Genomic DNA, 144179 nt, shown 5'->3' on the forward strand with positions numbered 1-144179 from the left:
GACCTCCCCCCAATTCCACGCTGCCTCAGAGGCAAGCACGGAACAGCTCTGTCCGTGCTCACAAGAAGAGCATGGAGCAGCCGAAAAGGGGCATGTCTGGGGGCATTCCGGATTGGGAGGGAAGAAATGCCTGTATGACACATCTAATGTGTCATACAGCAGCCTCTTCCCCTGCTCAGCCCTCCCATGGCTAGGCAGCCAAACTCTGCTGTCTAGCTGAAAATGCAGGGAAGGAGAAGCATGGAGGGAATGATCCCCTCCGTGCTTCTCCTGCCCTCCATTGGATAGGTGGTCGCCTCCAAGTTTGGAGGCGGCTGCCTATCTGGATAGGATTGTTAATTTTAGTTAATTAAAATTTAATTAACTAAATTTAGCCCTTAGTTAATTTTGATTAATTTAAATTTGTTCATGTATTCCAAGCCTGCAGTTCCATCTTCAGTCACTAGGGGGCAGATGTCCCTAACCAATAGGGCTGTACAAAACCCCCTTACCTTTGGTCCGCAGGAGTCCGCGGGGGGGAGGGGATCCATTCCTCCCCCCCTCCCCGGAATCCTCGCCGGCCCCAGCCAGCTCCGCTCCGCAGTGAGTCCGCAGAGCTGCGAGCTGGCTCCGGCCGCTGGGACACAAATGGTGTCTGTGTAGTGGACGCCATTTGCGCCCCTGCTCTTTGCCGTGATAGGCTACGTAAGTATTTATGTAGCTTATCACGGCTTAATGCAGGCACGCAAATGGCGGCCACTACGACCGCATCTGCTGCCAGGTAGGTCTGTCCCGGGGGGGGATTTCGGGGGGGAGGTAGTTCCGCCATGGACTCCGGGGGGGCAGATTCCAAAGAATTCGGCCTCACTGGAGTACGTGGCAGATTTCTTCAACATCCCTACTAACCAATGCATAACGTTTTAGAAGAATTTGAAGCCAAAGGGAGTAGTCCAAGGGGCAGAATTCTATGGCTTCCCCTCCCCCTGCTGTGGAGAACCCCTCTCTCAGGGAATAGAGTAGACGGACCCCTTCCCCAGGGAGCTAAATGGGTGTACCATGACAGGGGTCATACCTTGGGGTGCCAGGAACATGGCTTCACTTATATGGGGTGGGTATAATGTGTCCAAATCTGTCTGTTGTCACTGATGTGTAATGTTGGTTGAGGGCTTTACTGTGTCATGGTCCCTGTTGTCTGTCATTCATTCATTCATTCATTCATGTATTTATTATATTTATTTATATCCTGCCTTTTTCCCAATACTGGGACTCAAGACAGCCTTACAACGTTAAAACTTCTACAACTAAAACCTATGAATAGAAATATAAATACAAGTGTACAAAAGTTAAAAATGTAATTAAATCATCAATATTAAAATTGTAAAAATATTAAAACATTAAAAGACAACCACCACAACAAAAATGCAACCACCGGCGTCATCTTCAGAATAGGAGCCAGAACCTTCAGAGCCAGTTGGCCCCTCAGGAGCTAGCTGGCCCCTCAGGAGATCCTGGCACTAGCCAAAATGGTTTGGTCACCTCTCAGGGGTGATGCCTTTGAATCTGCCTCCTAGGGAGGCAAAGAGCTCAGCTTTGGAGGAAAAGGGAGTCTAGCCTCCAAGAACGTCAGCACCTTAAGATCCACAATAGGTGAAGGAGTGCTCGCTTACTGAAGAGGACTACTCATGAGTCAGGTTCTCCTCATGAGGAGGACATCTGACAAGCCTCTAATGTGATGTGACTGAACACTGGGTGGAGCTCTAGTAGCTCTAGCTGTATCAGCTCTCACTGGTAACTTGAGAGCTGTGGGAAACAATGCCTTTGCCCGCTCCAGTGTCTGCTACCTTCCCTCCTGTGCCTTGCCCTGTGATTGATAAATAAATTACATTGATAACTGAACCCCCTTGTAGGTTTGGATTTTTGGTCAGACGTTGCCCAGAACTATCCATGGCAAAATATTTTCACATCAATAAGGGCTAGAAAAATAAGGGCTAGAATTTTCACCCAGTATGAAATTCTTCATTTTTCTTGCAGCCATGGAATGTACAGTCTTGACCACAATGCTGGCCAATGCAGAGGACAAAGTATATGTTTCTGGACAACCATTCCAGAAAACACCTGCTTCTGTTCACCCATTTTTAAAGGAGGATGCAGCTGACTGATATTTGCACCTCCACAGATCCATAGTATTCATCATACAAATAGCTCCTGTTCCCCTGTGTTTCACCACATACATGCAAGGCTTTAAAACTGATGCCCACCCCTGCTTGGTTCTGGCTCTGTAGCATTGTCTCTGATCTTGAAAAAGTGAAGCTCGGCTATTCCCCTGAGCCATGCACTAAACCCTCTTTGCCCCTATTACTACTTGATCTTGTATGTGGTTATCCTGCTCAGAATTATACTAAGTAATTAAGGAAGGAGACTTTAATCCCTTTTCTTTGTAAGTGTGCAATCTATTTATTCAGGGAGCACCTACAGTATATTGCAATTTTTGCACAGCATTCAAAGCTCAGAATGATTGAACTAATTTTGTTTCAGGATGAAAATAAATCCTCCACCAGCTGAAGCTCTGGAACTTTCATGTCAACTTCAAACTGAATCCCATTATGGACTTCACCTGTTCCATGGGCTTTCATTAACTTCCCAATGATCTCTTTCCCCTAGAGGTAATTTGAACTAGTTTGGACCACTGGTCTTCAGCCCTTCCAGACCCAAAATGCACATACAGCCCTACCCAGCAATGTAAGAGTCACTCTTAATTTTTGTAAGCTTATATATTTCTGTCTCTAGTTATCTATCGACATGGACTGTTCTCTCTCTTTGTTAACCTTTATAAGTCCCTCAGCAGTGATGATCTAGTGGCATGCCCATGTTCAGATGCAGCATAAATGTGACCATTGCTGGTTAGGGGAGAGGTTATCCAATAGGGCAGGGTGTTGATAGAGACGTGTGAATCAGCAGAACTAAAGTCCATTGAGGTTCTTTTTTATTTTATTTATTTTATTAAATTTATTAGTTGCCCATCTGACTGGTCACCCAGCCACTCTAGGCGATGTACAGAGTATATAATAAAACAGTTTTAAAAAATAAAATTCTACAGTAAAAACATTATTTTTCTAAAAATACCCCAACCCACCCCAAGTGTCTGCCTGAACAACCACGTTTTTAATATGCAGCAACAGCCGCTGCCATTTGCGTTCCTTATTTTTGTCCGTCTTAGTCTACATAAATATTTATGTAGACTAAGACGGTGAAAATAAAGAGGAATGCAAATAGAGCCCTCTACTCTATTTGTGTTCCCCCTTATTTTCGCCGTCTTAGTCTACGTAAATATTTACGTAGACTAAGACGGCCAAAAATACGGAACGCAAATGGCAGCCACCGTAGTCGCCGCCATTTGCGTATGCTTTTTTTTTTTTTAAACCGAGACGTGATAGGCTACGTAAGTCTTTACATAGCCTATCACGGCTGAATACAGGGATGCAAATGGCAGCGGCTACGGCAGCTGCCATTTGCGTCCCTGCTAGCCAGCAGCCGGATGTCCGGTTGGTGGTGGAGCCGGCCGGCGGCTCCGCAGAATCCCCGGGGAGCGGAGCTGGCCACCAAGGATTCCTGGGGGGAGGGACGGAGTGCCTCCCCCCCCTTCACAAAAGATTCCGCGAAATGGTAAGTGACTTTCGTACATCCCTACTTTGACCATGGATCGCAATGGAGTCCAAGTTCGCTCCAGAAGGTGTGAACTGGGTAAATCCTAGGGATGGTGGAGAATTCTGAAATGGATTTCAGTGAGGCTGAATGCACTGGCATTTGGCCCCCCAAAACCTGCGGCAGAATGGCCTCCCACCCCCGCCACCCCATGGAATCCCCCCTGAGACCTTTGCATCCTGCCAGGCTGCCGTGATAGGCTACATTAGTATTTATGTAGCCTATCACGGTGAAGAGCAGGGGTGCAAACGGTGGCCACTACACCACGCAAATGGCGGCCAGTACACTATTTGCGTAGCTGCCTTTACCGTGATAGGCTACGTAAATACTTACGTAGCCTATCACGGAAAGAGCAGCAATGCAAACAGCATAGCGGCCACCGTTTGCACCCCTGCTCTTTGCCGTGATAGGCTACGTAAATGCTAACGTAGCCTATCACAGCAGCCTGGCAGGACGCAAATGACAGTTGCTATGGCGGCTGCCATTTGCGGCCACAGCAGCTGGCCGTGGCCGGAACTCCGGCTGTGGACGGCCCTGCCTGGCAGCTTCACAGAGCCACCACGGAGCAGAGCCTGCCCAAGGAGGATTCCAGGTGGAGGGACAGAGCGCCTCCCCCCCCCACTGTGAATCAAAGCTGCGAAAAGGTAAGTGACTTTCGTACATCCCTAGAATACTGATTTATTTATTTTAAAAAACAAACACATTTCTCATACATCCCAAGTTGACACTCAGCTACTAACTGACTAGGAATGGGTGAAAATTTTGTTTCTGTTCAGTTCTGAGAAGCATTTGCCAAAATGTGCAAAGTTCTTCAGATTGGGGACAAAAAGACCTTGAAATTAAATAAAATAAAATAAAAAGTGGCAATAAACAGAACTGACATTCATTCATCCAGCCTAGGGATAGCGGAGAATTCCGCCATGGATCTCAGTGAGGCCGAATGCCAGAACATTTGGTGCCCTGAAATCTGTGGTGGAATGAAGCCCCCCCACCCCACCCCCTTGCGAAAAGCACGCGAAACGGAGCACCTACCTGGTGCCGTTCGCGTTGCTTTGCGAATGGCGGCCAGTCTGCAGCTGCCATTCGCTTCACGATTTTTCCTGTGATAGGCTACGTAAATGCTTATGTAGCCTATCATGGCTAATGCAGGGACACCATTTGCATCCCTGCAGAGGCTATGATAGGCTACGTAAATATTTACGTAGCCTATCATGGTGAAAAAAAGGGACGCAAATGGCAGCAGCTACGGCGGCTGCCATTTGCATCCCTGTAAAGCCCAGCAGCCACTGGATGTTGCTGCAGGTGGCCCTGGCTGGTGGCTCTGCAGAGTCACCATGGAGTGGAGCCAGCCAGCAAGGATTTTGGGGAGAGGGATGGAGCACCTCCCCCCACTGCGGATGTCACGAAATGAAACAGGTGAGTCGTTTTGTACATCCCTAATCCAGCCCCAAGCCAGGGCTAGATGGACTCAATCCACCCCACTTGATGTGCCACTCAATGGACCACCACCAGCTGCCCAACCCTGTTCACCACGTGTGGCAAGCCTCTGGATAGTCTGCAGGCACCCAGCAAGCAGCATGTGGCCTCCAGTCCCTCACAGTTGGGGATCAAGGCCAGGTGATTTCTCACCAGCTCAGCCCCCCGGACACCAGTCCGTGGGTCCCTGTGCTTGCCTGACTTGGCATGCACTTAGTTGGGGAAGCAAAGGGATGCCCTCTCCCTCACCTAGCCATAAAATGGCAGCTTGGCCTTTTTTGTAAAAGGCCATTTTAAGTAGGGATGGACGAAAGGGACTTACCTTCTCCCGCAGCTTGCTTCGTGGTGGGGGGGAGGCGCTTCAGTTCTCCCCCCGAAGTTCAGGCGAGGGGTGGAGGCGCCCTGCCTCGCCCGGCCGAGATTCAGGCCGGGGGGGGAGGCGCCCCATCCCTTGCCAGCGAAATTCAGGCCGGGGAGAAGCGCCCCGTCTCCCTGGCAGCGAAAGAAAAAGTAAAACAAAACACACACACCCGTGATAGGCTACGTAACGATTTGCGTAGCCTATCAGGGCTAGATTTCAACTCAAATAGCGTTCCCTTATTTTCGCCGTAGTCTACGTAAATCTTTACGTAGACTAGACGTGCCAAAATAAGGAATGCAAATGGCGGTGCCCATGGGGCGCCACCATTTGTGTATGCGCTTCCCCCCCCCAAAGTCACCCGTGATAGGCTACGTGACAATTTACGTAGCCTATCACAGCTGACTTTGGAAATCTAGCCCTGATAGGCTACGCAAATCGTTACGTAGCCTATCACGTGTTGTTGGGATTTTTTTACTTTGTTTTGTAATTGCGGCGGTGGCAGCCAGTCGGGAGACCGGCCGCCACCCCCGCCGAAACACCGCCAAACTGCCGCCGGGACCCGCCGCTGAGAGGGACATTCGCCGAAGATAAGTCCCATCCCGGGGGGGGGTGGGGGGCAGGCGGAGAATTTCCCCAACACTTTCGGGGGCCGAATGTGTCGGCACTCGGCCTCCCGAAGATTCATGGAGAAATTCTCCGCCGTCCCAAATTTTAAGTAAATGGCATCTGTAAAGCGGCCCATGTATGCAAAATTACAGGTGTACAGTCTAAATAGACCATTTACACATCTTGTAGTTGTTTTTCAGTCGTTCAGTCGTGTCCGACTCTTCGTGACCCCGTGGACCATAGCACGGCAGGCCTTCCTGTCCTCCACTCTCTCCCGGAGTGTGCTCAAGTCCATATTAATGATGCTATCAAGTCCATATTAATGATGCTATGAGTTGGCTAGATAGCATCGGTGATGCTATCTAGCCAACTCATCCTCAGCCGTCCTCTTCTCCTTTTGCCTTCAATCTTTCCCAGCATCAGGGTCTTTTCCAGGGAGTTTTCTCTTCGCATTAGGTGGCCAAAATATTGGAGCTTCAGCTTCAGTATCTGTCCTTCCAATGAGCACTCAGGGTTGATTTCCTTTAGGATGGACTGATTGGACCTCCTTGCAGTCCAGGGGACTTGTAAGAGTCTTCTCCAGCACCACACTTTGAAAGCATCAATTCTTTGGCGCTCAGCCTTCCTTATAGTCCAGCTCTCACAGCCATACATTACTACTGGGAAAACCATAGCTTTGATTAGGCGGACCTTTATCGGCAAGGTGATGTCTCTGCTTCTTACTGTGCTGTCTAGGTTTGCCATAGCTTTCCTCCTAAGGAGCAAGCGTCTTTTAATTTCATGGCTCCAGTCACCATCTGCAGTGATCTTGGAGCCCAAGAAAATAAAATCTGTCACTGCTTCCATTTCTTCCCCTTCCATATGCCAGCAAGTGATGGGGCCAGATGCCATGATCTTTATTTTTTTAATGTTGAGTTTCAAACCAGCTTTTGCACTCTCCTCTTTCACCCTCAACAAGAGGCTCTTTAGATCCTCTTCGCTTTCTGCCATTAGGGTGGTATGTAAATAGGCCATTTTATAGCCGCCATTTGCATACAATTGCCCTTTATGAAAAAGGGCAAACTGCCATGCTGTGCAAAATGGTGGCTTGATGAGGGACCAGGAGGCGACACACCACTCGCCAGGTGCCCATGGACTGCCCAAGGCTGGGTGGCTGGTGGGGGTCCGGTGAGCAGCACCTGAGGTGGGCTAGGGTGAGTCCGTCCATCCCTACCCATGCTTTAGACGATGGGAATAACGTGCACACTTTTAAAAATAAACAAGTTTAAGAAGTGCACATTCTTTTTAAATACACAATTTAAAGTGTGCACTTTTTAAAAAAAATGCACACTTTTTTAAAAAAATCACATTTTGCACACATTAGTCAAGGGAGGGAATTCTGCAGTTCAAACAAACCAAAGAAATAGGTGACAAATGACAACAAGTATGAACCAAACTGAGTGTTGAAGTGAAGTTTAGAGAATTTTGGTGACCTCGAGCATCCCTGGTTCTCCCATCCCATCTCTTCTGCCTATCCATGTACATTTAGCTTAGCTTGAGAAAGAGTTTACATGCTAGAAACTGTAGATGGTCTTTCACTGTTTAGGCACATGTGGGTGAGGGGCAGAGCACATGGGCACTATTTCATCCCCACCAACACCATGCACTGTGACGTAGGGATGGCAGAGAATTCTGCCACGGACCTCAGTGAGGCCGAATGCCAGTGCATTTGGCCCCCCGAAATCTGTGGCAGAATGGCCTGCCACCACCGTTCCCCCCAGCAGATCCCCCCCGGGATGACACTTACCTGGGGCGGATCTTCCGGGCAGCGGCGGCTGGTCTTCTGAGCAGCTGCCGCCACTGCCATTTGCAGTCTTGTGGGTTGTTTTTTATTTTTACAAGACATGATAGGCTACGTAAAGATTTACGTAGCCTATCATGCCTGGGGGGGGACACCGTGTACGCAAATGGTGGCAGCAGTATTTGCTGCAAATGGCAGCAAATACTGTGTATTTGCATACACAGTTTTTTTTTTTTTTCCCCCAGAGCCCTCCGCGGCCGGAAATCCGGCTGCGGACGGCTCTGGCCTGGCTGGGCCTGGCCGGCTGCTCCGCAGAGCTGCCGCGGAGCACAGCCAGCCGTCGAGGATTCTGGGGGGAGGGACGGAATGCCTCCCCCCCACCATCAACTAGGGATGTATGAAAGGTACTTACCTTTCGTGGATTATGCTGATGGTGGGGGGGAGGCATTTCGTCCCTCCCCCCGGAATCCTGGCCGGGGGGGAAGGCGCTCCATTCCTCCCCCCCTGGAATCCTAGCCGGCCGGCTGTGCTCCACAGCGATTCTGCGGAGCCGCCGGCCAGCTCTGCCAGCAGCCGGACATCCGGCTGCTGGCTAGCAGGGACGCAAATGACGGCGGCTGTAGCCACCGCCGTTTGCGTCCCTGCAGTCAGCCATAATAGGCTACGTAAATGTTTACATAGTCTATCACGGCTGATTTAAAAAACAACAACACGCGTACGCAAATGGCAGCACCCATGGGCGCCACCATTTGCATTCTTTATTTTGGCACGTCTTAGTCTATGTAAACATTTACGTAGACTAAGACAGCGAAAATAAGGGGAACGCAAATAGTGTAGATGCTACATAGCGTAGATGCCCATGGGCGCCGCCATTTGCGTACGTGCGTTTTGTTTGTTTTTTTGTTTTTAGTCAGCCTCGATAGGCTACGTAAAGATTTACATAGCCTATCACGGTGTTTTTTTAAAATCTAGCCATGATAGGCTATGTAAAACTTTACGTAGCCTATCATGTTTTTGTTTGTTTGTTTTTTAAACTGGGAAATAGCGGCAGTAACAGCTGCCGCCGCCACCGAACCGCCGCTGAACCACCGCTGGAGCTGCCGCTGGAGCCGCTGCCAGAGCCACCGCCGGAGCCGCCGCCAGGAAGATCCGCCCCAGGTAAGTCTCGTCCTGGGCGGGGCAGGGGCGGCAGACCGTTCCGCCACCGATTTCGGGGGGCTGAATGCGCTGGCATTCGTTCTCCCTGAGATCCGTGGCAGAATTCTCTGACATCCTTACCATCAACTAGGGTTGGTGGAGAATTTCTCCCCGAAACTTCGGGGGGCCGAGCGCCAACGTGTTCGGCCCCCCAAACAAGTTTCGGGGAGAAATCCTCCGCACCCCCCCCGCCCCCGCACCCCCCCGGGACAGGACTTACCTTCACCAAATGTCCCTCCCGGTGGCTGGTCCAGCCGGCGGTTCGGCGGGTGTTTGCGCGAGGCGGGAGCGGCAGCCGGTCTTTCGACCAGCTGCCGCCGCCGCCATTGCAATGAAAGAAAAAAAAAAAAGTCCCCTGATAGGCTATGTGATGATTCACGTAGCCTATCATGGCTAGATTTGCAAAGTCAGCCGTGATAGGCTACGTCAATCGTCACGTAGCCTATCAGGGGGCGTTTTTTGTTTTTTGTTTTACTTTTGCGTTCGCGGCCAGGCGAGGCGGGAAGCCTCCTCCCCGGCCTGAATTTCAGCTGGGGTGAGGCAGGAAGCCTCCCCCCGGCCTGAATTTCGGCCGGGGTGAGGCGGGAAGCCTCCCCCCCCGGCCTGAACTTCACGGGGGGACCAGCGAAGCGCCTCCCCCCCACCGCAAACGTCCTTCGAGGACAGGTAAGTGACTTTCGTCCACCCCTACCATCAACATAATCCGTGGAAAGGTAAGTGACTTTCATACATCCCTATGATGGTACGCATATGTTGTAATGTCGCAACCCACATTCTGAAAGAGTCCATCTGAAATGACCTTTTCTTGTGTGAGTAGGGTCTTTATGTCTTTAAAGAAGACAGAACCCCAGGATCAGAATGGCCATTTTCTGTTTTTAGACCCCCTAAAGAAGATTTAGTGTGTCATAGTGATTGGGGGTGGGGAATGTAGTCACCCACATGAAATAACATTCTGGGCCTTCAACTATCAAGTGTACTGGGATCCATCAGATTGAAACATGCCACTGAAATGGAAGATGGTAATTTAGAATGTGTTCCTTTTGGGGGGCAATAAAAAAACCTCCACTTTCATCTTCAAGCATAAGAGTAGGGTGCCTTTTCAGTTTCAGTAACAACAAAGCGTGAGTGTTCCATTCAAAAATCAAATGTCAGTGTTGGGGCAGAGGTGGGGGAGGAACAGCATAAACGAAGAAAAAAGAACTAAGCAAGTTTTGACTCAAAGGCTCTGGAATTGCATTAAAGTTTATTACTGAACTCAGTTTTCCCTTGAGGCTAAGTTGTCATTTAAGTTAAGTTTCTTACTTTCCCAGTATAATTCTACTAATATAGGATTAAAGGTCAGCAAGAAGCTTCATCCCAGATCTGATTTCCAGTTTTTATCAAGACAAACTCCCCTCACCCTTTTAAACACTTTTCTCCCCTATTGTTACAGAACTCTTGGCTCTAAAACTGTAAATTTGCAATACGTGCAGGGCTTGGACACATAGGGCACAAATCCTACACATGTTTAGACACAAAAAATGTCCTACAACTCACAGCATTCCCCAGCCAGCTTTGCCAGTTACTTTTTCTATCTAAACTTGCATAGGATTGTGCCTTTAGGGTGCAATCCTATGCATGTTTAGACAGAAAAAAGTACACCTCACCTTATATGACTTACAGGACTTTTTTTTCTGTCTAAGTATGCATGTTGCTGAGCTTGCCAGTTAATTCCTTCTTTTTCAGGATGTTCCAAACTGTTGTGTTAGACAGGATTCCGGGGGGAGGGACAGAATGCCTCCCCCCCACCATCAACTAGGGATGTACGAATGGTACTTCCTTTCCACCATCAACTAGGTGGTACTTCCTTTCCACCATCAACTAGGGATGTACGAAAGGTACTAGGGATGTCCGGCTGCTGGCGGAGCTGGCCGGTGGCTCCGCAGAATCGCTACAGAGTAGGGATGGTGGAGAATTTCTCCACGAATCTCTGGGAGGCCGAATGCCAACGCATTTGGCCCCCCGAAATTGGTGGTGAAATTCTCCGCCGGCCCCCCTCCCCCCCACCCGGGATGGGACTTACCTTGTGCGAATGTCCCTCTCGGCAGCAGGTCCTGGCGGCGTTTCGGCGGCATTTCGGTGGGGGTGACGGCAGCCGGTCTTCTGACCGGCTGCCGCCGCCGCCATTGCAAAATAAAAAAGGAAAGTAAAAAAACAAACAAACACACCCGTGATAGGCTACGTAACGTTTTACGTAGCCTATCACGGCTAGATTTCCAAAGTCAGCCATGATAGGCTGCGTAAATTGTCACGTAGCCTATCACAGGTGACTTTGAAAAAAAAAAAGCGCGTATGCAAATGGCGCTTTTTTTTTTTCAAAGTCACCTGTGATAGGCTATGTGATGATTTACATACCTATCACGGCTGACTTTGGAAATCTAGCCATGATAGGCTATGTAAATCGTTACGTAGCCTATCACGGGTGTGTGTTGTTGTTTTTTTACTTTCCTTTTTTTTTTCGCGGCCGGGTAGACGGGGCGCTCCTCCCCGGCCTGAATTTCGGCGGTGAGGGATGGGGCGCCTCCCCCCCAGCCTGAATTTCGGCTGGGCGAAGTGGGGCGCCTCCCCCCCCTCACCTGAACTTCGGGCGGAGAACCAAAGTGCCTCCCCCCCACCACGAAGCAAGCTGCAGGACAAGGTAAGTCCCTTTCGTCCATCCCTACTGCGGAGCACAGCCGACCGGCCAGGATTCCAGGGGGGGAGGAACAGAGCGCCTCCCCCCTGGCCTGGATTCTGGGGGGAGGGACGGAATGCCTCCCCCCCACACCATCAGCATAATCCACGAAAGGTAAGTACCTTTCATACATCCCTAGTTGATGGTGGGGGGGGAGGCGTTCCGTCCCTCCCCCCGGAATCCTGTCTAACACAACAGTTTGGAACATCCTGAAAAAGAAAGAATTAACTCGCAAGCTCAGCATCAGCAAAAGGCCTGGAAGACCACGGAAGACAACTAAAGGGGATGACTGCAGAATTCTGCTCATGGTGAAGAGGAACCCTTTCACAACATCTAGCCAGGTCAAGAAAACTCTTGTGGAGGTAGGCCAGTCATTGTCAACATCTACAGTCAAGAGATGGCTTTATGAATGTAAATACAGAGGCTTCACAACAAGGTGCAAACCACTGGTAATGCTCAAGAACTGAAAGGCCTTTGCCAGCAAACACATAAAAAAGCCTGCCCAGTTCTGGAATAAGATTCTTTGGACTGATGAAACCAAGATTCACTTGTGCCAGAATGATGGGAAGAGAAAAGTATGGAGAAGGAAAGGAACAGCTCATGATCCAAAGCATACCACATCATCTGTCAAACATGGTGGAGGCAGTGTTATGGCATGGGCATGTATGGCTGCTGATGGAACTGGGTTACTGGTGTTTATTGATGACTTGACTGCTGATAAAAGTAGCAGGATGAATTCTGAAGTGTATAGGGCTATACTTTCTGCTCAGATTCAACCGAATGCTGCCAAATTGATAGGACGCCGCTTCATATTACAGATGGATAATGACCCAAAGCATACAGCAAAAGCTACCCAAGAGTTTCTCAAGGCAAAGAAGTGGGATGTTCTTCAATGGCCAACTCAGTCACCTGATCTCAACCCAATAGCACATGCCTTTCATTTACTGAAGTCAAGACTGAAGGCACAAAGACCCACAAACAAGCAGCAGCTGAAGGCAGCTGCAGTAAAGGCCTGGCAAAGCATTTCGAGGGAGGAAACATAGCATTTGGTCCTGTCCATGGGTTCCAGACTTCAGGCAGTCATTGACTGCAAAGGATTTTCATCCAGGTACTAAAGGCGATCCTTAGGTTTGAAATGATGTTGGTTTGTTCCATTACTTATGAGCCACCCACGATGGGTGTGTGTGCATGCCACTGGCTGTCCTTCCTGAATGGTTAGTGCCCCACTTTTGTCACATCCCTTGAATTACAGCTGAAAGTCCTGACTTCGCTCCCATCTGGTTGTGTTTCCTTTCAACTTCAGTGTGGTGGTGTACAGAGGCCAACTGCCAAACAGTTATCCTTGTTCCAATATTTCTGGTCCTGACTGTATATCAAAGAAGATCTAAGCCAATTACCTAGGAAGCAGGTACCTGACAGGAGGAATGGGGGGGGGAACATTCCCTCTCTGGGGTTCTTCAAGCAGAAGTTCAATGGCTAACTGTAGGGGTTTGCTGTAGCTCTGAATATCTACCATTAAGCAAGGGGTTGGACCCAATGGGCTCTTTCCCACTCTGATTCTAAGCATGGGCACCCTCCGAAAATAATTTAACCTTTATTTAAAAGTAAAGAGTGACCACTTACGCATCACCAAAAGAAGAAATGTGTCTCCAAAAGAGAGGAGAAAAGAGGATAGAAAGTTCAATAAAATGTTCATATTCTAACTCAGGTATAGATGCATATTTGGAAAGAATTACTGTGATCTAAATAGAAATGCAATACATCTCACCAAAGTGGGGAAGACAGTGACTAGATGACCTGTGTGCGGGATTAGACCATTGTCCAGCTGCTAAGTATTAATGGGCAACTCTGAGGCCCCTACTCTCATTTTATATGGTCCTTTACCATTAAAGCGGAATTGGAGTAGACACCCATTCAAACAGAGGACTAATTTCAAGTGTTCATTTTAAAGGCTCCCACAAAACTTGATGGGTTTCCTGTTGACAGCTGGTTGGCCACTGTGTCAACAGAATGCTGGACTAGATGGACCCTTGGTCTGATCCAACATGGCTCTTCTTATGTTCTTATTGTCCTATTTCAAAGACAGTGTCCTCTATCGACATGTGTTTTCAAAACACACGGCTTCTTCTAACTGGGAGTCCTGCCAGCAGAGACACTTCAAGGTTGCTGGTAGTAACGAACAGCAATAAGGTGCATGACCAAGGAGCAGCTTGTAGGCATTTCAATAAATCCAAGCAATGGAGATGCAGAGGCAAAGTCAGAATCAGTCCAAAGTCATTCACAAAATCCAGTTCAGGTCAGGAGTTCAAGATACATGAAGCACGTATGCGGACAACAGATAAAGACATTATTGCCAATGATGGCTTGACTGGCCTAGCTGCCTTTTATATAGGCCCTAGCACGGACACACCCAACTCCCAGCTGCAACTCATTAGTAAGCTTTCTGGCAAAGCTGGCTATATAAAGAAGGCCTTCACAGAGCTGGATTCCTGGACTGGAGCATGATGCTTCTCTGAAGGGCCTGGGACTGCACTTCGTACATCATCTTTCATGAGGGCTGAGTGAATGCGTCACTTGCGAGCGGAGATGGGTCAAAGAAGAGTCAGACAAAAGGCTTGGGTTAAAAATTGGGCCACATTTATTGAAATATCTTCAAAGGGGAACCTTGGACTGGCATCTGACTGTGCCAGCGACTAGCTGGCAGTTCTCGGGCAAAAGCACACCCAGCTTGAGGGGTGGCGTCGATCTTGCCGCCCCTCCGGACTGCCCCTTCTGGGGGAGGTAGACCTTCCGGTGTCACCCCCAACCCGGTGCCGCACAACACCTGGGTGAGTGAGGAGGGTTGGTCTCCCAGGCAACCCTTATCCCCCCGCCGAGCCGCACAACCCTTTTGGGGGGCCTCAGGCGTCACCTGTCACCATAAAGTGCCTCTGCATGCACACCATCCCTAATCCCTTTCTGCTTTTGCCCATCCTAGCTGCCACTAAAATGTGACCTATGAGAGATTAGACTGTATTCGCCTACTGGACGCACCCTAGCCCCAATAACAGTGTGAAGCAGGCAAAAAGACACACAGTGAAAAGCCAATTTTAACTGTGAGCCAAAAATTCCTACATGGCTCCCAAAGGGGCAATGGGCATAAACCCACACTGCTTAAGGGAGGGCAGGAGGGAGCCGCGAGAGCGAGAGAGCTGGTTTGGGAGGGGGCGCAGAACTTAAGAGGGCTCTGCCAACCCCTCCCCTGCCTGGTGGTGCCATGGGGGGGCATGCAATAGGCAGCAGCCACCTCTTCTCACCCCCCCGCCCGCAACTCCCCCCCCCCTTTTGCCAGACAACCTGGCGCCCGGGTTAGGGCATTTCTGGCTTGGAATCTGAACCATCCAGGGAAGGAGGAGGGAGAGGAGGGAGGCTCTCACTGACATTCCAGAGGGGCCTGCCTCTCTTTGGCTGCACATTCAACACCCTCTGGAGATGCTGCCATTGTATCATTCTTGGGGGAAAAAACAGTCCTTGAGCTCAGGTAAATCAAGTTCCTCCTCTGTGTGTGTGTGTGTGGGAGAGGGAGAGGGAGAGGGAGAGAGAGAGGAGATGACACTTAACACTTCTTTTTCAAGTGTTTGATAGGAACGTTTTGTCCTGGCTAGGCTGGAGGCTCTGGGGAAGTGGCCTACAACTTAAGTGCTCACAGACATTTCTGTATCACATCAAGTAAAGCAAGGTCACATCAATGAAAAGAAACATCAGGACCATAGAGAGGATACTGCTGGAGATACAGGCTGGAATCCTCCTTAAAACTACTGTTGTTGTCCCAACAAGGAATGGCTTCTTAAGTTCTCAGGAACAACGGAGAACTTGAGAAGGCAGGCAGGGCCAGGACTTTCAGAGGCTGGCTGCAGTTCTTTCACAGGCCATGATTTTTGGAGCCTAGAGTTCAGAGGAGGGCGCTGTCCTCATGCTGAGAAGGTATATAGGGTGCCTAGGGTACTCCCTGAAGCATGATGATAGGTGGCCTAGACTCTGAGTCCTCCTCAAGGTGATGCTGAGGCTCTGACCATGGGGACATAACACGCTGAAAAAGTAGAATTGCTTGAGGCATAGCTACTTCCTCTTTTATGCCGCCACCACCCCATATTCTCCAGGCAGGAGAGGTAACAGTTGAGGAGAGGTCACAGGTTCTGGGGACCCCATTCCCTGAGGAGAGGCACTATGGTCTTCATTTTCTGCTGGGGATCACCAGGGAGAGTAGGGTAGTGCCACTGGTGGGGTGAAATCTCAATTTCAGTCAGGATCAGTGCAAACATGGTTCGACCCCATATGGAATGGGACCAGTATTTTTGCGTGACTGACTTCTCATTTCATGCTGCCCACATTCAAAGTCTCACACCATCACTACCCAGAAATGCAATCTGAAATGTCAACTTATCAAAGTAATGTGTGCATTTTGCATGTGATATGATCAGGGTTTCTGGCCCATAGTGTGTGTGTGTGTGTGTGTGTGTAGATCCAGATTGGGGTAATAGAAGGATGGAAAGCGTTAAAGCAAGGGATGTACGAACAATTCAGTTCAGTTCATTTTTTATCAGAATTTAGTTTGCACCTTCCAGACCAAATGTGGGACTTGGATGCAACCTGGATTGGACACAATCTTCATTCAAAATCCATAAATTTTCAAGCTTGCAATGTGATTGCGGACCTCCCCCCCCCCCAAAAAAAAAGGTTGCTAGCATGCGTACATTTGAAAAATGTGCATGAAAAATGCATACTGCTGAAAAATGCACGTAAACACATTTTAATCAATTGGAGAAGGATGCATACATTTCAAAGTTGCACACACCTGATGTGTACATTTGGAAAAACACCCCCCAAAATACACACATATTTTCATGTGAAAAGAAAACAAAGCAAAGCAAGCAAAGTTCTCAAACTGACAATGGAACCAATTACCTAGGGAGGCGGTGGGCTCTCCCACACTGGAGGCATTCAAGACGAGGCTGGACAGCCATCTGTCCGGGATGCTCTGACTTGGATTCCTGCATTAAGCAGGGGGTTGGACTCGATGGCCTTGTAGGCCCCTTCCAACCCTACTATTCTATGATTTTATGATTCTATGATATGGACTTGAGTCAGAACAAGCTTTGAGACAGAATTCAGAGAATTTCAGCGAGCTCAAGTTTTGCTGATTTGAACATTCCCTAGTGAAAGTCCCCTACCCCCAGCTAGCATCTTATCTGGACTGAGTCCCCTGAACCTACTCTAGAATAAAGCTGAAAAAAGCTACATCTTTAAAGCAATCTTTGTTTGGGCTCTTTGTTACCAGGATATGGTCAGAGTCTCTGTCATCAATACAGACTCAAAATAGAAATGTACAAGATGAGAGTTTGTCTGTATAGTGACATGTTTGTTCATTGGAACTTGGAAGTATCTTTTAGGAAGATATATGGATTCTATTTTTACAGCTAAGGTGCTAGTTTTGTATACTTGTTTCAATGAAATCAGTATATCAAAAAAAGATTGAGTGAGAATAATTCACAGCTTCCAGAACTTTTGACTCCACTAAGTTTTAGCAAAGTTTAAACATCTGCAAAGGAGGCAAGTGACACTTGTAAGGAGCTCTGATTTGTCCTAACAGTTCAGAAGACATAAGGGAGTTCTAGGGTGAAGTAGTCATCCCAGAGTGTTTTGTGGGGGGGGGGATAAGTTGGTCCAAGAGACATGCCAAATAATGACATTATTTTCAGGTGGGTGAAAAGTTGAGGTGAGTGGAAGAATTTGTGATTTTCAGTAAATTCTTATCAAAACGAAACTGAAACAAAGTTCTCAGTCACCTGCACTGGCCAAATTCAACAGGTACAACTGTTTCCAACATGGAGAGCCCCATGTTGTACCTGATTGCCATATAACTCCCAATGAGGAGCCTGTCAAGGAAAAAAAAAAAGATGTGGCAACCCTAATTCGGCACTAAGATGGCTGAATATGCAGGGATACAAACCCAGACTTTTAAGGGATAAGCACCTCAAAGCCCTGGGCCTGGATGGATGAATCTGTCAGTTTTGGTCTCTAACATGGAGGAGGAGGGCAACAGTACTTTCATTTTTTCTCTCCTGAATATGATGAAATTTGCAAATGTTGGCAGATCCTTGTCAAAAATGAACTGAACTGAAATTATCATCCCTAGTGCAGACTCAGCCACAGAACACTGCTGGTGCAGAAGAAGGAATTGTAGGACATACAAGATTGGACGGCAGAAACGAGCAAGTTCTTCTCCACAACAGCTTAGTTCTCACTGTGCCATAGTAACTTTGCATTTCAGCAGCAACACCCTTAAAGATCTACAGCCATTCTGAATTCACTCACTCGGTGCCAGTTCACAGGACAGTGGGGGTGGGGGTGGGGAGCAGCAGAAATGCGCTCTGAGAAAAGAAATCAGTTGCCACAGTTGACAAGCCCAAACCCTCTGCATGAAACCAAAATAATTTGTGTTACTTTTTTCAGGAGACCTTGTTTTACAGAAGATCTTTAATACCAGCATCACAGAAGGTCAAAATGCTGACCCTTTGAAATGAGAAGATTCATATTTTTATTGATTAGAAGCAAAGACTTGGGTTGTTTGCACCAACACATGAGAAATTCCATCTTGTGGAGAGTTGGGTGGATTGTATTTGTTTGTTTTTTTAAGATGCCTTCCCCCTATTTCACAACAAATAAGGTTTATGGATTGCAAAAAAAAGAGTCTGTCCCATTAAACCAAGTCTTTCCCATCTTTAAGCCTCCCACAGACCCATCCACAAAAACTCTGAGTCATGGTTTTTTGTTTTGTTTTTTCAATTTAGTTTGTTAATAGCTTGCCTTTCATAAAAGCATCAGGCCCAATAACAGAAATACCCAAATCAATACAGTGATGCAGCCATGCTTCTCAGAAATGATAGTTTTGAAATAAATATATACCATTCAGCCAGGTCTGCATGACATCAAATTTATATACTCAATAAGAAAGCATAATTAATGCCCCCCAACTGGATTTCCCTTCAGCTGTTTCAGATATCAAAGAAACTCAGAATATATATCTATATATCTATAGCTATAGCTATCCCATTTCTAAGTGAAACAAACCCATTTAAAATACAAAACAAAAACTAGCTTTCCCATCATCACTATCTCCCAGCCATTTTTTTCCCCTAATGGATTTTATTAAGAAAGAAGAGACTGGAGTCTGCTGGTTTTTTAATAAGACAAATAGCCCAGTGATGCAGGGTGTTCAATTCAGCTCGGGATGAATGAGAATTTTGTCTCTCCTCACAAATCATCAAAACTTGACCCATTTACAATTCCAAGTGTGAATACATTCCCCTGCCCCCAAAGCTCACGTATCCCCAAACTTGTGACCATATTAAAAACAAACAAACAAAAACGTTATTTTTTTGGGGGGGGATGTGCATTTATAAAATGTGCATTCCCCCCACTAGGTATTTCCTTGCTTTAGTTGAGGGGGTGCACACTTTTGAAAAATGTGCACAGGAATGCACACTTCTCCCATTTGAAATGTGCACTTCTCCTATTAAAACAAAAAGGGGAACCAGGTTGCAAATGAAAAACTTTGAAGTGGAGTTTGGAGGATCTTAGCAAGCTCGAGCATCCCTGGTTCTTCCATCCCTACTTTATCTTAAGTTTTACATGGACCCAGTTTTCTAGGAAGAAGTCAGGAGCTGCTTGTTTTCAGAATTCCCTCTCTAGGAATGCAGCTTATTTGTCATCACCTAAACTCCAGAAGAACATGCAAGCCCTTCCGAACTGGGCAACAGGCTTGTCTAGTCAAGGATATGGTAGCTAGCCAAATGTTTCTGGAAGGACTGCAAACTCTCTCTCTCTCTCTCTCTCTTTTTGCATGTACACACACACACACACACAGACAATTTATCAGAGCATGGGTCCAAAAGCCCAGCTCCCTCTCCACCCTCCTAAATCCTCACCCCTTCCTTTTTGACCACAAGAGGAATCTTGACGAAAGCACTCAAGGCGGAGCAAAGGATTGGATGAAGATCACATGTTTCCTTTGCTATAATTGCTCCATTTGTTTGCTGTCCATTAAAGCATTGGATGCACAAATGTCTGGCTCATCCCAAGATGGGCAGGAAGTGGCATTGGATGGTGTAACAGCTTTGTACTTAGAAACAAAGAGTGGGAAGGGATCTTGGGATTGCAGAATCTGCAATGCAGAATGCAACAACAGCATCTGGTTAGCCATCCAGCTGGAGATGGACTTAGATGTAGGGATGTACGAATCCCTTACCTGGTTCCGGTCCGGGACTTCTGCGGTGGGGGGGAGGTGATCCATCCCTCCTCCAGGAATCCTCCCTGGCCGGCTCCACTCCACAGCAAGTCTGCGAAGCTGTTGGCCGGGGCTGCCTGCAGCTAGGGGTGCACGAAAGTCACTTACCTGGTCTCGCAGCTTGCTTCGCGGTGGGGGGGAGGTGCTTCGCTGCTCCCCCCGAAGTTCAGGCGGGGGGGAGGCTTCCCTCCTCGCCCGGCCAAAATTCAGGCCAGGGAGAAGCTCCCCGTCTCCCCGGCCGCGAACTTCAAAAGAAAAAAACAACAACACGCCCCTGTGATAGGCTACGTAATGATTAATGTAGCCTATCATGGCTAGATCTGCAAAGTCAGCCGTGATAGGCTACATTAATCATCACGTAGCCTATCACGGGTGACTTTGAAAAAAAAAAGCGCGTACGCAAATGGCGGCCCCCATAGGGAGCCGCCATTTGCGTTCCTTATTTGGGCCCTGTAGTCTACGTAAAGATTTACGTAGACCATGGCGAAAATAAGGGAAACGCTATTTGCGTTGTCCTTATTTTTGCCGTAGTCTACGTAATTCTTTATGTAGACTACAGGGACCAAATAAGGAACGCAAATGGCGGCTCCCTATGGGGGCCGCCATTAGTCGTACGGGCTTTTTTTTTTCCCTAAAGTCCCCCGTGATAGGCTACATGACGATTAACGTAGCCTATCACAGCTGACTTTGCAAATCTAGCCGTGATAGGCTACGTTAATCGTTACGTAGCCTATCACAGGGGCGTGTTTTGTTTTTTTTTACTTTGCTTGTAATGGCAGCGGCGGCAGCCGGTCGAAAGACCGGCTGCCGCCCCCGCCCCTGACAAAGACCTGCCGAACCGCCGCCGGGACCCGCCACCGGGAGGGACATTCGTGAAAGGTAAGTCCCATCCGGGGGGGGTGGGGGGTGGGGGGGGCGGAGAAGTTCTCCCCGAACAACCTTCGGAGGACCGAATGCGTTGGCGCTCGGCCCCCCGAAGTTTCGGGGAGAAATTCTCTCCCATCACTACCTGCAGCCGGACCTCTGTTTGCTGCCAGGCTGCAGCGGCTGCAAATGGCAGCTGCTGTATCAGCCACCATGTGTGTCCCTGCGTTAGCTGTGATGGGCTATGTATATATCTACATAGCCTATTATAAAAAGAGCAGCAACACAAATGGCATAGCAGCTGCCATTTGCGTCCCTGCTCTTTGTTGTGATAGGCTACGTAAATTTTTATGTAGCCTATCATGGCTAATGCAGGGAGGGAAATAGTGGCCACAGACCGGGGCATCCATCCTCAGCCACAGACCAGGGGCAGAGGATGGATGGGACGGCTGACTAGGGATGTCAGAGAATTTCACCACGAATCTTGGGGGGGCTGAATGCCAGCACATTTGGCCCCCTGAAATTGGTGGCGAAACGGTCTGCCCCCCCCCCGGGATGGGACTTACCTTGGGCGAATCCTCCTGGCAGCTGCAGCTGCGGCGGCGGTTCAGCAGCGGTGTGGCGGCAGTGCGGCAGTGGCGGTGCGGTGGCAGTGGCGGTGCGGCGGCGGCACGGCGGCGGCAGCGGGTCTTCTGACCGGCTGCCACCGCTGCCATTTCCAGTAAACCCCCCCCACACACACACAAACGTGATAGGCTATGTAAAGATTTACATAGCCTATCACGGCTAGATTTTTTAAAAATACCATGATAGGCTACGTAAATGTTTACATAGCCTATCACGGCTGAGTAAAAACAAAAAACATAACCGCGCGTACGCAAATGGCAGTGCCCATGGGCGCCACCATTTGCGTTCCTTATCTTGGCACGTCTAGTCTACGTAAACATTTACATAGACTACGGTGAAAATAAGGGGAACGCAAATAGCGTAGACACTACGCTATTTGCGTTCCCCTTATTTTCGCCGTGGTCTACGTAAATGTTTACGTAGACTAGACGTGCCAAAATAAGGAACGCAAATGGTGGCGCCCATGGGCACTGCCATTTGCGTACGCGCGGTTATGTTTTTTTGGTTTTTTTACTCAGCCGTGATAGGCTACATAAACATTTACATAGCCTATCACGGCTGACTGCAGGAACGCAAAGGGCGGCGGCTATGGCCGCTGCCATTTGCGGCCCAGCCGGCCAGGATTCAGGGGTGGAGGGACGGAGCACCTCCCCCCCGGCCAGAATTTTGGGGGGAGGGACAGAGCACCTCCCCCCCACTGCAAATGAAATTTTGTTCAAGGTAAGTGACTTTCATACATCCCTACGGCTGACTCAAGGTAAGATCTGTCCCGGGGGAGTTTCACGGGGTGGCAGGGGGATTGCGCCATTCTGCCACAGACCTCTTTAGAATCTGGTCTCACTGGAGTCTGTGGCGGAATTCTCTAACATCCCTAGTTAGATCTTTCAGTGGTTCTCCCACTTTGGGTCTTTTTTGTTTGTTTGTTTAGTCCAAAGGAGCCATTGGAAAGGAGGATGCAAATCAGACTGGGGGAGTGGAACTGGGGAAGATGTGTTTTGCATTTTCCCCTGCTTTATTTTCCCTACCTAAATCCCTTGGAAAGCTGTTCTTTGCCTTCTGGGGAGAAACTGGGGCTGCTGTGGGAGTCCATGAGAGGGGTGGAGTCCAGTGGACTCCCCCACTTGGCCTCCCAGACCCCACTTGCTAAGCCACCATGCCAACCAGACCTGCTGGCTGAGCTACCATGTGGTTCACGAGCACCTGGCAGCAATCCATTCCCTCAGCAAGCTGCCATTTTGTGAAAAAAATGGCAGCATTTGTGGAAAAAATGGCAGCTTGGGTTTTTCTGTCAATGCAATGTTGCATAAATGGCATCCATAAAGGGCCATTTACACAACATTACAGGCATAGATGGTCCATTTATTCCTGCAATGTTGCATGAATGGCCCCTTTACAGCTGCCATTTATGTAACATTGCATCTACAGAAAAACCTGAGCCACCATTTTGCAAAAAAATGGCATGTCACTGAGGGAATGAGCAGCTGCTGGGCACTAGCCAGATGCCCGTGGACCATGTGGAGGCTCATGCAGTGTAGCAAGCGGAGGGTGGGGGCTGGAAGAGCAGATGGGCAGTGGTGCAAACAGAGAGGAGTCCATCCCTAGGAGAAACAGACAGATGCTGGTACAATGATTATGAGCCTTCCCCTCCAGGGCAAAGAGCAACATTCAGAGGGGGTGGGATTTAAATTTGGAAAATGGCATACAAATGGCTACTGATGAGGAGAGAGTTGAGAAATTCAATCTGTCCGAACACTGGTATGAACTGACTGATTTGCCCCTCCCAGTTCAATGTGGGAATTGACGTGAAACTATCCTTCAAAGGTTGCACTTTCCAGTACAGCTTTTGGCTCAAAGATGCATGTGAAGGTGCCCAAATTAGGAGAAGCTGCATTAAGAAATGCATGGTCTTGTCAGGCCTGAAAGTTTTGGAATCAGAATCTGATTCAGACTTAGCAGAATTATTTGGAGCCCAGTGCAGTTGTGGGAAGCTCGGTGCCTGAAAGCCTGGCTCTGCAGGTCAAAGGAGGGTGATACTCCTCATCATCTGCAGGATATGGCCTTGAATTAGACCTCTGGTTTACAACCTGAAAAATCTTCTGTGGGAACTGAGCAGGAGGAGGACTTTGGAGGGGAGGGGGCTTTAGGGATGTAGGGATGTACGAAAGTCACTTACCTGGTCTCGCAGCTTGCTTCGCGGTGGGGGGGAGGTGCTTCGCTTCTCCCCCCGAAGTTCAGGCCGGGGGGGGAGGCTTCCCGCCTCGCCCGGCCAAACTTCAGGCCGGGGGGGAGGCTTCCCACCTCACCCGGCCGAACTTCAGGCCGGGGAGAAGCGCCCCATCTCCCCGGCCGCGAACTTCAAAAGAAAAGTAAAAGAAAAAGAAAAAAGCCCCGTGATAGGCTACGTAATGATTTATGTAGCCTATCACGGCTAGATCTGTAAAGTCAGCCATGATAGGCTACGTTAATCATCACGTAGCTTATCACGGGTGACTTTAAAAAAAAAAAAAAGCGCGTACGCAAATGGCGGCCCCCATAGGGAGCTGCCATTCGCATTCCTTATTTGGTCCCTGTAGTCTACGTAAAGATTTACATAGACTACGGTGAAAATAAGGGCAACGCAAATAGCTATGTGTTATCTGGCCGCCCCTTCCCATGCTCTGAGGTCCCAGGGCTAGAGAGCAGAAATCGGCTGTCTAGCCATGAAAGCAGGGTGGTGGGAGCATGGAGGAGATCCAATCCTCACCACTCCTCCTGCCCTGCACTGGATAGGCAGTCGCCCCTGGGTTCAGAGGTGACCATCGATCCCGATAGGATTGCTCCCTCCAAGGCCCAAAATACTTTCTTGCCTTGACTTATCATGATTTTTGGACTCTGGTCTGCCTTGATCCCTGTACTGTTAAGCCTCTGTCTGTGAATGTATTGCTGGACTTTGGACTACAGCTGTGACTCTGTGTGACTTCTATCATTGGGGCTTTCTCTTGAACAAAGCATTGTGCTGATAGCCTTTTGCCAATGCTATCTGTTTTATTGGGTCTGAAACTGTGTGAACTCTCCCACAAAGCCTTGAAAGCTTGATCTGTGTAACCTGATCTACTGCAATAAAGGGTTTTGTTGCTACTAGGGATGTCAGAGAAATCTGCCATGGATTCAAATGAGGCCAGATTCTTTGGAATTCAGCCTCCAGAATCTGTGGCAGAACAGCTCCACTTACCTCCACTCCAGGAGGATTCTGGCCGGAACGGCACTCGGCTGCTTGAGGCCTAGCAGGAGTCATTCGCCTTCACACCGATCACCATTTTTCTTTAAAAAATGGCCATCAGCAGGATGTGCCCATAGACTAATATGCAAAATAGAGCTGTGAATCTTGTGTATAAGTCTATGTGTCCGTAGATCATTCCAGTCTCCAATTCCCATTCCAGGCCAGCTATGCTGGGGCAGCAGCTTGGCAAGACTATTGATTCTTGTCAAGCTGCTGCCCCCACGTAAGCCAGGCAGCTCCATGGAATCCTCATGGAGCAGAGCTGCTCCAGAGGATTTGGGGCGGGGGGACATATCACACACACCTGGGCAGATTCCCCACTGGAACAGAAAGTGGGGAATCCATACATCCCTAGTTGCTACCAATGATCTGTGTCGACTTCCCAGAGGGTGTCAGAAAGCCAGGCCTGCCTGACAGGTCTTTGGGGAAAATATTTTCAACAATATGTACTTATTTTTTTTAATTGCAGGTTAATGCTGAAACTGGATGGGACAGATTTAGGAATGAGGATGTGTGAAAATTATATGGACCAGAAACAAGTGATCTGGCCATTCCTACTTCTTAGAATTCACTAGAGTAATTGCTCTGTAAATAATAATTTAGAGAGGGAAGGGGGAGGCAAGAGAGAGGCAGGTGGAGTAGAAGAGGTGAGGGTAACAAGGGACAAATGTAAAGACTAGCAATGTTTGCTGCCTTTTATCTGAGGAATAGAAAATCTGCATTTACTTTAAACTTAGCTACCTCTTCTCCCCTTCGGCAGTGCCCCAGGAGAAGTTTAATTAGAAGGAGAGATTTCTTAATACACAGTCACCTTTAGTGCTCACCAATTGCAAAGTGTGTGGGAAGGGAATATGAACTCTGAAGGATATATGCAGCTTCATTTACAAATAACACCTTGCAAATGTATGAGGCAGCTTGGGGATTTTGTTTGTTTGTAAATTTCTGTGCCAAAGTCTGGTCCAAGGAGCTGAATTAAAGTTTTTCATCATCTAATTGTCTGTCTGGTGTGTTGCAGTGACAAATGCATAAGTCTCCAGGAGCCAGGCAATTTTCAGGATGCAACAGGATGTGAAGGATAAGGCATTGTCTGCTGCTTTTGGAAGCTAAATAAAATAACCCCACCGCCATTGCTACACACACACACACACACACACACACACACACAGCATCCCCATTCATCACTTTTGGTACTCTCCTTACTATCGGCAGCCTTTTCACTGAATCATAAGATCAAAGCCAGCACATGCATGGACTCTGTAGATGCTGCCAAACAAAGCCTAATTTACAGCTTAGTTTGGGGGCAGAATCACCACTGGGTTTTGCCTACATAAGGAAACATTCTGAGGTGAATGACAAAAGGGAAGCAAAATGGGGGTTGGGGGTTGGATAAGACTGAGAAATTTCTCAGGCAAGCTCTGGACACACACACCCCTCCTACTTAGGATGCAGCAAAATAATAATAATATAGGTGATTCATCGAGCCGTACTGTGCATTTCATTGGTCTCTTTCTCTCATCAGCACTAGCCTGCATGTTGGGAGCCCGGGACTGGTGAAAAAACTCAGTGGGGGGATGCATTCCTTGGGGGTCGAACACTGGGGGCTAGTTCCAGATTTTGTCATACTTACCCACTGAAATAAATTTGACTTTGGTTAGTCATGATGACTAATTTAATTACCATTGATTTCAATGGGTCTGCTCTAAGCATAACTAAATCTGGATCCAACCATAGTTTGGGATGCCAAAGAAGCCAGGTTCAATCCCTGGCATGCCTAGTTAAGAGGATCAGAAAGTTAAGAGGATCAGACGTCCAATACTCTAGCCACTATACCACACCGGCTCTCAATCTTCACACTTTTCCTTTTCTTCACTATCTTCACACTTTTCCTTTTCTTTTTGCTCCAGTTCCTAGAATATGTCCACAAACCCTGCCTTCCAGAAGGTTAAAAGGAGCTGACGGTTGCTAAAATGGCTGTAGGTTTCACCAAATGGAATCACCTTGTCCTTAGTGGATGCCTAAGGCTCTGCCACATTTGTACTTCTGTCGGGAATCCAAGAAGACCCTGCCATAGCTGGATGAATGAAGCAGTGGCAGAAGTTGCTGAGCCCCTTCCCCTAGAGCTGCCACCTCCCCTGAGAGATTTGTGTCCACCCCAATGGAAAATGGCCAAATCCCCTGTGATTGTTGTAAACTGCCCAGACAGCTCCGGCTATGGGGTGGTATAGAATTGAAATTAAATTAACAACCACAATGACAACCACCACAACAACAATAATGACAACAGTCTCTAAAGTCCCATGGAGCCCTCAACCCCAAAACTGCAGGGGAATACTGTATCCACCCATATTAAGGACTATCACCTCTGGTAGATCACATTGTGGAGCCTCTCCTAGACAACCATTGTAACATCTGATCCGGGGCCGACACATCAGAGACAGGTGTGCTTGTGGTACTGACATCCAAAGCTGCCCAACAATAGGTAATAGCAAGTAATGTTTGTTTTGGATCTTTTTCTTAGCCACCCTGTCCTTAGGAGGCCTTTACCTCTCCTTCTTCTTCAGCTTGTTGTGTTTCTCAAAGGCATCAAGGTGGGACAAAATAGCATTTAGATCTGGGGCCTCCTAATTCTCTGATGATGTCATGAGTGGTGAGGGACTTTTGGTGGGTGGGGGAGCCTCACCCTTACTCATCTCCCCCCCAATCCTTTTGTGGGAGCCATCCCACAGCTGTTCCCCACCTATTCCGCACAAGTCTAAGAAGGGGAGAGCAACCCCTCTGTCCCACGCAGTCAGGCCCTGGGAGAAGTACTGCATCCCAGCAGGGCTGGAGTTTGTAGGCCACAAAAAGACAGAGTCATACACCCCTCTGGGCCATGTATTCAAAGGGCCAGGTCCAACCAGCTGCTGGCCTCTGGTAGGCCATATTCCAGATTTAGTCATACTTAGGGATGGCGTGGGTGTCTGGTTGGGGCTTGAAGCCCAGCAAGAAGTCACTGGCTTGGCCCCTCAGATGCCAGACTGCAGCCCCAAGCTCTTGCCTGACTCGCCGCATGCTGAGTCGGGCAGGTGCGGGGTCACCTGGTCCCTCAGCGAGCCACCTGTTGCCGCGAGGGAAAGAAGGCAGCATCTCTCCTCCCCTCCCCCATCCTTGCTACAGCAGCAAGTGGGGGGTGGGAGGGGTGCTGCCTTCTTCCCCTCTTGTCCCTGCTGCAGCCATGTCTGCAGAGGCGAGGGACAGGCTGGTTGTTTTACCAAGGTATAAGAGACATGTGAAATGTCTAGCCTGTCCCTTGCCACTGCTGCGCTAGCAGGTGGGGGTGGAGGGGAGAAGGAAGCACCTATCCTCTTCTCCCCCCCCCACCCGCCCTGTCACAGTGGCAAGAAATGAGAGGCTAAACTGCAAGGTGGCCTGATGCTGTGGAGCTGGGCCATCTGCCTTCCTAGGCCAAGACGTCACCCACCCTGCTTCCTGCAACCCCCAGGAAGTATTGTGAGCAAATTTCAGTCCCTGGATGCACACAGGCCAACCATTCAAAATACTGACCTAAATAGGCCTGGATTGTCTCCATTCAAGCTGCTCTCCACAGCCTCCAGGACTGAGAAAGAGATCACGGTCCATATGGGATGCACTTAAAAATGGCATCTATACCCCCATCCCCTGGATGATGTCAACACTGATGTCCTTCTTGTCTTCCTTTGTCTACTCTGCTCACTACTTCATCCTTGGCTGAAGTCCTTCATCTCCAGTAGGGGAGTGACAAGGAGAAATCAGAAGTGCTGACTTCAACTCATTGAAAACCTCCGTCATTCAGAATGTGGTAGCGACTCTTTTAAAAACGGATGCTGTGCTATAATATGAATCCCTAAGCCCTTCTATAATCGCATAACAAGGGAAATTCAACATCACAATCAACATAATCTGGTATTTAGTACAATCAATGGAAAGATTAAGGATCCAATTTATACCCCCCAACACACACAAGCCTCCGACCTTCCTGAATAGATGGAAACTACTTTGTGCACGACCAGTGCCCTGAAATCCTTTAAACTCCATGAACCACCAAATCAATTAATGCTCTCCTATACTACAATGAAATCTCAGGCAGAAGTGTCACTTTGCTCCATGGAACCATGGGCATTATATAGACAAAAAGGGATGGAAAGAAAATAAAGACTTAGAATCATAGAATAGTAGGGTTGGAAGGGGCCTACAGGACTATCGAGTCCAACCACCTGCTCAATGCAAGAATCCAAGTCTGAGTATCCCCAACAGGTGGCTGTCCAGCCTCATCTTGAATGCCTCCAGTGTGGGAGAGCCCACTACCTCACTAGGTAATTGGTTCCATTGTCGTATTGCTCGAACAGTCAGGAAGCTTTTCCTGATGTTCAGCCGGAATCTGGCTTCCTGTAACTTGAGCCCATTATTCCATGTCCTGCACTCTGGGATGATCGAGAAGAGGTCCTGGCCTTGCTCTCTGTAACAGCCTTTCAACCTATCGAGCGCTATCCTATCTCCCCTCAGTCTTCTCTTCTCAAGGCTAAACATACCCAGTTCTTTCAGTCTCTCCTCATAGGGCCTTGTTTCCAGTCCCCTGATCATCTCCATTGCCCTCCTCTGAACCCCCTCCAGCTTGTCTGCATCCTTCTTAAAGTGTGGTGCCCAGAACTGGATACAGTACTCCAGATGAGGCCTAGCCAGTGCTGAGGAGATGGGAACTTCCCGGGATTTGGAAGCTATGCTTCCATTAATGTAGCCCAAAGTAGCATTTGCCTTTTTTGCAGCTACATCACATTGTTGACTCATATTCAGCTTGTGATCTACAACAATTCCAAGATCCTTCTCACTTGTAGTGTTGTTGAGCCATGTATCCCACGTCTTGTAACTCTGCATTTGGTTTCTTTTTCCTAGGTGCAGAACTTGGCAATTATCCCTATTAAATTTCATTCTGTTGTTTTCTATTCAGTGCTCCGGTCTATCAAGGTCACTTTGGATTTTGTTTCTGTCTTCCAAAGTATTAGCTATCCCGCCCAATTTTGTGTCATCTGCAAATTTGATCAGCATTCCCTGCACCTCCTCCTCCAAGTCATTCATCAAAATGTTGAAGATCACTGGGCCCAGGACTGAGCCCTGTGGTACCCCACTCATTACCTCTCCCCAGTTTGAGAAGATCCCATTGATGAGCACCCTTTGAGTCTGATTCTGTAGCCAACGGTGGATCCACCAGATTGTTGTGTCATCTAGCCCACTTTGAGCTAGTTTGCTCATCAGGATATCATGGGGCACTTTGTTGAAAGTTTGGCTGAAGTCGAGGTATATTATGTCCACAGCATTCCCACAGTCAACAAGGGAGGTTACTTGATCAAAAAATGAGATCAGATTCATCCTGCAGGATTTGTTCTTGACAAATCCATGTTGGCTTCAAGTTATCACTGCATTGTTTTCAAGGTGCTTACAGATAGATTGCTTTATACTCTGCTCACTGGGGAGAAGTAACGAGCAGGGTACCGCAGGGCTCAGTTACAAGAGAGTATCTTGCAGAGTTATAAGATGGGGGATACGTGGCTCAACAACACTACAAGCGAGAAGGATCTTGGAATTGTTGTCAATCACAAGCTGAATAGTAGCCAACAATGTGATGTGGCTGCAAAAAAGGCAAATGCTCTTTTGGGCTGCATTAATAGCAGTATAGATTCCAAATCCCTACTCAGCACTGGTTAGGTCTCATCTGGAGTACTGTGTCCAGTTCTGGGCACCACACTTTAAGAAGGATGCAGATAAACTGGAGAGGGCTCAGAGGAGGGCAACAAAGGTGATCAGAGGACTGGAAACAAAGCCCTATGAAGAGAGACTGAAAGAACTGGGCCTGTTTAGCCTTGAGAAGGGAAGACGGAGGGGAGATATGATAGCACTCTTCAAGTCCTTGAAAGGTTGTCACAGAGAGGAAGGCCAGGATCTCTTCTTGATCATCCCAGAGTGCAGGAAACGGAATCATGGGCTCAAGTTACAGGAAGCCAGATTCCAGCTGCACATCAGGAAAAACGTCCTGACTGTTAGAGCAATGCAACAATGGAAGCAATTCCCTAGGGAGGTGGTGGGCTCTCCCACACTAGAGGCCTTCAAGACGAGGCTGAACAGCCATCTGTCAGGGATGCTTTGACTTGGATTCCTGCTTTCATCAGGGGGTTGGACTCAATGGCCTTGTAGACCCCTTCCAACCCTACTATTCTATGATTCTATGATTCTATGATCTTGGAATCCTTTTTTTGTTAGAGTCACTTGCCATGGGACCTTACTTATCATTGTTCTGAGTTTATGAAAATCAGCTTTCCTAAAATCTATGGTACGGGTTTGGCTACACTCAGCTTTTGCTTCCCTTAGAACCAAGAACTCAAGTACAACATGGTTGCTTTCCCCCAGAGTTCCTGTAACTGCTATTTTACCCACCAAGTCATCTCCGTTGGTTGGGATCAAGTCAAGGATAGCCAATCCTCTAGTTCCTTCCTCTACTTTCTGTTGGAGGAAGTTATCCACCACACAAGTCAGGAATTTCCTGGAGGGGCCATGTTTTGCAGAATTTTTCTCCCAACAAATATCGTGGAAATTGAAGTCCCCCATTAGTACTACATCATGCTTCCTTGAAACATTGGCTATTTGCTTTTTAAAAGTTTCATCCTTGTCTTCTCCTTGATTGGGTGGCTGGTAGTAGACTCCGACCATCAGGTTCCTTTTATTCTTTGCTGCATTTATTTTAACCCAGATGCTCTTGATGGGGCTGCCAAGCTCATCCTCCTGTAGTTCTGTGCAGAGATATGTATTTTTCACATATAGTGCAACCCCACCTCCCTTTCTGTTCCTCCTGTTCCTTTTGAACAAGTTATATCCTTCAATTGCTGTATTCCACTCATGAGAGTCATCCCACCAAGTCTCATACCTATCAAGTCATAATTTCTCTCCTGTATTAAGAGTTCAAGTTCATTCTGTTTGTTTCCCATAATCTGGGCATTAGTATATAGACATCAAAGACTATGTGCTTCATGGTCTGGCTTTCTTTCTACATGTTTGTGAAGACTATTATCAGGTGCTATTAGAGCTGTTCTCTCCATTGCGGTGCATGAGCCTTCATCCATTGTTACCCCCAACTTTACATCTCCCTTCCCTGTAGGATTCAGTTTAAGACGCTCCTGATGAAGTTCTTCATGCTGTGGCCAAACACATTCTTCCCAGCCTTTGTGAGGTGCAAGTCATCCCTTGCCAACAGGGAAAAGCTATGTTTTGGTTGCTGACAATCTTTAGGGATTTTTTTCAGAACTTACATGATGGATCAGACCAAAGGCCCATCTACCCACTTGTCTCCAAGTGATCGATGGCCAGACAGATGTTACTGGAATGCTCTCAAGTAAGCCACGATGGTGATAACTATCCGCTTCTGGTTGTTTCTCACATCTGGTACTCAAAGGCAGGGATATAAAAATCAGTCTATATGCAGTCCAAGCCAGTTTCACATGTTCCACAGTTCCATCTTATGCCTGTTCCATCCAATTTCCACATTATTCTGCGCATAACTCTTGTACAACCTTTTGAGCAACCCATTGTGCAACATGTTGTAGAATTGCATGCACATTCTGTTTGTGCCACCCATTGTCGGTAACTGCTTGCACAACTGCTTGTGCAATGGAAAGATTTGGTGGAGCTCTGCTCACACTCTTGGCCTTATGGAATGACACCATTGGATACTGCCCTCTGAAAGGCATAGCTAGACTAGAAATGTTTGATTTCTATGTTCCGTTTGTCCCAGGTACAGAAGAATGAGCAGAACATAGGGATGAGAAAATCAGGGATGCTTGACCTAGGGATGGACGAAAGGGACTTACCTTGTCCCGCAGCTTGCTTCGCAGTGGGGGGGGAGGCGCTTCGGTTCTCCCCCCGAAGTTCAGGTGAGGGGGGGAGGCGCCCCGCCTTACCCGGCCGAAATTCAGCCCGGGGGGGGAGGCGCCCCATCCCTCGCCGGTGAAATTCAGGCCGGGGAGGAGCGCCCCGTCTCCCCGTCCGTGAAAAAAAAAAGTACAATTAGAAAAACCACACACATCCGTGATAGGCTACGTGACGATTTACATAGCCTATCACAGCTAGATTTCCAAAGTCAGCCGTGATAGGCTACGTAAATCATCACGTAGCCTATCACGGGTGACTTTGAAAAAAAAAAGCGCGTATGCAAATGGCGGTGCCCCATGGGGCGCCGCCATTTGCGTACGCGCTTTTTTTTTTTTTAAAGTCACCCGTGATAGGCTACGTGACGATTTACATAGCCTATCACGGCTGACTTTGGAAATCTAGCTGTGATAGGCTACGTAAATCATCACATAGCCTATCACGGTTGTGTGTGTGTGGTCTTTTTACTGTACTTTTTTTTTTGTAATGGCGGCGGGAGACCGGCCGCCGCCCCCGCCCCCGCTGAACCGCTGTCGAACTGCCGCCGGGACCCGCCACTGAGAGGGAAATTCGCCGAAGGTAAGTCCCATCCCGGGAGGACGGGGGGCCGGCAGAGAATTTCTCCAGCAATTTTGGGGGGCCGAATGCGTCGGCACTCGGCCTCCCGAAGATTCGTGGAGAAATTCTCCGCCATCTCTGGCTTGACCTCTCTGAAATTTAGGGGTGGACGAAAGTCACTTACCTTTTCTCGCAGCTTGTTCGCGGTGGGGGGGGAGCGCTTCGCTGCTCCCCCCGCGAAGTTCAGGCCAGGGGGGGAGGCTTCCTGCCTCGCCCGGCCGAAATTCAGGCTGGGGGGGAGGCTTCCCGCCTCGCCCGGCCAAAATTCAGGCCGGGGAGGAGGCGCCTCACCTCACCCGGCCGTGAACGCGAAAGTAAAAAAAAAAAACTTCCCCTGATAGGCTACGTGACGATTTACGTAGCCTATCACGGCTAGATCTGCAAAGTCAGCCGTGATAGGCTACGTGAATCGTCACGTAGGCTATCACGGGTGAGTTTAAAAAAAAAAAAGCGCGTACGCGAATGGCGGCCCCCATAGGGAGCTGCCATTCGCGTTCCTTATTTAGTTGCTGTAGTCTACGTAAATGTTTACGTAGACTACGGCGAAAATAAGGGCAACGCAAATAGCATTGCCCTTATTTTCACCGTAGTCTACGTAAACATTTACGTAGACTACAGCGACCAAATAAGGAACGGGAATGGCGGCTCCCTATGGGGGCCGCCATTATCCGTACACACTTTTTTTTTTTTTTTAAGTCACCCGTGATAGGCTACGTGACGATTCATGTAGCCTATCACGGCTGACTTTGCAAATCTAGCCATGATAGGCTACGTGAATCATCACGTAGCCTATCAGGGGACTTTTTTTTTTTATTGCAATGGCGGCGGCGGCAGCCGGTCGAAAGACCGGCTGCCACTCCCGCCCCGCTCGAACACCCGACGAACCGCCAGCCGGACCCGCCGCCGGGAGGGACATTCAGGGAAGGTAAGTCCCATCCCGGGGGGGGGGCAGGGGGGTTGCGGAGGATTTCTCCCCGAAACTTGTTCGGGGGGCCGAACACGTTGGCGCTCGGCCCCCCGAAGTTTCGGGGAGAAATTCTCCGCCATCCCTACTGAAATTCTCCAAACTTTGGTGTGCTTCCATTTTCATTAGCGACCTGTTTTTCTTTTCACTCAAATGGGGGAAATGTACATTTTGAACGTGAAAGGTGCACATGTCTTTGTGGGCTTTGTTTGTTTGATTTTAAGTGTGCACTCTTCCCCCATTGACTAAGGTGGGAAAACCCATCTCTTCTGAAAAAAAATGTGTATATTAAAATGCCCACATTTTAAAATACACATGTTTTGAATGTGATCAAATGTTCAGGGATGTGAACACTCCTGTTCATGTTCATGTTTATGATTGCGAATGGGGCAAGGTCTGACAATTTGCAAAATGAAACAAAATTCTTGTACATCCCTAGCAGAACCTCCAAGAATAATTCCACTGGTCTTGGCCAAATTATTTTTGCTTCCCTTGAAATGTTCAGGTGTTTCACCTGCCAGGGACAAATTTGCCTCTGAATTTTTATGCAGGTGAAATTTGGTGGCCAGTCAACTTTCTAGCTTGAAAGTGATATGGGTTTCTCATATATAACAAAGAGCTCAATACCTTGATCCCATTACTGCTGTTATGGGAGATAATTCATTTTTTAAAAAATCTTTTTTCCCCCCTTTTTTTCTTTTTACTGGCTGGGACAGATTATTTTGTGACATACCAAATAATAAACAAATGTAGAAGTGCTAATTTGTTAATTTTAATTAATGTGTTTTTTTTAGTATACAAATCAGTCATTGATGTGTTGTAATATTGTTGTTTATTTTCCTGTTATATCTTGCTTAAATCTCTTGTATGTTAAAACTCTGTATTTTTCTTGTTTTGTGTTTTTAGTCTGTTGTAGCTGCAAAAGACTAGCTGGCTATTGAGCAATAAACTGAGCTGAACTGATATATCAAATCCCTGAGTATTATATGGAATATTGCTTATTCCTTTGGCTAAGATACCATAGATCCCCCCCACCCCTGCCGCCACCCCAATTGCTGGTATCTTTCATTCCAAGATTGCTGCTCTTACTCCCACACCGCCCTACGCACACATACTTGAGTGCCTTCCACAAGTAAATATTGGTTTATGAAATGCCCTTGCCAAATCCATTTTGCATAAGTATATGTTGATAAATAAGGTAGTTGGAGTATGCATTACACATAAGGCATCTGTTTTCTTCCTTTTTAAAAAAGAGGGTTTGGGATTTTATAGACTGTAAAATATGGATATTGCTCTATTTATCTTACTCTAGCTTTCCAGAAAGTTGACGGCAAGGAATGGAAAGCTATGGTTCATATTGGAATATCTGAATAAGGTTAAGTTTCACCCCTCCCTCCCCATAATTTAACTAGTTGGGGGAAAAAATAGCAACCCCCATATTAAATCAAAACCAAAGCACAAGTTGATTTGCATCTTAAGAATATATTGATTATTTTGTCTTATATACATTCCAGCAGTGTAGCCAGCTTTTGTCTCTTGAAGCAAAACCACCTTTTCATCAAAGTCATCCCTAGCCCAGAAAAGTTTGCCACAATGAATTTCATGTAACATGATCCTAAGTTTACTCAGAGGTAAGTCTCAAAGAGTTCAACAGGGCTTTCTCCCAAGAAAGTGTATCTAATTGTTCAGATATACAATCTTATCCACACACTGACTAGGGTGAAAGTCCCACTGAACTAAGTGGCATCCGAAAAAGTATTCTAAGCAACCTCCTGTCAAATATTCTGATACAGTTCACCTGGAGAAGGGGAGATAAAGAAGGCATGTGCTAGCACTCCTCAAATACCTGTAGGGCTGCTGCAAATAAATGCTGCCTCTAGGGATGGCAGAGAATTCTGCCATGGATTTCAGTGAGGCTGAATGCACTGGCATTCGGGCCCCCAAAACCCATGGTGGAACGGCCTCCCACCCCCCCCGCCACCCCATGGAATCCCCCCAGAACAAAACTTACCTGGGGTGGTGGTGGCGGCGGCGGCTGCGGCAGCGGTGGCTGGTCTTTTGGCCTGCTGCTGCAGCCGCCATTTGCATCCTGCCAGGCTGCCATGATAGGCTACGTAAGTATTACGTAGCGGCCGCCATTTGCATTCCTCCTGCTCTTTGCCGTGATAGGCTACATAAATACTTACGTAGCCTATCATGGCAGCCTGGCAGGATGCAAATGGCGGCTGCTACAGCGGCCGCCATTTGCGTCCGCAGCAGCCTGGCTGCGGCTGGAACTCCAGCTGCGGAAGGCCCTGGCCGGTGGCTCCACAGAGCCGCCGTGGAGCAGAGCTGGCCAGGGAGGATTCCGGGGGGAGGTACGGAGCGCCTCCCCCCCACCGTGAATCACATCTGCGAAAAGGTAAGTGACTTTTGTGCATCCCTAGCTGCCTCAGAAAAAGGGTATGCAAGTTTTTTGTTTCAGTTCATTAAGCATCAGAACTTGCCCCCCTGACCATGAGGGCACTTTTCAGGTAAAGCTGGCATATTCCCAAGCTTGTGATCTCTTTTGCAAAAATGCATTCATTGGAAGATGTGCACTTTGAAAGAAAAACAGCCACACACCCACACACATTTTCATCCTTTAAAATATGTGCACCTCAGCGCACACTTTTCCCCATTTGAACAACAACAGCTAAAGCTCACATTCTGGAACAGGAATGAGGCAGACTGAGCTCCAAGGTTGAACTTGGAGACCCTTGACCAGAGCCGGCTCTATGCCTCATGTCATCTCGGTATGATCCCATCATGGTGAGACTGCAACCCTCTTGCTCCTTTAGACCTCGTAGCACACACAATCACATCTGCTGCAGCCTTTTGAATTACACAGAATAAAAAGTGGGAAATAACGCTAGAAAAGCCTTCAACAGGACACGTACTGTGGCTAGAGATGTACGAAAATCACTTACCTTTCGGGGATTATGCTGTTGGGGGGGAGGCATTCCGTCCCTCCCCCCGGAATCCTCGCGGGGGGGGAGGCGCTCCATTCCTCCCCCCCTGGAATCCTGGCCGGCCAGCTGTGCTCTGCAGCGATTCTGCGGAGCCGCCGGCCAGCTCCGCCAGCAGCCGGACATCCAGCCGCTGGCTAGCAGGGACGCAAATGGCGGCGGACGTAGCTGCCACCGTTTGCATCCCTGCAGTCAGCCATGATAGGCTACGTAAATGTTTATGTAGCCTATCCCGGCTGATTAAAAAAAACAAAACAAAGCGTGCGTATGCAAATGGCGGCGCCCATGGGCGCCGCCATTTGCGTTCCTTATTTTGGCACGTCTTAGTCTACATAAACATTTACATAGACTAAGACAGCGAAAATAAGGGGAACGCAAATAGCGTAGCGTCTACGCTATTTGTGTTCCCCTTATTTTCACCGTCTTAGTCTACGTAAATGTTTACATAGACTAAGACGTGCCAAAATAAGGAACACAAATGGCAGCAGCCATGGCCGCTGCCATTTGCATACATGCATTTTTTTGCCGTTTTTTTTTAAGTCAGCCGTGATAGGCTATGTAAACATTTACATAGCCTATCACTTTTTTTGTTTTGTGTTTTTTTTTAACCTGGAAATGGTGGCGGCAGCAGCCGGTCGGAAGACCGGCCGCCACAGCCGTCGCCGCCAAACCGCTGCCGTCGCTGCCGCTGCCGCCGCCACCACCGCCGCCACCACCAGGAAGATCTGCCCAAGGCAAGTCCCATCCTGGGAGGGCGGGGGGCGGGCTGTTCTGCCACCGATTTCGGGGAGCCGAATGTGCTGGCATTTGGCCTCCCCAAGATCCGTGGCAGAACTGGCCCAACAGTTATCATTGACGTTCAAAACCAATAAAAACACACTAGTGAAGATCTAATCCACCTCAAGCCTTGCTGATTCTCCCATCCCTACCCAGAGAGCAGGACTAGATCTAATGAGCTTAGATTTTGTTTGAACACTAGGAGAAACATCTGAATGGCAACAGCAGTTTGACAATGGAACCAATGACCTGGTGGGGGGCAGGTTCTCCCTCATTGAAGGTCCAAGTAGAGGCTCTGGACTTAATTTGCACATTGAGGAAGTTTTTCCTGGTGCTCAGCTGGAATCTGGCTTCCTGTCACTGAAGCCCATGATTCTGTGTCCTGCACTGTGGGATGATTGCGAAGCGCTCCTGGCTTTTCTCTTTGTGACAACCTTTCAAGTACTTGAAGAGCGCTATCCTGTCTCCCCTCAGTCTTCTGTTCTCAAGGCTAAACATGCCCAGTTCTTTCAGTCTCACCTCATAGGGCTTTGTTTCCAGTCCCCTGGTCATCTCTGTAGGTGTACATGTAATATGTGAAGAGGTCTGGTAGCACAGGCAGTATGCCTGTGTACACCAGTTCCTGGGGAACATGGGCAGGGGGATGCTGTTGTAGTCTTGTCCTGCTTGTGGGTTTCCCACAGGCAGCTGGATGGCTAAAGAATGCTGGACAAGATAGACCCTTGGTCTAATCCAGCATGGTTCTTTTTATGTCCTTTTGTTCTTATTATTCTGTGTGTATATGCAATGTCAGACCTGGGACTTAGTTTAAAACAAGCCGGCCAAATACAGGAAATATTGTCACAGAAATCTGACCCGGATTCAAGTTCCAGATTTCTATGAATCTGACTTGCAGTTTCTAAGTTGTATGGATTCTGGACCATTTTTAAAAACTTTCCAGAATTCCATACAAATTTAGTCATTGAACATATAAGCTTTACTGGAAAATGTGGAAACATATATGCATTTAAAAAACCCAGTACCCATGATATTTTATACATCTCTGATTCCTCTTCAGCCTCTGCTGTGTAGCTAGAGATGTACGAAAGTCACTTACCTTTGCGGAGCTTGGATGTGCGGTGGAGGGGAGGCGCTCCGTCCCTCCCCCTGGAATCCTCCCTGGGCCGGCTCCGCTCCATGTTGGCTCCACAGAGCCGCTGGCCAGGGCTGTCCGTAGCCGGAGTTCCAGCCACGGACGGGCTGCTGCAGATGCAAATGGCGGCCACCTTAGCGGCCGCCATTTGCATCCTGCGAAGCTGCCGTGATAGGCTACACAAGTATTTACATAGGCTATTACGGTGAAAAAAAGGGGAACTCAAATAGCGTAGTGGGCATCATTTGCGTTCCTCCCTCCCCCCCATTTTAGCCTTTGTAAATATTTATGTAGGCTATTACTGTGAGGAAAAAAAGGAACACAAATAGCACCCACTGCGTTATTTGCGTTCCCCTTTTTTTCACCATAATAGCCTACATAAATATTTACGTAGGCGAAAACAGCTAAAAATAGGGAACACAAATGACGGCCGCCATAGCCGCCGCCATTTGCATATGCTGTTGTTGTTTTTTTGGCTTGCCCTGATAGGCTACGTAAATACTTATGTAGCCTATCACGGTCTCCACAGGGATGCAAAAGGTGTCCCTGTATTAGCCATGGTAGGCTACGTAAGTATTTATGTAGCCTATCACGGCTATGATGAAGAAGCGAATGGCAGCCACAGGGTGGCCGCCATTCGCAAGTCAGGGCGGACGGCAGCAGGTAAGTGCTCCGTTTTGCGTGGCTTTCGTGGGTTAGGGGGGTGGAGGCTTCGTTCCTCCACGGATTTCAGGGGGCTGAATGCACTGGCATTCGGCCTCACCGAGATCGGTGGCAGAATTCTCTGACATCCCTATGTGTAGCGCTCTTTTTCATGTGTGCCTTGCTAATTGATTTTATGCTGATAGATGATACACACACACACACACACACACACACACTGTTACATACCAGTGAAACTTATATAAATTGTGGCAGACTATTTTGTGTACTTTTCCAAAGGGGAGAAAAAATCAAATTCCATCAATTAGGGGGTGATGGAATGAATGACGGCTGATAATCTGTAAAACACAGACAGAGCAGATCATACAAAATCCATACATCCCTAGTCCTGTACTCTTTCTGCATGAATCTATCTGTTGTTTAAAAACAACAATGTCCCTGCATTTAAATATTATTTTAAAACATTCTTTATCTCAAAATAAGCATGTCTAAATGCATTTCTAAGAATATGCAGTGCTAAACACATTGTGTTAGGGTTTTTAGAGCAAAGAACTGCATCTGAGCATTCAGGAAATGCAAAAGCTGGTGGATAACTGTATTGCAGCATGCACATTAGTCTAAGATGTGCAGGTTAGGACAGTTCATATCAGAACTCACAAAGGCCACATTCTTCAAGCCTTCCTGCTTATCTCTGTCCTGATAAATCCTCGCATTTGTTCTTAGTGCTGCCTGGAAATGCATGCTGGATGTCAGCTAGAGCACAAATGGCACAAGACTCAAAGTGAAGACAACCGAGCACGCTCCAGAGTGCATAATCGTGCCTACTGCACAGGCAGCAAATAAAGTTTATTTTGCTGCCTCCATTGTGTCCTCAAGTAGCCATCCAGCAGAACTCTTCCAGGTGATCCGATGCTTGTTAGCATCTTCCCAAGGAAACGGGACCCTGGCCCCATCGAGGACCCGCTGTGGCCTTTTTGCATCACACTTTGAGGACAAAATCGCTGGTCTCCATACCTTGATACTGTTGTTAGTGCAGTACCAGTCAAAGTGTCTGAGGCCACCATCTGCCCGATTTTGTGGGATCAGTTCCAGTTGTTATGGCCTGATGATGTGGACAAGATGCTTGCAATAATGCAACCAACCACGTGCCTTCTTGATCCCTGTCCCTCCTGGCTAATAAAAGCCAGGGAGTGCCAAATGCTTCCCTATGAGAAGAGATGGTCTCTGCTATCCTTAAGGAGGCAGTAGTGTGGCCACTCCTGAAGAAGCCCACTCTGGACCCAACAGTATTAGACAACTACCGCCCAGTCACAAATACCCCTTTTTTAGGAAAGGTACTTCAGAGGGTCATGGCGGACCAACTGCAGGCACTCTGGGAGGATACTGATTATCTAGACCCATTTCAATCTGGGTTTTGTCCTGGTTACGGCCGGGACTGAATCAGCCTTCGTCACCCTGATGGATGACCTTCATTGAGAGAAGGACAGGGGGAGTGCAACCCTCTTAATTCTGCTCGATCTCTCATCAGCTTTTGATACCATCAACATGGTCTCCTCCTGGATCTAGGGATGGTGGAGAATTCCACCACAGACCCCAGAGTCCATGGTGGAATGGCCTCCCCCCACCACCACCCCGCAGAAACCCCCCAGGACGAAACTACTTGGTGGCGGATGCGGCGGCAGCAGCAGCAGCTCCGGCAGCGGATGGAGCAGCGGCGGCGGCAGCTCCGGCTGCTGCCGGGCTACTGCGGCTGCAAAGGGCGGCCATCATAGCAGCTGCCATTTGTGTCCCTACACTAGCTCATGATAGGCTATGTAAATATTTATGTAGCCTATCACGGCTAAAGCAGTGACGCAAAGGGTGTGGGGGATGCCATTTGTGTCCCTGCTTTAGCCGTGATAGGCTACGTAAATATTTACATAGCCTATCACGAGCTAGTGTAGGGACACAAATGGCGGCTGCTATGATGGCCGCCCTTTGCAGCCACAGTAGCCCAGCAGCAGCCGGAGCCGCCGCCGCCGCTGCTCCATCCGCCGCCGGAGCTGCTGCTGCCGCTGCATCCGCCACCAAGTAGTTTCGTAGTTTCGTAGTAGTTTCAAGCTGCTGCCGGGCTACTGCGGCTGCAAAGGGCAGCCATCATAGCAGCTGCCATTTGTGTCCCTACACTAGCTCATGATAGGCTATGTAAATATTTATGTAGCCTATCATGGCTATGTAAATATTTACATAGCCTATCACGAGCTAGTGTAGGGACACAAATGGCAGCTGCTATGATGGCCGCCCTTTGCAGCCACAGTAGCCTGGCAGCAGCCGGAGCCGCCGCTGCCGCCGCTGCTCCATCCGCCACCGGAGCTGCCGCCGGAGCTGCTGCTGCCGCCGCATCCGCCACCAAGTAGTTTCGTAGTTTCGTAGTAGTTTCAAGCTGCTGCCGGGCTACTGCGGCTGCAAAGGGCGGCCATCATAGCAGCTGCCATTTGTGTCCCTACACTAGCTCGTGGTAGGCTATGTAAATATTTATGTAGCCTATCACGGCTAAAGCAGTGACGCAAATGGTGTGGGGGATGCCATTTGTGTCCCTGCTTTAGCCGTGATAGGCTACATAAATATTTACATAACCTATCACGGGCTAGCGTAGGGATGCAAATGGCGTCCCCTACGCAGGATGCCATTTGCATCCACAGCAGCCCAGGAGCTGCTGGAGGCTCCACTGTGGGTTGTCCCAGCCGGCGGCTCTGCGGACTGGCCATGGAGCAGAGCCAGCTGGGCAGGATTTGGGGGGGGAGGAACGGATCGCTTCCCCCCCATCAAGGATTCCAGGGGGAGGAACAGATTGCCTCCCCCCACCTGCAGACCCCAGCGGAACCAGGTAAGTTGAGTTTCGTACACCCCTACCTGGATCGGCTCCGTGGGTATCGGAGGCACTGTGCTACAGTGGTTCCGGTCCTACCTACAGGGCCGATTTCAGAGAGTAACATTGGGTGACTCTTCCTTGGCCCTTTGGCAATTGAGCTGTGGGGTGCCGCAGGATACCATCTTGTCCCCAATGTGGTTTAACATCTATATGAAGCCGCTGGGAGTGGTCATTAGGGGATTTGGAGCTAAATGCCATCAGTATGCTAATGACACAGAGCTCTATCTCCCTGTGACATCTGAATCAGGAGAGGCTGTTCAAGTCCTGAATCAGTGGCTAGACTCAGTGATGGGCTCGATGAGGGCCAATTACCTGAAGCTGAATCCTGGCAAGATGGAAGCCCTGTGGGTGAGTGGTTCCCAGGTCCAGGAGACAGGCTCTTTGCCTGTTCTGGATGGGGTTGCAGTCCCTCTGAAAGATTAGGTCCGTAGTTTGGGGGTACTCCTAGATCCACCATTGTTGCTGGAGGCCCAAGTGGTCACAGTGGCTCGGAGTGCCTTTTACCAGCTTCGGTTGGTTTGCCAGCTATGGCCTGTCCTGGAAAGGGATAGCTTGACCACAGTGGTACCTACACACTAGGGGTGTATGAACCCCACTCACTGTTCCGGTGCCTGAACTTACCTACCGTTGATGCTAGCCTGATTGCATTGCACCCTAGATAATGACTTTGCAGATCCTAATGTGTCTGGATGGCTTAGGGACACTTAAGTGCTGGTAAGGCTCTGGAGATGGCTTGTAGAAGTTCCAATGTAAGACTTCCCCATGTATCTTATACCTAGAGATGAACAAAGTATTTTTCTAACTTATGTCCCATTCACATAGGTTCACTCATAAATCTGTTCTGTCTAGGGATATTGGAGAAATCTGACCCAGGTTCAAATTTCAGATTTTTATGAATCCGAACTGTGGATTCCATGTCGCATGGATTCTGCAGACCTTAAAAAAAAAAAAAAAAACTTCCCAGAATTGTACACAAATTTAGTCATATTTTAGCCGGTGCTTCAGACAGCCGTTTTGTTGTTGTGGGGGCGGTGGTTGTGGTGGTGGTTGTTATCCAGAATCCCCCATCATTCTAGAGCACTCATGGGTAAATAAAATGGCTGTCCCCAAATAGTAGCCTTGGGAGGATTGCTGCAACACTCTAAAAACAATCATGGGTGTTTTGGCCTCTGTTTGGCCCCATTCCCCCCATTTTGAGTTGAACATTCTCAAAGGGGAACTTTGACTATGTTTTTAATCACAATAGCTCTGTTGCATACATACCAATCTCCATCCTCAGAAATGTCTAACTACAAGGAATTTATATCCATCTCCCCATTTTTTCTTGACCTTCTACTGAGATGCTTCATAGTTCTGATTTGTTTGCATAAGTCCCTGGATCCTGTAGTCCCAGTGACTGTGGTTTTCTCTATTTCTTGGTACTTGCCTCATCTCTTAAGATGATTCAAGAGCTTCTTCTGCCCTTGAGTATCTGAGCAGAAAACGCAGTGGTGTGCATGAATATCTCCCATTATTATTCCTCCAAGGATTCCATTGCTTTAATATTTTTGGATTAACTCATGATCAAACATTGATGAATCACACTATTTTACTGAAAAGCACAATCCTTAAGTCAACCACCTAATCTAAGAGTAGAAATTAAACTCTAAACCAACATACACACATTACAAGTCATTAGTGTAATTAAAAAGGAATGTATAATTAAAACATTTGTGTATTTTAGTTCAAATTCATCGTTGGTCGGAAATTTTTTAATGAACTGTACATCAAAGAAACCCCCAGAGTCAGTGGATGGGTTTAGCATAACAAGAAATGCAATGTGTGTGTGTTTTCCCCTTCTCTTCGGCACAGGAAATTCCCATTCCCGGTGGCTTTGAAAGCCAAGCTGTCATTGGCCCAGCCAAACTAATAATGATTCTAAATGGTTATGATCACTTCAGTGTTTTAAACCAATGTTATCTTCTTCTTTTTATCCCCTAAGAATCATGTTTTTCATAATTACTTCTCTTTTGTCCTTTCCTTAAGACAAATGATTTTGTAATTAGTGATGAAGGAACCAGTGATCACTCCAAGACATCTGTCAAATTGTCATGAAATATCGGTCCCTGCAGCTATATTTAAACTTTCTGCTTAATAGCCTCTTGCTTTATTTCGCTATTACATCTCTGCGGTACCATAAGCAGGATACCCTAATGATCAAGTTCCATAAAACACAGAGCAATTAGATTGTAAGACATATCGCTCCCATGGAAGGCCTTCCTTGCCATAATGGGTTTCCCCCTTCTTGTCCCTCTACTTTCTCCTAACCCCTATATGTTCTATTATAGAATAACATACTACTTACAGAATATATTAAATGCAAAAAATGAAGTTTTTAAGCTGCAACATACACATTAAGAACCACAGTTTTTAAAGTGTAAGTTGAAAAGTAACATTCTCAGAACAATGCAATTAATGATGATGATGATGATGATGATGTAGGTCTAAAACTGAGAAGACAGGATACCCTGGAGAAGATGCTGATGCTGGGGAAAGTGGAAGGCCAAAGGAAGAGGGGCCGACGAAGGGCAAGATGGATGGATGATATTCTGGAGGTGACGGACTCGAGCTTGGGGGAGCTGGGGGTGGCGACGGCCAACAGGAAGCTCTGGCGTGGGCTGGTCCATGAAGTCACGAAGAGTCGGAAGCGATTGAGCGAATAAAAAACAACGAGGTCTAAAACATAAATCAATTGGGCAGGAGCAGGACCCCTTTTCTGTATTATCGATGCAGAGTCACTACCATGGAGAACAGAGGCAGAAGAAAATAATTTGTTGGACAATGGAAATTCACCTGGCATAGAAATGGACGCAGCAGACACACAAATAATTATACTTAAAACCAAGTGATATAGAGTTAAGTTGCAAATGGGAGACATTTGTTCCTCTACAATTATTTTATTATTTTCCCTACCATATACGTCATTTTTCATGTAAAAGATGGGAGACATCTATTCAGTTTGCATCTTAATTTTGCACATTTGAACTAGTATGTGAAATGAAAACTAGTATGTGAACTAGTATGTGAAATTTGGAGTTTTCTGAACCGTGCTATGGAGTTCTCCATAAATAATAATAATCGAAAACAATTGTGTAAACTGCATATATTAGGGAAAATATTGTTCAAAGATGCATTGTATTAGAAAAAAAGTTGCAAAATTGTAGGGAAAGCAGAGAATTTCTCCATGAATCTCTGGGAGGCCGAATGCCAACGCATTCGGCCCCCTGAAATTGGTGGGAAAATTCTCGGCCCCTTGCCCCACCCAGGATGGTACTTACCTCTGTCAAATGTACCTCTCGGCGGCGGGTCCTGGGGCGTTTTAGCGGCGTTTCGGCGGGGCCAGGGGCGGCGGCCGGTCTTCCAACTGGCTGCTGCCGCCGCCATTTCCCAGTAAAATAAAAATAAAAAAACACGTGATAGGCTACGTGACGATTTATGTAGCCTATCATGGCTAGATTTTCAAAGTCAGCCATGATAGGCTACATAAATCGTTACGTAGCCTATCAAGGGTGACTTTGAAAAAAAAAAGCGCGTACGCAAATGGCGGCGCCCATGGGCGCCGCCATTTGCATTCCTTATTTGGGCACGTGTAGTTTGCATAAATCTTTACGTAGACTACATGTGCCCAAATAAGGAACGCAAATGGCGGCGCCCATGGGCGCCGCCATTTGCGTACACACTTTCCCCCCCCTCAAAGTCACCCGTAATTAGGGGTGGATGAAAGTCACTTACCTTTCGCCAAAGCTTGTTCGCGGTGGGGGGAAGGCGCTTCGCTGCTCCCCCCGCAAAGTTCAGGCCAGGGGGGAGGCTTCCCGCCTCGCCCGGCCGAAATTCAGGCCAGTGAGGAGGCTTCCCGCCTCACCCGGCCGCGAACTCGAAAGTTTAAAAAAAAACAAAACGCCCCTGTGATAGGCTACGTGATGATTAACGTAGCCTATCACGGCTCGATCTGCAAAGTCAGCCGTGATAGGCTACGTTAATTGTCACATAGCCTATCACGGGTGACTTTAAAAAAAAAGCGCGTACGGATAATGGCGGCCCCCATAGGGAGCCGCCATTCCCATTCCTTATTTGGTCGCTGTAGTTTACATAAAGATTTACATAGACTACGGCGACCAAATAAGGAACGGGAATGACGGCTCCCTATGGGGGCCGCCATTATCCGTACGCGCTTTTTTTTTTTAAGTCACCCATGATAGGCTACGTGACGATTTACGTAGCCTATCACGGCTGACTTTGCAAATCTAGCCATGATAGGCTACGTTAATCGTCACGTAGCCTATCACGGCAGCGTTTGGTTTTTTTTTTCTTTTGTTGGAATGGCGGCGGCGGCAGCCGGTCGAAAGACCGGCTGCTGCTCCCGCCCCGCACGAACAGCTGCCAAACCGCCGGCCGGACCCACCGCTGGGAGGGACATTCGGCGAAGGTAAGTCCCATCCCGGGGGGGTGCGGGGGGCGGGGGGGGTTCAGAGGATTTCTCCCCAAAACTTGTTCGGGGGGCCGAACATGTTGGCGCTTGGCCCCCTGAAGTTTCAGGGAGAAATTCTCCGCCATCCCTACCCGTAATAGGCTACGTAACAATTTACGTAGCCTATCACGGCTCACTGAAAATCTAGCTGTGATAGGCTACGTAAATCATTACGTAGCCTATCACGTGTTTTTTTTTTTTTACCATTTACTTTTTTATTTCGCTGCCAGGGAGTTGGGGCACTCCCCCCCGGCCAGAATTTCAGTGGCGAGGGCTGGGGTGCCTCCCCCCCCGCCAAGAATTTTGGGGGGATAACCAAAGCGCCTCCCCCCCCACTGAAAACAGCTGCGGGACCAGGTAAGGGACTTTCGTCCATCCTTACAAAATTGTATACAAAAATGCATACATTGGGATAAATGTGTACAAAATGCAATGGATTTGAATGCAAACTTTAAAAAAAATCTTAAAATTTGGGATAGACCAAATTTATGACTGGTTTAGTTCATCTTGAAATTTGAGATTTTTTTTTTTTAAGTGTGCATGAACATTTGTATGCATTTCTGTGCAAATTTCTCCTAACACATAGACCAAGCAATGCTTTGAATAAAATTATGACTTATTCATGCTTTTTCAAGCATTTTTCTTGATATTATGCATGTTTGAACATTTATATATGCATTTTTATGTGTGCACTTTCCCCTAGTATAAAATTTTTGTACACATTTTTGATTGAAGAACACCATTGCAAAATTGAGGGAAGTGTTAATTTTAAAGGATAACTATGTTTCAATTCGCATATTGGTTCAAAAATGGGGAAAAAAACGTAGGTTGGTATTAACTTATGAATGCAACAACTTTATCCCCCTTCCCTAATCATCACTATATCTTATGCGATTTACATAAAGTCTGTAAATTAATTTTGTGTTTTATGAAGAACTTTTTTTTGTTGCCAATCTGCCCATAAATTTCAATGAATGACCCCGTTTCTATTATTATGAGAGAAAGAAAAATGTCTCCCTCTCTCCATTCTCCCACACCATGCATAATTTTATAAAACTCTACTATGCCACCCCCCGTCACTCCCCCTTTGGCTAAAGGCCCCAAACACTGCTTTATGTCATCTAGGCCACCACATTAGTCTGTATCTGCAAGATCTGGGTGTTAGAATGGTTTCTCAGCATCAGGACCTGTCATATTGGAGCTTATTTTGTTTCAGGCTTCTTTCTTTCTTTCTTTCTTTTTTTTTTTTGCTTTTTACAGCAGACACATCTGTCCCATGGATGAATTTATTTCCTCAACCTCCTGGTGCAATATTGCATTTGGGTTGTCACTTTTGATTTATCATTACTTTCGACATTAAATCTTCCTTTGCATTTTTATTGGTTTCATTAAAAACACTCTGCTCGTCTTTTTTTCATTTATAACCTATTGCAAGGGGTGGGGAAGAAAGGTTCCTTTCAGGGACCTCCTTATTGCCATCTCCTTCCTTCCATCTCTGAAGAGTCTCTTCCAATTCTATAACACCCCCCACCCATCTCCCATCACTGCATCATGCCAGTGACAAAAGGTGTAACCTGATTCCGAATCTGCCAGGCAGGTGCTCAAATGAAGGAAGATGTAATTTTGTTCCTTTTTGCAACAAAACAGAGTTGGTAGTAGCATATATGAAACCCTATAAGCTATCTGATTAATGTGACGTCAAGCACATGTGAGAAATATAGTGTCCAAGCAGCCAAGGGGCCCTTGCTTGGGCAAATCTTTTCCATGAGGTTTGACTGTTCATTTTAGCACAGGGGAAATGGGTTTAACTCAAGTGGCCTCCCTCATAGATACCTGAACTTGAAGCCATCTGGTCAATGCAAAGGAAAATGAGCTATGTGAACAGGGAATTTTCTTAAATGGCCTTTGGGAGGTTGTGAGAGCATCACAGCAGTCTCCCCTGAACTAGAGATGAGAGAAAGTATTTCCAAAGATCTTGTGACTCTGGTTAACATAGAGAAATTGAGGCCAAAATGCTTCTGGGAAGGCAGCCCTTTAGGCCAGAGGAAGTCAAGTGGTTTTCACACTTCAGAGTCTCAATGCAGGCCAGGCATGATAATCCAGATCTTAGTTGTACCAAGCTCTAATTGGATGGTTGGATGTTGATACCTATAGAACCGGAACTCAACTCCAGCAGCAGAGGATAGGTGAGTGCAAGAAAAAAAAGGGAGGCATGTTTTTTTGTTGCTAGAAGCCTTGTGTGGCTGGTGTTTCATTCAGCAAAATCCCTGATCATTTTGACATGCACCCATGTATTTATGTGATTCCTCTTTGCCTCCTCCCTTGGGTTTAGAGGAGGGCAATGAAGATGCTCAGTGGTATGGAAGCCAAGTCCAATCTGAAAAGGATGAAGGAACTGGTTCTGTTTACCCCAGACAAGAAATGTTGGGGGGGGGACTCTTTGAATACCCCAAAGACTGTCTGGTAGAAGAGACCAAAGGCTTGGTATATGCTGCCCCAGAGGGCAAGAATATATCTATTGGGCTTAAGTTACAAGATGATAGATTTCAGTTAGACACTGGGAGAAACATCTTGACGGTAAGAGCAATTTGACAATGGAACCAATTGCCTACAGGTGTGGGTGGATGCTTCCTCACTAGAAGTGTCCACCCACCCCCTCTAGGCAATGGAAGTGTTCTAAAATAGGCATCTGGGGTGCTTTACATCTGGAATTCCTGCCTTGAGCAGGGGTTTGGACTAGATGGCTTAGAACCCCCTCCAACTCTATGATTTTATCAAATTCGTTTATCCCAACCTGGTGTCTCGCAGATGTTTTGGACTACAACTCCTAGAATTCCCAGCTGAGATGCTAGGAGCTGTAGTACAACACACCCGGAGGACACCATGTTGCAGAAGGCTACACTAGACTTACAACATTCTTTTAGCTTCACCTGAGGAGGGACGTGGATATTTCCTTCCACTCATTCCTAGACTATTTCTCTACTAAATCACATCAAAAAGACTCAGCCAGACTCTCCAGGAGCTGCTTTCCCTCAAATAAGCGAGATGAAAGAGGAAGGATGAAGGTTGGTGAGTAGCGTCCCATTTCCTTACCTTGCCACGTGAGCAAACAGCCGCTTCCACCAGGGATTTGCTTTCTGTGACTGTGTGCACTATTTTGTTCTCCCAAATAAGCCTATTATAAGAAGATTGAAACATTAGGATTAATTATACCAAAACGCAAATGTAAACCCTAATGAAAAACATGCATCTCTCAAATGGGCTGGACTCCCTGGAGATAGCTTGAAAAAATTAACTTTGACAGTTTTCGCTCTGTGCGACTGATTGGATCAGTGATATAAAGTAGGTTAATAAGTGGCATTTGGGGGGGGGGGTGCGTGTGCGCGCGCGCACTCCCAGATAAGACACGAATGACAAAAAGAGATGATGAGGCTGGCACAGACAGCATGATTCAGAAGGCCTTGGCTGTTTCATCATGACGCTTTCTTATCTCTGGCTCCCCCTCTCCACACACACCCAGCTTGTTTTCTCTCTCTCTTACTGGCAATGAGACCCATGTTTGATTTCTCTGTAAACAGGCTGAACATCAGGAAGACACTCATGGATCCACCATGGGAGATGGGATGAGAAAACTGGGGGAAAAAATGCTTAGATAGTACTTTCACCTAACATGTTCCATAGTTGAAGATTATGCTGGTTTACTTGGGCCAGAGAGAAACTGGGCCAGGCTTTTAGGACTGAATCTCTACAAAGGAAAAAAAAAAAAGTCCATCCACATCTCTCTGATGGTTGATACAAGTTAGACACCCTAAGAACATAAGAATTATAGGGATGTCAGAGAATTTCGCCACGAATCTCGGGGAGGCCGAATGCCAGTGCATTCGGCCCCCCGAAATTGGTGGAGAAACGGTCTGCCCCCCCACCCTAGCCGGGACGGGACTTACTTTGGGCGGATCGTCCTGGCAGCGGCTGCTCCGGTGGCGGTCCGGCAGCGGTTTGGCGGCGGTTCGGCGGCAGTTCGGCGGCGGCAGCTGCGGTGGCCGCTCTTCCAACCGGCTGCCACCGCCGCCATTTCCAGTTAAAAAAAAAAAAAAAGTGATAGGCTACGTAAAGATTTACGTAGCCTATCATGGCTAGATTTTTAAGAAACACCGTGATAGGCTACGTAAATGTTTACGTAGCCTATCACGGCTGATTTAAAAGAAAAAAAATGCGCTTACGCAAATGGCAGCTCCCATGGGCGCTGCCATTTGCGTTCCTTATTTTGGCATGTCTTAGTCTACATAAACATTTCCGTAGACTAAGACAACGAAAATAAGGGGAACGCAAATAGCGTAGACGGTACGTTATTTGTGTTCCCCTTATTTTTGCCGTCTTAGTCTTTGTAAATGTTTACATAGACTAAGACGTGCCAAAATAGGGAACGGAAATGGCGGCGCCCATGGGCGCCACCATTTGCGTACGCGCGTTTTTTTTTCCTTTTAAATCAGCCGTGATAGGCTACGTAAACATTTACGTAGCCTATCAGGGCTGACTGCAGGGACGCAAAGGGCGGCGGCTACAGCCACCGCCATTTGCGTCCCTGCTAGCCAACGGCCGGATGTCCGGCTGCTGGCGGAACCGGCCGCTGGCAGAGCTGGCCAGCGGCTCCACAGAATCCCTGCGGAGCGTAGCCGGCCAGCCAGAATTTCGGGGGGAGGGACAGAGCGCCTCCCCCCCCATGAATATCACCCTTCGAAAAGGTAAGGGACTTCCGTACATCCCTAGAATTCTATTGCTGGAGCAGACCAAGATTCATCTAACCCACCTATCTCTTTGCAATAGTGCATCATCATTGCATCCCATGATGATGATCGGTGGGAGAGTCAGGACAGATAAAGGGAAGCCCTTCTTCATACAGCACACAGTTAAACTATGGAGTTCACTTCCTCATGATATAATAGGGATGTCAGATAATTTCTCCACGAATCTCGGGGAGGCCGAATGCCAGCGCATTCGGGCCCCCGAAATTGGTGGAGAAACAGTCTGCCCCCCCCCCCCGGGACGGGACTTACCTTGCCCGAATGTCCCTGGCGGCGGCGGCTCCGGCGGCGGTTCGGCGGCAGTTCGGCAGCCAGTCTTCCAACCAGCTGCCGCCGCCACCATTTCCAAGTAAAACAAACAAACAAACAAACGTGATAGGCTATGTAAAGATTTACGTAGCCTATCACGGCTAGATTTTAAAAAAACACTGTGATAGGCTACGTAAATGTTTACGTAGACTATCACGGCTGACTTTGAAAAAAAAAAAGCGCGTACGCAAATGGCGGTGCCCATGGGCGCCGCCATTTGCATTCCTTATTTTGGCATGTGTAGTCTACGTAAACATTTATGTAGACTACAGCGAAAATAAGGGGAACGCAAATAGCATTGCCGTAATTTTCGCCGTAGTCAACGTAAATGTTGACGTAGACTACAAGTGCCAAAATAAGGAACGCAAATGCCGCCATTTGCGTCCTGGCAGGAGAGGAGGTTTCATGGCCGGAGGGACGGGGCGCCTCCCCCCTGGCCAGAGTCTCGGCTGGGAGGGACGGGGCACCTCCCCCCTGGCCAGAATTTCAGGGGGAGGGACAGAGCACCTCCCCCACGCCGTGAAGCAAGCTTCGGGATCAGGTAAGTGACTTTCGTCCATCCCTAATGATGGCCATCAATTTGGATGGCTTTAGAAGAGGATTGGTCAAATTCATGGAAGAGAAGGCAATCAATGGCTACTAGTCCTGGTGGCTCTATGCTACCTCCAGTACCAGGGGAAGTATGCATATGTATACTACGTGGAGGTGAACATGAGTTGGAGGGTGCTGTTGCACTCATGTCCTACTTGTGGGTTTCCCACAGGCAGCTGGTTGGCCACTATGTGAACAGAATGCTGAATTTAGGGATGTACGAAACCCCCTTACCTGGAGTCTGCAGGGGGTCCGTGAGGGGGAAGCGATCCATCCTCCCCCCCCCCGGAATCCTCGCCGGCCAGCTCCGCTGTGGCATAGCGGACATAGGTGCTGTTTACATAGATTTATTTAGCCTGTTACTGCAAGGAACAGGGACGCAAAAGTCATCTGCTATACCATTTGCATCCCTGCTCTTTATGATAGGCTACGTACAGATTTACATAGCCTATCACGGCAAAGAGAAGGGATGTAAATGGCTATGCTGGATGCCATTTTCTTCCTCAAGACCGCAGCGGACAGGAGCAGATGGACTGGACCCAGCTGGTAGCAGGTAGGATCCATTCCAGGGTGTGGTGTTCTTGGGATAGGGTGTTCTTATCGCTTGGTAGTCCTAATTGTCAGTTACTATGGATGCAATGAGAATAATGCACTGGTGGAAGCACCATTGTGACTGTTGCAGTAGAGAGGTCTGCCTATAGGCCCACCTGCACTGGCTGCCTGTATGTTTCCAAGCTCGATTCAAGGTGCTGGTTTTAACCTATAAAGCCTTACATGGCTTGGGACCACAGTACCTGACAGAGCGCCTCTCCCAACACAAACCTAATCATATACTATGCTCAACATCTAAGGCCCTCCTCTGGCTGCCTACTCCAAAGGAAACTCGGAAGACGGCAACAAGGGAGAGGGCCTTCTCAGTGGTGGCCCCAAAATTGTGGAATGATCTCCCCAACGAGGCCCACCTGGCACCAACATGGTTGCGTTCCCTTATTTTCGCCATAGTCTATGTAAATCTTTATGTAGACTAGACGTGCCAAAATAAGGAACGCAAATGGCAGCGCCCATGGGCCGCCACCATTTGCGTACGCGCTTTTTTTTTTTTTTCAAAGTCACCCATGATAGGCTACGTGACGATTTACATAGCCTATCATGGGTGATTTTGGAAATCTAGCCGTGATAGGCTACGTAAAGCGTTACGTAGCCTATCATGGGTGTGTGTGTGTGTTTTTTGTTTTTTTTTACTTTTTTTTCGTAGCCGGGTAGATGGGGTGCTTCTACCCGGCCTGAATTTCGCTGGCGAGGGATGGGGCACCTCCCCCCCAGCCTGAATTTCAGCCAGGTGAGGCGGGGCGCCTCCCCCCTGCCTGAACTTCGGGGGGAGAACCAAAGCGCCTCCCCCCCACCGCAAAGCAAGCTTCAAGGACAGGCAAGGGACTTTCGCCCATCCCTAGTTCTTGTATATTGTTTTGTTCATGTGTTTTTTATGGAATTGGCTTTTAAAATCTGTATATTTTATTTTAAAAGGTTTAATCTTTGTAAAGCGCCCAGAGAGCTTTGACTATTGGGCAGTATAGAAATGTAATAAATAATAATAATAGTGCCCACACTCTTCTATTCTGCCCCCACCAATTCTCTTGTCATCCCATTTGCAGAAAGTCTTGCCCTTGTGCACTTGTTCTGTCTAGGAACAACACCCTTTTTTTCATTTTATTGCAACATAACAACTAGTGCTATGCTGGAAAATCCTTCTGCAGTTTTTCAACTATTCTCATTCAATTTGATAGAAAACAAATTGCTTAAAATAAAACAAAGTAGAAGAAAATGGTGGTGAAATTCCCATGGTTGGATCAGGCACTTACCTTAGTTATCAGGTGACAAAGGTGTGTGTGTGTGAGAGAGAGAGAGAGAGAGAAGAGAGTGACAGAGAGAGAGAGAGGGAGAGAGAGAGAGGGAGAGAGAGTCCTGTCTTTCATTGTACAATCATCTCTGCAGCAGTATGCAGTCTCCCTGGCTTCCTTCACTTCAATTAAAGCACACAGGAAGACAGCATGATGGGGTGATTTGTTTTGTTTTGTTTCAGATGAGGAAGTGTGGGCAGCCAGGAAGCTGCAGAGCGATGGAGAGATGTCTGCTAAGACTAAGACTAATAATAATGACACTCAGCACCACTGGCATCTTGCAAAGGTGCACCTTATGTTCAAAAATTCCACCAAAATAAATTCTGAAGAAATTATAAAGTTCTGGGGAGGAAAAGTGGAGGGCTCTTTCAAGGGAGAAGAAAGCTTTTGGAAAACTGAAGGACTACTTTCAGCAGAGCACTAATGACAATTATGTCAATACACTGGATCCTTGCAACTGCTCCTATCAATTCTTTGCCTTGTACAACAGACTCATTAAAAGGATAAGATTTGGCAGCTGGCATTCTGGGGAATAACTTTGGCCCCTTTTGGGGTGCCATGTTCCCCCTCAACTGCTTTGAGTGCCTGCCACCATTCACACCCTTCTGGCTCAAGGGGTATTAGGGCTGTGAAAATGAAGTGAGGCACAGGAAGAGCTGGGAGCTTGGCAAAGGCCATGAAGTTGAAGTCTGCTCAGAGTCAGCAACACATTTTCACCGCCAGCAGGTTCAGAATTAGCACACTACTTTCTTCCTCACTGATTTTGGCCCTAGCTCAGGGGTATCCAACCTCTTTCATCCTGAGGGCCAAATACAATTTCAGAGAAACGTTTGGGGGCTGCATTCCAGTAGTGGGTGCACCAAGGGCAAAAGGGGGCAGGGCCAAAGAGAAAAGGAATGGGGCCCAAAACACCAGAAAATATACCAGCATATTTTAGCTTGAAGTTCTTACTGCCAGTATCTCGGAATTAGGAAAGGGCTGGCCCACTATGGGTGGTGATTATTATTTTTAAAGAAAAAAGCAAACAACAGCAAAAACAAATGATGACCATAGCACTACCGAGCACTAAAAAGGTCAAATTTCTGTCCAGAACTGTCACTTGAGGCACAGGTGAACTCAGTGGCACAGAGCACTTTTTATCAGCTTAGGCTGGTTTACCAACTATGCCCTTATCTGGACAGAGATAGCCTAGCTACAGTTATCCATGCTCTGATAACTTCTCATCTGGATTACTGCAATGCGTTACACGTGGGGCTGCCTTTGAAAACAGTCCGAAAACTTCAGCTGGTCCAAAATAGGGCAGCAAGATTGTTAACAGGGACTGGCCAGCGAGCTCATATTACGCCAGTACTTTTCCAGCTGCACTGGCTGCCAGTCCATTTCCGGGCCCGATTCAAAGTGCTGGTATTAACATTTAAAGCCCTTCCGCCAAAGGAAGTGAGGGGGGTGGCTACTAGGAAGAGGGCTTTTTCTGCTGTGGCACCCTGGCTGTGGAATGAGCTCCCTAGTGAGGTTCGCCTGGCACCTACATTGTACTCCTTTTGGTGCCAGGTGAAGACCTTTTTATTTTCCCAGGCATTTTAGCATTTTAGCTTTCTAGACTTTTAGCTTTGCTGTTTTAAATCTGTATTTTAAATAGGGATGTACGAAAGTCACTTACCTGTTTGTGGATTATGTTGATGGTGGGGGGGAGGTGTTCCATCCCTCCCCCCAGAATCCTTGATAAAAAAATATTTATGTAGGCTAAAACAGGGAATCAAAAAGGGAAGCAAATAGCACCCGCTACGCTATTTGCGTTCCCCTTGATTTTCACCGTCATGTTGTTGTTGTTGTTCAGTCGTTCAGTCGTGTCCGACCATTCGTGACCCCATGGACCATAGCACGCCAGGCCTTCCTGTCCTGCGCTCTCTCCCAGAGCGTGCTCAAGTTCATATTCATTGCATCCATGATGCTATCTAGCCATCTCATCCTCTGCCGTCCCCTTCTCCTTTTGCCTTCAGTCTTTCCCAGCATCAGGGTCTTTTCCAGAGAGTTTTCTCTTCGCATTAGGTGGCCAAAATATTGGAGCTTCAGCTTCAGTATCTGTCCTTCCAATGAGCACTCAGGGTTGATTTCCTTTAGGATGGACTGATTTGGCCTTCTTGCAGTCCAGGGGACTCATAAGAGTCTTCTCCAGCACCACAGTTCGAAAGCATCAATTCTTCGGCGCTCAGCCTTCCTTATAGTCCAGCTCTCACAGCCATACATTACTACTGGGAAAACCATAGCTTTGATTAGACGGACCTTTGTCAGCAAGGTGATGTCTCTGCTTCTTACTATGCTGTCTAGGTTGGCCATAGCTTTCCTCCTAAGGAGCAAGCGTCTTTTAATTTCATGGCTACAGTCACCGTCTGCGGTGATCTTGGAGCCCAAGAAAGTAAAATCTGTCACTGCTTCCATTTCTTCCCCTTCTATATGCCAGGAAGTGATGGGGCCAGATGCCATGATCTTAGTTTTTTTAATGTTGAGTTTCAAACCAGCTTTTGCACTCTCCTCTTTCACCCTCAACAAGAGGCTCTTGAGATCCTCTTCGCTTTCTGCCATTAGGGTGGTATCGTCTGCATATCGGAGGTTGTTGATAATTCTCCCAGCAATCTTAATTCCAACCTCTGATTCATCCAACCCGGCATTTCTCATGATGTACTCTGCATTAAGAGGGCAAAAATAAGGAATGGAAATGGCAGCGGCCATAGCCGCCATTTGAGTACGCGTTTTTTTTTTTAACCCACCCAGCCATGATAGGCTATGTAGCCTATCACATCATGTGTTTTTTTTTAACCTAGTCATGATAGGCTATGAAAATCTTTACGTAGCCTATCACGTCTTTCTTTTTCTTACTTTTTCTTTTTTTTACCAGAGTGGAAATGGTGGCGGCGGCAGTCGGCCGGAAGACCACCACTGAAGCCGCCGCCACCCGGAAGATCTGCCCCAGGTGAGTCTCGTCCTGGGGGGGGATCCGCGGGGGGGTGGGGGGGTGGCAGGCTATTCCGCCATGGAGTTTGGGAGGCTGATTGCACTGGCATTCGGCCTCCCTGTGATCCATGGCGGAATTCTCTGCCATCCCTGATTTTAAATAGGGATGTACGAAAGTCACTTACCTTTTTGTGGATATGATGCACAGTGGGGGGGCGCTCCATCCCTCCCGCCAGAAACCTCGACGGGGGGGAGGCGATCCAGTCCTCCCCCCCGGAATCCTGCCTGGCCAGCTCTGCTCCATGGCAGCTCCATGAAGCAGCCGGCCAGGGCCATCGACAGCCATAGTTCCGGCCGCGGACAGGCTGCTGCGGACGCAAATGGCAGCTGCTGTAGCGGCCGCCATTTGCGTCCAGCCAGGCTGCCATGTTAAGCTACTTAAGTATTTTCGTAGCCTATCACGGCAAGCCAAAAAACAAAACAAAACCAGTGTACGCAAATGGCGGTGGCTACAGTGGCCACCATTTCCATTCCCTATTTTTCGCCGTTTTATCCTATGTAAATATTTACGTAGGCTATTACATTGAAAAAAAAGGGAACACAAATAGCGCCCACTACACTATTTGCGTTCCCCTTTTTTTCGCCATAATAGATTACATAGGATAAAATGTAGGATAAAACGTAGGATTTACGTAGGATAAAACAGTGAAAAATAGGGAACACAAATGGTGGCTGCTGTACCCGCCTCCATTTGCATACGCCGTTTTTCTTTTTTTTGGCTTGCCGTGATGGGCTACATAAATACTTACATAGCCTATCACAGCAAAGAGCAGGATGGCAATGGCGGCCCCAGCAGCTGATCGAAAGGCCAGCTGCCACCGCCGGAGCCGCCACTGGAGCCTCCGAAACATCTGCCCCAGGTAAGCTTCATCCTGGGGGAGATTCTGCAGGGGGGGCGGGGGGGAGGCCGTTCCGCCATGGGTTTTGGGGGCCAAATGCCAGTGCATTTGGCCTCACTGAAATCCATGGCGGAATTCTCCGCCATCCCTAATTTTAAATTCCTGCACTGCTGCTAGGTTTTATTGTGGTTGTATTATTATATTGTGTTTTTAATGTTCTATATATATTATATTGTTTTATTGTGCGCCATTTGGTTTTAATTTTTGTGAACCACCCAGACAGCTTCAGCTATTGGGCATATAGAAATGAATGAATGAATGAATGAATAAATAAATAAATAAATTTCACAATTTTTGTGCTCTATAATGGGTTGACTTTAGCTTGTAAACCAGCTGAAGTTGGCCCCTGTATAGATGGATGGGCCACCCTGCACCTGCCCTGCACAGTGCCCACCAAACCCCCAGCACTTACCTGACCCAGGTAGCTGCCTAGCAACTACCACCAGGGCACAGCATGAAAGGGGTGAAAAAGGGGGCTCTCCAGGGGCCAGTTATGTGTGGTGAGACCCCCAAATTCCTACTTGGTGCCTTGAATCTGGTGACTGGCTATCCTGTGCTGGGACCACTAAGTCAGGTGGGTTGCTGTTCGAGCTGGAAAAGGGGGCTAGTATAGATAGGGATGGCATGGGAACCCGAATCCATCCAGGACTTGGGTGGAACTGCCGCTGTCTGCACTCCTGAGCCCTGCTCACCAAGCCCCTGCCCCACTCACCCCCTGCCTGAACTTAGCAAGTGGTCAACACTCACTCCAACAGCCTCGTCGAGCTCTGCTGTCACCATTTTTACAAAAAGAAAATGTCAATCGCAAAACTGAGCATATTTGCATATGCATAAAAATGTGCATATTTGCAAAATTGTGCATTTCTGAGCATGCACAAATATGCACATTAACAAAATGTGAATTTTCGCACATAATCCCTCTAATATTGCACTAATTTAGCTTTCCCAGCTACAAACTCTGCATATTTAACTATGCACAATTTTTTAACTTCCTGTTTTATGTAGCAATCAAAGGCGTGACAATGGCAGGTGCTCACCGAACGGGATCATGGTGAGTCCTGGAAAGCGTGAGCAGGCACAAGTGGGCATGAGCAGGAGACGAGGAAGGACAGCATCTCGGCAGGTGCTGTCCAGGGGTCATGAGCAGGGGGACCCCGATGAATTCCTGGACCCAGTCGGATACCTGCAACATCCCTAAAGAAACCAAATGCAGAGTTACAAGATGCGGGATACTTGGCTCAAAAAAACTACAAGCGAGAAGGATCTTGGAATTGTTGTAGATCACAACCTGAATATCACACAACAATGTGATGTGGCTGCAAAAAAAGGCAAATGCTATTTGGGTCTGCATTAATAGAAGTATAGCTTCCAAATCACAGGAAGTACTAGTTCCCCTTGACTCAGCACTGGTTAGGCCACATCTGGAGTACTGTGTCCAGTTCTGGGTGCCACACTTTAAGAAGGATGCAGAGAAACTGGAGAGGGTTCAGAAGAGGGCAACGAAGATGATCAGGGGATTGGAAACAAAGCCCTAAGTGGGGAGACTGAAAGAACTGGGCATGTTCAGTAGGGATGTCAGAGAATTCTGCCATGGACTCCAGTCCGTGGAGTCCCCTGGAATCCGTGGCAGAATGGCCTCGCCCCCGCCACCCCACGGAATCCCCCTGGGACAGAGCGTACCTGATGGTGGATGCAGAGGCAGTGGCTGCGGTGGTGGAGGCAGCTGCGGCAGCTGCGGCTGGTCCCCAGGCCACTGCCGGGCTGCTAGCATTCCTAGACCCTTTTAGCGCTCCATAGCAGTATGGATGCCATTTATTTTTCATATATATATATATTTATATATATATATATAATGGTGGCACAGCAGGGATGGCAGATTAGGGATGTCAGAGAAATCCGCTGCAGATTCAAATGAGGCTGGATTCTTTGGAATCCAAGCTGAGGAATCCACAGCAGATCGGGACCACTTACCTCCACTCCAGGAGGGCTGGAGGTGGAACGGCACTCAGCTGCTTCTTGCCAGCCAGAGCCATTCGCCTCCTCCCTGTCCCTGCCGATTGCCCTGTCTTAAAAAAAAAAAAAAGGCAATTGGGAGGTTGTGCCCATAGACTTATATGCAAATGGAGTCATGAATCTGGCGTCTAAGTCTATGTGTCCATAGGCTTATACGCAAGATTCACAGCTCTATTTTGTGTATAAGTCCATGGGCACATCCTCCTGATCGCCATTTTTATTTTTTTAACTGGGCAATTGGCAGGGACAGGGAGGAGGCGAATGGCTCTGGCTGGCAGGAGGGAAGGTAAGCAGCCCCCAAGTCAGTCTCCCCCCTGGAATCCAAGTGGAGTGGAGCTGCTCTGGAGGATTCCAGGGGGGAGGAACGGATCGCCTTCCCCCCCCATGGATTCCCCACCGGAACAGATGGTCAGCAATCCGTACACCCCCATGGCAGATGCTGCACTGGGGCAGGGGGAGGGCAGCAGGGGGATGCATGCAGCCTGCAGGGGGATGTATGTTGCCTATCCCTGCCTTAGGACAGGAAGGCCTGGTGTGCTATGGTCCATGGGGTCACGAAGAGTCGGACACGACTTAATGACTGAACAACAACAACAAAAACCTGCAAAATCTGGGAAACCACTGAACAATGGCAGTGGTGGGAAATGGGGTGGAGCCAGGGGAAAACAGCATGGCCATGTGGGGAATCTTGGGGGGATGGATTGGAACCCCCAACAGACAGGATTTGGGGTAGTATCCAATGTTAGTCCTACATAGAGTAGACTGATTGAAATGAATGCGACTTAAGTTAGTCGTGACCAGCTGAAGTCAAATTGGCTTCAATGGGACTACACTGTATAGGATTAACGTTGGATACTACCCTTGGTCCCTTGGCCTGGGGTTACCCACCCCTGGCCTGCCTATTGTCACCGTCTTGTGTGATTCTCTCCAATGTGGGAGAGCACCGGAAGTCCTCTGAGTGACTGAAAAGGACTTCAGACTGCCCTCCAATTCTATGCCAGGGACCAGCCAGGCCACAAACAGCAGGAGAGAGTAATGGACTGCTTCCGACCCAACTGGCTGAAGGGAACGTTCAGACTCCCAATCTCCACACTTCTGCTGCCTGTAAGGAGAGAATGAGCAACTTGGGATTCCAGAGCAAAGAGAAGAGAATAAACTACTCTCTATTCTGAATCAGATTCACCCATTTTCTTCAGATGCCTGGACATTCTGGATCTACTCAAGCGTTCTAATTTTTTAATCTTCTTTTCTACACAAGAATAATTAGCACAATATGCTCAGGGTTTGAAAGGATTTCTTTGTCGGTGGGACTAAATCAGAACATTGTTTTCCATCTCCTCCCCCACCCTATCCTTGTATTTGGTTGGACTGCAAGTCGGCAATGGTATTGCTGTGAGGTGTTACAAGCAGCTTCACCTGTGCACGGAGACTTTGAGCACTGAACTCCCCTCAGAGCAATGCCCAAATGCTTCTGAAGAACCCAGTCATTATGTGAATTGACCTTGCTTTGGAAGTGACAGGAGCAGCACGGAGTAATAGCATGATCAGTTCTATTTGCCATAAATACACGCAATATATGCTTAACTCTACCAAGCGATCATGATGGCTATCTCCATCTCACATGACAAAAAGCATTGCCAAGCCAACCCCTCATTCTCTAGTCTACCCCAATGTGCTATAAATGAACTTCACCCTCTTCTCCTCCTTGGAGCGGTGCACGCTAAACAAATTCACCTGCTTGGACCAAATGCTGCCCTCAACATTGGTACGCCACGAGAAGGCAGGCCCCGAGACCTTCTCGGACACTGGATTTGGCCCTCAGGCTTGGAAGAGGTTCCCCACCTCTGACATAGAGTCTGGACACCTCATTCTGGCAGCTAGACAAGAACTGTCTCCTAATTTAAACAAGAATGTATTTGTAACAAGAAATAACTGACTTACACATCCAAGCCTAATGCCACCTAGGGACTATATCATAATGACACTATCCACACAGATGACCTTGGGACAGTCTTCATATAAAGTACTTGTTCTGCCATTGAGCTCCAGGGCATCTCCCTCTACATAATCATAGACAGTTCTTCCATCCCACCATTATCATTTCAACAACTAGCTCAAAGTTAGATTTGTTTTGAGGTTGGTTATGAGTCAGCCTAAGGACAAAACTAGATGCTTGTGTCTTCCCGCCCACTGAACAAATTACAGATCCAGAGAGCTGTCATTTAAATTAGCAAAACAGCACCAGGGGAATGGGTTGAAAAGGAGACCCCCTGCAATATCTTGGTCCTGATTTGAATAACATCTCCCTAAACTATAGAATCATGTGCATATAGGAAGCTGCCTTGTATTGAATCACCCCATTGGTCCAGTAGTGTCAACACTAGGGATGTTGTGAGAGTCCAGTTGGGGCTCAGGGCTTGGTGCTTTCTCACCAGCTCAGCCTCCCGGATGCCAGTCCGCAGATCCTTGCACTTGCCCATCTCGGCACGCCAATGTGTCGGGCAAGCGCTGGGATCCCTGCTTGTCCGTGAGTCGCCATTTTGTGTAAAAATGGTAGTTCCGCTATGTACACAAGTCACCATTTGTGTAAAAAGGCAGCCAGGAATAGCCCCATTTATGCAAAATTACAGGCGTAAATGGTCTAATCATCAGTGCCCCTCCTGCCATTGCTAAATGGAGCTACTGAGACTGCCTTTTGCCATAAAACCTCACAAAATCTCAATGAAATAGGCAAAGAGCTTCCAGGAAGTTGCATGGTTGTGCAGGCTTTTGGACCTCCCAAGCCCAGTGCAAGCTTCCCCCCGTCCCTCACTTTGCATCGGCTGCCTCTCTCACACTGGTGACATTTGGCCTGCTAACATAGACCTCATCTGTGGTTTTAGTTGCCTCAGTGGTTCATCCACTCAAACCTATCCTTTCAGGGACTCAAAAAAGTTAGCTATGCAACTTTTATTTATTTCTTTGCATCCTGCTGAGAGTTGGCATTTCAGTCTATGGGTTTGTGTAATTGCTAGAATTAAAACTGATTAAATTAAATTAAATAGCTTCCCTTTTCAGGTTCTGTGCACCCCTCCCTCCTGACCCCTCTTTCTTGCTTTACTTTTATGGACAGAGGTAACCATGATTCGTGCCTCGTCATGCCTGACAGCATTTCATTTCTTACTCGGCAGGCGGTAAGGAGGCAGGTTGAAAAGCAAAGGCTGCCCCCTCCTTCCTTTGATTCAGGAGGAAACGATTACCTTCTCGAGAGCAACCTGAACATTAAACATTTCTTTCCATTGTCTTCTTTTGAAACCAAATTCTGTGCTGGTGGAAAGTGCCAGAGAGAATAAACATACAGAGTAAGGCCAAATTTAGCATATGTGTGAATGTGTGAAAGTTCTTAGTCTCTATAACTACCCCATAATCTTTTGGATGATGCTCATAAATGTTCTTAGATTATAGCTTATTTCTGAACAGGGACATTTCAGCCATCCCAACCTTTTCCCCTGAGAGAAAAGACATAGGAAGCTGCCTTAAACTTAGAGATGGGTGGATCAGTCTCTTTCCAGTCCATGCTCCTTCCACATGACAGAAAAAAGTCAGATATTAAAGTATCATTTTTGATTTCATGCAAGCAAGATCACTACGTCTCTGTTTTGGGTAAGACTTGGGCAAGTGTGCTAAGCTAACATTTTCCTGGACATCAGTTAAGGCGCCTCTCATGGAGAGAACTGTCCAAAAGCAGAATGGGTTGAAAACAATCATACTTTTGGATTTTAAAATTAAGGTGGAGCATTGCCAACACTTGCAATCAAAAATTCTGGCACCGGGGTGGAGGCTGCTGGCAAAGCCTTTTAAGTCCTGTGGCCAAATCAGGCCTAGAGATGGAGAATGGGGGTGGCACTCATTGTGGGTACTTGTGGGTCTTCTTGGCGTAGGTCTGCTGGAAGCCAGGATTGAAAGTACTGGTCTCAGAGATCTTCAAGACACAATCCTATGGTGATGCCCGTAACCCTCCGAACCGGGAGGCTTATGGACATCCTATGAAGAGTGGCAGGAGTGGAGGAGGCAAGCTTCACTTCCCCACTGCTCCTGCTCTGCATTTTTGCTAGACAGGCTTTTTTACCCATCTAGGTAGGGTTCTGCAGAGCAGGAGGGAAGGAGGCTGGGGAGGCCTGGGGATGTACGAGCATATCCCTTTTACCGCTTCTCCAAGGGCACTTTTGCAGCCACAGGGAGCCAGCTGGCATGGTTCTCTCCATGCCAACTGCTAGGGGAAAGGGGAGAGCAGATTCCTGGATCCATGGTTGGAAAGCTGTCACTGACTGAATTATCCTATGACCTCAAATTATCCTATGGACCCCCCCCCCGACTCTGTCTAGGGGACATGGGATTGCTCCTTCCATCAGATCTGTTCACCCAGGGTTCTGATATGAAACTGAGAGATCCTAATGCTTGCCTCAAAGTACAGATGAGGATAAGGAACCCCAAATTATTTTGGGGTTCCTTATGCTCCTTATACAGATGAGCATAAGAAACACCAAATAATTTTTCTGCATGGCTTAAAATACAAGCCAGAAAAAAAAAAACAGTTAACACCACCACCCACCCAAACCTCAACAGCGAAGCTCCCTGCCCATTCTTCTTTAAACCCATTTACATGATGGGTTGGTGCTGACAGCAGCAGGAAGGAGGGAACCCTCCTCCTTTATTTCTCTACCTTTTTTGGCCTATGTCTGGATGAGTTTCGGTCAGAATTCTCAAATGTCAGAGCTAGGCAATATCTTTGGTAGGGATGGCGGAGAATTCCACCACGGATTTCAGTGTCCCCCCCCCGCCCCCCTGTGGATTCCCCTTGGGACGAAGCTTACCTGGGGAGGAGGTTCTGGTGGCGGCAGCGGCTGGTCTTTTGACTGGCTGCTGTGGCCGCCATTTGCATCTGCAGTTTGCCATGATAGGCTTCGTAAGTATTTACGGCAAGCAAAAAACACACACAAAAAAAACAGTGTACGCTATGGTGGCCGCCATTTGCGTTCCCTTTTTTTTGCTGTTTTAGCCTATGTAAATATTTACGTAGGCTAAAACGGCGGGGGGGGGGAGGAATGCAAATGGCACCCACTATGCTATTTGCGTTCCCTTTTTTTTGCCGTAATAGCCTACATAAATATTTATGTAGGATAAAACAGCGAAAAATAGGGAACGCAAATGGCGGCTGCTGTAGCCGCCGCCATTTGCGTACGCTGTTTTTTTTTTTTTTTGCTTGCTGTGATAGGCTATGTAAATACTTACATAACCTATCATGGCAGACTGGCTGGACGCAAATGGTGGCGGCTACAGCAGCCACCATTTGCATCCGCAGCAGCCCGTCGGCAGCCGGAACTGTGGCTGTGGACGGCCCTGGCCAGCTGCTCTGTAGAGCCGCCGTGGAGCAGACCTGGCCAGGCAGGATTCTGGGGCGGAGGACCGGATCACCTCCCCCCCCATTGAGGATTCCGGGAGGAGGGACGGAACGCCTCCCCCCCACTGCAAATCACATCCGCGAAAATGTAAGTGACTTTCGTACATCCCTAAATTCTTTGGCCATTTTTGATGTGCTGAATATACTATGTAGCTAGGGATGTACGAAAGTCACTTACCTTTTCGCAGCTTGGCTTCGCAGTGGGGGGGAGGCGCTTTGCTTTTCCCCCTGAAGTTCAGGCGAAGGGGGGGAGGCTTCCCGCCTCGCCTGGCCGAAATTCAGGCCGGGGGGGAGGCTTCCCGCCTCGCCCGGCCGAAATTCAGACCGGGGAGAAGCGCCCCGTCTCCCCAGCGGCAAAACAAAAAGTAAAAAAAAAAAACGCCCCCGTGATAGGCTACGTGACGATTTACGTAGCCTATCATGGCTAGATTTCCAAAGTCAGCCGTGATAGACTACGTAAATCGTCACGTAGCCTATCACGGGTGAGTTTGAAAAAAAAAAGCGCGTATGCAAATGGCAGTGGCCCATGGGCGCCGCCATTTGCCTTCCTTATTTTGGCACGTTTACTCTACATAAAGATTTACGTAGACTACGGCGAAAATAAGGGCAACGCAAATAGCGTGCCCTTATTTTCGCCGTAGTCTACGTAAATCTTTACATAGACTAGACGTGCCAAAATAAGGAATGCAAATGGCGGTGCCCATGGGCCGCCGCCATTTGCGTACATGCTTTTTTTCCCCTCAAAGTTACCCGTGATAGGCTATGTGACGATTTACGTAGCCTATCACGTCTGACTTTGGAAATCTAGCCGTGATAGGCTACGTACATCGTTACGTAGCCTATCACGGATGTGTTGTTTTTTTTTTTACTTTAGTTTTTTTTTTTTGCAATGTCGGGAGACCGGCCACAGCCCCTGCCCGCGACGAAACGCCGCCAAACCGCCGCCGGGACCCGCCGCCAGGAGGGACATTCGCCAAAGGTAAGTCCTGTCCCGGGGGAGGGGCGGGGGGGTGGCGGAGAATTTCACCGCCGATTTCAGGGGGCCGAATGCGTTGGCGCTCGGCCCCCCGAAGATTCGGGGAGAAATTCTCTGCCATCCCTATATGTAGCCAGCTTCTTATCTGAACTCCTTCCCTAGAAAAGTTTGAATATTGCCCTATGACAACTCCACTTCTGCTGTATTGAACAAGTCTTTGGAGGCCGCTCCCCATTGTATTCAACATAGGGACAGGTGAACTCACTGTGGTCTGGGTCATGAGCTGCTTACCAGACCCCCACTGGTTGCCCGTCCCTGCTCACCACACACAGCAATTTGCTGGGTGGTCCATGAGCGCCGGGCAAGAGGCATGCAGCCACCCAATCCCTTGCTGAGCTGCCATTTTGCATAAAAATGGCAGCTTGGCCTTTTTCATAAAGGCCAATTTTACATGAATGCCAGGTGTAAAGTGACCATTTACACAAGATTACAGGTGTAAATGGCTATTTACACCTGTAATCTTGTGTAAATGGTCACTTTATAGATGCCATTTGCATAAAAGCAGCCTTATGGAAAAGACTGTGCCACCATTTTGTGGCTCAGCGTGGGATCGGGGATCCCCACACTTGATGGACTCAGCACACACTGAGTGGGGCATAGAATCATAGAAGAATAGGGTTGGAAGGTAGGGATGTCCGAAAGTCATTTACCTTTGCTCCATCCCTCCTCACAGAATCCTCGACGACGGGGAAGCGATCCGGTCCTCCCCACCAGAATCCTCGACGGCCAGGCCGCGGAGCAGCTGGCCATAGGGATGGGGGAGAATTTCTCCCCGAAACATCTGGGGGCCGAGTGCCAAAGTATTCGGCCCCCCGAAGTAGTTTCAAGGAGAAATTCTCTGCACCCCCCTGCCCCCCGCACCCCCCCCGGGATGGGACTTACCTTTCCCGAATGTCGCTCCTGGTGGCGGGTCACAGCGGCGGTTCAGCAGGGCTTCGACAGGGGCAGGGGCGGCAGCCGGTCTTTTGACCGGCTGCCGCCGCCACCATTCCAAGAAAAGTAAAAAAAAAAAGACGCCCCCGTGATAGGCTATGTGATGATTAACATAGCCTATCACGGTTAGATTTGCAAAGTCAGCCATGATAGGCTACGTAAATTGTCACGTAGCCTATCACAGGTGACTTAAAAAAAAAAAGCGCATACGGCTAATGGTGGCCCCCATAGGGAGCCGCCATTCGCGTTCCTTATTTGGTCGCTGTAGTCTACATAAAAGTTACGTAGACTATGGCGAAAAGAAGGGCAACGTTATTTGCGTGGACTACAGCGACCAAATAAGGAACGCGAATGGTGGCTCCCTATGGGGGCCGCCATTTGCGTACATGCTTTTTTTTTTTAAAGTCACCCATGATAGGCTACGTGATGATTAACATAGCCTATCACGACTGACTTTGCAGATCTAGCTGTGATAGGCTACGTAAATCGTCACGTAGCCTATCACGGGGGCGTTTTTTTTTTAACTTTTTATTTCGCGGCCGGGCAAGGCGAGGCGCCTCCTCCCCGGCATGAATTTCAGCCGGGCGAGGCGGGAAGCCTCCCCCCCGGCCTGAATTTCGGCCAGGCGAGGAGGGATGCCTCCCCCCCGGCCTGAATTTCAGAGGGAGCAGCGAAGCGCCTCCCCCCCACCGCGAAGCAAGCTGCGAGACCAGGTAAGTGACTTTCGTGCACCCCTAGCTGGCCAGGGCCGTCCGCAGCCAGATTTCCGGCTGTGGACGTCCTGGTGCGAACGCAAATGGCGGCCGCCGTAGTGGCCGGCATTTGCATCCAGCTAGACAGCCATGATAGGCTACGTAAGAATTTACCGCCTCCATTTACATTTCGCCATTTACGGCCAGAATGGCAGGAAAAAAAGGGGAACACAAATAGCGTCCACTACGCTATTTGCGTTCCCCTTTTTTTCGCCATTTTATCTTGCGTAAATATTGATGTAAGATAAGTCAGCGAAAAATAGGCCACGCAAATGGCGGCCGCCATAGCTGCTGCCATTTGTGTACGCTGCATTTTTTTTTTTTACGTTAGCCGTAAAATTCTTACGTAGCCTGTCATTGTGCAAGAATGGCATTGGCAGTAGCAGCAGCCGTGCCATGGCCGGCCAGGGGACCAGCCGCCGCTGGAGCCGCCAAATCTGCCCCAGGTAAGTGCTGTCCCAGGGGGATTCTGTGGGGGGGGGGAAGGTGGGCAGGAGGCCGTTCCGTCATGGATTCTGGGGGGCTAGATTCTAAAGAATCCAGCCTCACTGGAATCTGTGGCGGAATTCTCCGCCATCCCTATTGGAAGGGGCCTATAAGACCGTCAAGTCCAACCCCCTGCTCAGTGCAGGAATCCAAGTCAAAGCATCCCTGACAGGTGGCTGTCCAGCCTCATCTTGAATGACTCCAGTGTGGGACAGCCCACCACTTCCCTAGGTAATGGGCTCCATTGTCGTATTGCTCTAACACAGTCAGGAAGTTTTTCCTGATGTTCAGCCGGAATCTGGCTTCCTGTAACTTGAGCCCATTATTCCGTGTCCTGCACTCTGGGGTGATCGAGAAGAGATCCTGGCCTTCCTCTCTGTGACAAACTTTCAAGTACTTGAAGAGCACTATCAGTTCTCCCCTCAGTCTTCTCTTATCGAGGCTAAACATGCCCATCTCTTTCAATCTTTCCTCGTAGGGCTTTGTTAACAGTCTCCTGAACATATTCGTTGCCCTCCTCTGAACATTTTCCAGTTTGTCTGTTTGTTTGTTTGTTCTTAAAGTGCAGCGATCAAAGGACTTGCATCAGAGCCAAGCTAGCAATTCCTTGCCGGGCCTCATGACCCAGCCAGATGCCAGTGACATACTGAAGTCAAGAAATGATTTGTTCTCCAATTCTAAATAACAATGCTTAGGAGTAGCATTGATGGATAGATGTGTTACTTAAGATTGTAGTCCTATGCACTCTTACTTGGGAGTAAGTCTTACTTGAAATTCAGTGACATTTCTGAGTAAATCTGCATAGGATTGTGCTGTAAATGGTTTAAACCAGCTTTCTCAGACCTCATTCCCTGTAGATATGTTTGAATACAATTCCCATCACACTCAGCCATCACTGACCATGCTGGCTGCTAAATGATGGGAGTTGTAGTGCAATAGATCTAGAGGGCAATAGGTTAGGGAAATAGGCTGATTTAAACACACACACACACACACAAGTCTCACTTTTCTCCCTCTGATCCACCTTCCCCTGGTCAGGAAGGCAGGCAGGCAGGCAGAAAGAAAGAAAGAAAGAAAGAAAGAAAGAAAGAAAGAAAGAAAGAAAGTGGATACACTCAGCTTTAAATATAAGTGCTTGCTTCTTAGAGCAAAAGAGAACTGGAAAGAAGGGGGCAGTGATACCCTAAGGGGAAATTTCATCTCAGGAGTACTGACCTTTCTGAGAAAGCAAATTAAATTATCTTCCTCATCTTTTACTAGGGCTGTGACATCATTAAAATTCACATTACATACCAGCGTACTTTGTTTTGTATTCATAACCTTAAACCAAAATTAATCAGCTGTCACATGGAGTTAACATAGCTGTTAATGGTGCCAAACCAATATATACATTGTTTCTTGAGAGTAGCAATGGGGGCTGGGGGGGGGCAGCTTTTGTGGCTATCCTTTTCACACAGCTATAGATCATGGTCAGGGTTTTGTTTGTGGCATGGCCCACGAGGGCTTTGTCACAGAACCTGATTCCAACGGCATGGCTGAGCCCTGGAACGCTGAATTCACAGCAGATCTTGTCATGTTCCCAGCCCTGTGTAACAACAACCCCAGACACTGACCTCAAGTGAGCAAGGAAAATGGTAGCTTTCTCTGATGAGGACAGAGCTGTGACCTCTTCAACCTGGTGATGATTTTATGTATGAAGCAGGCATGCCATGTCAGTGCCCAAATGACCTGATGCCCAAGTCAGATCCTTCTTCCACTTAAAAATAAGGGGTGGGAGATCTCATGATTTGGGTTCCTATGCCATCCTCTGTAGGGTGCAGGACAATGTTCATGCTCCTCAACTGAGCTATCGGGAGTAGTGATTTTATTTATTTCATTTTTAATTTCTTTATTACATTTCCATACTACCCAAATAGCTGAAACTTTCTAGGTGCCTCACAAAATAAGACTTGAAGTATAAGATGCAGTAGCATAATAAAACATAACATAAAAACATTAGAAAGTTTTAAACAAGATAAAACTAGAGTAAAGTAAAAGCAGGGATAAGTAGAACAAAACTAGGAATGGATGGATTGGTCAATCTTGGGTCTTGCTGAGATGGTTGATTTTTTGGGATCAAACTCATTCCATACCATTTCCACATGGGCTTGTTTTTTTGTTTTTGTTTTTCTAATCTCAAAAAAATCATATTTTTGTGCATCTTAATGTACACATTAATATTTAAACTTTGGTGTGTATAAATCTTTAACTATACACATTTTTTCCCATTTACTTTACATCGCTGAAATGAATTTTTGTCTGCACTGTTCTCAAATATATGCATTTTGTGCATACTTTCATTTAATATACACATTTGAGTATGCATTCTTTTCTGAGTTGAGTTGCATAAAAATGCTAACAAAAATGTGGATTGGGTAAATAAATTCATAAAGAAAATAAAGAAAATCAAACAAACAGCACCTTTATGGAGGAAGTGTCTCACCCACCCCTAGTCAGGAGATACGTGGGTGAGAACTGGAAGTCTGGAACCCATTTTTCTGTGTTAGTGCTGACTCCAATTGCCTTCTGCAGTTCACCACCCCAACTTAAACACTTCCCACTTTCTGGGAGTCATAGCCAAAATATTGCATATTTCTAGAGCAAAGCACTTACTCTGCTGGCTGGTAGCTTCGCTTATATTTTTTGGGGTGACTATTTAAGCCTCTCCAAACAGTGGACAAGATTTTGGGGGGGTATGTTTAAGGGGAATAGAACAACATTGGAATGAACAAGTTTTGGAATAAATTTGATCTTGACAAACTTGTGTTATGAATAGAAAGCCTGTTACATTTCAGTAGGAAAATGTGCTTTAGACATGGAGATCTGTGATGGTCTCTCCCTCCTCCAGATGTTTCCTCCAAATTTGCTTCAAGTTTTGCTGTAGAAATATACAACGTTTATTTCACCTTCCCTCCAACGCTTACCTTTCCTCAAATATTTGCTCTGAACTGGAACCTCCAACTTGTCTCAGATTTTGCATTAGTGGAAATACACTCATGACGCTTTGCTTGGCATCCCCAGCCACACAATACCTACCTATCCAAAATCATTTCAGTCCTACCCTCAGGTTCAAGTATCCCTCCTTTTGGTCTTTTTGAAGTATCTCCAAGCTGCTACCTATCTCCCAGCTTCATATTTTGGTTTGAAACTAGGGATTTCCCCAGAAAACCCCTTAGATGGTGTTAATATTCACCACCTTCTCCAACCCTGTTTGGTGCCACTGTTTCATCTGGCTGCTGATTCTTTGGTGTAATTTTTATTTGTCTGTCTTCTTCCATTTCCTCAGTTAATCACATAGGTCAGTCTTCCCCAACCTGGTGCCCTCCAGATGTTTTAGACTTTTAGCTCTGTTCAGCTCCAGGCAGCATGGGCAATCATCAAGAGCTCTGCTGGTTGCAGTCCAAAACATCTGGAGATCACCAGGTTGGAGAAAGCTGACATAATTGATCCTAACGAATCAGGGATCATGCAGTGAATAGGTTATCACAAAGCCAGATAGCCAATCAGGGACTTGAACATTCACCCCAAGAGCCGGGGAGGGGTGCATTTCAGCAGTGTTGAAACTGTGACTAATCCTGTTTGCTAAACACCTCATTCCTTACTTTCCCCTCATCTTCCCCATTGTCACGGCTATGAGCTACCTTACCAGCTTGAACTTGATGAGATTTGCCTAGTGCTACAGACATATGCTTCTATTTCTGAGCTCTGAAGAACCTGCATCCTGCTTTTTCAGGCCTGGGAGGCAGCTGCTGGAGCAGATTACCTGTGATGTTCCTTCCAACCTTTATGAATGCATATTCAACTATTCTAACTTGCACTACTTAAATTCAGCAGAGGCAGTTTGCAAGCTCCTATTATGGAGAAAAAGAAAGGAAGCAGGGGAGGGGAATAAAGAAAAGGGGGGGGAAAGAAAAGAAAAAAAGAACAATAATTGGACGAATTCCTCCACATCTACCCCCCTGTAAACATTTGCTTATTTGAATCAATCCCACGTTGCTGGAATCAAATTATTTAAATTATTCAAGATCTAAATGTGCTAAAATCCATGCAGGCCCAGTTTGCAGTATGTTTATGCCTATTAGGCATTCTAGCCAGCAGTCAGGAGAGAAAAGCAACTGGGCAGTTGCCAAGGTATGGAGTGCCTTGTGCTGTGTACACACCAACAGAAGAAAGGCAGCTTCTGTTTATGGGCTTGCATTCTCATTCCCTTCCTTTCCCCTGACATTTTATCCCACTGCAGACCCAAGCAACATGTCGCCCAACAAACCAAGTGTGTGACCCACTACTAGTCATGTTTCACAGCCTACTAGGTATCTGACCAGCCTCTAGTCCAAGGCAGCAGAACAGAAGTACCTTGGGCAGGGCTGACACCATGCATGGTTTGTGGACCACCAGCCTGTTTTGTTACAACATTGTAGCACATGTATATCTCCCCATAAGTGCTGTTAGTACTGCAAAGTGCTGGTATTTCAAAGCTCTAAACAGTTTGGGGCCAAGTAACCTGACGGATCATCTCCTCCCATATATACCTGCCTGGATCCTAAGATCATCTTCAGCAGTACTTCTCCAGGAACTCCCGTCAAAGCAAGTGAAGTGGGTGGCTATTAAGAAATGGGTGGCTTTTCTGTGGTGGTACCCCAGTTGTGGCACCTCGGAGCTCCCCAGAGATGCTTGCCTGGCAGCTACATTGTGCTCTTTTCGGCGCCAGGTGGAGACTTTAATTCTCCTGGAATTTTAGGCTTTCAGACTCTGTTGTTTGAAATCTGTTACTGCATTTAAAATCTTTGCACCCCTGCTAGGTTTTATTTTGATTTTTATTGTATTTATACCATAGTTTTAAACTTCTAAACTTCTACTGTATATTATACAGTGTTGTATTTTATGGTTGTAATTGTTGTGAACTGCCCAGAGAGCTGTCATTATTGGGCAGTATAGAAATGTAATAAATAAATAAACAAACAAACTAAAAACCCAAGATCACTTTGAAAAGACCCTTTATGGCAAATGTCCTCAAACCTGGTGACCTCTAGATGTTTTGTACTACAACTCCCATCATCTCCAGCTGGCTGAGGATGATTGGAGTTGGTACTCCAACACATATGGAAGGACCCATCTTGGGGAATGCTGTTCTATGACTTTGAGCCATTCTTCTGGCTTCCTGAAGGCATCTAGATGGCTACTGTAGGAAACAGGATACTAGGGTAGATGGATCTTTGTCCTTAGGTAATCCTAAATGGACTGTAACTGAAACACCATTGGCAGTTTTCCTTTGTCACTCCGGTTCACAGTCAAGCATGATAAGGGGAGAGATACCACTGGCTCCATCCTGAGACCCTTTGTGTGGTCATGACCTGCGCAGCCCCTCCATTTGTGACCCTACCAAATGCATGTGCAGGAGGAGAGTTGTTGTTCAGTCATTAAGTCGTGTCTGACTCTTTGTCACCCCATAGACCATAGCACGCCAGGCCTTCCTGTCCTCCGCTCTCCCCCAGAGCATATTTTACTTTAATGTGTTTTGTTGTTTTAGGGCATAGTCCTATGCATGCATAGACAGAAAAAAGTCCTACACCTCCCAGAATTCCCTAGCCAGCCATACTGCCTGGGGAATTCTGGGAGTTGTAGGACTTTTTCTGCCTAGAAATGCATAGGATTGCAGCTTTAATGTATTTTAAGCTGCCTTGACTGTCATTTGTTTTTTTGTGAATGGTGGGGTATAAATTCAATAAATAAATAAACAACATGAGGGCAGAACTGGGTGTGAAGGTGAGACATGCTAAGGTGGTGCCATTAGGCCAACTATCATGCATTATTATAGAATAGCAGGGTTGGAAGGGGCCTATAAGACCACTGAGTCCAACCGCATTAGGTAATATCTAAGGCTGCACAAACCTGTCAGTTTTGCTTTCTCCCTCATTCAGATTGTTTAAATCTCAAGTTCTTTCCCTCATCAAGTATGAGGACTTTTGCAATGTTGGAAAATCCATTTAAAAAAAAAAGAAAGAAAAAAAGAAAGGAACTGAACTGAACTGAAATGAAATGAAATTATCACCCATCTTCACCAGCCAAATTCAACAGGTAGAACGATTCCCAGCATGGAGATGACCATGACGTAGCCCCCGGCCATGTAGCTGTTAAAGATGAGGAGCCTGTCAGAAAAAAAGAGGTGGCAACTCTGATTCAGCACTGACATGGTTGAATACCCAGGGATTTGATCCCAGACTTTTAAGAGCTAAGCACTCATGGGCATGGATGGACAAATGTGTCAAGTTGTGCTTTCTCACTCATTAAATGGAAGGAAGGAAGGAAGGAAGGAAGGAAGGAAGGAAGGAAGGAAGGAACCCTCAAGTTATTTTTATCCTGAATGTGGAGATTTTGGGGATGTATTTATCTACAAAATCCTCAGCTAGGATATTCTCCTCAAATACCCAATTTTATAACTTATCTTAAAGATTTTGATCCCCCCTTTGGGGGTTGGATTCAATGGTCTTGTAGGCCCCTTCCAACCCTATTATTCTATGATTTTTTTCTGCAACAATTTATGGAACTTTCACTAGTTTGGCACAGTCTGTGTATTTTTCTGAGCTCACCATAAAATCAATGAGCAGAGTGCACAAAAAAGGATTGCTGCACACCAGAGACAGATGATAAATCATGTATGTATAAAACATTGTTGTTGTTGTTGTTGTTGTTTTAAAATGGTATACACCTGAGTGTATTTTACAGCAACTTTCGAATTTCTGTATTTCTAAATGAAATTCTCACTCATCCCTAGCAATGGCTGCTCTCCTCTCTTTAGCTGTTAGGGAGGTGATGAGAGAAAAGCAGAGCAGAGTGGGAGGGAAGGGGAGCTGATGACCTTCTCCTGGAAAGCCTCTTGTTCCATCCTTGAAACCTCATGGCATGACTGAGAGGCCGGGGAAGTCAGAATTGACCAAGCCAGCCCCAGCCTCCAAGCCAGAGACAGACCATGGAGGACACAAGGCAGCCCTCAAGAAGCATAGGACCACCCTCAGAGCTCAGAAATATCAAAGTTTATATTTTACCTCTATTTCTTTAAAATATTGCTTGGCTGCCTTTCAGGACAGGAGCCCTCCCAAGGTGGAGTACAACAATAAAACACATAATAATAATAATAATAATAATAATAATAATAATAATACTATTATTTAATAATAGTAATAAATTATTATTATTATTATTATTATTATTATTACTGAACTGCCCAGAGAGCTTCAGCTATTGGGCGGTATAAAAATGAAATAAATAAATAGATTAATAATAATAATAATAATGATGTGGCATGGTACTAAAAAAGAGAGAGTAAAAATGACAGTAACAATAACAGCAAACATTCTAAACAAACAAACATCAGCATAAAATAAAACTTACGAAAAACAGTTGCAGCTACACCCCTTTTCAAAAGAACATAATCAGGGGAATGCTCGAGTGAGTAGTGAGTTCAGGGCCTTCCTAAAACCACGCAGTGATGGAGTCTGGGGAAGCCCAGATGTCAACATATTCCAGAGGTGTGGGGCCACTGCAAAAAAGGCCCCATCTCATGTAGTTGTCCATCTAATTGCTCTCACAGGTGGACAAATGAGAAAGGCCTCTCTTACTGATCTTAAAGTGCATGCAGGGTGATATGGGTGAAGCGAGTTCTTCAGGGAATTTGGTCCCAAACCACTGAAGTCTTTGAAGGTAAAGAACAGCAACTTAAATTGGGCTCAGAAACACACCAGTAACCAGTACAGGATAAGTGTTATAGGATCGAATCGTTTCAGCTCTACCAACATGCAGGCAGATGCATTCTGCCCAAATGAAGTTTCTGGGCCATCTTCAATAGCAGTCCCATGTACTGGGCATCTCTCGGGGTGTACGGACCATGTAAAACCTGCTCCGTCCATGTTTTGCGGATTGTAAGGAGCGTTTTGTTCCATCGTTCCCCCACAGATGGGTGCAAATGTTTTTTCATTGTGTGGAAAATTACGCAAATAATCTTGTAAATATTTACGTAAGTATTTACAAAATTTAGCTCAGTGGGTAGCATTTAGCGTAGTGTCCCCCATTCCACGTTTCCTCCACAGAGTCTTGCAGATATTCCTATGAATTTATATGTGTTCATTTCGGGAAAGTAAAAAAAAAAAATGATCTGGAAGTCCACGGACTCGGCGTGGCCTGAGGGGGGGGCGGGTTGCTCCGCAGCAGATTCTGCAGGTTGGATTCTAAGACATCCGAGCTCATTTTAGTCCATCTCAAATTTCTCCAGTATCCTTAGGCATTGCTAGTGCATGGATAACTGCTGGCACTGTATAGGAGCAGTAGAGTTCCCCCCTCTTTATTATTATTATCAACATCATCATTCAGGTACAATAAAGCAATAAGGGGCAAAGGGGTTCACACTGTTTGTAGCAAGCTGCAGGAGCTATTCCCCCACAACTCCTTCCAGCTCTGAGAAACTTGCATGGCAACCCTGCAACACACAAGTTCCTCATTATCCAGTTCAGAATATGTGCCCAGTTGACTGCTACGATGCATATATACCTGCTAACGGGATCGGGGCTATACTGTGAAGTGTTCTATCACAATAATCTCACAGTTTGCACATAGGGCCAGCTTAGAAGATTGTTTTGCAACCCACTCGGAAATAGCATACACGCAAGATTTAATGACTTGAAGCAGGAACTGTGTCAGAATAATGCTGGAATGACAGACATCGTTTAATCAGATGCCTGTAGGGATATAAGGAGGGTTAGGGAAGTGGTGGCATGATCCAGCCAAGGTCAACCACTTCTGTGAACATGCGTTGAAATTAGGGATGTACGGATTCCCCACCTTCCATTCTGGTGGGGAATCCACCCAGGGGGGAGACAATCCGTTCCTCCCCACTGGAATCCTCCGGAGCAGCTCTGCTCCATGAGGATTCTGCAGAGCCGCACTCTGGCTCCATACCGCTCCGCTTACCTCTGCTCCAGGAGGATTCTGGCCAGAATGGCACTCGAGCTCCAGAGCGCTGGTATTGCCGGCACTCCAGAGCCGAAGTGCCATTCCAGCCAAAATCCTCCTGGAGTGGAGGGAAGTGGAGACGTTCCACTGCAGATTCCGGATTCCAAAGAATCCAGCCTCATTTGAGTCTGTGACAGATATCTCTGACATTCCTAGTTGAAATCAATAGGAGTAAAATCAGCTTCATCTGCCTTGGATGGCAGCCTTTTCTTTTGGAAGCCATGTACAACAGGGACCTATTTGGACTCTGGTATGTATGTTTGAAATTTAGCCAACCCCTCTTGCACTCTATTGACTTCATCAGGGGTGGGGGACCTTTTTTATACTGAAGTCCCATTCCCCTGTCAGGGGCTATCAACCAGTAGTGGGCAGGGCTACAGCCAAAGCAGGTGGAGCTGCCCCAGTTCTCACTCTCTTTCTGACATCCCCTTCTTTCTCCCTCTCATTCCTCACCCTGTGGACTGCTGACAGAGGGAAATATCACTCTGGCCTAGGGATGCTGGGGAAATTTGAGACAGATTAAAATGAGCTCGGATTTCTAAGAATCCGACCTGTGGAATCCTCTGCTGAGTGACCCCCATAGGCCGTGTGGAGTCCGTGGACTTTCAGATGATTTTTTTTTACTTTCCTGAAATTGATGCACATAAATTTGTAGAGCAATATGTAAGTTTCTGCTGAGGAAATGTTGAATGGAATAGGGGATAATACACTAAATGTTATGTACTGAGGTAAATTATGTAAATACTTACATAAATATTCACATAATTATTTCCATATTTTTCTGCATGATGGAAAAAAAATCACATCCATCTGTGGGCGGATGATGGAACGAAAGGCATCTGACAGTCCACAGAACACAGATGGAGTGGATTTTACACAGTTCCGTACATCCCTACTCCGGCCTAGGGAGGTCGCAACTGCCTGACTTAGTCCGGGAGGCTGGCAAAATCTAGGGATGGACGAAAGGGACTTACCTGGTCCCGCAGCTTGCTTTGCGGTGGGGGGGAGGCGCTTCGGTTCTCCCCACGAAGTTCAGGCAAGGGGGGGAGGCGCCCTTCCTCGCCCGGCTGAAATTCAGGCTGGGGGGGAGGTGCCCCATCCCTCGCTGCCGAAATTCAGGCCAGGGAGGAGCGTCCCGTCTATCCGGCCACAAAAAATAAAGTAAAAAACAAACAAACACACACCCGTGATAGGCTACATAACGATTTACATAGCCTATCACGGCTAGATTTCCAAAGTCAGCCATGATAGGCTATGTAAATCATCACATAGCCTATCATGGGTGACTTTGAAAAAAAAAAGCGCGTACGCAAATGGCGGCACCCATGGGGCGCCGCCATTTGCGTTCCTTATTTTGGCACGTCTAGTCTACGTAAAGATTTATGTAGACTACGGCGAAAATAAGGGAACGCTATTTGCATTGCCCTTATTTTCGCCATAGTCTACGCAAATCTTTACGTAGACTAGACGTGCCAAACTAAAGAACGCAAATGGCGGCGCCCCATGGGCGCCGCCATTTGCATACGCGCTTTTTTTTTTCAAAGTCACCCGTGATAGGCTACGTGACGATTTACGTAGCCTATCACGGCTGACTTTGGAAATCTAGCTGTGATAGGCTACGTAAATCGTTACATAGCCTATCACGGGTGTGGTTGTTGTTTTTTTTACTTTCCTTTTTTATTTTGCAATGGCGGCGGCAGCAGCCGGTCAGAAGACCAGCCGCTGCCGCCGAACTGCCGCCAGGACCCACCGCTGAGAGGGACATTCGAAGGAGCTAAGTCCCACCCCGGGGGGGGGGGCAGCGGAGAATTTCACCACCAATTTCGGGGGGCCGAATGCGTTGGCATTCGGCCTCCCCGAGATTCGTGGAGAAATTCTCCGCCATCCCTAGCGAAATCCCTCACACACACACACGGCCTCTACTTGCTGAACTCCAGGGCACTGACAGGCCCTTCCGATGACTGCCCTGGAGCTCTGCGAGTGGCTGGGAACAGCTTGGACTTGGCTGCTTGGCTGTGTCTCCTTGACAACCACCCAGGCAGCAGGAGGAGGAGATGCGGGGCACCCCTTCCACTGGCCGTCTTCTGATCGTGAGTAAGACCCGGCTAGCGGCTTGTGAGCCCCATGCCTCATGCTGCTGCTGCCTGGGTGGCTGCTTTTGACAGCTGCCTGAGCAGCAGCAGCAGGAGGCGGGGGCACCTGGTCGCCGGCACCATCCCAGATGCTCCCCACACTCACCCTGGCCCCTTCCACTAGCGTCAGCCCTTTTCCCACCTTTTTTTTTTAAAACAAAAATAAGAGAATGAAAAGAAGCTGTTCATATTTGAATGTGCATATTTTTTAAGCTCCCCTTTTCATAAGAAGAAAAGGTAGCAAAATCGTGGGCACTCACTGGATGGGCCCGGGGTTGGTGCGGGAAATTGTAGAGCTCCTGGGGCCTCAAGTGCAGGTCCGGGGGGGGGGGCATGCAGTGGTGGTGCCAAAGCGGATGCCTGGAGGACCCAGGCAGGGGTGGTCTTGCACACCCCTACTCCAACCAGAGGGCTGAACTAACTATTGAAATAACAACGGGCAACATTGCTCAAGATCTCCAGGATTCTTCGAACGTCGTCTTGCCACTCACCTCATGCCTGATTCCCATTTGTGCTTGTGATCACAGCTTGCTCTGCATGGATGGAAAACTTGTGCAAACTGAGCAATGATCGAACAGGAGATTTGCGCACATCTCCCCAACTATCCTCCATAGAGTAAAGCAGGGCTAATTCAGTCTAGTAAGGACATTTGTCTAAATTTGGAAATTTGCAAAAATTGATCTGGGAATCAGGAACAAGAGGAACAGAAGTGTGTGTTCAACAATTTGTGAATACTTTGGGTGGACATGAGCTCACTCAATGAGCTTTCGAATATTTAAAGGGGTCATGCTCACATGTGTTGTGACCAAAAATAGAATGCTCATACATCCCGATATTGAAATTGGGCCAAGTAGGGATGTTGGAGGAATCTGGTTTGGGGATGGAGCTTGGAAAGTTTTCACCAGCTTGGCCTCCTGGACACCATCTCATGGATCCCTGATTCCTGACTCGGTGCGTGCTGAATTGGGCAAGCTCACAGTTTGCCGGTGTCATAGGGTAGGGATTGCGGTGAATTCCGCCACAGATTTCAGTGAGGCTGAATGCACTGGCATTTGGCCCCCCGAAACCTGTGGAGGAATGGCCTCCCACCCCCCACCATGCTGCAGAATCCCCCCCCCCAGGAGGAAGCTTACCTGGGGTGGATGTTCTGGCAGCGGCAGCTCCGGCGACGGCTCTGGTGGTGGCAGCTGGTCCCTTGGCCAGCTGCTGCGGCCGCAAAAGGCGGCCACCATAGCGGCCGCCATTTGTGTCCTGCCGGGCTGCCGTGTGTCAGGGTGGACACTGATCCCATAGAATCCCAGAGTAGTTCTGATGCTGAGGAAGAGCAGTCGCTCCTTCAGGAGAGGAGCACGCTCCTTTTTTCCCAGGACCAACAGCTGACAGAGATTCCTCCCATCCACATTCCTAGTTTAGAAAGCAGTCCAGGGAGTGACTCAGCACAGATAGCAGACTGGGGGGGATGCGCGGCGTAAATCTACGTAAAGATTTACGTAGACTACGGCGAAAATAAAGGCAACGCTATTTGCGTTGCCCTTATTTTCGCCGTAGTCTACGTAAAGATTTACGTAGACTACAGCGACCAAATAAGGAACACGAATGGTGGCTCCCTATGGGGGCCGCCATTAGCCGTACATGCTTTTTTTTTTTTTTAAGTCACCCGTGATAGGCTACGCGACGATTAACGTAGCCTATCACGGCTGACTTTGCAAATCTAGCCATGATAGGCTACGTTAATCGTTACGTAGCCTATCACAGGGGCTTTTTTTTTTTTTTTACTTTTCTTGTAATGGCGGCGGTGGCAGCCGGTCGAAAGACTGGCTGCCGCCCCCGCCCCTGACGAAGACCTGCTGAACCACCGCCGGGACCCGCCACCGGGAGGGACATTCATGAAAGGTAAGTCCCATCCCGGGGGGGGTGGGGGGGCGGAGAATTTCTCTCCGAACAACCTTCGGAGGACTGAATGCGTTGGCACTCGGCCCCCTGAAGTTTGGGGGAGAAATTCTCCCCCATCCCTAGGACTTGGCTACTGGATTAGACTGAGAGAGCCCTCTAAGGAGCCCTTGACACCGTGATAGGCTACATAAGTATTTATGAAGACTATCACAGCAAACAGCAGGGGCGCAAATGGTGGCCGCTACACCTTTTGTGTAGCTGCCTTTACCATGATAGGCTACGTAAATACTTACGTAGCCTATCACGGCAAAGAGCAGTGGCGCAAATGGTGTAGCGGCCACCGTTTGTGCCCCTGCTCTTTGCCGTGATAGGCTACGTAAATACTTATGTAGCCTATCACGGCAGCCTGGCAGGACACAAATGGCGGCCGCTATGGCGGCCGCCATTTTCAGCCGCAGCAGCCAGCTGTGGCTGGAACTCCGGCTGCAGGCAGCCCTGGCTGGTGGCTCCACGGAGCCACCACGGAGGAGAGGTGGCCCAGGGAGGATTCCGGGGGGAGGGACGGAGCGCTTCCCCCACACCGCGAATCAAAGCTGCGAAAAGGTAAGTGACTTTCATACATCCCTACTGTGGTTTTTTGTTGTTGTTGCTATGAGCTGTGATGCTGCGCAAAGGTGTAGCTATTTACAGAAATTGTGATTTGTGCAAAATCGCAGCTGCAAATAATGTAGGGATGTACGAAAGTCACTTACCTTTTAACGAAATTGATTCGAGTTGGGGGGGAGGCGCTCCGTCCATCCCCCCAAAGTTCTGGCCGGCCAGAATCTCTAACCCTCCAAATCCTGGCCGGCCGGGTCAGCAAATGGTGGTGGCCATAGCCGCCGCCATTTGCGTCCCTGCAGTCAGCCATGATAGGCTACGTATATGTTTACATAGCCTATCACAGCTGATTTAAAAGAAGAAAAAAAAGAGTGTACGCAAATGGTGGCGCCCATGGGCGCCGCCATTTACGTTCCTTATTTTGACACGTCTTAGTCTACATAAACATTTACGTAGACTAAGACAGCAAAAATAAGGGGAATGCAAATAGCGTAGATGCTACGCTATTTGCGTTCCCCTTATTTTCGCTGTCTTAGTCTACGTAAATGTTTATGTAGACTGAGACATGTCAAAATAAGGAACGCAAATGGCGGTGCCCACGGGCGCCGCCGTTTGCGTATGTGTGTTTTTTCTTTTCTTTTAAATTAGCCATGATAGGCTACATAAATCTTTACGTAGCCTATCACTTTTTTTTGTTTTTTTGTTTTTTTACTGGAAATGGCGGCGGTGGCAGCCGGTCGGAAGACCGGCCACCGCAGCCCCCGAACCGCCGCCGAACCGCCGCCGAACCTCCGCCGCCTCCAGGAAGATTCGCCCAAGGTAAGTCCCGTCCTCGGGGGGGCGGGGGGCAGACAGTTTCGCCACCAATTTTGGGGGGCCGAACGCTCTGCCATTCGGCCTCCCCGAGATTCGTTGCAAAATTCTCTGACATCCCTAAAATAATGTGATTTCTGCAAAATTGCAGGCATAGATGGCTTCATTAGACCATTATGCCTGCAATTTTGTGTATATCATGTTATTTACGGCCATGATTTTGCGCAAATTGCTATTTCTGTAAATAGCTATAACCCAATTTTATGCAAAACTGCAGCTCACAGCAAAAACAAAAAAAAATACAAAACAAAACATGTCTCTAGCTCTTGCCAGGCACCCATGTGGGTTGTCCTGTGCGCTTGCCAGAGTCAGGCAACCAGCAGGAGTCCAGTGAATGGCGCGTGAACAGGGCACAAGGGAGTTTGCCCATCCCTAGGACCAAGAGCACTTGTGACCCTAGGACTGCCATTGCCCATACCTGGTGTATATGTTTGAGAAAAGTTGGTGGTCATGGGGGGGGGGTTGCAGTGTTAATTAACAATTAATATATTCCCTAAAGTCTGTGAGTGCTACCTTTAACACCAGACAAGAAAACAGGAATAAGAGGAAGAGAGTGGGAGAGCAAGCAAGAGAACAATATTGAAAGGTTGCAAGTAGTCCTGGGGTGGAGGAGGACAGAGAAGCTGAGAAACAGTACCTTCTCTTTATCACGCGAGCAATTACTGGCAATTTGTTCTGGCCAGTAAAACTTCTGATATTATCATGGTTGCTGAGTAATTTATCATCAAAGTTTAATGTGGAAACAGGTGACTGTGTAATCACCAATCTAGGAACAGAAATAGAATCGTTATCATTTCTGCCTGAAGAGAGATTTCTTTCTCCTCCACCCGTTTCCCTTTCTGTCAATTGACTTAATGGCCAAAAGGCTGTTCATCACATCACCATGAATTATAAAACCTCTATTAAATATTCATAAAAGTTTTGAAATGAATGTGCGATAGAGATGAAAGCTGGGCTAATTTAAATACCTACCAGACCTGTCTTAATTACAGAGGTAAAATGAGATATAAAAATTATAGCAGCACGGAAAAGGGGAAAAATTCAAATATATCAATCCATACATTATATGAATCTTCTTTGGAGGCAGTGACAAGTAATGTAATTTATTATCAATGATGTAGGTGTCTAACGAAAAGTTACGTTTTTATGTGTATATGCGTATGTGGTGTTTTGGGGGGAGGTGAGTAAATTTTAACATTGTTATAGTTCTGTTGTGATCTGGTATATTTGGTTGTTCAAATATTTTCTTTCTAAATGAGGATGGATGAGAATTTCATTTTTGATACAAATATACCCAAATACTTATCTATTTCATATTCAGAAGAGAAAGAACTTTGGATTTTTCTTTTTTAAAAAATGAGTGCTTTTATCTCCTAAACATCTTGGTTTGAATCTCTGTGTATTCAGCCATGTTAGTGCTTAATTAGGGTTGTCACTTCTTTTCTTTTTCTGACAGGTTTCTGATCTGTAACATCTATGTGACAGTTAGGTACATCATGTTCCTGTCCATGCTAGGAATAGCTGTACCTTTCCAATTGGCCACTGACGATGGTTGAGAATTTCATTTCAGTTTGTTTGGGGGGGGGGGAAGTTAACCAAAATTCACAAACTTGTTCATAACCAGGAGAGAAAGAATGTGATTTTTTTTAAAAAAAAAATCAAATGTGGGCAAAAGTGAAACTGATATTCGCTCATCTCTACTTCTGAAAGCCGATTCACATGACAGAATTGGTGCACTGAGACAATAACAAATCAAGTGGTTCATACAATTCACACAACTAGTTTGGAGTGTTTGGAATTCAGACAGCACCAGAAAGACATAAGCATGGAATCCAGGGGAGCCTCTCTGGAGAGAGGGTTCCAAAGCCCTTTTCCCAGTAATCAACCATTGCAAAGTGATCAATGACAGCACAGGAAAAGGTCTCTGATGCTGATCTCAAGGAACTCAAATTAAAAGGATCTTAGGTAGCAATTCTGTAAAATATGCCTTCATGATGCCTTGGAGAATTGCTGCCTGTCAGAGTAGACAATTCCAGAACAGGTGGACCAATGGCAGACGCATGTGCTCATATGATCAATCACCAGGTGGGTTGGGTGGGTTGAAACAACCGACCCAACCCACATTCCTGACACATCAATTTGGTTGGGAGAATTGGCCTCTAAGAAGCTGTAGTTTTAGGAAAAGTTAAACTAATAGCACCATGATCCAAAACTTACTGGTCAGAAAGGTTATTTGTAAGTGTTGCACATACATGGATGTAGGAAAAGAGGAAGCTGTCTTATACGAAGTCCAGGCATTGGTTCTTCTACCTAAGTGCTGTCTAGGAATGGGGGAGAAATTCACTGGGTTCAAAAATGTATATGTGGATATGCAATTCGCAACCCCCGGTACTCAGCACAGGTGCAATTTGTGATTGGAATTCCGCATATTTACAAATTTGCACCAAAACAATTGCGTTTAAAAAATGTGCACATTTGAAAAATGCACATAAAAAGAATACATGCGCACATGCTTTAATCAGTGGGAGAAAGATGTGTACTTTAAAAAAACAGTGCAACAAAATGCATACATTTAGAGAAATGCACATGGAAATATGTACATATTTTAATGTGAGAAAAAATGGCAATACTCGCAATCCAATACAGAGCCAAGTCAGAATGAGCATGAGCCTAAAGGTGGAAATCAAAGAACCTTGATGAGCACAAGTTTTATAGATTATCACATGCTTAGTGTTGTCTTCACTGACTACCAGCAGTGACTCTCCAGTGATTTCAGATGGACTTGGACACTTTCCCCACCTTACCTGGAGATGCAGGGAGATTGAACCTAGGTTTGAAACTAGGACCTTTTACATGCAAAGCTTTTGGTCTACCAATGAGCTTTGGCCCATTAGCTAATGTGTCTTATGATCACCCAGCTGTTAATTGTATTGGTGGTGTGCTCTATTTGAAAGGGACTTTGCTCTGAGAATATATGGTTCAGCTTGGTCTATTTAAAATACAATGTGGAAGACCACTTTCCTTGGAGCTGCTTCTGTTCTCTCATACTCATGAGTCTTATAGCAGCACTCAGCTTGTAAAGAAAAGGCAACAAACAGGCGTGGGGGAAGAGGAATGAACTAAAGGGGCATGAAGAAATGCAATAAAAACTGGAAACATACAGGAAGGCATTCTTTTAAAAAGAGAGAGAAAAATCCATGCCAAACCTCTCCACTTAAATTCTAACTAAACTACTGCAGCAGATATTTCATCTGTCATATCAAAACATTCTCAATACCAGCAAGCCATACAACAGTAAATTCCAGTCTGCTATTAATGTCAGCCCATTTATAATTTTGGGTCTGCAAAACCACAAAAGGCAGGTGACAAGGTGCTATTTCACACTGTGGCTATTGAACCGAATAAAAATGACTTGGCTCTTCAAATGGAAAGCGCTTGGATGGGGTGGGGGCAGGGGGGATAGGTCACAAAAGTAAAATGTAACAGTTGGAGAAAATGCTCTCCTCACTAACGGCATTTGGGATAATGGAGCTCGGCTTGAATACCGTCAGTAAAAGGCTATGAGTTTTAGACGTTTTGAAGGAAAGCTATGGAAGACAGAAATAATTACTCCAAAAACAACATATCAGATATGAGGTTGACCCAATAATAGGCATATCCTCTTAACTTACTCTGATTCCATCCCACATCAGGGCCATAGCTCAGCTGAGGAGACGTTGCTGTATATGTTGTAAAACAGGAGCAGAGAGAAGGTAGATCTTGGCTTGGTCCCGAATGGGTAACTGACCAATTAGCTTTACATAGGGATGTGTGAATCAGCAGAACTCCAGCTCACCAACGTTCTCCATATTCCATCTCAAAGACTGTTCTACCTTGATTCCATATCCGATTGTGAGATTTGTTTTCTTCTCTTCTAAATATTTTAGCGCATATTTATCCAACTCTACACATCAGTTGTGCTCATCTTTGAAATATATGCTTTCTTATCCTGTGGATTAAAGCTCAAAAAAAGTATTCATTTTATTCGCATTTTTCAAATGCATGCATGCCATCAAATGCATGGGGTGGGGGGCACAGATCACACTGCATGTTCAGAAATGTATGGACTTTGACAGCAAATTGTGCCTGAGTCTATATTCATTCCAGAAGGTGCAAACTGGGAAAATCATGGACATAAATGAACAGAAATACATTTCTCATACATCCCTAGCTTTACAAACACTTACAAAAGACATATATAATACAGAGAGAGAGAAAGAAAGATGGATCAACACAGCTGCCTGCGTTTTTGGACTCTCCTTGGGGGTATGATTGTGGGGACTGTCATGATGAATTCCCACTCTTTGAAATTTACCACAACACCATTGTAGGTGAGCTTCTTTGAGGATGGCATGGCTGAAAATAGGGATGGACGGGTCCCCAACCCCTATCTGGATTTTCCTGGTGCCTGCCCAACCCCTGTCTCTGCTTGTGTTTCCCCAGATCCATGCTCAAGCCCCAGACCTGCTTGCCAAGCTGCCTGCTCTTACCCAGGCCCCATCTGTCTCTGCTACAATCGCCATGATTTGAAAAAAATGTGGTGATCGCAATATTGTGCACACAGACCTATATGCAAAATGGTGCCATGAATCTTGTGTATATGGGTGATTCACAGCACCATTTTGTGTATAAGTCTATGTGAATCTCCCATATACGCAAGATTCATGGCACCATTTTGCTTATAAGACTATGTTCATAGTATTGCGATCACCATGTTTTTTTCAAAACATGGCAATCACTGTGGAGGGGGCCCTGGTAAGTTGTGGGTGGCTTGGTGAGTGCGGGAGTAGGTTGAGTGGGGGCAGGGGCTCAGCAGGAGTGGCTTGGGGGTTCCGGCATGGGAGGTCTGCTGGAATCCCAGACTGAGATGGACACCAGTGCCATCCTAGCTGAAAATGCCCTCTCTGAAATCACCCCCCCACTTCAGATTATATGGGTACTCAGAGGAGAGCCACAGATGATGTGCATACCTTTCCCTAGTTTCTCCAATTCATTATACTTCTGCTGTGCTGGGAAATGAGCAAAGATAATGAACTATTTAGAAGACTAAAGTTCACCCCCCATCATGAAATGTTCTCATGAAAGCCTCAGCTGTTCCAAATGTTCAGCATGGCCCACACCTTTGACGGAGGCAAGAACGTGGTCTTTAATATAATTTCCCATATAATTGAGCTGTTCAGCTTATTCACAGTGGACCAATGCCTTGTTAGAAGTGGGGAAATCAGACTGAGAGAACAAAATGGATGACCACTAATGGGTCACCAGTAATGTAGGATTTGAACTCACATCTCTCAAGTATGCTCAGTACTTACCCCAACTTCAGTCCAAATATCCTCACAACCCTTTCCAGGACAGATTGCAGATAGATGATGCATGGTTTGGTGTCATCTTCCTGAGCACACCATCTGTTTTGTAAGTTGCCCCACAGGTCTAGCTAGGAACATGTTTGCATTGGCTAATGCTGATTCCCACAGTTAAAATAAATGAAGAGAAGGTGGTGGGGGAGGAAAAAGATTAAGCCTGACATCCAAATGCATCTTTACTTTCAGGAGTAAGATGCTGAACTGTTCAGTGTAATAGATGAAATTATCAGCCATCTGCGAGCTGAGCATCAAAGACACAATTAAAAACAAAACAAAAGAGCAGGCATTCCTTTCAAATAAGTTATAACAATGCTGCACGCACGTATCTGAAACCTTCCTCACACCTCAGCACCCTTCCGAGTGATCTACTAATTTGCATCAAGCATGGTGGTAACAACAAATATAGATGATAGATGACAGACAGACAGACAGACTAGATAGATAGATAGATAGATAGATAGATAGATAGATAGATGATAGATAGATAGATAGATAGATAGATAGATAGATAGATAGATAGATAGATAGATAGATAGATAGTATACCTGGAGAGATAGAGGAGAAGGAGGTGGGTGTTTAAGCATAACATTGGATTAAGGTCCTGCTGAAATGTGGAAGCAATTGGGAAGGTAGAAATTCCAGTTCTGCTCTGCATCTTAGTTGTTGTTGTTTCATTGCAAAGCAGTGTCAAAGCTCTCTAGGAGAATTTGCTATGTAAACAAGACAAGGCAGATCAGTGGTGGTGGTGGGGAGAGGTACTTTACTCTTGCTAAGCAACAGCAGTACCACATCAGCTCGCACCCAAATGCAGTTGGCTTGCTCTTTATTGATGAGTGAACAACCAACAATTCACTAGCTACCACGTGCCGATGCAGGGAAATCAAAGATGGCAACAACCAGGGGGGTCGTGAGGAGGGGGGTGGAGAGACAACAAATAAAATGCATAACAATGCTGTTTTTGGCCATGTTGTTGGGTAACTGTGGGTTTATCAAATATTGACAAACACGAAATGATTGTGATCAATCACTGTCAGAGGAGAACAGGTACCCTCCTCTCTTTTACAAATGATCCAATTAAAGGAAACATGTTGGCTATAAAAGTCAAAATCAACAATGCACTGTACACTGACAGCCCATCCAACATATAAAAATCAATAGTGCATTCTTCTTCCAGCCAGCGCAAAGCAACAGTGGCAACTTTCCCACCTCTTTAGTCAAATATGACACCGTATCAATCGATCAAAACTTAGTACTTATTGAACACAGGCTTCTGAAGAATGCAAAACGTATTGTTCTTTGCCTATTTTATTTCAATAAAGTTTAACTTAAAGGCATAATGCTTGCCAGGCACCGAACCTGTTTCATCCGGATAAAACATCATTATGGCTACAGCAGGTGGCTACATCTAAATATACATGACTTCAGGCTTCTTGAACATCCTATCCCTTTTACTCTCCATTCAGATGCATTAGTAATATAGCTAGAGCAATGGAAGTTGTTAGAGGATGCTTTGAAAATTTGACTATTTTCTTATTGTTGAAGGATTATTTTAAGTTTTATTATTATATAACAGTATATTTATTATTATTAATAATAATAATAATTATAATAATAATAATATAGGCTACTGGGAATGAACTATATACCTGTTTCTTTGATATAAGATTGATGATATGATATTGAAATGTAAGGTTGTTTATTAAACTGTAAGTTTGTTAAGATTATAGATATAGTTTCTTAAAATAGAATGGCATCGGAGGCTCGGGGGTATTGGAGTTTAAACTTAATTCTTTAAAGGAGAGGGAGTGGGGGAGGGGGAAGGGAGGGGAAAGAAAAGAACCTTCTTTTTTCTTCACTTCCTTTCCTCCTCCCTTTCCCTTTTTTTTCTTTTTCCTTCTCTTTTTGTTATTGTGGTGTCCTCATCAGAATATTGCATTGTTGGGAAATTGTAGTATTGATCAGGTTGTTGGTAATTTTGGTATTGTTTATTTCATTTATAAAGATAACATAAATAAAAATATATTCAAAAAAGAAAGCAAATTTGACTATTTTCTTTGGTCGGGATTGATGTTTCCCATGCTATTCCTCAAGGACTATGTTTTCAGCATTTTTAAGCTCCTGTCCCATCCACCCAGATACAAGACATTCCTGTCTCTTGGAGTAACATGATGTTCCACAAACAGAGTGTCCAGTGACTGGATATGGTCTGGTCTCCGAAAGCAAAACTGAGGTGGGAGAATCCTGAGGTGGGAGAGGAGACTGTACCACTTCAGGATGCAGGTAGGGTTTTGAATGGCACCCACATTAAAGAAAACAAAAACACCACCTCCCTACAACTAAAAACAAACAGACAAGTGTAGCACAATGCGGAAAATAATTCTGGCCCAGACTCTTCTTGTCTCTCTCTTTTCTATTTGTAAGAAACATTTTGTGGAAGGAGGCATTAATCCTTTGTCTTCAGTCTGAGGTGGTACTGTCCATTTGACCATTTCAGAACTCTACTTCCTACCTTCCCGCCTCATTCTGCTGTCTGTGTAGACCAGACTATGTCATGGGGTGCATACAGACAATCATTCTACCACACAATCTTCCAGACATGGGCACCTGACTTGTAGGAAAATAAATACCCTATGACATTTGATTTGATAGGATGATAGAAATAGCCAGGTTAGCCTGGAGTGTGGCTGCCCCCCTTGGTAGTGTCATCTGTGTGTCTATAAGGATGTTCAAGCTCTTGCTTCTGCTAGCCATGGTTGCCAAACAGAAGCCTCAACATAGGATAGAAAAAGGAGAGGGAACTTGCTACCAGTGAAGGCCCACGTGGCGATATGATCCAGAGTACCAGGATTCACGTGCAAATGTCAGATTTCTGTCATGAATCCGTAGGACTCAGACATGCATGAAATTCTCATGAATGTGACAGAACTGAGCCATGGGTGGTGAGAGTGTTGGACTGGGGAGCCAGGAGATCCAGGTTCTAGTCCCCACTCAGCCATGGAAGCTCATTGGATGACTTTGGGCCAGTGACAGACTCTCAGCCCAACCTACCTCACTGGGTTGTTGTTGTGAGGATAAAATGGAGAGGAGGAGGATAATGTAAGCCACCTTGGATTCCTTGCAAGAGGAAAATGGTGGGATATAAATGCAATAAATAAATAAACATCCTGTTTTGCCCATGAGCCATTTGTGCAATGGGGATTATCAGTTCTAAAAGTACTACAAGCAGAAACACTCATTTCTGGAATGGGGCAGGTCAGCAGAGCTCACAGGAGGGAGGGCTGTTGACCTGACCCAATCCAGAAATGAGCATTTCCGCCTGTTTCTGGGGTTACTTTTAGAACAGATAATTCCCTGTTGTGCAAGTGGTTGCGTCCAGGAAGCTTGGGAGTACTCCTAGATCCATCCCTGTCACTGGAGCCCCAGGTGGACTCTGTGGCCTGGAGTACTTTGGGCCAGCTTCGGCTGATCTGCCAGCTATGGCCTTTCCTGGACAGGGATAACCTGGCCACAGTAGTGCATGCGCTGGTAACTTCCTGATTAGACTACTGCAATGCACTTTACATGGGGCTGCCCTTGAAGTCGACTCAGAGGTTGCAGCTAGTGCAAAATGCAGCAGCTAGACTGCTGACCGGAACACCTCATCAAAATCATATAACACCAGTCTTAAAGGAATTGCACCAGCTGCCAATACGCTTCCAGTCAGAATTCAAGGTTTTGGTGATGACATTTAAAGCCCTAAGCGGCTTGGGACCTCGATATTTGAGGAGCGCCTCTCCCTGTATATGCTTGCCTGAGAACTGAGATCTGTTGGTGGGGCCCTCCTCTGCATCCCGCCAGTAAGAGACATACACTATGGTGGGATGTGGGAGAGGGCCTATCCTGCTGCGGCACCCCAGTTGTGGAATGCCCTCCCCTTGGAGGCCCGATTGGTGCAGACATTAGTCTCGTTTCAGCACCAAGTAAAAACATGGCTTTTTACCAAAGCCTTTGAGGGCTAAATGCATTCCCTAGCACGTTGTTTTAACTTTTTTATTGTTAAAAATAACATTTTTAACAATAAAAAATAGATTTTAACTGGTTTTTGCTTGTTTAATGTGTTTTTAGGTGTTTAAATTATTTATTGTTTTATAATGTTTAAATTGATTGTATCTGTATGCCGCCCTGAGATCTGAATGATATAGGGTGGCATAGAAATGATTGGAAAAATAAATAATAAATACAACACCATCGCTGGGAGTACAGTGGCCTGGCTAGATACTTCCCCATATGTTTAGTAGGGCACAGAGGATTTGGATATGCAAAATCACACACATTCAGATCGAAGAAGCTCAACTTGAGTAGGGATGTATGAGGAATTTAATTCAGTTTGATTATGATGAGAATTTATCCTGTTTGCACCTCCTGAAGCCAAACTTCAACACAATGTGTGGTCAAAGTTCACACAATCTTGACCTTGTGATGAGGGGTTGGGGAATGCATTCAAAAATTCATACAGTAGAAAAATATGCATGAAAAATACATACATCTAAAAAAGTTTCCACAAACATCCTTTGATCAGTGGGAGAAGATTGCTTAGGTTTGAATGTGCACCCAAGTGCATGCCCACGCATGCATCCAAGAGCTCCACCATTTTCGTGCAAAGAAGGAAAACAAACCTCACAATCAGATATGGACACAGGTCAGACCGGGGGGGTGGGGCGGTGTCTCCATGAGCGATTGACTCTGAGCTGGCTGCATTTGGAAGTCATTAGGGATATATGATGTCGGGGCCATCCAGCAGCCACTCCAGAGCTTATCAGGGAAACAAACAGATTTCCTGAGACTGCTTGAAGTCCAATTCTTTTCCTTAAGTCAAGTTCTCCCCAGTATACTTGCCCCAACCCCCACATGTACCTGGGGTATGCTAGCCCTGCCCAAGGGTGTGCCCTTCACAGTGACCCCGTTCAAAGGGTGTTTCCTGTGTATTTCCCATCTGTGAGTTTCCCAGCACAAACCAATGAGTGTCTACTCAGAAGTAACTCCCATTATGAACAATGATCCTTGTCCCCTGAATGCACACACCAGAATTTACAGAGATCCCCTCCACCTGAAATAGCATATTTTACAGCACTAATTCCCTAAAGGCTGTAAATCGATTTCTCAAAGCTTGATTCTCCATTCTTTGGTTTATTGCCATTTGGAAATAACTACTTCCACCTTCAATCATCCCGATCCTGTGCAGCACTGGGTTACAAAGGGGCTGGGTTTCCCATCTACTTCCCTTCCCTGTCTTTCCCAGCACAAACGTATGTGTGTCTACTCGGGAGTAACTCCCAGTGTGATCAATGAAGCTTGTCCCTGAACTGCACACTCCTGAGATTCCCATGAATCTAAATAATACATTTAGAGACCCTTAATGTCAAAGCTTCAAAGCTTTGATTGTAGGAGTGCACGAAAGCCACTTACCTGGTCTCGCAGCTTTTCGCGGTGGGGGGGAGGCGCTTCGCTGCTCTCCCCCCGAAGTTCAGGCCGGGGGGGAGGCTTCCCGCCTCGCCCAGCCGAAATTCAGGCCGGGGAGGAGGCGCCTCGCCTCGCCCAGCCGCGAAATTTTGCGTTGCCCTTATTTTCGCCGTAGTCTATGTAAATCTTTACGTAGACTACAGGGACCAAATAAGGAACGCGAATGGCGGCTCCCTATGGGGGCCGTCATTTGCGTACGCGCTTTTTTTTTTAAAAAAAGTCACTCGTGATAGGCTACGTGATGATTAATGTAGCCTATCATGGCTGACTTTGCAGATCTAGCCGTGATAGGCTACGTAAATCGTTATGTAGCCTATCACTGGGCGTTTTTTGTTTTTTTTACTTTTCTGTTGAAGTTCGCGGCCGGGGAGACGGGGCACTTCTCCCCAGCCTGAATTTCAGTCGGGCAAGGCGGGAAGACATCCCCCACTCGCATGAACTTCGGGGGGAGAAGCGAAGCGCCTCCCCCCCACCGCGAAAAAAGCTGCGGGACAAGGTATGTCCCTTTCGTACATCCCTACTTTGCTGGGATTCACCACATAACTTCCGGTCACCTGACCTCACCTGACCTCACCTGACCTCACCGGACCTCACCTCACCTGACCTCACCGGACCTGACCTCACTGGACCTGTCCTGACCTCACCTCACCTGACCTCACCGGACCTGACCTGACCACACCTCCACAGACAATAAACAGAAAAGATGGAGGATTTCCTTGGAGTTCAAGACTCAGCCCCAGTGAAAGAAAGCCTCGGATCACAAGGAAAATGCCTCGTAAAAAAGGGTAAAGCCAGTCGCGCTATTCTTCCTCCATTTCCGATTTATGGATTTCTTTTCATAATTATCTTCGTAACATCCACTGTTTCACAGACAAAAAAAAAAAAAGGCCCCGCGTGAGCTCCGGTCTGGGTCGACCAGGCCGCTTTTTTCTGAGGAGGATTCCACGGACCAGATTTCTCAGAATTCGATCCCATTTAAAATTTGTGTGGAATTCTCTGAGATCCCTAGATTGTTGGTGTGTGTGGTGGGGGCGGGGAGAGAGAGAGAGATTTCTGTGGATACAGGGTAGGAAAACTCCCAGGATTTTATCAAAGGAGAAAGGGAGAAGAGCCGGGGGGGGGGCTCTTATTGGTTGAGCAGTGCCTGCCATCAGATGACATTCACTCCACCCCCACCCCCAGAAGTATGTTCTGTGAAGCAACTGTGATACACTTGCTTGTGGAGTCCTGCACAGAACAAAGCCAGCTCCTTGAAAAGTCTCCTTCTGTTGTCGTGGAGAACCCCCTCCCCCCCACCAAGCTAAGACCAAGCTTCGAGGTGTACTCAAACATGGCAATAGTTGTTCCCCATTCTCTCTTTTTTAGTTATTTAACAGTTTATTAGTTTTTAATACAGAGAAATAACACTAATCAGTAGAACCAGACATGGAACAACCGATTGGTTCAAAATTGGGAAAGGAGTACAACAAGGCTGCATATTGTCGCCCTTCTCATTTAACTTATATGCAGAGTACATCATGAGAAACGCCGGGTTGGATGAATCACAGGTCGGAATTAAGATTGCTGGGAGAATTATCAACAACCTCCAATATGCAGACGATACCACCCTAATGGCAGAAAGTGAAGAGGATCTAAAGAGCCTCTTGTTGAGGGTGAAAGAGGAGAGTGCAAAAGCTGGTTTGAAACTAAACATTAAAAAAACAAAGATCATGGCATCTGGCCCCAGCACTTCCTGGCATATAGAAGGGGAAGAAATGGAAGCAGTGACCGATTTTATTTTCTTGGGCTCCAAGATCACCGCAGACAGTGACTGTAGCCATGAAATTAAAAGAAGCTTGCTCCTTGGGAGGAAAGCTATAGCAAACCTAGACAGCATAGTAAGAAGCAGAGACATCACCTTGCCGACAAAAGTCCGTCTAATCAAAGCTATGGTTTTCCTTTCCCAGTAGTAACGTATGGCTGTGAGAGCTGGACTACAAGGAAGGCTGAGCGCAAAAGAATTGATGCTTTCAAACTGTGGTGCTGGAGAAGACTTTTACGAGTCCCCTGGACTGCAAGGAGGTCAAATCAGTCCATCCTAAAGGAAATCAACCCTGACTGCTCATTGGAAGGACAGATACTGAAGCTGAAGCTCAAATATTTTGGCCACCTAATGCGAAGAGAAAACTCTCTGGAAATGATCCTGATGCTGGGAAAGACTGAAGGCAAAAGGAGAAGGGGACAGCAGAGGATGAGATGGCTAGATAGCATCACTGATGCAATGAATATGAACTTGAGCACGCTCCGGGAGAGAGCGCAGGACAGGGAGGCCTGGCGTGCTACGGTCCATGGGGTCACGAAGAGTCGGACATGACTGAACGACTGAACAACAACAACAACACTAATGAGTATCCCTACACCTTCCTATAGTTACTCCCATCCCTAAAGTTACCCCCGCACATCCTCAACAGTAATGGTGAGTGGCTGGATGGGGACGAATAAGCTGAAGCTGAACCCTGACAGGACTGAGGTACTTTTGGTCGGAGACAAGAGGAGGTTGGGGGATATTCACCTTGTGTTGAATGGGGTACGGTTACCCCTGAAAGACCAGGTCTGCAGCCTGGGGGTTATTTTAGACTTCCAGCTGTCCATGGAGGCTCAGATGTCAGCTGTGAGCCAGACAGCACTGTACCAACTCCATCTGATAGAGTTGGCTGTGCCCCTACCTTCCTGACCATCTGCTCCCATCGGTAGTACATGCCCTGGTTTCCTCTCATCTAGGCTACTGTAATGCACTCTACATGAGGTTACCCTTGAAGATGGTTCAGAAGCTGCAGCTGGTGCAGAATGCAGCAGCTCGCCTGATTAAAGGCAGCCACCACGAGATCACATCACTCCAGTGCTGAAGGAGTTGCACTAGTTCCCAGTTGTTTTCCAGGCCAAATTCGAGGTGTTGGTTCCGGCCCAGCCTATCTCAAGGAGCGCCTCCAGCAGCACCAGGCAGGCTGCTTAACAAGACCAGTCTCGGATGGCCTTCTCTCTGTTCCATCAGCCAGGAAAGCTAGGCTGGTGAGGACAAGGGAGAGGGCCTTCTCTGTGGTGGCCCCCACTCTGTAGAACTCCCTCCCTAGGGAACTCCACCATGCCCCCTCTTTAATTAGCTTCTGCCACGCACTGAAAACTGGGTTATTTAGGCAGGCATTTGGGGTGGGTTAGGGTATTTTTAAATAATATTTAATGTATAATTTTACTGTTTTAAATTGTACCATTGTACATCGCCCAAAGTGGCCGGGTGACTGGCCAGATGGGTGGTTAAGAAATCAAATGAATGAATGAATGAATGATAAATAAATACATACATACATACATACATATCAGCAACTAATGTTGACTTTACGACATATTGTTCAGTCACACGTACAGACAAAACCAACAAATCAACTCAAATTCACAAGAGAGAAAAGACAAGGGGGTCTACAGGTCCATCTAGCCCACTGATGAGTAGCAGCTCTGCAAGGCCTCAGACAAAGGACTTTCCTGACTTTCCACCTGAGATTTTTAAGCTGAAAGTGCTGGATATTGAATGTGAGCCCTTTTACATGCACGACCTATAACCCAGAGCCACCGTAACATCTCAAAAGGTACAGCCAATCTATCACCCCCAAGTAAGCTTGTTCCAGGCTTATTCTTCATCACCATTACTATCATTGTCATCACCACCACCACCACCACCACCATGGGGAATTCACTCCCAGTGCTGCCACTGTGTGTAGGAATCCTTACTTTTTAAAGCATTGCTTATACCTCAGGGTCTAAGGAATTCCCTGCCACCATAACTCAAGTGTTCCACAAGCTGACCATTTTCTGCTGGGATCAATTCTCTTACAATACTTTCCAACCTCAAAGCAGCTTGCTTTGTGAGGCTTAGGCATGACATGGGCACCAACACTAGAGACAAGATGAGCTATTAAAGAAGTTGTTTTTTTAAAGGGATATTTTGTACATTACACAGTACTTGGGGTTTTTCAAAAAGTATGCATACTGACACTTTTTAAGGACTCCGCAGACACGGTTACTAAAACAACCCTCAGAGGGTGCAATCCTATCGGGATAGGTGGCCGCCTCTGAACTCGGAGACGACCGCCTATCCAATGCAGGGCAGGAGAGTGGGGAGGGATCTTCCCCTCCGCACTTCAGCTGCCCTGTATTCAAGGCTAGACAGCAGATTTCATCTGTCTAGCCATGGGAAGTCAGAGCGACGGGAGCAGGGGGGATGCCAGATGACGCATAGGAAGTGTCAGAAAGGCACATCAGCCCTTCCCACCCTGGTTCAGCCCCAGGAATGCCCCATTTTTTTCTACTCCATGCTCCTCTTATGAACATGGGGCCCGGGGCCCATCTGCGCTGCCTATGAGACAGCGAGGGAGGGGGTGGAGGTCAGTTCTCAGGGAACCAAACTCGGAGAACCCCCATCTAAACATATCACACATCATCAGCTCTCTTTCCCGCTGCTGAACGTCACTGAGCAGCGACTGCTAAAGAAGGCCTTTAACACAGAAAGGAAGCTAGGACTCAGGCCTGGCCTACACAGATATTTTATAGCCTGACAGAGGTCACATAAGTATTTAAATATTGCACAACATAAACAGTTACTTATGTAAATACCCTTTCTACATAATCATCATATATCAGTTGAGTTGGTTTCTGTCTTCGTTCACATGCACTCTTCCAACCTTCTCCAGATCTTTCATTAAACAATCTCACCATGAAGATAAGTGGCTTCAGGCCATAGTCTACAGTAATCCCACTCAACCATTTTTCAAATCTGTCTGAGCCATTGTAAATTACAGGCAAATGTGACTGAAAAATAAACTGGAAACCACCTTTCTAAGTGGGGAAAATGCGGGGTGCGGTATATAAATGGTCACACAATATAGGGCTGAGGAGAATATTCTCGAGTTTCACATTTGGGCTCAAAAATATTGTTTGGGAAAGCTGAATTTGCCCTCTTGACACCCCCCCCCCTTTTTGTGGCTATCCACTACTGTTCGCAGTCACATTTCTCTCCCTTTGCTGCTCTTTCAGCAATCTTTTTTCATCCCTTTCATTCCTCCATAAGTGATCCCATCAAACAAGGGGTCACATACTCAATGTGATGATGTTGTGATGCTATGTAGCCAATTACATTTGTAGGCAATTAAGAGCGAGGACAATGCTTCCTATGCAGGCCACGCTGGTGATCATATACAGTCAGAGATCACAACATGAACATTTTTTTCAGTCCCTTCGCAATGATCTCTTAAAAATTGTCAGAAGAAGTGGTCTCTCTTTTGATTCTATTCTGATTAATATTTTACACTCTTAGGCTCAGCTTGAACATCTGCCTTTCTCTTACACAGGAAGCAAAAATAGTTAAATCTTCAACAGAGATACTCCTTTTGTGAGAATGTTCCCTTCATTAAAGTATCCTCTTTTTAATAAAAACTTCTTCCCCACAAACATGATCTCCTCACTCTCACCCCCTTGCAATGTGATATTAAATGTAGAGAAAGAAACCACTGATGAAAAAGAAAGACCCGTCCTCCTTGTTCTTCTGCAGGAGTATTCCCATATGTCTATTTTTTACCACTTTGTGTCAAGTGTTGTTCTTAATGACTCCACAGACGGGACTTGCAGCTTTGAGAAACCATAATAGATCATACTGTTATAGAGAGTTTCTTCTGAAATTCAGCAGAAAGTGAGCATTGCTTAGTGGTTTCCCTTAAGGTTCACTGAAAAGCTATCTTGGGCTTGCAGAGTTGTTTTGTTCAAAAGTTCACACTAAGGGTGTGTGAAACTTTTCCTATTATTTCTTTAGATATTTCCACCTCACCTAAAAATAATACTGCATGTCTAGGCCATCAATCTTCCAAACCTGAGATTTTAATTTTCACAGGAAGTTCGCAACTTTGTTCACATCCTAGCATGAACATGCATTGTCCCCATTCCAGCCATGAAGCTCTCTAGAGTGATCTTTGGCCAGTCACTCCCTCTCAGCCGGATCTACCTCACAAGGTTATGAGCCTAAATTGGGGAGGGAGAACCATTCACAACACCATGAGCTCCTTGGAAGAAAGGCAGGATTCAAATATAATGTATCACAATTAGGCATGGAGGAGAATTCTGCCACGGATCTCGGTGAGGCTGAATGTCAGCGTATTCGGCCCCCTGAAATCCATGGCAGAACAAAGCCACCCACCCCCCCACCATGCAAAATGGGCCCAGAACGGGGCACCTACCTGCTGCCGTCCGCGCTGCATTGCAAATGGCAGCTGCATCTGCGGCCGCCATTCGTTTCTTCCATATAGCCGTGATAGGCTACGTAATACTTACGTAGCCTATCATGGCTACACAGGGGCGCCATTTGCATCCCTGCGGAAGCCGTGATAGGCTACGTAAGTATTTCCATAGCCTATCACGGCAAAACTAAGGGAACGCAAATGGCGGCTGCCATAGCCGCCGCCATTTGCATTTGCTGTTTTTTGGTTGTTTTTTTTTTCATGATAGGCTATGTAAATATTTATGTAGCCTGTCAAGGGCCAGCATAGGGATGCAAATGGCATCCCCTACACAGGACGCCATTTGCGTCCGCACCAGCCCGGCAGCAGCTGGAGGCCCTGCTGCAAGTTGGCCCGGCCAGCGGCTCTGTGGCACAGCCACGGAGCGGAGCCAGCCGGGCAGGATTCCAGGGGGGAGGAATGGATCACCTCCCCCCACCTGCAGAACCTGGCGGAGCCAGGTAAGCGGGGTTTCGTACACCCCTAACACAATGAAGGAAGCTGTGTGCCTGTAAGTTTGTCTGTCTATCAACACCATAGTGCCAAGACCGTGACAGTTAGGTCCTAAGACACCTGAAATGTGGCATGCATGCTAAGGCAACCTCAGGGATGTGCACCACTGGGGATGGGTCTCTACGATAACAGAAGGAGAAGGGAGGAGTGGCTTAACTGCATTTTTCCAGGAGCCGTTTTTGGTCTGGACAGGGCTCCATGAGGATGTGCATGACACTATTCTAAGTCGCTTCACTTCTGGGTAAGTTGGCGGGGAGTTGGAATAAACATCATCTGAGTGGCAGGGGCTGCTCAACCAATAAGAGAGGTGTCCCCCCACCTCCAGGCTCTCCCCCCTTTCTTCTTAACAAAGGTGCAAAATAGTTGCTTCCGATGTGCACATTAGGGAGAGAAGCCTCACAACCAGCCCCAAGCCTCCTAACCTGTTGGTGCTCTGGATCGCTTTAACAGAGGGGCAAAATAGTTGCTTGCAATGTGTGCATTTGGGGAGAAAGCACCATTGAGCACAATGGGAGTTACTTCTGAGTAAACACTAGGTGGTCTGTGCTGGGAAACACAGGGGTGGGAGACAGGAAGCACCCCTTGACCAGGCTCACGGTGAAAGGCACAACCCTAGGCAGGGCTAGTATACCCGTACTAAATGCTGGGGTTGGGGCACACAATGACTATACCACAGAGAACCCAACTGAAGGAAAATAATCAGACTTTAAGCAGTCTCGGGAATTCTGTGTTTTCCCTGGTGACCTCCAAGGTGGTTGCTGGATGGCCACGACATCATGTATCCCTAGCAACCTCAACGTGCAGGCAGCTCAGAGTAAATTGCTGTTGGAGGCACCCCCTTGGTTACTGGGGTTTTACAATGAATGAATGAATTTTAATAAATGTACATGCTTCCATGTGTGTGAAGCCTGCTGTACTTTCTTCAGTCACCAGGTAGCAGATTCCTCTAACCAGCACCTAGCTTTGCAGCTGACACAGTTTGAAGCCAGGCGATGCAGTTCAAGGGACAGAGTAATGTCTGCTGCTCTGAGGAAGCACCTCTCAGGGAAGGGAAATGGCATGGACAGATGCATCCCTCAGGGCATGCGCCATACCCGGGGCCATGCCTAGGACTGCCAGCTGTCATGGCTTTACTCAGGCAGGGTGGGCACACTGTGCCCAACTCAGGCAGCTGTGTAACTTTGCTTGCAGCTGGGTGTGGTCACTAGTTTGCGATAAAATGCTTAATGAGTTAAACAAACACTGATATTCTTACCCATCTCAAATTCATTTCAATTCCGCTTTTGTGGGAGAGCATCTCAAGGACTTCTGTGTTCTGTCTAGGGGTGGACGAAAGTCACTTACCTGTCGTCGAAGCTTGTTCGCGGTGGGGGTGAGGCGCTTCGCTGCTCCCCCCGCGAAGTTCAGGCTGGGGGGGGAGGCTTCCCGCCTCACCCAGCCAAAATTCAGGCCGGGGGGGAGGCTTCCCGCCTCGCCCGGCCGAAATTCAGGTTGGGGAGGAGGCTTCCCACCTCGCCCAGCCGCGAACTCCAAAGTTTTTTTTTTTAAAACAAAAACGCCCCTGTGATAGGCTACGTGACAATTAACGTAGCCTATCACGGCTAGATCTGCAAAGTCAGCCGTGATAGGCTACGTTAATCATCACGTAGCCTATCACGGGTGACTTTAAAAAAAAAAAAGCGCATACGGGTAATGGCGGCCCCCATAGGGAGCCGCCATTCGCATTCCTTATTTGGTCACTGTAGTCTACGTAAAGATTTACGTAGACTACGGCGAAAATAAGGGCAACGCAAATAGCGTTGCCCTTATTTTCGCCGTAGTCTACGTAAATCTTTACGTAGACTACAGTGACCAAATAAGGAATGGGAATGGCTGCTCCCTATGGGGGCCGCCATTACCCGTACGCGCTTTTTTTTTTTTTAAATCACCCGTGATAGGCTACGTGTCGATTTACGTAGCCTATCACGGCTGACTTTGCAGATCTAGCCATGATAGGCTACGTTAATTGTCACGTAGCCTATCACAGGGGCGTTTTTGTTTTTTTTTCTTTTATTGGAATGGCGGCGGCGGCAGCCGGTCGGAAGACCGGCTGCCGCTCCCGCTCCGCACGAACACCCACCGAACCGCCGGCCGGACCAGCTGCCGGGAGGGACATTCGGCAAAGGTAAGTCCCGTCCCGGGGGGGGTGCAGGGGGCGGGGGGGGGCACGGAGAATTTCTCCCCGAAACTTGTTCGGGGGGCCGAACAGGTTGGCGCTCGGCCCCCCGAAGTTTCGAGGAGAAATTCTCCGCCATCCCTAGTTCTGTCCGTGGCTGGTGCCAGGAAATGTGATCCAGTAGGCCCAGACAAACCAGGGTAGAGGTAATACACCAGGGTGGATGTAGCCTTCTGAAATAAACACTACAATGTATATCCCTGCTTCCTGCTATCCTCCCGTTTAAAAGATTTCTTAGGACATTTGGAAAAATGAGATTGTGTGTGCTGTATAATAATGCCTCCTTTCTATTTCATTGCATTGTATTTTACAGGAGCCAGCATTTAAAGGAGACAAATAAAATCGACTAGCCTGCTTCTTAAAAAACAACAACAGAACACCAACACCCCAAACACATCAAATATATTAAGCGTGATGCACAAATGAAATAAAATCCAGACCGGAACAGATATATTGACATAACCATTGCTTCATTTTCTATTCAGTGAAGCAATCACAATAATACTAATAATCCTAAACACATATGGAAATGCTGTTATGTCTACTTTTCTCTGTCATGGAAGAATAAGGGGTAGTTGTGTGTGTGTGTGTGTGTGTGTGTGTATTTCCCAGAGCTGGAGGGAAAATAAAAGGATCAGAGTAAATTGGTGCTTTCTCAAAGGGGTGAATTTTAAATCCATTCATCTCAAAGCCCACCATGATTAATTTTATAAAATGAGGTGTGAACAACTGCAGCATGCACCCCATTTGCGTCATAAAGCATTTGGGCTTTTTGAATGTTGCCTTGATATTTTCAGAAATGCCAGTGAGGTCTTTCCAGGGATATCAGAGGATTTGTTTGGGGTGTGAAGCTTGATGCATTTTTTTTTCCAGTTTGGCCTGGCAGATTCCATTCTATTTCCCTCTGCTGGCATTGACCTGCTCTGTAGCAAGTCCAGCCAATACGTTGATTTCAGGGGAGTTTTAATGGCTGTAATTTGCACGTTTTCCCCCTGGGCTCCGCCATTTGCACAAATTGTAATTTGTGAAATTTACTTTCATTTTTGGATTTTGAAATGTGAAGAAATGTTGTTGCATTAATACACACACACACATACATATACATATATATATATATATATATATATACACACACACACACACACACACACATATATCTATATCCGCTCTTGTCTTGCGCAACTGCAGATAACCACAGCACAGGCCCACTCGTCTCCTATGTAGCCCAGCAGAGGCATATTCCCCTCCTGTGAATATCCTTGACAGTTTCATCCTCTCCACACATTACTTCATTGTAGGGCTGTGCGGAGACCCTCGGTCCAATTTGGAAGCCACTTCGTGACTCCTGAGGTGGGCCCATTCCAGCTCAGGCAGATTTGGGCCCCCCTGACCTGCCTCAGCCCCGAACCTGAAGCAGGATTCAGATGGCAAACCCTGATTGGGGTCCCCCTCTGATGACCTCATGGTGGCAGCAAAGACAGAGGTGGTGCGGTGGTGGCGGCAGAGAAGGCGGTGGCGCAATAGCAGTGGCAGAGAAGGTGGCAGTGAGGAAAAGGCGGTGGCAGCAAAGAAGGTGGCTCAGGTAAGGGCATGGAGGTGCTGGGGGGCTGGGGGGGGCTGGGCCGGGACCTGAAGCTCCGAAGTGCATCAAGTGCTTCAGTGAGCCCCCTCTGCTTCACCTCCGAAGGGGCACAAAGTGACCCGAAGCAGCCCGTTTCGACTCAGGGTTCGGGCCTTGGGGCAAAGCTGTGCACAGCCCTACTCCACTGAGATCAGCAGAGCCATATCCCATGCTTGTCAAACATCTTGTCAGTTCCCCCACACACTTCCTTTGCTCGGGAAGTGCTTCCACGGTTACTGCAAATGGGAGCCAGGAAAAGGGAATGGAGGCTACATCTGTTTAAAAGCACGTGCTTGAGACTCGGAAAAGTGTGAAATGGAAGTGGGGTACTCCAACTGTCACTTCAACACTTCAAACTCTGAGGATCACGTTGCTGAGTGGGCGATCTGGTTCGCTTTTCCTATCAAAGCATGCCCAAATTGCTTTAGCAACCTGATGGGGATACCCTGCTTCCATTGCACACTTGCCTGAGTCTCAAGCAAGTGCTTTCAACACAGATGACAGATGTAGCCTCCACGCTCCACCCTCTTTTCCCAGCTCCCATTTGCAGTAACTGCCACAGCCCTTCCCGAGCAAAGAAAGGGGCAGGGGGACGGCCTACATCACCTAATTTAAAAGGAGTTGCTCTTGTGGAAATCTGGATGCATGCAGATGCTTAACTGACTACCAAGTCACCACCACAGCCAGACAACCCATGAGGGTACCTTTGCATTGGCTAAAGCTCAGCTTTGGTGGGAAACATGACCCGATCCTGAAGCAGCCTCACCCCAAGACAGAACAGCTGGTTAAAGCACCACCTGGACAACTCTGGCAACGCCTTTTGTTCTGCATATTATAGCTATTTTCAGATTCACGTCTTTCTGCAATGCTCAGTGGGCTAGTTTTAACTCAGTCATAGCCAGAAACTTCCTTGGGTTCTCATTTTGTTCCCCAGAGTCAAACTATTAATCCTTTTGTTTTACCCCACGACTGGGGAAGGCAATGGCAAACCACCCCGCTATAGTCTGCCATGAAAACGCCAGCACAAGCGGCATCCCTCTAGGGGTCAGTAATGACTTGGTGCTTGCACAGGAGGAACCTTTCTTTTCCTGTTACCCCATCCTGAGTATAAGTAAGTATATAAATAATACGGTAATCTTGTGGCCTCTGTTGTTCTGCTGAATGTATAAGTGCAGCATTTCTTCAGTAAGAAGTGAGATATATAATGAAGCTCAGTGTTGTTAGCGACCTAGATAAACCCTAGTTCACTTTGGACATGCCTAATACATTTTACTGCAATCCCCACATTGGCTGTAATGTGCTGTTGCTTTTGAGGGAAAAATGCACTTATTAAAAATAAATCTTCTTGTAATTGCTTTGGATTCCTCATCTGTACACAACATGTTCCTGGTGGAATCCTGCCACAAAGATGATCTTTGATTAATGAAAGTGTTAAATAAAATGTGTTTTTATCTTAAGCCAGCACGGGGCAGGTTTTTAGATGGCAGCCTCTCCATTTCATTTTCTGTTCTGTTCTTTTTTGTTTAAGCTACTTGTTTTGTTTGTGAAGTACACAGTGCAGAGAAGAGAAGGATTAGGCTGAGTTAAAGAGAGGTGTGCTTTTGCAAAAATATTTAGCAACAATAAAAAAGTAGTGCTGTGCTGAATCCTGCTCCTTGTTTCCTGGAACGTTTTATCTCCCTGTGGAAGAGGCATTCTTTTTTCTGCCTCTTTTGCAGGGAGGAGAAGCATTTCAGAGAATTATTTTCCTTGCAGAGGGGAACAGGGTTTCCACATACCTTTTTGTGAGTGTAGGCATTTCTTCAGGGGTCCTCTTTATATACCTTTATTTAAAAACAAAATCAAACTAGGGATGTCGGAGAATTTCTCCACGAATCTCCGGGAGGCCGAATGCCAATGCATTCGCCCCCCCCAAATTGGTGGAGAAACAGTCCGCCCCCCCCGCCCCCCCCGGGATGGGACTTACCTTTGGCAAATGTCCCTGGCGGCGGCGGCTCCTGGCAGCTCCCAGCGGCGGTGGCGGCAGCTGGTCTTCCGACCGGCTGCCGCCACCACCATTTCCAAGTAAAAAACAACAACAACAACAAACGTGATAGGCTACGTAAAGATTTACGTAGCCTATCACGGCTAGATTTTCAAAAAACACCATGATAGGCTACGTAAATCTTTACGTAGCCTATCATGGCTGACTGCAGGCCAGGGACGCAAACGGCAGCGGCTACAGCCGCCATTTGCGTCCCGGCAGGAGAAGAACTTTCGTGGCTGGAAAGGCGGGGCACTCCCCCTGGGCCGGAATTTCTGCGGGGAGGGACGGGGTGCCTCCCCCCCAACCCAGAATTTTGGGGGGAGGGACGGAGCACCTCCCCCCACCGCGAAGCAAGCTTTGGGATCAGGTAAGTGATTTTGTCCATCCCTAAATCAAACAAAGCACTCCCTATACTTGGAAGAGCCCAGGACTCTTCTCCAGCCAGCAGTTCTTCCTGAATGCCTATTGGAGAGGGTGAGGTCACATGGTTTCCTGGGGGTTCAGGAAAAAAATAAAACAACAACTGCCAGGCTAGAGAAGAGTCCTGGGCTCCTGCAAGTGCAGGGGGGGGGGAATAGAAAGAAGACCCTTCAAGAACTGCCTACATTTAAAAAGGTATGTGGAAACCCTGTCCCCCTCCCCGAGGAGAAAATTCTCCAAAATTCTCACCCTTTCCAGCCTCTTTCGCCAGAGTTTTTATCCCCCCCACCGCCCAAAATGGAAGAATTGAAATTTTTGGCACAGCACTAATAAAAAGCTCCCCTCTCCCTTTGACTCTGCCCTAGGAGTGGATGTGAAACTCTTCTAATTGAGAGTCTATGTGGTGGTCTCATTGGCTGGAATCATGGATGTGAACAGTTTAGAAAGCACTGAAATTGCTACTGACATCAACATGTAGCCAAATCCTACTGGCTATACACTGCTGTGACATCATACCATTTACTCCTTGATTCCCAGTTGGCTCACTTATATGATTAATCCAGGAAGGAAACCTAATAATTAGAAGGATATAAATAATGCTGAAGGAGGAGCACCAGAAAGGCAAAAGAATGACAGCAAATAAAAAATGGGAATGGGTCAACATTTGCATTATTGGGGGGGGAGCTTCTTTGACTCCCCCAAATCAATATCATCTCTCTCAGAATCACAGTAGACACAAACATTTAGCCCATCATACACATGTACAAATAATTGGTTTTGAAAAGAAATTCAAAGGAGGAGAAATTTTGGAGAAATTCTCATGGGTTGGGTTTGGGGTTCTTCTGCTTACCTTACTTTTGAGGTGGCTAAGGAGTGTGCATGAGCATCCTGTCAGTCATTGTACAGTGATCTCTGTGGCAGCCCGTAGCCTCCTCGGCTTCCTGCACTTTAGTTAAAGCCATCATGAGGAAGATAACATGAGGCAATTCCTCCCATGGGGCTTTTTCAGTCCATAAAGCGCAGGTGGCCTGGGAGGCTGCACAGCAATGGAAAGATGTGTAATAGAGAGAGGAAGCATACAAAGTACCCTTAGCCACCTTGCAGTGATTGGGTAAGTTCAAAATCCAAACGAAATTCAAAATCCTACCTGCAAAAGGTGGCCGCCTCCACATAGCTGCTGTTGCCACATGCAGGAGCAGCGCAATGAACCAAAAACCCTAGGGAAAAAGAAAGGACCTCATCGAATCATAGGGTTGGAAGGGGCCTACAAGACCATTGAGTCTAACCCCCTGCTCAGTGCAGGAAGCTTGATTCCCAGGCGGAATCCCATCCAAGTACTAATCAGAGCTACAACCCCTGCCAATAGTGAGCCCTATCTGTGAGAAAACCTTGGAGAATTTCTTGTCCCCTTGGAGAAATTCAGTGGAATTGTCCTCACAATTTCTCTGCCCACAAATAGGCTGGAGGATTTTGAGAGGCCATTTGTGCACAGCTCTACTTTCAAAGGCTCTTCCCGCTGGAGTGGAGAAGGGCAGACTCCTCTCCACTCCAGCATGGAGAGATTGCACTGTTCCCAGCCCACCAAACAGCTGTTTGATAGGCTGGGTGGAGGAGGATCTACCTTGGGAGGAAAGCATGTAGGGATGACTCCCCCTGTGCACCTTCCTCCCCAGTGGTTGCTGTATTGAACCTGGTGGCATTGGGAAATGGGCACCACCCTCATGGGAAAGCCTCCCTAGGCAGTAGGTTACCCACATGTGCCATAGGGTTTCCCAGCTCTGCCTGGAGATGCTGGGAGTTGAAGCTGGGCCCTTCTGAGTCCAAAGCATATGCTTTGCCCATCACACTACAGCCTTCCCTGCACCCTCCTAGTTTTCTGGGAGTAGAAAGCTGACATATGCAGCAATTGGTTCTTTCGCAATTGTATCCTACGGCCTTCTTGTACTGAATGCAATATAAGATGCAGGGAGGGTTACCCAACTTTGTCATCACAACAACCCTGTGCAAGAGCTTGAGAGAAAGGAAGCATCAGGCTCACAATTTGCCCAGTGAATTTGTAGGTCTGGTGGATGGAAGCCAGATCCCTCTGCCACTGCACACCGACTTGCTCAAGGCCCAGAAACAAGCCCTGTAAATAGTCAAAGCATCAGGAACATGCGATCCCAACTGGCTGCTACTCTTGCAACTCCTCTGTCCAGTTACATGGATGTTACTAATCCATGCAGATTATGCAAATGCCTCCCCTTAATCACACAGACTAAGGCCCTCATTTGCATCCTCTTCATAATTCAATTTAATTTTTTTGTCAAGACTTGTGAATGCTCTGTGTTTGCTTTAATCAGAATGTTGACATTTACACTGAAGCCAATTTCTCTTTTTCTATTCCGTGTTTTGTTTAACCACGACAAGTGACAGCAAACTGGAGCGAACAGACTTTTCAAATTGGCTCTTTGCCCGGAAAGCATCATTTCTCTTGTAGCTGTTCACTGCCGCCCCACCACCCCCTTTATCCTATGCACTGCAAGAGGAAATGTGAAAACATCATCGGTGAACACAGGAGTCAGGTATTAGTGCTCTTAGATAAAGATTTGTGTTGTATTTTAAAACGAGATTGCTGTACAGTTTCAAGCTATTAGCAGGAACCTATTACATCGTCGCTTTGGGTCCTTGGAGAGATATGCTTAGTGTATTTCAGTAATTCAAAGCAAATGGAAAACCTACATGTGAAAATATTTAATAGCAACAGCACCAACTGCTCAAGGCTGCTGCAAGGAGTAAGCAAGTGCAGTGTGGGTTAACTCCTTCCTTCCTGCCAGGGCTGTCTTCTGATATCCCCAGTTGGCACCTGATACAGATTGAAGACTGATATAAGGATGAAGTGGGGAAGGATGAAGGACAGAACTTCCATGGTGATTTTTTTTGGCATTAGACACTGTTGTGTGGCTGCTACTGAAGACTACGGATCTTCACACTACAGTCTTCCAGGACCTCTAGTGATAAGGGGTAGGGAGAACTCTTTTCCACTCTCTCATAACACTTGAGCCCAGTTAAGTCATCCTGTGAAGATGAATAGTGGGAGATTCCAGACAGATAAAGTGAAAGCCTTCTTCACACAACACATAGCTAAACTGAACAGGGCTCGGACTGCACCATGGTTCAATCCGCGGTTACGAGCTCTGAAACAAGAGGTGAGACGGCTAGAGCACCGGTGATGGAAGTCTCGCTCCAAAGATGATCAGACACGGGCTAGAGCTGTATCTTCAGCCTATCATGTGGCGGTGAAGGCAGCAAAAAAGGAATATTATGCTGCCTCCATCGTGTCTGCAGAGTGCTGTCCCAGGAGGCTGTTCCAAGTGGTCCGGAGCCTGGTCGGTCCTGTGGCTCCGGAACCACTGGAGCATTCTAAGGCCCCCTGTGAGGCCTTGGCAAGGCACTTTGCAGATAAAATTGACCAGATTAGGTGTGTTACTCTGCACGCTGTGGATACAGTTAGTGAGCAAGAGGTGGCCTGTGGCAAACCGGTTTTGTGGGATCGGTTCCAGCTTCTTCCTCCTGATGAAGTGGACAAGGTGCTTTCATCTGTAAGGCCAACCACCTGCTTACTTGATCCTTGCCCATCTTGGCTCATTATGGGCTGCAGAGAGAGACAGGGTGAGGGGATCAGGGCGGTGGTGAACGCCTCCCTTGAGGAGGGAGTGATGCCATCAGCCCTCAAGGAGGCAGTGATAAGACCTCTCTTAAAGAAGCCCTCCTTGGATCCTCAAGTTCTGAACAACTTTCGCCCAGTCTCAAATCTGCCATTTTTGGGCAAGGTGATGGAGCGGGTGGTGGCGGTGCAGTTGAAGGCACACTTGGAAGAAACTGATTATCTAGACCCATTTCAGTCGGGCTTCAGGCTTGGGCATGGGACAGAAACAGCCTTGGTCGCCTTGGTAGATGATATGAGGAGGGCTCTGGATAGGGGTGAATGCTCCTTCCTTGTTCTCCTCGACCTCTCAGCAGCTTTTGATACCGTTGACCACGGTATCCTCCTGGACCGCCTGGAGGGGTTGGGCGTTGGAGACACCGTATTGTGGTGGTTCCGGTCCTTCCTCTCTGGCAGGTATCAGAGGGTAGCACTGGGAGAGGAGGTTTCGGACCCGTGGCCACTTACTTGTGGGATGCCACAGGGTTCCATCCTCTCCCCAATGCTATTTAACATCTATGTGATGCCACTGGGGGCTATCATCAGGAGGTTTGGGGTGCAGTGTCATCAATATGTGGATGACACGCAGCTCTACTTCTTGTTTAAATCTTCACCAATGTTGGCCGTAGAATCCCTGTCCAAATGTCTGGAGACGGTGAGTGGCTGGATGGGGAGGAATAAGCTGAAGCTGAACCCTGACAAGACCGAGGTACTTTTGGTGGGAGACAAGAGGAGGCTAGGGGATGTTGACCTGGTGTTGAATGGGGTACAGCTACCCTTGAAAGACCAGGTCCACAGCCTGGGGGTCATTTTGGACTCCCAGCTGTCCATGGAGGCTCAGGTGTCAGCTGTGAGCCGGACAGCCCTGTATCAACTCCATCTGATACGGCGGCTGCGCCCCTTCCTTCCCGACCATCTGCTCCCATCGGTAGTACATGCCCTGGTCTCCTCTCGTTTAGACTACTGTAATGCGCTCTACGTGGGGTTACCCCTGACGACGGTTCGGAAGCTGCAGCTGGTACAGAACGTGGCGGCTCGCCTGATTAAAGGCAGCCGCCGGCGAGATCACATCACTCCAGTGCTGAAGGAGTTGCACTGGTTACCAGTTGTTTTCTGGGCCAAATTCAAGGTGTTGGTTTTGACCTTTAAAACCTTATATGGTTCCGGCCCAGCCTATCTTAAGGAGTGCCTCCAGCAGCACCAGACAGGCCGCTTAACAAGATCAGCCTTGGATGGCCTTCTCTCTGTCCCATCAGCCAGGACAGCTAGACTGGTGGGGACAAGGGAGAGGGCCTTCTCTGTGGTGGCCCCCACTCTGTGGAACTCCCTCCCTAGGGAACTCCGTCATGCCCCCTCTTTAGTGAGCTTCCGTCATGCATTAAAAACATGGTTGTTCAGGCAGGCATTTGGGGTGGGTTAGGGTATTTTAGAAAATGTTTTTATTGTAGAATTTTATTGTTGTAAACTGTTTTATTGTATGTTGTACATCGCCCAGAGTGGCTGGGTGACCAGCTAGATGGGCGATTAATAAATTTAATAATAAATAAAATAAAATAAAAAACTATGGAACGTACCACCACACGATGTAATGGTGGCCACCAACGTGGATGACATTAAAAGTGGATTATACCAATTCATAAAAGATCAGGCTATCAATGGCTATATCTCATTTCTACTTTCAGAAGCAGTATGCTTCTCAGTGCCAGTTGCTGGGGGAAATGAGTAGGACGGTCATTGCACTCATGACCTGCTTATGGCCCTCCTATAGGAAGCCAGTTAACCCCTGTGGGAAGAGAATACTGGACCAGACAGACCTTTGGTCTGCTCAAGCACAGCACTTCTTATGTTCTTGCGTCTCCCTTTATCTCCTCTGAAATCTTCCATACGGCAAAATGTGATGTAATATCATTCCTGGTGCTGAAATTACTGCGGGAGGGAAAGAGAGGGCCTATCTTTTTATCTTTCCTGATGACTCCTTTAGTGACTGTTTTTAGTAGACTAATATGTGAGCCATGATTTGGCCAAAAGTGTGAGAGTCAGAGGTTGTGACTTGTTGATTTCATAACAGTCCTCCCCCCCCTATACACACACACACACACACACACACACACACACCAGGCAGGTTCTTCACAGCCATATTGCTGCATTTCCTAAGTGCTGGGCTTGAATTACCTTTGAAATAACTTTACATAGCATTATTTCCATGGTAATTCTGGCCAATCCCCCAGGAAATGCAGTTAGACACAATGTATCTTGCAGGGCACAAGTTTTGGGTTTGCTTTTTAAAGGGGGGGGGGATAAAATTGTATGCCTCACCCACCTCATATAACTACAGTAATCCAAACCTGCCCACTCCCCTAAAATTCACAGATTTTCTCCCACCCCTTGGAAAAGAAGAGAACCTCAACCCCCTTCAAATAACCAGTTTAAAGTTGTCTTTTTAAGAACTGTCTTAGCTCTAATATGGTTTCCTCAACCTATCTACTTCTAGAAAGGGGGAGGAGGAAGAAAAAGAGAGGTGCTCATGAAAGAAGCTGCTAGATAGCCTGGAAGAATCAGCTATTGTTGATATATGGGTCTTGTATCCCCATGTGCTTCCAAGTGTCTTTTTTTCCCCGGGAAGGAAGGAGGCAGGTGTGCAAAAAAAGAGTGGAAAAAAGACAACCTCATTCTCCTATATTTCCCTTCTCCTTTTAACTCACTGATCATGTGGAAATATTTCTTGTTCAATCCCCACTGCCTTTAAATATCTGTTTCGGGCAGACAGGGGTAGATGAATTCTGCCTGGTGACTGGAGGTAGCAGATGGCAGCTAGGGATGGGGAAGAAATATGTTCAGTTTGCATTTTAATGCAAACTTTCCTAATAATAATAGCTCACTTTTGTACCACTCTGCAAACTGAAACTCAGTTATCCTTTGAAACTTGCACTTCTCCAAATATTGTAATGCAGTTCTATAATGTGTATATTGGGAAAGTCATGTTAGAATGTGTTAAATTAGGAAAACTGCTTTGCTAAAATGTGTGTATTTAGGGGAAATATATACAAAAATGCATGTACTGGGAGAAAAGTGCACCAACATACTTATGCATTTTCATGTAATCTTTATTTAAAAAAAAATCTCAAAAAATGGGACAAAATCATAAGAAATGGGAACTTTTCAAAGTTGAAAGATTCATCCATCCCTAATGTCAGCATCACACAGTAGGATGCTGCTTGATGCTTGAAGACTGAGATAAGGAAAGTAGGAAGTAAACAAAAAATAAAAGAAAAAACTAGTCCCATAGCTAAACCCCAGGAACCTTGGCTCAAATTAACTTCTAAGAAGGCCTGAGAATTTGTAGTTCTCAGTTTTAGCATGAGCCAGAGAAAGCTCAGCTAGAGACATAATCAGAAAGAAGTAATACGGCTAGTGTCAACAAGCCAGCCAAGACAAAGAAGTTAATTCTCATGTTATACCTGCCATTTAGGGAGCAACCCGAAATCCTGCTGAGAGTGACAGTGGCCCCAAGCAGGGGCGAAAAAAATTGAAAGCTCCTTACACCATGGACAGTTCCCGATTGCATGGACAGTCTTTACCAATTCCATTGGTTATCATTCACAACTCATTGTTATTTGTAGTCCTATCTTCTTGACTGATATTCTTACAGCTCAGGCCAATACATGTTGACTCAGGAGAAGTGAATGCCTTTGAATGCAATGCGGCTTACTAATAGGGGTGTACGGATTGTACTCACCCTTGCCCGCCCAGAATCCTCCCCAGCTGGCTCCACTCTGCGGCGAGTTCGCAGGGCCACCGGCTGACTTGCCATTTGTGTCCCTGCCTTTTGCCGTGGCAGAAGGGCACATTACGCAATTTGTGTCCTGCCTTTTGCTGTGATAGGCTATGTAAATCTTTACGTAGCCTATCACGGCAAAAGGCAGGGACGCAAATGGCGTCCACTACACTGGACACCATTTGCATCCGAAGACAGGCAGCAGCGGATGGCAGTGGACGGAAGCGGACGGACGGCTGCAGCTAGGATCCAGCCTGCCCGGATTCCCCCAGGTGGCAGAGGTGAGTCTTTCATTCCGCCGTGGACTCTGGGGGGCCAAATTCTTAGAATCTGGCCTCATTGGAGTCTGTGGCGGAATTCTCTGCCATCCCTACTTACTAAGTGTGGATAACATTGTAGCCTGACAATGAAATCCTATATATCAGCCTTTGGCTGGCCTCTGACATCCTCAAATTGTGTTGGACTACAACTCCCAGCATGTCCCGGCCAGGTTGGGGAAGACTGCTATACATGTCTACTCAAAAGTAGGCATGTGTGAATCAGCAGAACTTGAGTTTGCCAAAGTTCTTCGAATTCTATCTTGAAGCTCATTCTGACTCGAGTCCATGTATGATTACCAACTTTTTTTTTGGGGGGGGGATGAAAATATGTGTGTATAGCGCTCTTCAAGGACTTGAAAGGTTGTCACAGAGAGGAAGGCCAGAATCTCTTTTTGATCATCCCAGAATGCAGGACATGGAATAATGGGCTCAAGTTACAGGAAGCCAGATTCCAGCTGAACATCAGGAAAAACTTCCTGACTGTTAAAGCAATACAGCAATGGAACCAATTCCCTAGGGAGGTGGTGGGCTTTCTCACACTGGAGGCGTTCAAGATGAGGCTGGACAGCCATCTGTCAGGGATGCTCTGACTTGGATTCCTGCATTAAGCGGGGGGTTGGACTCGATGGTCTTATAGGCCCCTTCCAACCCTACTATTCTATGATTCTATGATTCTATACCCTCAACATTCTTCAGATGTTGTGCCTTAGGCGGAAACTCTAGACTCCTTTCTGTTTGTTGGCTTGTTTTTTGAATTTTGCTTCCAGTGACAATGAGGGATGTTCAAAAGTGCCCTGAGAAATTTTGTTAGCCTTCTCAAAACTTGCTTTTTGCTTCTCTGGGATTCCTCTGATGTTTTGCCTGAGGAGCAACCTTCCAATTTGCTTAGAATGTTACTACTGGTGACACACTGTGGAAGCACCCCCACAGAAATGTTGCTGCTTTGTAGACAGCTCTTTTTTGGAGTCTCAAAAATCTGCAGAAGTTTCTCATAAGGTGAAGTTTGCTTAAAATTTTGCTTTGGGCTATGTTGATGGCAGTTCTAGAATAGGCCAGTCTCAACCCATACCTAATCCTAACCATGGAATTGTAGCATTTAATACTCTCTGACTTTTCAGACTGCCTTTGGTTAATACTCATGTTCTAGTATGAATTGCACCTTCTTGTGGCAAAGTGATAGGACACACTATTATTATTTATTACCAGCTTAGCACAGTAATAACATTCTCAGAAAGCCGACTAGACAAAATGAGTCAAAGGAATATCTAGAGGAGCCAACGGAAGAGAAGTTATAAATAACTTTTCATTATCCTAATAATAACTTGTGTGCGTGGGTGCATTTCTTCAACCTTGACCTTGGTTTAAATAAAGAGAATTAATAATAAAATAAAAGGAAATCAGTTTTGTTTTACAATGGAGGCTTATAATTCAGTTTCCGTAAGGGCCCTACCGTGCATGAAACTGCATTTGAAAGAGAAGGAAGGGGAAGCTATATAACAATGCAGAGATGCTGAGCCAATATATAATGGTCTCCTGGAGTGAATGATTGGATGATACCTAATAGCAGAAAGTTTGCAATGGTACAAGATTATCCTCTGATAATTCTTCAATTTTGACTGTGGAAGCCTGATAATCCTGTGAGCCACTAATCTGTAGCATCTGAATCCATAAAGAATGACAAAAAAAAATACAATCAATTATAGTTACTGCTAAGGAACCATTAGTGAGTGGGTGAAACAAATATGACCTTTTAAAACCTCAAAGTCACAGGGGAAAGCAGGGAGAGAAGATGGGGGCGGGGGGAGAAGAGAAATCATGGTTACTTGAAATGCGGTATAAATGCTTGGTTCTTTTAAATCTTTCTTTTCATGCTGGGAAAAAAAAAGATTTGTAGGGGTTTTGCTTTTGGGATGTAAAGTCCTCCCACTTCCTGACCCGATCAACCAAAACTTAGGAGGAGATGTGTACATTTAATTGAAGGATGGAAGGGTGGCATGGGGTGAATCATCTTTCTTCCCCTTAAAATTATTTATTTTGTCACTGTTTGTTGTAAAATGATATCTCACATGCTTTAGGCTTGCATTTCTTCTTACACCTTTTCCAGTCTTCATGTTCCTTTTGCCATCCAAACTGAGGTTGCCACCAAAGTTTACCTACTCAGTCAAAACACTGGAGAAACAACTTTATGTTTTCACTGGATTTTGTCTACAGTGACTTTTAAGGGGAAATTGAATATTCCTGTTCCACATTCACATGTGGAAAAGGTTCAGGGAAGCCAACATTTATCCAAGGAATTAGTTTGCACTTCTATAAGGAAGCCTAATTAATTGACAGAGAAGTTACTGTGATGTGTTAAAGGGCCATGCATGGATGTGCCCAGTTCTGCTGACATCTCAATGACATTCTTGAGATTTGAATCTCCCATGCTCTGCATTAGGCTCACCATGATTTCTTGCAAAGTTACCCTCACTTGTTCTCTGGTCAACTTGGAGGACATCTTCTTTGGCTTGGCTTAATGGGAGCTAAGTTTGCAGGCAGAACAGAGGAGAGTTTAAGACTGCACTGGCAGGAGTGGAGAGGAGCTGGGACATCTTCTCTGGAACAAGGGAGGTATAGACACACTCTTTCCAGGGTAAGGGTTGCAATGCACTTCAAGGTATCTGATTGGCTTCACATGATACAGCTTATCATGCGGAGGAGGAGGAGGAAGAGGAGGAGGAGGCAGGGCAAATCCCCCTGCCGTATTGCTGGAGTGGGTAGTGGCACTAGGGGGTGCTCTGAAGAATCCCATTGGCCCTGCTCACCCACTGTTGCAAATGCCAGAGCCAGAGAGCAGCTGACAGGCTCTACAGAGCAGCCTCCCACCATCTGTTTGCTCTGAGAGGATGCTCAAGGTGAGATTGAGGATGGACACCTGCTCCAGGGCAGCCAACCATCCTCAGGCTCACTCCAAGAACCCTCGACAGATGGGTGTGCTCTCCGGTGAGCCATGTTGGCAGCAAATGTGGCTGGCATGGCCCACCAGAGAGCTGCCCAGACTTAAGTGCCTGGCTCTGAGGGAGTCCTTCTTCAGACACAGGCACTGCCTGGCTGGAGAGGTGTCCCAGGACATCAGCTATGCTGCAGCTGATCTCCTGGGAGACCCCTCATCTGGAGCAGCTACCCATCCTCCAGAACAGCCACCTGACCCTCCCAGGACACCAAAGAAAAGGTGTCCTGGGAGATCACCCACACCACAGGCAATCTCCTTGGACAGCTATCAAGGCAATTCCTGGTTCTGGCGAAGGACCCCTATAGAGCCAGGCACTTCAGACAGGGTTACTCTCTGAGAAGTCCACACTCACTCTACTCAGGGCCACTATAAAGTCATGTTCGCTCATCCTGATACCCCTCCTCTGGACTTGCTGAACAATGGAAGCTGGAGGGAACTCAAGATGCCAGGGAATTCACAGATGTGGCATGGGACTTCCTTCATGTGGGTAGGCTTAAGTAAGAACACGTGGAATGGGAAGTGTGGGGGGAAGAAGCATAATGCTGCTACATCCCCTAGCCAGCTTTTCTTAAAACAAAACAAAACAAACAAACAAACAAACAAACAGCACAAGGAAGGAGGCTATGAACTGGAGAAAGGGACTCCCCTGTACCTTATGCAGGAATGATAATCATAGAATAGTAGGGTTGGAAGGGGCCTACAAGGCCATCGAGTCCAACCCCCTGCTCAATGCAGGAATCCAAGTCAGAGCATCCCTGACAAATGGCTGTCCAGCCTCGTCTTGAAGGCCTCCAGTGTGGGAGAGCCCACCACCTCCCCAGGTAATTGGTTCCATTGCCGTATTGCTCTGACACTCAGGAAGTTTTTCCTGATGTTCAGTCGGAATCTGGCTTCCTGTAACTTGAGCCCATTATTCCGTGTCCTGCACTCTGGGATGATCAAGAAGAGATCCTGGCCTTCTTCTCTGTGACAACCTTTTAAGTACTTGAAGAGTGCTATCATATCTCCCCTCAGTCTTCTCCTCTCAAGGTTAAACATTATGAACATTATGTTGTTCATAATGATGAACAACAATTACAAAACAAAAGACAAGACAAGACAAGAAGCAACAGTGCATTGCACATTCATGTAGTCCCCCACCCCCTGTAATATTTTGCCCCTCCTGGCTTTCCATAATCCATACCAGGAAGTGCATGAGTCATCTCTCATGTCCTGTGCTTTCAATTTCCTGTTCAAGTCTTGCCTGCCGCAGTGTGCTGCATGGCGTGTTCTCAGCAAGCTTTAATGATTACATTTTTAGTTTTACATACACTGTCTGGCTTTCTGTTCATAATTCACTTTATTCCTCTTATGATTATATCCTGTATCTGAGAAAGTACCTATTAAGGGAAGGTTTCTGAGCCCTTTTTACCCCTTTTATATCAGGTGATCAGGTCACATGATATAACTCCCAGAAGTCTTTGCCTCATCTTTCAATATGCACCGCACAATGTTTGGAAGACTCCAGAGGCTGATTGTTGATTAACACTGGCTATGGAAAACTGAATGTGACATTTGCTTATACAGTTACCAAACTTGTGCCAGAAACTCATTATCCCTTAATAATGGAAAAGCAGCCAATAAATGGATAAGGCAAAGGAATAGGTATAATATAAGTTAATGTTTTGATCTGGATTACAAGAAAAGGTTGGCCTGATGTTAAAGTAGTGGGAGCTTTGCCAAGAGGATATTGTAGGAAGGAAGATCCTACAATAAAACTATGAATTATTGCAGGCATAGTTGTGCCTCCAATAAATGAGACGATCAGTCAAAAAAAGATTCCGCCATGTTAAATGAAAATAGTGTGTGTGTGGGGGGGGAGGGTAGTCTAACCTTAATAAAATTGAAAGGGTTTCACCAATCTTCCTGAAAATCACATGTACCAGATAGAAATATCTATTTTTTGCCTAACCTGAAAATTTCAGGAAGGTTGTTGAAAGAGTAAGGGAGAAAGGGAAGTTAACAGAAAAAAACAACCCACAGAATAAATACTTGGTCATGCAGGTTTGACAGTGAAAACATGTGTTGGCAACTGTTTGTGTACACAGGATCATAGAATATTAGGGTTGGAAGGGGCCTATGAGACCATCGAGTCCAACCCCCTGCTCAGACCAGGAATCCAAGTCAGAGCATCCCCAGGGATGGCGGAGAATTTCTCCACGAATCTTTGGGAGGCCGAGTGCCGACACATTCGGCCCCCCAAAATTGGTGGGGAAATTCTCCGCCGGCCCCCTGCCCCCCCCAGGACGGGACTTACCTTCGGCGAATGTCCCTCTCGGCGGCAGGTCCCAGCGGCGTTTCGGGGGTGTTTCGGTGGGGGCGGTGGCCAGTCTCCTGACTGGCTGCCGCCGCCGCCATTACAAAATAAAAAAGTAAAGTTAAAAAAAAAACACACACCCGTGATAGGCTACGTGATGATTTACGTAGCCTATCACGGCTAGATTTCCAAACTCAGCCATGATAGGCTACGTAAATCATCACGTAGCCTATCACGGGTGACTTTGAAAAAAAAAAAAAGCATGTACGAAAAAAGCTATTTGCATTGCCCTTATTTTCGCTGTAGTCTACGTAAATCTTTATGTAGACTACCCCTGTCCAAATAAGGAACGCAAATGGCGGCGCCCATGGGGTGCTGCCATTTGCATACATGCTTTTTTTTCCCCCCCAAAGTCACCCGTGATAGGCTACGTGACAATTTACGTAGCCTATCACGGCTGACTTTGGAAATCTAGCCGTCATAGGCTATGTAAATTGTCACGTAGCCTATCACGGGTGTTTTTTTTTCCTGTACTTTTTTTTTTCGCGGCCAGGGAGATGCGGCGCTCCTCCCTGGCCTGAATTTCGCCGGCGAGGGATGGGGCGCCTCCCCCCCAGCCTGAATTTCAGCCGGGTGAGGCGGGGCACCTCCCCCCCTCACCTGAACTTCGGGGGGAGAAGCGAAGCGCCTCCCCCCCACCGCAAAGCAAGCTGCGGGACGCGGTAAGTCTCTTTCGTCCATCCCTAAGCATCCCTGACAGATGGCTGTCCAGCCTCGTCTTGAATGCCTCCAATGTGGGAAAGCCCACCACCTCCCTAGGTAATTGGTTCCATTGTCATATTACTCTAACAGTTATAAAGTTTTTCCTGATGTTCAGCCGAAATCTTCCTTCCTGTAACTTGAGCCCATTATTCCGTGACCTGCACTCTGGGATGATCGAGCAGAGCTCCTGGCCTTCCTCTCTGTGACAACCTTTCAAGTACTTGAAGAGCACTACCCTATCTCCCCTCAGTCTTCTCTTCTCAAGGCTAAACATGCCCGGTTCTTTTAGTCTCTCCTCATAGGGCTTTGTTTCCAGTCCCCTGACCATCTTCGTTGCCCTCCTCTGAACCCTCTCCAGTTTGTCTACATCCTTCTTAAAGTGTGGTGACCAGAACTGGACACAGAACTCCAGATGAGGCCTAACCAGTGCTGAGTAGAGGGGAACTAGCCCTTCTCTGTGGGCTCATCATTTGCCAACAATCTGGAATCTATATATGAAAACCAGATATGTTTTCCTATTCCCTTTCTGTTGTAGTTGGTGGAATGGGATTTCTTTTTTTCTTTTTTTTAAAATCAATTTACTTGTTTTTAAAACATTTTTTTATTGGTATAATGAATCCTTATGAGATATCATAAGCCGGCACTCGGAATGGTGAGGGTTGGGGGGAGAGAGGAATAACTGCCATGGAGAGAAAAATCATAGTCAGCAGCAGCAGCTAACTGAATTTCTGGTTCCTCTGTGTGTGTGTATGCAGACAAGCAATCCCCTCAGCGTGACCAGATTCCACTGCTTCTGTTTACTGGTCTGCACTCCCAGCCATTCCCCATCTTCCTCTCCCCCCTGCCTTCCCCTTAATCGTTTGTGTTACTAAGCTCCTTTTCTGGATTGAAGTGCTCGGAACAGAGGGCTTAGAAGGCAGCTAAGGCATGGAATAGGAGTGAAACTTTGCTTCAGCAGCGGGCCTATCTTTCCTTGAGGGCAGAAAGTTTTGCTGCCTGGAGTCTGAGAAATAGGAAATCCTGCCATGGAACAATGGAGCAGTATGAGAAAAGGTTACATTTCTTACTCCCTGCAGCTTGCAGCTCCACAAATCCAGAGTATTCCCATGTACCCTGATGAGGCCTATAGCAATATCAGCTACCTAAAACAATGAGAAACTGTCCCTGCAGGTTCCCCGCCCCCCTCCAGTGACATTCAGAACCAAATTTTCCAGTTGGCAACTACAGTAAAGGGCCAATCAAGAAGCAGAAAATTGAAGGCTGCCAAGGGATTAAAGAAAGCAACAGCACCCTGTGAAAAAGACAAGAACCATGTTTGTTCCAACCTGGCTTGCTTGATTTTTACCTTTTGTTTAACTCTGAACTTTATTAGCAGGTTTTGATTTGTTTTGAAAGCTTTTTTGGTTCTGCCTCCCTTTTGGGAGAAGGTTTTCTCTTTTCTCTTTTTGAACATGTCTTCTCTAGGCTTTGAGACTATTTGGGGGTATCTTTCCCCAAGCCATTTTCTGTGAGCCAGGCACCTGGTGCCTGAGCAGCTTGGTATAGTTTTTGCCCACTATTTTATTTTGCTCACTGGTGACACGTGGGCTTCACAGCACTTTTCAATTTAAAATATTGTAGGCATGGCGGAGAATTCCACCACGGATTTCAGTGAGGCCGAATGCACTGGCATTCGGCCCCCCGAAACCCATGGCGGAACGGCCTCCCCCCCCGCCACCCTGCGGAATCCCCCCTGGGGACGAGGCTTACCTGGGGCGGATGTTCTGGGGGCGGATGTTCCGGCGGCAGCGGCTCCGGTGGCGGCTCCGGTGGCGGCGGCTGCAGCTAGTCTCTCGGCTGGCTGCTGCAGCCGCAAATGGCGGCCGCCGTAGCGGCCGCCATTTGCTTCCTGCCAGGCTGCCGTGATAGGCAAAGAGCAGGGGCACAAATGGCGGCCACTACGCCATTTGCGTAGCTGCCTTTACCGTGATAGGCTACGTAAATACTTAAGTAGCCTATCACGGAAAGAGCAGCAGCGCAAACGGTGTAGCAGCCGCCAATTGCACCCCTGCTCTTTGCCATGATAGGCTACGTAAATACTTACATAGCCTATCACGGCAGCCTGGCAGGACGCTATGGCGGCTCCCATTTGCGTCCGCAGCAGCTGGCCATGGCTGGAACTCCGGCTGCGGACGGCCCTGGCTGGCGACTACGCGGAGCTGCCGCAGAGTAGAGCTGGCCCAGGGAGGATTCCAGGGGGAGGGACAGAGCGCCTCCCCCCCACCGTGAATCCAAGCTGCGAAAAGCAAAGTGACTTTCGTACATCCCTAAAATATTGTCTTATTAACGCTGTACCTAGATTAATTTTCCCTTCCTGGACTTTGCCAAGTTCAACTCTAGATTCTAGGGGATGTCTCTTTCAACCTCCCTCTGGGTCCATGAAAGCCTGGTCTTCAGATCTCTGCTTGGGATCTGCAGAGGCGGGTGGGTATACGTTTCTTTTAATCCTGCCCCCCTCTTTCTTTTCTCTAAACGTTTGGACTATACTATAGGTGAAAGGTCAAACACTGCATTTAACTAGTTTGGAGTGAAGTTTAAGTACAGCTAAGTACAACTGAAACTGCTGCTGGGCTTACTACCATTGCTTTGGGCCTAATAACATTGGGCCTCCTGGGCCTACTGACATTGTTTTAGTTTTGTTTCATTTTTGTTTGCTTTTTTTTTTTAATAGGCCTTAGCAAGAGTTAAACTGTAGTGTATTTTGCATAGCGTACACATGTATTTTCTTTGTAATCATTGCATGTTTCACATTTTATTTCTGTATCTGATGTTCTTCTGCATTTAATTTTCATTATAAACCATTCATATCTTAAAAACCCCCACTGTTATTCTATTTTTTATCTTTATAAATAAAATAAACGGTACCAACAACCTAGTCATTATCTACTGTTTCCAACAACACAATATTCGTAAGAGGACACAGCAATAACGAAAAGGAGGGGGAAAAAAGCAGAAGAAGCAAAAGGAGGGAGAAAGTAAGAAAAATAAATTGAAAAGTTACTTAAAAGGATTAAATTTAAACTCCATTACACACAAACTTCAAATATCATTCTACTTAGAAGTTATACCTATAACACTGCTGATATTACAATTCAGTACAGCATAGATAATCAACCTTACATTTCAATATCATATCATCAATCTTAAAGCAAGGAAGCGGGCCTACAATTCATTTCCAATAACCCATATATTGCCCTTTAGTTAACAAATAATAGTAGAGCTTAACAATTTAACCAGCCAAAAATATTACTAATCAAAGTCTCATAATAATGATAGTAATAATAATAAAAAGGAAGGAAATTAAAAAGGATAAGAAATAATAACAAATCACTAATATATTTTATACTATCTATATTTTAGATAGTGTCATTTCTAAATCTATATATATAAACCATTCATATCTTAAGACTTCTCATGTGGCATGATTTGATTTGTTCAACAACTTAAAAAGAGTATTCACAGTTTTCCTACTTAAGTTTTAAAATATCTTTTCAAATATATTGAACTTTCAGATAGCTTTTTAGATAGCAGGGATCTGTATTGGGACCAGTGCTTTTCAACTTGTTCATAAAGACAGTGTGGTGTAGTGGTTAGAGTCTTGGACTGGAACTTGGGAGATCTGGGTTCTAGTCCCCACTAGACCATGAAGCTCACTGGTTGGCTTTGGGCCACTCACTGACTCCGAGACTAACTTACCTCAAAAGGTTGTTGTGAGGATGAAATGGAGGAGGAGGATGCCCATGGAAGGTGCCTTGGGTTACTTGCAAGAGGAAAAAGGGCAGGATATAAATGTTGGAAGAAGAAGAAGAAGAAGAAGAAGAAGAAGAAGAAGAAGAAGAAGAAGAAGAAGAAGAAGAAGAAGAAGATCTGGAACTAGGACTAAGCAGCAAGGTGGCCAAGTTTGCTGATTACACAAATTATTTAGGGCAGTTAAAGCAAAGAAAGATTGCAAAGAGCTCCAAAACGATCACTCCATAGTGGAAATATGGACATCAAAATGGCAAATGCAGTAAGCAAGTGTAAAGTGATGCACGTGGAGGGTGGAGGGGGGGATCCCAACTTCACTTGTATGCTCATGACTGACCAAGACAGAGATTTTGGGGCTTATGGTTGACAGTTTGATGACAATGTCAACCCAGTATTCAGCTGCTAGGCAAAACAAACAAACATATTCCATGTATTTTAAGGCATAATTAGGAAATGAATTGACTTGGTTGAGGAGACTGGAAAATGCTGCAAGGCACTGATGTTTCAACATACTCTTAACTCTCCCCCCCCCACCCCATCCATGACTTTCTAGTTCAAGTCAGGCAAATACTGTATAAGGACAGTAATTTCACATCTTCTCAGGGCAATTTCTTTGGATTCAAACAAAAAGTATGCCATGTCATGCACTCTGAAATTTTCATTAATCTTTATCACAAAAGCTTCCACACTGCTAGTCACTTTTCAAAACCACTTTTGAGTGAGAGATATGGACTGAAATTGTATGCAAGCCTATTTATTTATTGCATTTTATTCTGCCTTTTAGCTCAAAAGTCTCCCAAGGCTATGGAAGGAGCAATCCTGTGGCCTCTAGGCAGCAGCTAGATGGCCATAGGATATGCCATTTTCCGGGAACTGACCTCAGAGCCTGCGCTCTGAGGTCGGTTCCTGGAGAACCGACCTCCCCCCCAGAGCCCTGTCCTCCACACTTGTAAGAGGAGTGTGGAGTGGCCAGAAAGGGGTGTGGCTGGGGGCGTTCCGGGGTGGGGAGAGCGTAGCTGCTTGTATGACACATCCATGTGTCGTACAGCAGCCTCCCTCCCTGCTCCGTACTCCCACAGCTAGACAGCCACAATCGGCTGTCTGGCCAAAAAAGCAGGGCAGGAGAAGCGTGGAGGGAATGATCCCCTCCACTCTTCTCCTGCCCTGCTTTGGATAGGTGGTTGCCTCTGAGTTCAGATGGCCGCCTATCTAGATAGGATTGTGTCCTTACAAAGATAGGGAATAAGACAGCCCCTGTTCTCAGGCTTACAGTCTAAAAGACATAACACAAAAGGAAAGGGGATTGGGAGGGAGGAGGATACACAGAGCCAAGATGGAGAAGCCATGCAGCATAGCTGTTTCTCATTGCACATTGCATGGTGCAAACAAGAACACAATGCAAAAGGAGGATCACCAAGTCAAACATGCTGTAATGGCTTTGGACAAGTCAAGTTTACGACCCAAGAAACCCCATGCACATTGCACTCAAATAAACAGTAAGTAAAGACAATTCCTGCCTGCGGGCTTGGAATCTAAAAAGACATGACGCACAAGGAAGAAGAAGAAGAAGAAGAAGAAGAAGAAGAAGAAGAAGAAGAAGAAGAAGAAGAAGCAGCAGCAGCAGCAGCAGCGATGAGGGGTGGGGGATGCAAGCTTAGGCACGTTTAGGCAGAAATAAGTTCTACAACTCCCAGCATTCCCCAGCCAGCCTTTCAATAGGAATGGTACTGCTTCTCACTCTCATCTCCATCAGCACAGCCTTCTGGAATGGAATTTTTAGGCTGCCTTTAAGGGTAGAACTTATAAGGGTAGAACTTATAGGATTAAAAAAAAAATACAAAACTATACAAATGGATAGGTTTTTTTAAAAATAAACTTGTTAATATATTATCTTTTTCTACAAGAAAATGGTGCTGATTCTGTATTGCTAGAGGAATCCTACTGTGAGTGGATTCACACCTTTATTCTGTGAGTCAACCAATGTCTTTACTGGGTGAGTTTATAGTGAGAGACAGGCATCTCCTTTAATGTAGCTGGGCTGAGAGCAGTACTACTGCTAATAATGGTGTGTGGTACATGTGGCTGTATGTCCTAGCAACAGTATGACTGCTGATGTTGCCAGTAATGGTGAGAAATGTCAAAGCAGGTTGCGGGGGGGGGGGGGTAGAGGAAATTGAAAGATTATTAGGAGGTGCCAAGAAAAAGTGGAACTTGGTACTGTGGGGGTGGGGAACATAATGATTTTGAGCAGAAATTGGTTGCTACATTTATTAAATTGAAGTACGTTTGTACAAAAGTGACTTCTCCCTACTAAAATGTACTCACAGAGACTTACACAGAATATGAAGTGAGGCAATTGAACTCACAAACCTGAACCCATACATCTTTTCTGGAGTGAAGAGATATTGCGAAGATGCTGTCTGAAACAAATAAGTAGTGTGTTCATAGAGGGTGTTTAAGTCTTCCACTAATCACATGTTTTAATCTATGACCCTACACCACCATATTGTTTTAACTTCACCATGCATCCCAAGATCCAAAGCAACCATGGGTATGTCCTGCACTATGCCTGCTAGTGGAAATCGCAATATGGTAGATAATGATTATTTTCCTTTCAGACTTGAAGTACTAGTTCCCCTCTACTCAGCACTGGTTAGGCCTCATCTGGAGTTCTGTGTCCAGTTCTGGGCACCACACTTTAAGAAGGATGCAGATATACTGGAGAGGGTTCAGAGGGGGGGCAACAAAGATGATCAAGGGACTGGAAACAAAGCCCTATGAGGAGAGACTGAAAGAACTGGGCATGTTTAGCCTTGAGAAGAGACGACTAAGGGGAGACAAGATAGTGCTCTTCAAGTACTTGAAAGGTTGTCACAGACAGTAAGGCCAGGATCTCTTCTCCATCATCCCAGAGTGCAGGACACAGAATCATGGGCTCAAGTTACAGGAAGCCAGATTCCTGCTGAACATCAGGAAAAACTTCCTCACTGTTAGAGCAATCCGACAATCGAACCATCAACCTAGAGTGGTAGTGGGCTCTCCCACACTGGAGGCATTCAAGATGGAGCTAGACAGCCATCTGTCAGGGATGTTCTGACTCAGATTCCCGCATTGAGCAGGGGGTTGGACTCGATGGTATTCCAACCCTACTGTTCTATGATTCTATGACTCCAAACCTTTTCTGTCACAACCAAACATCTTGTGTTAGAAAGCAACCTCCATAATCTTGCAGCATGTCTGCTGCTGGAAATCTCAGTGTAGCGTTGAATGGGTTTTTGCTTTTGTCTCATTCCTGTTGGTGCAATAGAAAAACAACAACAACAACAATGAACCTTGAATTACAATGTAATATAGGCTTACCTTGTAGTGATACAAAAAAGTAATATAATGATGGTGAGGGGTGCAAGAAGAGGGTTCCATCTCACTCACTGTTCAACCCATCCTGCAAGCTAAAGCTGTAAGCAACAAACATGAATGGGCCACCTCACAGTAGGATTCCTCTAGCAATACAGTAAGGCTCAGATGCTTCTAGGGATGTACGAAAGTCACTTACCTTTCTGTGGATTATGTTGATGGTGGGGGGAAGGCGTTCCGTCCCTCCCCCCGGAATCCTTGACGGGGGGGGAGGTGATCCGTTCCTCCTCCCCGGAATCCTCGACGGCCAGCTGTGCTCCGCGGGAGCTCCGTGGAGCAGCCAGCCAGGCCCAGCCAGGCCAGAGTCGTCCGCAGCTGGATTTCTGGCCGTGGAGGGCTCTGGGGGGAAAAAAAAATGCGTACGCAAATCCAAATGGCGGTGGCTACAGCCGCCTCCATTTGCATTCCTTCTTTTTCACCATCTGAATCCACGTAAATATTTACGTAGACTATGATGGCGAAAATAAAGGGGAACACAAATAGCGTAGCGGGCACTATTTGCATCCCTTTTTGATTCACCATTTTAGCCTACGTAAATATTTACATAGGCTAAAACGGCAAATCAAAAAGGGACGCAAATAGCGCCCGCTACGCTATTTGCGTTCCCCTTTATTTTTGCCGGCATAGTCTATGTAAATATTTACGTAGACTAAGATGGCCAAAAATAAGGAACGCAAATGGCGGCGGCTACGGCGTACATTTGCGTACGCGGGTTGTTGTTTTTTTTGGAATACGCAGTTTTGGGTGTTTTTTTTTTAAACCCAGCCATGATAGGCTACGTAAATCTTTACGTAGCCTATCACGTCATGTTCTTTTTTTTTTTAAACCCAGCCATGATAGGCTTTGTAAATCTTTACGTAACCTATCATGTCGGGGTTTGTTTGTTTTTTACAAGACTGGAAATGGCAGTGGCAGCAGCCGGTCGGAAGACCAGCCGCTGCAGCCGCCGCAGCCACAGCAGCTGGTGGAGCTGCTGCCGCCTGGAAAATCCGCCCCAGGTAAGTCTCATCCCGGGGGGGATCTGCAGGGGGGCGGGGGGGTGGCAGGCTGTTCCGCCATGGAGTTTGGGGGGCTGAATGCACTGGCATTCAGCCTCACCGGGATCCATGGCGGAATTCTCTGACATCCCTAGATGCTTCATAAGGCAATACATGACCAGGACAATGAGGAGCATCTTTGCTGGTCCCAGAAACTCCATCCTCCCAATCTGGTTTTGGGACTGAAAGACCCAGGAAAAGTGTGAGTGCATGGAGGTGAAGTCGTAAGCAAGCACAATTTGTGACATTGCACAACATCACAGGGCATGTCAGATAAGGCATCAGCCTTAGCTTCCAATTTCCTGGCTTCGTGGAGTTCGGACAGCCTTATCATCTGGTCTTTCAAACTGGCAGTTTTTTTGATGATTGAATAAAATTATGGTCATTTTTTAGTAGTTCCTCTGAAAGGATCACCTTCACCTATGAGGAAAATTCTGCTTTCTTCCAAAAGGTGCTATGCCACAATATTGCTTAATATGCTGAGCCTGAACATCTTAGACAATCATCACTAACACTTTAAATTTGATGAAGAAAAATGTCAACAGGAAAAAAAGTTTTAAAATCTGGATGCACATGTTCAATATGAGGAATAGAGATAAAGACATTCAGTTAACCTAACTAGACTTTATCCATCTCCCTTCCAAGCAATGCCAATGGTCCAGCTCTCTCACCCAGTTCTCCAGTATCAGCACCTCAGATTCTATCTTTCGTCTAGGACCCTGGCCTGTTTCTCTCCACTAGAAATGCTGTGGGAGTCCAGGAAGGGGGTGGAGTCCAGTGGAAATCCCCCCATTTGGCTCCCCAGACTCCAGTCCGTGGACCCCCACGCTTGCCTGACTCAGCACGCACTGAATCTGGCAAGCGAGGGATCCCCAATTCCTCGTTGAGTTGGCATGTTGCATAAATATGGGGCTCGGCCTTTTTCATAAATGCCCATGGGCACAAATGGAATCCGTAAAGCAGCCATTTACACAAAATTACAGGCGCAAATGGACCACCTTGTGGCCGCCATTTACCGAAATGGACTTAAAAAAAAAAAAAGGCGGAGATACCATTTTTATGCAAAATGGCAGCTTGGCAAGGGATCAGATGGCCACGCACCACTGTCGGGGCATTTGCGGACTGCCAGATGTCTCGCAGTGCACAGCAAGCAGGGGTGACCAGCCAATGGGGGTCCAGCAAGCAGCATATGATCCAGACCAGGGCGAGTTCATCTATCCCTGCTCTCCTCCTTCTCTTCTGCTGCTTCTGCCTCTGCTTCTCTCCCATTCTGACTTTTACCTCTTAAAATTGGTTCTTTAGGAAGCATCTCTTGATGCATGACTGCTAGTGCACTGATGTTATGCAAACGTTGGTTTCTGCTAGTGCAATGACAGTGCACTAACCTGAACCAATAAGCAGGTGGTGTTTTGTTCCTTTTGCAAATGAAGTTTCTATTTCCCGAGGTTTTTTTTTTTAATTCTCTCTTTGTCTGACCTTCTGTTGAAGTTTATAATTTCCTGGCTTCCTGAGCAAACTTCCTGACTTTTACATTCTAACTAAACCTTCGACATTGAACTCTTGACCTTTTGGCTGAAACTAACTAGGAGATGCACACACACACATGATTTAACTCTGTAATATCTGAAAACCAAACTAAATACAACAACGGAGGACAGTTCTGTTCCTTTACAGGGCCTAACTAGGCATGATGCAAATTGCATCACTTGAAGATGTGTGTGTGCGTGTGTGTGTGCGTGTGTGTGTGTGTGTTTCTAGTGCCAATAGCCACCATGTAGGGGGATAATTTTCATTATGATGTTGTTCAGTCGTTCAGTCGTGTCCGACTCTTCGTGACCCCATGGACCATAGCACGCCAGGCCTTCCTGTCCTGCGCTCTCTCCCGGAGCGTGCTCAAGTTCATATTCATTGCATCCGTGATGCTATCTAGCCATCTCATCCTCTGCCATCCCCTTCTCCTTTTGCCTTCAGTCTTTCCCAGCATCAGGGTCTTTTCCAGGGAGTTTTCTCTTTGCATTAGGTGGCCAAAATATTGGAGCTTCAGCTTCAGTATCTGTCCTTCCAATGAGCACTCAGGGTTGATTTCCTTTAGGATGGACTGATTTGACCTCCTTGCAGTCCAGGGCACTCGTAAGAGTCTTCTCCAGCACCACAGTTCGAAAGCATCAATTCTTCGGCGCTCAGCCTTCCTTATAGTCCAGCTCTCACAGCCATACATTACTACTGGGAAAACCATAGCTTTGATTAGACGGACCTTTGTCGGCAAGGTGATGTCTCTGCTTCTTACTATGCTGTCTAGGTTGGCCATAGCTTTCCTCCCAAGGAGCAAGCGTCTTTTAATTTCAGGGCTACAGTCACCATCTGCGGTGATCTTGGAGCCCAAGAAAGTAAAATCTGTCACTGCTTCCATTTCTTCCCGTTCTATATGCCAGGAAGTGATGGGGCCAGATGCCATGATCTTAGTTTTGTTAATGTTGAGTTTCAAACCAGCTTTTGCACTCTCCTCTTTCACCCTCAACAAGAGGCTCTTGAGATCCTCTTCGCTTTCTGCCATTAGGGTGGTATCGTCTGCATATCGGAGGTTGTTGATAATTCTCCCAGCAATCTTAATTCCGACCTCTGATTCATCCAACCCGGCATTTCTCATGATGTACTCTGCATATAAGTTAAATAAGCAGGGTGACAATATGCAGCCTTGTCGTACTCCTTTCCCAATTTTGAACCAATCGGTTGTTCCATGTCTGGTTCTTACTGTTGCTTCTTGACCCTCGTACAGGTTTCTCAGGAGACAGGTAAGGTGGTCTGGTACTCCCATCACTTTAAGAATTTGCCACAGTTTGTTGTGATCCACACAATCAAAGGCTTTAGCGTAGTCAATGAAGCAGAAATAGACGTTTTTCTGGAATTCTCTTGCTTTCTCCATGATGCAGCGAATGTTGGCGATTTGATCTCTAGTTCCTCTGCCTCTTCGAAACCCAGCTTGTACTTCCGGTAGTTCTCAGTTCGCATACTGCTGAAGCCTAGCTTGTAGGATTTTGAGCATCACCTTGCTGGCATGTGAAATGAGCGCAATTGTGCGGTAGTTTGAACACTCTTTGGCGTTGCCCTTCTTTGGAATTGGAATGTAAACTGACCTTTTCCAGTCTTGTGGCCACTGTTGAGTGTTCCAGATTTGTTGACATATTGAATGCAGCACTTTAACAGCATCATCTTTTAGGATTTTAAACAGTTCGGCTGGAATACTGTCATCTCCGCTAGCTTTGTTGTTACTAATGCTTCCTAAGGCCCACTTGACTTCACTCTCTAGGATGTCCGGCTCAAGTTCAGTGACTGCACTATCATGGCTATCAGGGACATTCAGCTCTTTCCTGTATAGTTCTTCTGTGTATTCTTGCCACCTCTTCTTAATCTCATCTGCTTCTGTTAGGTCCCTGCCTTCTTTGTCCTTGATCATGCCCGTCTTTGCACACAACGTTCCCTTGAGATCTCCAATTTTCTTGAAGAGATCTCTAGTCTTTCCCATTCTGTTGTTTTCCTCGATTTCTTTGCATTGTTAATTTAAGAAGGCCTTCTTGTCTCTCCTTGCTATTCTCTGGAACTCTGCGTTCAGTTGGGTATATCTTCTCCTTTCTCCCTTGCTTTTCGCTTCCCTTCTTTCCTCAGCTACTTGTAAAGCCTCATCAGACAGCCACTTGGCTTTCTTGCATTTCTTTTTCTTTCGGATGGATTTCGTTGCTGCCTCCTGAACAATGTTACGGACTGCCGTCCATAGTTCCTCAGGCACTCTGTCTATCAGGTCTAATCCCTGAAATCTATTCCTCACCTCCACTGTATATTCATCAGGGATATGATTTAGGTCATACCTGAACGGTTTAGTGGTTTTCCCGACGTTCTTCAATTTAAGCCGAAATTTTGCAAGAAGCAGCTCATGATCTGAGCCACAGTCAGCTCCAGGTCTTGTTTTTACTGACTGTATGGAGCTTCTCCATCTTTGGCTGCAAAGGACATAATCAATCTGATTTCGATATTGACCATCTGGTGACGTCCATGTGTAGAGTCGCCTCTTGTGCTGTTGGAAAAGAGTGTTTGCTATGATCAGCATGTTCTCTTGGCAAAACTCTATTAGCTTTTGTCCTGCTTCATTTTGTACACCAAGGCCATGCCTGCCTGTTATCCCGGTGATTTCTTGATTTCCTACTTTAGCATTCCAATCCCCTATGATGAAGAGGACATCTTTTTTTGGTGTTAGTTCTAGAAGGTGTTGTAGATCTTCATAGAACCGATCAACCTCAGCTTCTTCGGCCTCAGTGGTTGGGGCATAGACTTGAATTACTGTGATGTTGAATGGTTTGCCTTGGATTCGTACTGAGATCATTCTATCATTTTTAAGATTGTACCCCAGTACTGCTTTTCCCACCCTTTTGTTGACTATGAGTGCTACTCCATTTCTTCTAAGGGATTCTTGCCCACAATAGTAGATATGATGGTCACCTGAATTAAATTCGCCCATGCCTGTCCATTTTAGTTCGCTGATTCCCAAGATGTCGATGTTCAATCTTGCCATCTCATGTTTGACCACCTCCAGCTTACCTTGATTCATTGATCTGACATTCCAGGTTCCTAAACAATATTGTTCTTTACAGCATCGGATTTTCTTTTCACCACCAGACACATCCACAGCTGAGTGTCCTTTCGGGTTTGGCCCAGCTGCTTCACTCTTTCTGGCGCTACTTGGAAATACCCTCTGCTCTTCCCCAGTAGCATATTGGACACCTTCCGACCTGAGGGGCTCATCTTCCGGCGTCATATCTTTTAGCCTTGTGATACGTTCCATGAGGTTTTCTTGGCAAGAATACTGGAGTGGGTTGCCATTCCCTTCTCCAGTGGACCACATTTTGTCAGAACTCTCTGCCATGACCTGTCCGTCTTGGGTGGCCCTGCATGGCATAGCTTATGGCTTCACTGAGTTACGCAAGCCCCTTCGCCACAACAAGGCAGTGATCCATGAAAGGGTTCATTATGATAGTGGTGCACATAATGGGGATTGATTCTTTTGCAATAGAAATCCACCCCACTTAGAATCATAGAATCATGGAATAGTAGGGTTGAAATGGGCCTATAAGACCTTTGAGTCCAACCCCCTGCTCAGTGCAGGAATCCAAGTCAGAGCATCCCTGACAGATGGCTGTCCAGACTCCAGCCAGGTCTTGAATGCCTCCAGTGTGGGAGAGCCCACCACCTCCCTAGGGAATTGGTTCCATTATTGTACTGCTCTGACAGTCAGGAAGTTTTTCCTGATGTTCAGCTAGAATCCTGTAATCCTGTAACTTGAGCCCATTCTTCCATGTCCTGAACTCTGGGATGATCACGGAGAGATCCTGGCCAGCCTTCCTCTCTGTGACAATCTTTTTCAAGTAGTTGAAGAGGGCTATCCTATCTCCCCTCAGTCTTCTCTTCTCAAGCCTAAACATGCCCAGTTCTTTCAGTCTCTCCTCATAGGGCTTCATTTCCAGTCCCCTGATCATTTTCATTGCTCTCCTCTGAACCCTCTCCACTTTGTCTGCATCGTTGTTGTTGCAGCTATTAACCAGTAAAATAAAAATAAAAATAAAAACATGCAACTTCAACTGACTTGTTAATCATTATGTCTATTCTGGCACCAAACCACAGGCCATCATCACATTTTCTCTTAGTGACTTCCAGAGGTTAATTATTTTCTCCCCTTTCCCTAATGAAGTCTAATAGTAAAAAAAAAAAAAAAATGAAAAGAAGTGTGATGTGGCATTGCAGGCATCTATGCCAGAACTCCACTTCATTGTCTGTTGATTGTAAGGAGGAGGGGACTTCACAATTGTGTTGTCATTCATTTTCACTGGGGAGGGGCAAAAGGCATGAAGATATTCCTTTTGGTGGCACCCATAGCAGGTATATGGAGCATCCATGTTCAGATGCACTATACCTCTGATTCAGAGAGGTTCATCACATGAGGTTGAAATCCTGCATCCAGAAGCTTTTTGCTTCTGGTTTCTTTGCAGGATTATGATGTCTCCTTTACATGGGGGACACATGATTTGAACTGAAAACTTCCTTTCTCAGCAACATTTTATATGTTTCATTATACAGCACCATCTAGTGGCTGTATTATTGTGCAACACCATCACTATTCACTACACACTGCTGATATATCGCATTAATGCTTGTTATTGGCTTATCTCCAATTTTTGAAAAGTGGGTTAAAGCTCAGAAAGCATGGACGATGCTCTGGAGGTTGATGACATTATGTTAATGACTCACAAACATCTGTGAGTGGCGAATCTTGAGCATTCAATCACAAGTGTACAATAAAAGCCCCATGTAGAAATGCTCAGAGGACAAACGGGAAGTGCTATACCATTCTGTCCATGCTTGTGAGTTTCTGGAAGCATCTGGATATTTATTACTGTTTGACAGAATGCTGAACAAAATGGAAGTGATCTAGCAATCTCTTTCCCCCGTACTAACTCATCTCCTCTTAACTCATCATAATGAACACAGTTGTGTGGACCCTGAGCTAGAAATATTATGTGCAAAGTAGGGATGGTGGCGAATTCCACCACTGACTCCAATGAGGCCATATTCTTTAGAATCCATCCCCCCAGAGGCTGTGGCGGAACAGAACACTCCCCTCCTCCACCCCGCAAAATTCTCCCTGGACGGACCCTACCTGCCATCGGCCGGTCCAGTCCGTCTGCTGCCATCCACTGCCCCAGTCTGCGGCCCCGGTCTCTGTCGGCTATGCCATTTGCATCACTGCTCTTTTCGTGATAGGCTACGTAAATATTTACATAGCCTATCACGGCTAAAGCAGGGACGCAAATGGCGTCTGCTACGCTAGACGCCATTTGCGGCCACAGACCGGCAGTGGATGGAAGTCCAGCTGCGGACGGGCCTGGCCAGCAGCTCCGTGGACTCGCCATGGAGCAGAGCCAGCTGGGGAGGATTCGGGGGGGGGGAGGGATCGCTCCCCCCCCACAGATGCCCAGGACTGGAATGGTAAGTGGATTTCATACACCCCTACTTACAAGAAAATCAGAATACTGTGACCTCTGTACAGTACACAGATTGAAGATTTATGCATGTTGTGGCCCATTTTGGCATAATTCTCCTTCTCTTGATTATGAGGAGTGCAAAGGAGGAGTGCAAAGCCTCTATTCTAGGTTCACTGGAAATCTTATGAAGCCACCCTTTAAGCTTGAGATTTCACTTGGCCTTGTTCATACAATTTGAAGCCATAAGGGCTGGACACTTGCTTCAGTAAACCATAGGGATGGCGGAGAATTTCTCCACGAATCTTCAGGAGGCCGACCACCAAGGCATTTGGCCCCCCGAAAGTGTTGGAGAAATTCTCCGCCGGCCCCCTGCCCCCCCGGGATGGGACTTACCTTCAGCGAATGTCCCTCCCAGCGGCGGGTCCTGGTGGCGGTTCAGCGGCGGTTCATCGGGGGTGGGGGCAGCGGCCGGTCTCCCGACCGGCTGCCGCCACCGCCATTACAAAATAAAAAAGTAAAATAAACCCCAAAAACACACACCCGTGATAGGCTACATGACGATTTATGTAGCCTATCACGGCTAGATTTCCAAAGTCAGCCGTGATAAGCTATGTAAATCGTCACGTAGCCTATCACGGGTGACTTTGGGAAAAAAAAAAAGCGCGCACGCAAATGGCGGCGGCCCATTTGTGTTCCTTAGTTTGGCACGTCTAGTCTACATAAAGATTTACGTAGACTACAGCGAAAATAAGGGCAATGCAAATAGCGTTCCCTTATTTTCGCCGTAGTCTACGTAAATCTTTACGTAGACTAGACGTGCCAAAATAAGGAAGGCAAATGGTGGCGCCCATGGGCCGCCGCCATTTGCGTACGCGCTTTTTTTTTCCCCCAAAGTCACCCGTGATAGGCTGACTTTGGAAATCTAGCCATGATAGGCTACGTAAATCGTCATGTAGCCTATGACGGGGTCCTTTTTTTTTTTTTTACTTTTTGTTTCGCGGCCAGGGAGACAGTGCGCTTCTCCCCGGCCTGAATTTCGGCCAGGCGAGGGGGGAAGCCTCCCCCCCTGGCCTGAATTTCGGCTGGGTGAGGCGGGAAGCCTCCCCCCCTCGCCTGAACTTCGGGGGGAGAAGCGAAGCGCCTCCCCCCCACAGCGAAGCCAAGCTGCGAAAAGGTAAGTGACTTTCGTACATCCCTAGTGAAATGCAATTTGGAGCACTTTGGCTGATCTTGTGGAAAGATCCGATGACACAGGATTATTATTATTATTATTATTATTATTATTATTATTATTACATTTTAATCGCCCATCTGGCTGGTCACCCAGCCACTCTGGGCTATGTACAACATACAATAAAACAGTTTAAAACAATAAAATTCTACAATAAAAACATTTTCTAAAATACCATAACCCACCCCAAATGCCTGCCTGAACAACCACGTTTTTAATGCACGACGGAAGCTCATTAAAGAGGGGGCATGACGGAGTTCCCTAGGGAGGGAGTTCCACAGAGTGGGGGCCACCACAGAAAAGGCCCTCTCCCTCGTCCCCACCAGTCTAGCTGTCCTGGCTGATGGGACAGACAGAAGGCCATCCGAGGCTGATCTTGTTAAGCGGCCTGTCTGGTGCTGCTGGAGGCGCTCCTTAAGATAGGCTGGGCCGCAACCATATAGGGTCTTAAAGGTCAAAACCAACACCTTGAATTTGGCCCGGAAAACAACTGGTAACCAGTGCAACTCCTTCAGCACTGGAGTGATGTGATCTCGCCAGCAGCTGCCTTTAATCAGGCGAGCCGCCACGTTCTGTACCAGCTGCAGTTTCCGAACCGTCTTCAAGGGTAACCCCACATAGAGCGCATTACAGTAGTCTAAACGAGAGGAGACCAGGGCATGTACTACTGATGGGAGCAGATGGTCGGGAAGGAAGGGGCGCAGCCGCCGTATCAGATGGAGTTGATACAGCGCTGACACATGAGCCTCCATGGACAGCTGGGAGTCCAAAATGACCCCCAGGCTGCGGTCCTGGTCCTTCAAGGGTAGCCGTACCCCATTCAACACCAGGTCAACATCCCCCAACCTCCTCTTGTCTCCCACCAATAGTACCTCGGTCTTGTCAGGGTTCAGCTTCAGCTTATTTCTCCCCATCCAGCCACTCACCGTCTCCAGACATTTGGACAGGGATTCTACAGCCAACCTTGGTGAAGATTTGAATGAGAGATAGAGCTGCGTTTCATCCGCATATTGATGACACTGCACCCCAAACCTCCTGATGATAGCCCCCAGCGGCTTCACATAGATGTTAAATAGCATCGGGGAGAGGATGGAACCCTGTGGCACCCTACAAGTAAGTGGCCACGGGTCCGAAACCTCCTCTCCCAGTGCTACCCTCTGGTACCTGCCAGAGAGGAAGGACCGGAAGCACTGCAATACGGTGTCTCCAATACGGAACCCCTCCAGGCGGTCCAGGAGGATACCGTGGTCAATGGTATCAAAAGCCGCTGAGAGGTCGAGGAGAACAAGGAAGGAGCATTCACCCCTATCCAGAGCCCTCCTCATATCATCTACCAAGGCGACCAAGGCTGGTTGCATCCTGGGTCAACTGCACTGGTGGAAGTATATTTCCTGCTCCCACCTTCCCACAGTATCCGCATCAGATAGTTGGTTACTTCAGTAAGATCCATCTTATGGTCAAAATATTCAAGACTTCTCAGATGATGATGATGATGGTGGAAACTGATGTTGCAAAACCATCTTTAATGCCATAGTAGAAAACAGGTGCTTGGAGACCTATCCCAATAAGAGGATTTGACTACATTTTTATTCAGTTATGTTCACCACTGCAGGAGACTCCTCTTGATTACTACAGCTCAACAGAGTCTCACTAAAGAAGAGAGCCTGTGCCTTTCTGCACAACACAGACCATCTCTTTGATTTGTATTCCGGCAAGGGCAGACGAGAAAGCGGTGTTGGAGGGGGGAAAGGACAAAGATAGAAAGAAACTAACCCCAGGCCGGCTCACTGTCAAGACAAGATTATCACGCTGTCCAGAAGCAAGGCCCTTCAAATGAACAATCATTTAAGTGCATCCACTTCTTTGGGTCACCTTGGCAAAGAAAAGTACTTAACATTAAGATGAAGAACAAGACTTCAAAGGATATTCATTAGAAAATGTGATTCCTGATGGATAATTTAACTTCCAAGGGAAAGTCAAGGATTTCAAGCAGAAGGGGCTACTGTTTGTTACTGATGGGGAGGAAGGCAGGGCTGTTTTGTTTGATAGCTTGAGGCAGAATGGAAACCAGCATTTGCAAATATCTATCAGATTTTCAGACCAGACATTTTCACATTCAGATGGAGCTCGTATATGTAAATTCAATTTAGGATCATTTAAATCACTCACAACTGCCACCATTTTTTCAAAAATAAAATAAAATATTTATTTATTTATTTATTTTTGTCCAGAAGTGGAATATTAGAGTTCATAGCAGGGAGGTATGTATGAGTCTATTTCTAGTCCACATCGCTTTTGCATGTGTTCAGCCATAAGTCCATTCAGACCCAGTTACAGATTATTCTGCAATTGTTTAAAATGTTTTCATGGACATGTGCCTGTAAATGGGGATTTCAATACACTTCCCCCCGCCTCAAAAAGGCACATTTCCTGTTCAAAGTGTATACTTTTTCCACCTGAATGAACCAAAAACCAGGACACAAACAAAAATGGGAATGAGCCAAAACCAAGCCTTGAAGAGAAGTTCAGAGAATATTGGCAAGCTTGAACATCCTTGCTTTTGACATCCCTAGAGTAGCACAGGGGAGGTCGGGGGAAGGTCCTGAACCACAACCTCCTCAAGTCCCACAATCCTAGGTATGTGAGGTCCCATTAAGGCCCCAAACAGGTTCCTTTCCCTGCCCTGGATCCAACAGCTCTGGATGGGAAGTCACAGAAATCACCTTTCACCTTCTTGGAACCTTCAGGTGCTCATCAACAATATACCCTGATGTGCTGTCCCCACGTTGCTCTGCCACATGGTGACCATCTTAACCAAATGTTCCGTTAACCTTCTTAACCTTCTTAACCTTCTTAAATGTGCTGTTAACCATCTTAACCAAATGTGCCATTAACCATCTTAACCATCTCAAATGTGCCATTAACCATCTTAACCATCTTAAATGTGCTGTTAACCATCTTAAGCATCTTAACCAAATCTGCCCTTAAACATCTCAACCATAATGTGCCTTTAACCATCTTAATCAAATGTGCCATTAACCACCTTAAGCATTTTAACCATCTTACATGTGCTGTTAACCATCTTACATGTGCTGTTAACCATCTTAAGCATCCTAACCATCTTAACCAAAGTGTTGTTAATCATCTTAACCAAATGTGCCACTCCCACATTGCTCTGCCACATGGTGACCATCTTAACCAAACTAATGGTGTTACCACCTGCTCTGAGCCAATCATCCTCAATTGATAGTACAGAGTAGAACGGAGAAAATGCCCTAGGCCAGGGGAGTCAAATCTCCTTCAACCTGAGGGCCCAAATTCCATTTTCAGACAAGCTTTTTTCAGAGCTGCATTCCAGTGGTGGTGGGCAAGGCCAAAGGCAAAAAGGAACAGGGTCAGAATACCAAACAGACCAGCATATTTTTGCCTAAATCCCTCACTGCCAGTAATTAGCCTTAGGTAGGGATGTATGAACCCACCCCTGTCCGGGTTCTCTGGGTGCCCACTCAGCCACTGCTCCAGTCCCCGGACCACACTCAAGCCCCTCCCACACTCAGCGAGCAGCCTGCACTAACTCTGGCAGCCTTGTCGAGCTCTACAGTCACCATTTTTTAAAGAATAAAATGGCTATCACAAAATGTGCAGATCTGCGTATGCGTGAAAATGCATATTTTTGCAAATGCCTATATTTGCAAATGCAGATATACCCCAGGTAGAGGCAACAGTGAGAAGTGCCTGTTATCAACTTTGGCTGATACACCAGCTTAGTGGTGGTGGAGAATTCCACCATGGACCCCAATGAGTCTTGATTCTAAAGAATCTGCCCCCCGCCCTGGAGTCCGTGGCGGAACGGCACCACTCACCTCTGCCTCCCTGAGGACCCATCCAGAGCTGGATCCTCCGTGCAGTGATCCTGTGGAGCCGCTAACTAGCTCCTGAGCACCAGTGATACAGCTGCCATTGCAGTATTGCTGGCTGAGGGGGACTGTCTCCGGACGCAAATGGTGCCCAGTACACCATTTGTGGCCATAAGGGTCTTAGTTTAAGCTAAATGCAGCCATTTACGGCTGCTTTTACCTTATACTAAGACCTTTACGGCCACAAATGGCATAGTGGACACCATTTGCATCCGCAGTCAATCAGCTCAGCCAGCAATATGGCAATGGCGGTCGTATCGCTGCTCTTTGGAGCCGGCTAGAGGCTCTGAGGAATCGCCGCGGAGCAGAGCTGGCCGGCCAGGATTCCAGGGGGGAGGGACGGATCACTTCCTCCCCCCTGCGGACCCCCCGCCCCCCTGGAATGGCAGGTAAGCTGTCTGCCCATCCCTATGCCAGCTACACCCTTTCCTGGAACATGTGGACCTGGTAATGGTGGTGCACGTGCTGGTACCCTTTCGGCTTGATTTCTGTAATGTGCTGCACTTGGGGCTGCCTGCATATTTTATTCGGAACCTTCAACTGGTACAACATCTGGCAGCCAGGTTGGTCTCTGGGACATCCCATGGATTACACCAGCTTCAAAATCTTTACACTGGCTGACAATTCGTTTCCAAGCAAAAAATAAAGTGCTGGTTCTTACCTTTAAGGCCTTACATGGTCTAGGTCCAAGGTACCTTAGGGAGCATCTTCTCCCCTATGTCCCAGTCTGCCATCTAAGATCCTCTGAGGGCTCCCTGCTGCAGATGCCTAATGTGAGATTGGCAGCCACACACAAGAGGACCTTTTCCTTTGCCGCCCCTCAGTTGTGGAATGACCTGCTGGTTGAAATGCACCTGCTGACCTCTTTGAAGGCCTTTAAGCAGGAATTAAAGACGCTGTTATTCCAGCAGGCCTTCCCTTTTTCGAACTCTTGTTCCTTTGCTGACTCTTCCAAACTGTTTTTAAGCTGTGTTGTTTTTTTAGCCACGTTGTTTTATTTTTTATATTTTTTTTAGTTCAAAGCTGTTTTTAGTTATATGTTGTTCATCTATATTGTCCGTATGCTTTTATGTAAGTGACTTTTAAACTTTGCATATTGTATTTTAATGTTTAAACTTTTGTAAACCACCCAGAGAGCTTCGGCTATGGGGCAGTATAGAAATGTTGTTGAGGAGGATACTAAGTGTCTGCATGCCTGGTTTCTCACATGGCAGCCCCACTCAGGATGGCTGAAAACCTGTGCATTGGAGTTACTCACAAGAAGCCAGATGGGCCTAGCTTTATAATTTCTAAATCTTCCCTTGGGAGAAAAGGAAAGGAAAGGAAAGGAAAGGAAAGGAAAGGAAAGGAAAGGAAAGGAAAGGAAAAAAGAAAAGAAAAGAAAAGAAAAGAAAAGAAAAGAAAAGATTCACACCTGGAAATCCCAGTACAAAGGATCCTCGGGGGTATATTTCTGCATGCAGCCCTAGGATGAGATCTAGCAGAGTCAAATCAAGAGCCAGGTCCAGCAGCCTGTCAGCTCAATTAGGGAAGGAAACAAATTAGTAAGGGGGGGATACTCTCTCGGTGTGTGTCTGCAGGATCCGAAAAACCCACACGCTTGCAACAGCAAGGCAATCCTCAAATCCAACACTGAGAAATTCCAGCCAACTCTTATTGCTTTGAAGTAAAATGTAATAAATCTTAGATCTTAGGGGGGCAGGGGAGAGAATATGCTGCCAGTGTCAATAATATTTACAAACACAAATGAAGGATTTTTCCATCCTGCTGCTGCAATATAGTCACATAAAACTAGTGTCTCAAACAAGGAGAAAGTGCTCCCATTTATCATACTCACTTTGGGAAAGTCACCGTT

This window comes from Heloderma suspectum, chromosome 2 (assembly GCF_057233095.1).
Source record: "Heloderma suspectum isolate Gila_16-S chromosome 2, 16-S_ref, whole genome shotgun sequence".
In the NCBI taxonomy this organism is placed as follows: domain Eukaryota; kingdom Metazoa; phylum Chordata; class Lepidosauria; order Squamata; family Helodermatidae; genus Heloderma; species Heloderma suspectum.